The sequence below is a fragment of the Canis lupus genome, chromosome 9 (assembly GCF_003254725.2).
Source record: "Canis lupus dingo isolate Sandy chromosome 9, ASM325472v2, whole genome shotgun sequence".
NCBI lineage: Eukaryota > Metazoa > Chordata > Mammalia > Carnivora > Canidae > Canis > Canis lupus.
In genome coordinates, this window is record NC_064251.1 from 38,590,960 (window position 1) to 38,720,367 (window position 129,408).

At 45.6% G+C, this 129,408-nt stretch overlaps 1 protein-coding gene and 2 pseudogenes across 6 annotated transcripts; 1 reads left to right on the plus strand and 2 right to left on the minus strand.

Moving 5' to 3' along the window:
• The first annotated feature begins 6,923 nt into the window (after nt 1-6,923).
• Nucleotides 6,924-30,016, plus strand: LOC112654960 (protein LZIC-like; annotated as a pseudogene).
• Nucleotides 30,017-34,866: 4,850 nt separating this feature from the next.
• LOC112655467 (prefoldin subunit 1-like) lies at nt 34,867-35,495 on the minus strand (annotated as a pseudogene).
• Nucleotides 35,496-38,655: 3,160 nt separating this feature from the next.
• HNF1B (HNF1 homeobox B) lies at nt 38,656-93,817 on the minus strand. 6 transcript variants are annotated; one of them, XM_025440072.2, is made up of 9 exons: nt 93,293-93,812; nt 88,588-88,787; nt 83,614-83,800; nt 81,431-81,666; nt 61,743-61,903; nt 54,956-55,088; nt 50,923-51,117; nt 48,093-48,211; nt 38,656-39,609 (listed from the first exon to the last, which is right to left on the minus strand). In XM_025440072.2, the coding sequence occupies exons 1-9, from the start codon at nt 93,634-93,636 to the stop codon at nt 39,589-39,591; spliced, it is 1,596 nt and encodes a 531-aa protein (XP_025295857.1). In that variant the 5' UTR covers nt 93,637-93,812; the 3' UTR covers nt 38,656-39,588. The 6 variants fall into 6 exon arrangements, 5 of the variants coding, with proteins under 5 accessions (XP_025295857.1, XP_025295856.1, XP_025295855.1 ...); XM_025440071.2 differs by having other exon boundaries at nt 54,956-55,091; nt 93,293-93,811; XM_025440070.2 differs by having other exon boundaries at nt 83,614-83,878; nt 93,293-93,811.
• Between the last annotated feature and the right edge of the window lie 35,591 nt (nt 93,818-129,408).

Sequence of the window (129,408 nt, forward strand, 5' to 3'; positions counted from 1 at the left end):
ACTGACATGAGGTTATAAATTCTAATAATGAAGGAGTTAATATGAATACATTGCATGCATTTGTATGAATTTTTTTAAAAAGGTGGAAGCAGATAATGCAGCAAGAGATGGAGCTGGATGGTGGATAAGGACTAGGCTCCATACCCCTTATAGGATACCAATGAGTTTTGACTTAATCTTGTAGGCACTGCACTGGGCCATTAAAGGAAGCTAAGCAAGTGATATAAGCAGTTTTTAATTTTACAAGATCACTCTAGCAGCAACAGGAAGGGAGGCAAGTCTGAAGTCAGAGAGACCAGAGGACTATTGCAGTAGTAGTCTAGTGAGAGGATAAGGCAGTAGCAAAAGGAAGAGGTTAAAGGAGCAGAGCTAAGGGACAATGGAGTGGTAACATCGATAGGACTCCCTTGGTGATTGGATATAGGAAGACGGGGAGAGGGAGAACCTAAGATAACTCCCACATTTCAAACTTACGTGACTAGGTGAGGATGGCTCCATTTGTGGAGATGGAGGGATAGGTTTGTGTGAGGACAATATAGTCAGTTTAATTTTGAGTAGGCTGTTTGAGATTTCTGTGGGACACTTGAGTGGAGTTTCTAATGGTTATTTGGTAATAGGAATTATTTCTTTGTAAAGGGAGCTTAAAGATTCTAGATCACAGCTTCAGGGTCTTAATTAAAATATAAATTAGGGAGGGGGAGAAAAAATAATAAACTAAAATAAAAGTTGAGGAGAGCGTGATTAGCCAAAGATAACAAATCAGCAGCCATTCACACTTAGACGAAAAGCTCACTTTCCCTGGAACTAAGTTTTCAATTTCAAATTCTCAAGATTCACCAATACTATATATGTAGGTTAGAGATCCAAATCAAGGGGGCACCTGGCTGGCTCAGTCAGTAGAGCATGCACCTCTTGGTCTCAGGGTTGTGAGTTCAAGCCTCATGCTGGGCCTGAAGCCTAGTTAAAAAAGAAAGAAAGAAAAAAAGGGGCACCTGGGTGGCTCAGTGGTTGAATGTCTGCCTCCGGCCCAGGTCATGATCCCGGGGTCCTCAGATCGAGTCCCTGCATCAGGCTCCTCGCAGGGAATCTGCTTCTCCCTCTGCCTATGTCTCTGCCACTCTCTGTGTGTCTCTCATGAATCAATAAATAAAAGCTTCGGAAAAAAAAAAAGAAAGGAAGAAATTAAAATCAAGTACTATAAGAAATCCAAATTTTTATACTTTTTATGTATTTTTCCTTGCTATCAAGAGTCAACAGAGTGTACTTTTCAGGTTTTAATGTAAGTAAAATGCAATGTAAATATAACCACTCAAATATTCTTGTAATCAGGACAGAATTCAAGTAAATATCACCAGGACCAAAGCTGACCTCATGGTGGCACTCCAGTCTTGTTGGAATAAAGGGCTCTGGAATCACGTTACTAACCTCTAAGTGGATGGTTAGTAACTTCAATTCTTTACATTGAAGTAAAGAGTTGGCATAAACTCTAGGTCCATAGACCCCACAGTGAAACTTTCCAGGGAGAATTTACAGGGAGGATATGCTTTTCTGGTCGTAAGATTTTATTTATTTACTTGAGAGAGAGTGAGAGAGAGAGAGAGAGAGAGAATGAGAGGGGAGGAAGGGCAGAGGGAAAAGCAGACTCCCTACTGAGCAGGGAGCCCAACCCAGGATCCTGAGATCATGACCTGAGCCAAGGGCCAATACAACAGACTGAGCCACCCAGGCACCCCTGCTTTTCTGGGTTTAAATCAGTTCTGATCTGAGGCTGAATCAACAATATAGGAGTATAATATAGCAGAATGTCTCCACTGAAAACAGAAATTCCACCAGGGCTTAAAACTAACCAAAATAATACCCTCATTATTAGTATTTGCTTGTTTGCTGTTTGTTTGAGAGAGAGAGAGCAGAGGGAGGGAGAAGCAGACTCCCCACTGAGCAGGGAGCCCAATGCGGGGCTCGATCCCAGGACCCTGAGATCATGAACTGAGCTGGATGCAGACACTTAACTGACCGAGCCACCCAGGCACTCCCTCATTATTAGTTTTTAATAGCTACCATTTATTGGTGCCTATTGTAGGCTACACACAGTTCTGGGTACTTTTCATATTAGAAGAGCTCATTGAAGCCTCACAACAACCCAATGAGATTAATGATTACTCTTGTTTTTCTGAAAAAGAAACTGAGGCTCAAAGACATTTAGTAGCTTGCATCTGACATTACATAGGTAGTTTGTAGCCATACTGCATTTTTAAAGATTTTATTTATTTATTTTTTAATTTATTCATGATAGACACAGAGAGTGAGAGAGAGGCAGAGACACAGGCAGAGGGAGAAGCAGGCCCCATGCAGGGAGCCCGACGTGGGACTCGATCCCGGGTCCCCAGGATCACACCCTGGGATGCAGGCAGCACTAAACCACTGTGCCACCAGGGCTGCCCGCCATACTGCATTTTGAACCCAATCTGTGTAATTCCAAAATAAGGCTGCATTGCTTCATCTTACTGATGCCAAGATGAGAACAGTAATATGAAATGTGGTTTTCTTTGGGTATGGATATTTGGCATGAGGTGATTTCAATAATTCTGTACTTAAGAAGATCTAATGAGGACCCCAGTTGTGAATTTGAAGCCTCTTCATAAACTTTTCCATGCATATGAGAAGCATATGAGGATATTTAGTCATTTGTATGTCCCCAAAAGTACTTACTAATTACAAAGAGAAAGACAGTAAATTTACAGTGGAGAATCCTTGCTGACACTATGTTAACAAAATCATTAAAGTATAAATGATAAAGCAAATGTAGTAAAATACCAATATCTGTGCCATAGAGAAATTCTTTTACAGTGAAAAAAAAGGGGGTGACCAGGGAGGATTTGTTGACATCAGTCAGCAATGGAGCAGAGGAATAATTTCTATCTTTGATCTTCATCTGTGAAAGCTCAAATCCCACAAAGGCTTCCAAATGAAACATTTACCTTTCTAAGGGGATAGAGAATTATTGGGGACTCTATATATCCTAGACTCTATATAAAGGAAGACTCCCAAAAAAAGACATAAATAATAAAACTTCAGAATAATGTTATTATAGTGACCATAGACATAGAGGTGGGAGTTGGTTCTCCTTACTTCTACAATGTTTAATCAAGAGTCTCAAGCCAGGTGCCTGGGTGGCTCAATGGTTGAACATCTGCTTTTGGCTCAGGTGGTGATCCTGGGATCCTGGGATCAAGCCCCACATCAGACTCCCTCCCTGCAGGGAGGCTGCTTCTCCCTCTGCCTATGTCTCTGCCTCTCTCTCTCTCTCTCTCTCTCTCTCTCTGTGTGTGTGACTATCATAAATAAATTAAGAAATTAAAAAAAATATTGCTGTTTGCATGATTTACAGTATAATTAACCAGCCTTGTAGCAAGAGCAAACTGGCTCCCCTCACTATTCATCATGTTTCCAGTGACTTCAGATCATCAACTGTGCTGGGAGGAAATCCCTCCTCCTTAGTGATGTAAAAATATTATTTCCTTAATCATCCCCATAGACAGAGTGTGATCTATCCTTATATACCTATTATTTTTCAGATCTAAGGGATTTTTCCTTCATTATTTTTGACACTACCCTTGGTGCTAAAACCTAATTAAATACACACGTACAAAATCTAATGCTACTTAAGAAGAATTTTGTCGTTCAATTGCTTATAATCACCAAAACATGATCATGCTGCTTAAAAGACAAAGTCTATAGCCCAGAATCTAAAAGAAAAATACCTATATGGATAAATATAATGAACATTATCACAAAAATGACTTTAAATCTCTACATTGAAAACTTATTAGGTATCTAAAAACTTCGATAGTGTTTACTTTTGACTTAGTAATCCTACTCCTAAGAATTCACCCTAAATATACACTTCCAACAATATGAAAATATATGTGTACAAGATCAATTATTGCTGCATGGTTTGTATTGGAGACCGTCTAAATACCCATGCAGAAGAGAGTGGTTGAATAAACTATGGTGCAAGCCCATCATAGAGCAACTGTATCTCTGTAAGAAAGAATGAGGTAGATGTCTGCCAACTGATATGGAATGATTTCTAGGGATGTATTGCTTAATGAAAAAAGCAAAGAACAAAAGAGTACAGTATGCTATATTTTGTGTAAGAAAAAAAAAGGAAGGAAAAAAGGGGAGTGAGAAAATAGGCATGTGCCTGCTTTTTAACCAAAAAGTAAAACAGGAAAGATAAACCACAGACTAACAAGATTATTTATAGGAGGTGAGTGAGAATGTGGTTGAAAGGGTGAGGAGAGGGTAGGTGCAGAGCAGAAGATGGGAAATGAGGTTTCTCCTGAGTATTACTTTTTGTATGGTTCTATTTGTTAGAGTCCTATTAATGATTCATATATTTAAAAAAGAAACACATTACACACAGATAGAGGAAAATCCTAATAATGGAATATGAACAAATCAGCCTAGGTTTCAAATGAATAATATAATAATATAATCACACTGAAATGCAGGTGTGGTGAGAGGGAAGGGGAACTAGCTCAAGCCAAGTAAATTGAGAATATATTAAAAAAAATTATATACCATCAGACTAAAGAAAAAATGAACTATAAAACTAGCAATGGTTAGTTTTTGTGTTTATTTTGTTTTATTTTATTCTTTTAAAGATTTTATTTATTTGAGAGAGAGCGAGCACAAGCAGGGGGAATGGTGGGGGGTAGGGGGATAAGCAGGCTCCACAAGGAGCAGGGACCCTGATGTGGGGCTCAATCCCAGGAACCTGGGATCATGACCTGAGCTGAAGGCATACGCTTAACCAACTGAGCCATTCACGCACCCTTGTTTGTTTTTGGGAGTAATTCTAAAACTATTTTCTGTGTATTCTGGGATTGGGTAAATAAGTAAAAATATTATGGACAATGGGATTCAAATTTCTCGCCAAGAGAAAAGAGTTACAAATAGGGAAAGAGAGAAGAGTAAAATATATCCTATAGTACTGGATTAGAGTTGGACAAGACAGTATGATTTTTATTTTTTATTTTTATTTTTTTTTAATTTTTATTTATTTATGATAGTCACAGAGAGAGAGAGAGAGAGAGGCAGAGACCTAGGCAGAGGGAGAAGCAGGCTCCATGCAGGGAGCCTGATGTGGGACTCGATTCTGGGTCTCCAGGATCACGCCCCGGGCCAAAGGCAGGCGCCAAACCGCTGCGCCACCCAGGGATCCCGACAGTATGATTTTTAATATAGATAGATATGTATATATGTATTTAATTTTTTAGTTCTGTCCACTGAGAAAGCTCAGAAGGAATGACACTCCAGGAGCAATAAGCACATCTGCACCCAGAACATAGTTTCTAAATTCCATTTGCTACTGAAAGGAACCAGGGTTCCTTGGAGAACTGGCTGATTCCAGAATTAGAGCTGGGAAAGAATAAGGTGAACCTCATATGATGCCTCATATTAAGCTACTAAGTTAGAAAGTGCTCAAAGAATGGTAGGACATGTCCAAATGATAAAAAGTCATATTGAAAGTTCTCCTACCAGCCAAGTCTGGGACAATTAAACATAAAAATAAAAAATGATAGTAATGTATTATAACCCATGGGATAAAATAAAAATATGTAAACATATAAATAAATAAGAGAGTAAGTAAATAGATGTGGGAAAAGGGAACGTGAGTTTTTACAATAGGATGTCAGCTAATAAATGTAGAAGGAATGATGGGATTAGAAAATCACTATTTGGCAACCATCATAGTAATAATTGAATCACTAATGGACAATAAAGCTAGTGGGTGAAATTTGGATGAAAAACAGGATATTTACATAGTCACAAAGTATGTTCTTACATGATATTTGTTAATTACAAAGAGAAAAGTAATAAATTTATAGTGGTAAAGTATGAACAGGAAATCTTGGTGAGAGGTATACAGGAATTTTTGTGCTATTTTTACAACTTTTCTTTAAGTTTGAAATTATATAAAAATTACAAATTAAAAAGAAATGGTAATTAAGGTACTTCCAAGGAGTATGCTAAGTTACAGTTAGACAAAAGCTGTCATCAGTGTATATAGCAAGTTGATTCTGCCTGCCTCCTTAGCAGAGCAGCTTATGGAAAACCATCATTTGGGGAGAAGGGAGTGGTGGGAGGTCAAAATCCTTATTAGATATTTCCTTGAACAACATTTTTTAAAAATAATTTTTAAAATATTTTTTTGAAGTAGCCTCTAACCTACACACAATATAGGGCTCAAATTTACAGCACTGAGATCAAGAGTTGCATGCTCTACTGACTGAGCCAGGCAGGCGCCCCTAAAAATATTTTGTCTTTGAAAAGATGTAAATCTGTTGGAAGAGTTTTTTTTTTTAAGATTTTATTTATTTATTCATGAGAGATACAGAGAGAGGCAGAGACATAGGCAGAGGGGGAAATAGGCTCCCGCCAGAGAACTCAATCCCAGGACTCTGAGACCATGCCCTGAAACAAAAGCCAATGCTCAACCACTGAGCCACTCATGCGTTCCTATTGGAAGAGTTTTTGATAGCAATTTTTAAAACTCCCTGTTATGTACAAGGGACAAATTCTGTTTCTAATTGTTAAAAGAAGAATTGGATGAAGATTTCAACCCCAGGAGACCTAAAAATCAAAGAAATCAAACAATAAAGAAATAGAATCACTTCTGTTCTCCTCCCAGAGAGTAAATTTAAATAGAAATTAATGATTATTATGGCAGTTATAAAGTCTTAATGTGACTGGTGCATAGACATGCTCCAAAACGTTTTTTTTTCCCTATTATGTAGAAATAAGTATAAGATCGTTGAAAAGAACTGTCCTGGGGAGAGAGGACCCCAAGGGCCTGAGGAGCCAACCGCACCTCCAAGTGGTTTGAACTTTGAGCTTCTTATGGTCCTGATGAACAATTTCACTTTCCTCAGGTTTATGACACTTGGAACTTCAACAGTTGGAGGTTTATGCACTTTGGGACTAGTCAACACTGTGCAGAGTTCAAAGTACTAAGAGACATGAGATCAAAATGGCTTCCAGAAAAAAGACAGAGACAAGCAAATTAAAGCAGAATTTAGAGAAATTGTTGGATAGACTAATGTAGCAATTACAAGATTTGAGGAATGCATAAAGGACCTTGATACAGATGAAGAAACCAAAAGGAAAGCTCTGGAGCAACTAAGTGAATTTAATGATTTGCTGAAGAAAATCCTGCCTGGAAATGACTTTGGTAGATGAGTTAGGTTGAATGAAACTGGATATCCAGGCAACTATCAGCCAGGTCTTTCAAACCCCTTAGGTCATCAGATGCTTTGCAAGGAAACAACCAGGTCAGCTTCAGATAAGTTTAGCAGAGATGGACAGAGATCTCACAGTGGGAAACCTGGAAAGGCCTCTACATTCAACAGAAAAGGGAGATGCTAACAGTTCTCAGGACACTTGGAGAGAAGCTGACTGCAGATGAGGAGGGCTTCTTGTCAGCAAATGCAGGTGCTCTACTCAGCCAGTTTGAGGAAGTCTCTATAGACCTTGGCTCTGGAAACAAGGTTCTTGCATTGGTAAGCTCTGAGGCTGAAAAAAAAGTGACATGGTGTGGAAACTTGGCCTGCGGAGCATATTCTTCCTGCAAATGGCCGTTTGTCTCCTAGAGATTTTTGAATCATTGCAAAGAAATCAAGAAATTCTTGAAATGCATCGATAACCTAAGAAAACGTGAGAGCAAAATATACTTGTGGTTTCTGGTTATACCCTTCATCATTATGCTTTGTGTAGGGCTACCTGCTTGAGTGATCCTAGATTGTTGGGATGAGGGATACATTTGGACCTTATTTGTTATGTTTTGTGTGTTTCAGAGAAAACAGAAGGAGCACAATTTCTCCACCTATTTTTATTAAGCCTCCTTGTTTTTTGTTTTTTTGTTTTAAGCCTCCTTGTTTTTTTTTTTTTAATTTATTTTTTATTGGTGTTCAATTTACTAACATACAGAATAACACCCAGTGCCCGTCACCCATTCACTCCCACCCCCCGCCCTCCTCCCCTTCTACCACCCCTAGTTCGTTTCCCAGAGTTAGCAGTCTTTACGTTCTGTCTCCCTTTCTGATATTTCCCACACATTTCTTCTCCCTTCCCTTATATTCCCTTTCACTATTATTTATATTCCCCAAATGAATGAGAACATATAATGTTTGTCCTTCTCCGACTGACTTACTTCACTCAGCATAATACCCTCCAGAAGCCTCCTTGTTTTTAAGGGCTGACAGTAAATGAAAAGATGTACACTAAAACATAATAAATTAAATTAAAAAATAAAGGACCTGTCCTGGTAATGAGATGATAATACCACTTCTGTGATTATTTGCCAGGTACTATTCTTCTTTTTTAAAAATATTTTTTTAAGTAATCTTCTCACCCAAAGTGGGGTTTTGAACTCACAACCCCGAGATCAAGAGTCACATACTTTACCAACTAAGCCAGCCAGGCACCCCTGCAAGGTTCTATTCTAAATATTGTTCATATATATATATATATATATATATATATATTAGAGATTTTTATTTATTCATGAAAGACACACACACACACAGAGAGAGAGAGAGAGAGGCAGAGACATAGGCAGAGGAAGAAGCAGGCTTCATGCAGGGAGCCTGACGCAGGACTTGATCCCGAGTCTCCAGGATCAGCCCTGAGCCGAAGGCAGTGCTAAACTGCTGGGCCACCCTGGCTGCCCTTGTTCATATATTAATCCATTTAATCTCACTGCAACACTGAGTACTAAACACTATTTGACTCAGTTTACAATTGAGAAAACCAAGGTTCTCAAATTTTCTTGATTAACTATGGTCTTAGAGTCTCAGTAATTTTTTCGTGGTAACTCACACCAAAAGAAATACCTAATAAATCCATTCATTAGGTTGGTAAATCCAACTATCTTTTTGGGTGTGTGTGTGTGTGTGTGTGTGTGTTTTAGAGAGAGAGCACACATGCATGTGAGTAGGGAGAGGGGCAGAAGGCGAGAGAGAATCTTAAGAGGTTCCACGCTTGTCATGGAGACTCAGTCTCAGGACCCTGAGATCATGACCTGAGCCAAAATCAAGAGTTGGATACTCAGCCAACTGAGCCACCCAGGTGCCCTGCCCTGTTATATCCAAATAACATATATTTATGATTTCACAATTTAGTAGCCATTAAAATTACAAAGAACTAAAAGAGCAAATAGTATTCTTACTTCATTTTTAGTCAACTTACTTGCTAATGGTTTATGTGATCTTGTTGGGTGCTGTACAACTTCAGAGCTTCGATTAAACACTGACACACTCATTTATGCTCCACACTGATATTCATGCAGTACTTGCTTTTCATCAGAGCAACCACAGAAAACCCAGCTTTGCAAAGATATGACATCCTCAAAACTATGATCTGCCTCATACTGGAAGTCACATAATTTCTTTTTTTTTCTTAAAGATTTTATTTTTAAGTAATCTCTATACCCAACATGGGGCTTCAACTTACAACCCTGAGATCAACAGATGCATGTTCTACTGACTGAGCCAGCTGGGGGCTACTTTTTTTTTCTTTTTTTTAAGAAGTTCACATAATTCCTTTTTTTTTTTTTTTTGAAAAAACATTATTTATTTTAGCAAGAATGAGTGGGTGGGGGCAGGGTGGTGCAGAGGAAGAGGGATAGAGAGTATTAAGCAGACTCCGGGCTGAGCGTGGAGTCTGACATGGGGCTCAATCTCACAACCAATGGATCATGACCTGAGCTGAAACCAAGAATTGGACATCCAATCAAGTGTGCCACCCAAGTGCCCCAAAAGTTCACATAATTTCTAACAAATGTTATCACTGTATTGCCCTTAAAATTTTTAAATATTCTACATCTCTAATAAAGGCCATGTGTGAAAAACCCACAGTAAATATCACACTCAATGGGGAAAAACCGAGACCTTTCCCTCTAAGATCAGGAACAAGACAAGGATGTCCACTCTCACCACTATTATTCAACAGTGTACTAGAAGTCCTACCCACAGCAGTCACGTAATAAATATAAATAAAAGGCATTGATACTGGTAAGAAAGAAGTAAAATTTTCATTATTTGTAGATGACATGATACTATACATAGAAAACCTGAAAGACTCCACCAAAAAGATACCAGAACTAATAAATGAATTCAGTAAAGTCACAGAATATAAAGTAAATGTATAGAAATCTGTTGCATTACTATAGACTAATAATGAAGCAGCAGAAAGAGAAATTAAGAAAACAATCCTATTTACATTTGCACCCAAAATAACAAGATACCTAGGAATAAACTTTTTTTAAAATTTTTATTTATGATAGTCACACACAGAGAAAGAGAGAGAGAGGCAGAGACACAGGCAGAGGGAGAAGCAGGCTCCATGCACTGGGATCCCGACGTGGGACTCGATTCCGGGTCTCCAGGATCGGGCCCTGGGCCAAAGGCAGGCGCCAAACCGCCGCGCCACCCAGGGATCCCCCCTAGGAATAAACTTAACCAAAAGGTAAAAGACTTACACTCTGAAAACTATAAAACATTGGTGAAAAAAACTGGAGATGACACAGAGAAATGGAAAGATATTCCATGCTCACTGGATGAGCTCATTGGATTGGAATGGAAGAATAAATATTCAAATGTCTATACTACCCAAAGCAATCTATTGATTTAATATAATCCCTATCAAAATACTAACAGAATTCTTCACAGAACTAGAACAAACAATCCTAAAATTTGTATGGAACCACAAAAGACCCTAAATAAGCCAAAGCAATTTTGAAAAAGCAAAGCTAGATGTATTACAATTCCAGATCATATTACAATTATGATATGTCCAATTCAAATCATATTACAAAGCTGTAGTAATCGGGGGCAGCCTGGGTGGGACTCGATCCCGGGTCTCCAGGATCACACCCCAGGCTGCAGGCGGTGCCAAACCGCTGCACCACTGGGGGAGCCCTCTTTTAAGAAAATTTATTATTGAAAATTTGAATATTCTAAACCAGTATACAAGGGGCTTGTTTGTTTTACAAAAAATATTATTTGAGACTCCCTAGTGCATTTTTTTTTAAGGGAGGGAGAGGAAGAAGGGCAGAGAGGGAGGGAGAGAGAATCTTAAGCCAACAAGTGGCTTGATCTCAAGACCCTGAGATCATGACCTGAGCCAAAACAAAGACTCCGACACTTAACCGACTGAGCCACCCAGGAATCCTGAGATTGCCTGATGCATGTAAAGTATGATGTGGTTCCCTAAACTTAAGACTATTCCTAACTTTTGTGAACGCATTATGATAGAAAATACCTTTTTTACATCTCATTTTGCATTTTGTTTTTAGGAAGATAGGAAGCAAAACATTCATCTTCTGTGTACAAAGGGAAAGTGAGGCACAGAGTGAAGTGAGTTGAGCATCACATAGTAAGAAATTAGAAGGCATCATCTAATCACCTGGGTTATAAAAAATCATGCAAGGGATGCCTGGGTGGCTCAGGGGTTGAGCATCTGCCTTTGGCTCGGGTTGTGATCCCGGGGTCCTGGGATCATGTCCCTTGTCTTATGTCTCTGCTTCTCTTTGCTTATGTCTCTGCTTCTCCCTGTGTGTCTCTCATGAATAAATAAATAAAATCTTTTTAAAAATCATGTAAAAAAATCATACGTGGCATGTTAGGTTCTAAACATGATAGTTCTTTTCACAATAAGGCAATGATATACAACAATCAATAAAATTAAAAACGTCAATTTTCCCAATGATTTTGTATTAAACTTAATGTATATGGTTTTTGCTCAAGAATTTAGCTCTTGATTCTACTGACCGTGCTGATGTAGTCAAAATAATGCCAGAATATGGTATCCCGTGAGTGATGTGACTGACATAATCTTAATGACAGCCGGAGGAGATGCTCACTGCTAGTTTACTCCTATGACCCTGATAAAGGATTCACTTTGATTAGTGTGACGTCAGTATGTATCAATAGCATGAAGAACCGGGCAGCCCCGGTGGCCCAGCGATTTAGTACCACCTTCAGCCCAGGGTGTGATCCTGGAGACCAGGGATGGAGTCCCATATTGGGCTCCCTGCATGGAGTCTGCTTCTACCTCTGCCTCTCTCTCTCTCTCTCTCTGTCGTGAATGAATAAATAAAATCTTAAAAAAGAAAAATAGCATGAAGAACCAAGAAAGTTTCACTTCACTTTGCCATCATCATTTTGATGGCAGATTGACCCAACAAACCTGGGGTTCCCAGAGCATTGAGTAGAACAACTCCGAAGCATCTTTGCAAAGTTGTTCTGCAGTCCAGACAGAAATCTTCCTTGGGGGCCTCTGTTGTTTGAATTATGGGGAAATTACAGAGCATTGCCTTCCATAGCCAGTTAGCTGTATGTTGCCCTTTTCTTTTCACTGTTCAGGCTGAATACCTGAGATTCCTTAAGATAGAAATGAAGGCATTTCCCTGGGTCCTGGGAAAAGCAGGGAAATCTAAAATAATCCCGATGGAGAAGTGATCTTTTATAGATTCGAATGCTAGATCTATTGTTGTTTAGGTGTCCTGAACAATTGTCTTCAGGACTGTGAGCCAGAGTTCCCTATCCAAATTTTCATTTAAATGTCATGATGAATTGGTTGCAAAAAGAGGATGGGGAGGAATGTGAAAGAGTTTGTATAACAAAGAACCATAAATCATCTCTGGTGCAGTGGGCCCCCTACCATTCAGCCTGTGGGCTTCTTGTCAGAGGAGCCGCAGGGAGAAAGAGGAGAGGGTTAGGGTCTTCCAGCTGCAGGGCTGCAGCATCCCCCAAACCAGGAAAGCCACTTACCCCTGCCCAAATCCTTCTTGAGGTTATTCATTTATTCATTTAGGAACTGAATGAGAGGAACAGGGAAATCTCTATCTAGTGAGTGTGGACTATAGTGCAAGGCAGCATGCTAGATGCTACTGGGATGGGAGGTGGAAGGAAGGGGAGAAGGAGGACAGTGATGAATAAACTATGGTCCCTGCCATAGTATTTATTAGACGTGTTTATGGCAAGGACTCTATCCACCCCATCAGCATAAACATCGGTACATAATGCAAGTGTGCCTTGCATTGTGAAACAGGTGGATTTTTTTAAAGATTTTATTTATTTTTTCATGAGAGACAGAGAGAGAGAGAGAGAGAGAGAGAGAGAGATGCAGAGACACAGGCAGAGGGAGAAGCAGGCTCCACGCAGGGAGCCTGATGTGGGACTTAATCCCGAGTCTCCAGGATCACGCCCCGGCCGAAGGTGGCACTAAACCGCTAGGCCACTGGGGCTGCCCAACAGGTGGATTTCTGAGCCTTACTGGCATTAAAGTGAATTTCCATCCAGCAATTCTCCTCTATGTTCTCCATAAAGCTGTACATGTTGCTCTTGGTTGGAATTAGTTTCCTCCTTCCTTACATTCCTGTTGTCCTCTCTTTGTGTACATACCATATCTTCGTCATCAGGCCTTTTTGAGACAACCATCCTAGAGCAGAAAGTAGAAAGAGCCTGGGCCTGGAGCCAAACAGGCCCAAAATAGAATCCCAGCTTGGCTACTCATTAGCCATGTGCAATCTGGATTAGTTTCTCAATCTCTCTAAGCCTCAATTTCTTCCTCTGTAAAATGGGAATAAAAATAGTTCCTATGTTTAGATCTTTGTGATGAAATGAGATGCGGTATGTCAGTATTTTAAAAAGTGCCTAGAAAATAATAAGAAGCATTCAGCAGTCATTAGTCATTACCATTAGGTGCTTACTATTACTATTAGGTCATTATTATTTGGTGAGGAAACCAAAGCTCATAAAGCTTAAATAACTTAGGTATGTTACAACTGGGAGAAAGTATGGCACTGTATTTAAGGACTCTGGGGTCACATTCCTTCCCTGCCATTTACGATTTATACAACCTTGAACAAAAAATTTTCATTTCTCTTAGGCTTCATTTCTTTCTTCTTCTTTGTACAATGAAGATCGTGGCTTATAACACCTGCCTCACTGCTTATATTAATGAGGATTGAAGGAGATGATAGATGTGAAGTGATTGGCATACAAGGTGCACTCAGAAAATTGGAAGCCACTATTTTTACCAAAAGTCACTCAGTAGATAAATGGCAGGACCTGGATTTAAATGCAATGGGTCTGACTCCCCAAAACTTAGCCTTTTGTAATAAAGTCACTACTAGCTCCTTTGCTCTCTGAGCTAGAATTCTAAAAAATTAGCAGATGCAACTAACATTTAGAAGACTTTTCTCAAGTGCAATAAAATTCATTCATTTTCCCCTTTTGATGACTGCTTTACCTTGTTTCACAAATAGGTATTCACACACCCATAATCTTGAACTAGCCTTTCCATTCTCTCTCTCTCTCTTTTCAAAGATTATTTATTTATTTATTCATGAGACACACAGAGAGAAAGACAGGCAGAGACATAGGTAGAGGGAGAAGCAGGCTCCATGCAGGGAGCCCGACGTGGGACTCGATCCCGGGTCTCCAGGATCACGCCCTCGGTTGAAAGCAGCACTAAATTGCTGAGCCACCCTGGGCTGCCCTCTCTCTCTCTCTCTCTCTCTCTCTCTCTCTCTCTTAAATATTTTTATTTTATTTATTCATGAGAGACACGGGGAGTAAGAGTCAGAGACATAGACAAAGGGAGAAGCAGGCTCCTTGCAGGGAGCCCGATGTGGGACTCGATCCGAGGACCTGAGATCATGTCCTGAGCTGAAGGCAGATGCTCAATCACTGAGCCACCCAGGCATCCCTAGCCTTTTCTCTCTTAATCAACTATATATATGTATGTGTGTGTATATATATATACACACACACAGAAATTATATACATATAAATATATAGTTTCCCCCCCAACATCACAGAGGAATAGCCAACATCTCATAGAATAGTACTGCTGACTTCCCAACACTGAAATCTTCAAAACACTTGCCTTTTAAAGAAATCATCATCCCAGGGAAAGCATTACAGGGACTCTCTTGCAGTAAGGAATAGGATTAAAACTCGAGTTTGTGGAATGAAATCCAAGTGAAAAGGAAAAGCAAGAGCTTGCCTTCTTCTTCCCAGCAAGCTCTGCCTTGGAATACTGCCCCTCTCCACTCCCAGGAGGGGCGAGAGCCCAGCCTAGGGTCAAGGAGTGGTGACCAGGTTAGCAACAAGGGCAACAGAGGGAGGAGACAAAAGAACAGCAAGTGGAAGCGGCTGGCTGAATGCCTGAGCATGTTTCTTTGCTGAAAGAGAATGGCCTGACACTAGCTCAAACTGAGAGAGAGGAGGGTGGAGGGGAAGAGGACAGCTAATGGATGGGGTGGCCCAGCAGGGGTCAGAGGTCATGAGGGCAGTCAGTGAACTAATTGGCCACTCTGTGTGCATATTCACTTTCTGCTTCTAGCCTTACAGCTGGGCCTTGAGAGAAAGCCCTGGGGTTGATGCTGGCTTTATTTTTGCTCAAAGATTTGAAGCCAACCGGAGAAAAGCAACTAAAACTGAAAAGTGAGACCAGGACTCTATTTTCTTCAGGATCAGTTGACTAGGAATAGCCTTCTGCAAAGGAAAATGCTAGATTTCACTTTATTTGATCACTCTTCATTCATTCATGTATCCCTCTCCATATGTTAACTAGATACCCTAGGACACATTTCAGATGGGAAAGGATTATAGACACCTATAGCTTAGAACACAGATTATCAGAGGGAGGCCCAGGCTTTAGACATCATCTGATACAGCTCTCTTGCTTTACACTTAAGGAAATGGGGAGAGCAGTTTGCTCAAACTCAGAGAGGTAGCAGAAGGGGGAGCAGAGCCCCAGCCTTCTCACTCTGTTCAACGATTTTTCTATTACACTCTTCTCAGAAACACATTAATTTTGAAAACTTGTACAGACTGGTATGGCTAACAGCTCACTCAGCCTCTGGCCAGACAGCCTGGGCTGGAATGCTGGCAACCAGCTCTGGAACTTTAAGATAGTTACCTCACCTTTCAAAGCGTCAATCTGCTCATCTGTAGAAAAATAGGGTTGTTATGTGAATTAAATGAGGCAAATGCATGTAAAGTGAGCATGTGCTTCAATAAATGTTAACTATTACTTATTACTACTGCTACGACTTTGGAGCCTGGGATAGACTGGACTAGCAATGACAAGCATGTAGCACAATGCACACTAACCCTGTCTTCCCCTGTTGTCTCTGTGGGCAACCCATTTTGTCCCACGTGAAAATCCTCATTTCCCCTCCATTAAGAGACCTCAAGAGGATCAGAGGGAAAATGGGGAGTCCTGTCTGAACTTTCTGCAGACAGAGCTGTCCCAATTTAAAACAAGCTGACTTGCGGTGAGTCAATACATGCAAAGGGCTGAGAACAGTGCCAGGCACATGGATAGCACTCACTTAAGTTTGCTAGTTGTTGTCACTAGCATTGTTACCTGGGAGGAGGGAGCTCTTTGTCATCCAAGAGGTTCAAGCCTAAGACTGGCTTTACTCTGGTCAGGAACATTGTCAGGAAGGGAAAGGAGGGTTGGCCAAGATGAGGTCTGAGCTTTGTGAGGCTTTTTTTTGGTAGCTTTTTTGCCTACCTCTTCCCAGAGTTCTGAAGCAGACCATCACTCTGGCACCATTACACAGTTACAGGTGGATTCTGGAACAGGTAAAAAGATGAAAATACAGAAGAGACATAGACCATCTATAAACATGGGCTCTCCAGCCCCACCTGGGACTTTACATTAGTCATAGAGTGGAGACCATGAGCTTCAACCCAAAATATAATTTTGAAGATCCCTTTTGTCACTTGTTTCTCCCATTTCATTCATTCATTCATCATTGGAGTATAATTTACAGATAATAAAATGACAGATCTTAAGTGGTTCAGTTCAGTGAATTTTGATAATTACATACACTCATATAACTTCCACCCAAAGCAAAGTATAGAGAACAGTTCTATCTTCCTAGAAAGTTCCCTTTGTCCTTTCCGGTCTACCCTTAATCCTTCTCTCCTCTCTAGGCATTTCTGACACCCTAGATTCGTTTTGCCTATTATTGGATTCCACACATTTTTTGTATCTGGCTCCTTTTTTTTCATTCTTTTTTAATTTTTTTTTAAATTTTTTATTTATTTATGATAGTCACAGAGAGAGAGAGAGAGGCAGAGACATAGGCAGAGGGAGAAGCAGGCTCCATGCACCGGGAGCCCGATGTGGGACTCGATCCCGGGTCTCCAGGATCGCGCCCTGGGCCAAAGGCAGGCGCTAAACCCCTGCGCCACCCAGGGATCCCTCATTCTTTTTTTAAAAGATTTTATTTATTCATGAGAGACACAGAGACACACAGAGAGAGAGAGACAGAGGCAGAGACATAGGCAGAGGGAGAAGCAGGCTTCTTCTGGGGAGCCTGATGTGGGATTTAATCCCAGGACCCCCAGATCATGACCTGAGCTGAAGGCAGACGCTCAACCACTGAGCTACCTAGGTGCCCCTCGCTCCTTTTCTGAAGCCTATTTCTGATATTCATTCACATTGTTCATGTATTAGTTGTTCATTCCTTTTTATTGAATAATACTCCATTATAGGAGTATACCACAACTTATCTATTTTCCTAGGATGGACATTAATTTATTTCCAGTTTTTGGCTGCTATGATTATTCTTACATATTTTCCTGAGCCTCTTGCATTTATATTTTAATTATGAAATATATACAGAACAGTTCAGAGGATATTCTAGATACTCATGTTTACTGCTTGTATTTAATAAAAGTTAACATTTTGCCATATCAGTTCTTTTTTGAAGAAAGTTTATAGATTTAGTTGAAACTCCCTTTTGTATCCCTCTCCACTCCTATTGTCCTCTCATGCTTCAGCAGAGTCTACTTTTCTGAAGTTGGTTTGAAATTATTCTGTGGTTTTATGTATTTAAGAATATGTATGTATGGAGCAGCCCGATGGCGCAGCGGTTTAGCGCTGCCTGCAGCCCGGGGTGTGATCCTGGAGACCCGGGATCGAGTCCCATGTCGGGGGGCCTGCTTCTCCCTCTGCCTCTTGTCTCTCTGTGTCTCTATGAATAAATAAATCAATAAAAAAAAGAATATGTATGGATGGATCTGTTTTCATCTAATATGGTGGACACTTGGTGGGCCTTTTCCATCCAGAAGGCCATGTCTTCTGGGACATTTTTCTTGGATTATTTATCTGAGAATTTCTTCTCTTCTGTTTTCTCTGCTCTCTCTGGAACTCCTGTAATTCAGATGTTGGATCTCCTCCATTGGTCTTACTTTATTTTTTCTCCTATTTTTCTCCTCCTTGTCTTTTATTCAAATTTCTGGGAATTTTCTCAAATTTTTTTCCCAGTCTATTTATTAAGTTTTCCATTGATGTTATCATATATATTTTAAATTTCTTTTTAAAATTTGAATTCCTGGCGTCCTCCCTGCTGGCCCGCGCTGGGCTCTGGGCCCGTCGGACCAAAGAAGTAAAAACACTGTGTGAAGGGGGAGCACGTGTTTGGAGGGAAATGGGAACGTACACAATGGTAAAAGAGTAAGATTATACTTAACAAAAAACTTCAGCTACTCCTGTGCAGAGAAGGAGATTCTTAAGTTCAGCCATACTTGGGATTTGTCAGTTTCAGGAATAAAAAGTACAAAAGAAGACTGGTTAAGAGGTACAACTGAGGAGAAAAGGATGCCAGAAGCCAAACAGGAAATAGATAATAATGTTTTGGCTAATTCAAGACTCTCGAAGAGAAGCTTCGGTGCAGATGGATTTGAGACACTACAAAATCCAGTAAAAGATTCAAAGGCAATGTTTCAAACCTACAAAAAGATGTATATGGAAAAGAGAAGCAGAAGCCTTGACAGCAGTCCTTTAAAATAATTTTGAGGCTAATTTTTTTGATGGTTCTATAATTGACACCAGAAAATTTCTGCCGTTTCTGTTCAGAATATATTGCTGGAAATGCTTGGGATTGCCATGATAAAATCTCAAGAGAGTTTAGTTACCACTTAGTTATGTAAATCATTGAAGTTATTTAATAGGGCTTGGGTATCTTACCTGTGCATACCAGATATAAGAAATAGACGGTATTTGTCAGGGAAACCATAAGGTATTGAATTTTGACATTATTGAACAATATTTACCAGTTTATTTTGAAATGCTAACTATCCATCCTGAGGGAGGGCTGTTCTCAGTTAAGTACTTGCTTATTTTAGCAGGGACTGTAAATATGTTTATTTCTAAAGCTTATTAGCAAAACTTATTTTTTAAAAACCCTCACTGTGAATGTCAAAGTATATTCTTAAGTATACCTAATTGTATAATTGCTAGTTGTAAACTAATTGTAAACTTTGTCAGAAGTCTTGTTTTGTACTTGTTAAGCTGGACATAATTTTTGGATAATGTTTAGACATTACTTTTCATACTTGAAATAAACATTTATTTTAAGTATACCTAATTGTATAATTGCTAGTTGTAAACTAATTGTAAACTTTGTCAGAAGTCTTGTACTTGTTAAGCTGGACATAATTTTTGGATAATGTTTAGACATTACTTTTCATACTTGAAATAAACATTTATTTTAAAAATATATATAAATAAAAAAATAAAATAAAATTTGAATTCCTAACTTTTTTTATTCCTTGAATGTTCCTTTAAAATTTTTTAAAAATATATTTTATTTATTTATTTGACAGAGAGAGAGCTAGCATGAGCAGGGGGAGGGGCAGAGGGAGAGGAAGAAGCAGGCTCCCTGCTGAGCAGGAAGCCCTACTCCAGGCTCCATCTGGGGACTCCAGGCTTGATCTGGAGGATCTCGGCTCCATCCCAGGACTACTAAATCATGACTTTTGCTGAAGGCAGCTGCTTAACCGACTGAGCACCCACGCACCCCCCCATTAGCTTTCTAAATATTTCCATCCAATCTTGATTATTTTTCACTCCATCTTCATCTTCATTGCCTCAGGTATTTGGTAGACCAACTTCCCAGCTTTCTCCACTTATCTAGATTGAGATTCAGCTTTCTTCAGTTTTTTGAACCAGTTATCTCTCAATTGTTTGCTTTCTAGCTTCCAAACTTTTATTGCCATAGTCTCCTCTCCCATTCTCTTTATCCTTGTGAGTTTACGCCTTTTATAAAAAGAATCTGCTGTTATCTTAGTGAGGTTTTGGGGAAAAATGACAGTATGCTCAATCTGCCATCTTTACCTGGAAGTCACTTTTTTTTTTTTTTTTTAAGATTTTATTTATTTATTCATGAGAAACACAGAGAGAGAGAGACAGAGGCACAGGCAGAGGGAGAAGCAGGCTCCATGCAAGGAGCCCAATGTGGGACTCGATTCCGGGTCTCCAGGCTTCGCCCTGGGCTGAAGGCGGCGCTAAACCGCTGAGCCACCTGGGCTGCCCTGGAAGTCATTCTTATTGGGATTTTAAGTTGCATTTCTCAAAATACTGATGAGGTCAAGTACCTTTGCTTTTTGCAAGTACCTTTGTTTTTTTGTCCATTGTGTTTCCTTTTCTGTAACTTGCTTATTCAAATTCTTTGCATATTTTTCTCTTAGGTCCTTATTAAAAATTGTATATAATATATAGTATATAATTTATAAAAATTGTATGTATAATTTAAAAAGTATATAAAAATTAATTTGTCAGACTTTCTTATATAATCTGGAAATTTACCCTTTGTTAGTAGCATTCATTGTAAGCATTTTCTCCCCCTTTGGAGCTTGACTTTTCAATTTGTAATATTTTTTTCTATTTCAATATAATTAATATAGGGTGCCTGGGTGGCTCACTTGGTAAAGTGTCTGCCTTTGGTTCAGGCCATGATCTAAGGGCCCTGGGATCAAGCCCCAAGTCAGGCTCCCTGCTCAGTGGGGAATCTGTTTCTCTGTCTCCCTTTGCTTCTCCCCTCAGCTTGTACAGGCTCATGCTCTCTGTCTCTCTCTCTCAAATAAATAAATAAAAACTCTAAAAATATATGTATAATTAACATATTAAGCATATTTAATATATTAAATCTCCATTTAAAAAAAACTCCATTTTAACATAGTCAAATTTATTCTTTACAGTATTGTGCTGTAAAATTCTAAGAATTTAAAAATTTTGCTTTTTCACATCAAAGCCTTTAAGTTACTCTTTATACACAGTGTGAGATAGGAAGATAATTTTATTTTTATTTTTCCATATTGATAATCATTTTTTCTAGCACCATTTATTGATTGTCCATCATTTTCCCAGTGATCTGTGATGCCATTGCTGTAATATATCAAACTCTTAAAAGCCTGGGTCTATTTCTGAGCTATTTCATTTCATTGGATTTAGTTTTTTCTCTATGTGTCAGAATCACACTATTTTAATTACAATAGCCTTATTAAAATTTTTCACTTGTGGTAAAGCAAATGCCTTCTTTTCCTTCTTCCTCAAAATTGTCTTTACTATTTTTGGCTCTTTTCTATCATATTTTACGATTAGCTTGGAATTTTCCTATATACAGATATGGCCAAGTTGAGATTTTTATTTGGAACTATATTGAATTTGTGGAGTAATTTGGGATTTAAAAAATAATATATTCCATCCATGAACATGGCCTATTTATTTAGATCTTCTGTCAATAAAGTTTATAGTTTCTCCACTTGAATCAACACTTCTTTTATTAGATCCATTGCTAATACCTACATGCCTTTTAGTTTTTGTGGATATGGTGACAGAAACTCTTAAAGATTACACTTCCTACTTAGTTTTTGCAGGTATATAAGAATGCTTCTGATTTTTTGATAAGCTGCATCTGAATTCAGCAACTTTGTACAATTCTTATAATAGTTACAATAATTGGTCTCTAAATTCTCTTGGATTCTCTACAAAGACATTCACATTGTAAACAAATAGCAGTAATTTTATTTTTTCCTTTCCAATCATTGTACCTTTTATTTCTTTCCTTGCCTTTTGGCATTGCCTGGGATAGCCACTAAAATATGAGTGAAAGTGGTAAAAGTTGATAACTGTTCGTTAAAGGAGAATGTCACCTTAACTATGATACATTACCAGAACTATTGGCTCTGGAGCTATGCTGTGCCTGATAGGTCTGTACCAGCAAAATGTATATGCCTTTGGTATTTGAGAATAGACATTTTTATTCTCATTTAATAGATGAAGAAACAGAAACTCAAAAAGGTAAATAGGACCACATAGATAATAAGTGGAAGATTCAAACCAGAATCTTCTGATTCATAGTCGAAAGCTATTTCCATGATTCCAAACTTCCTCCTAGCTAGCTATCTGTGCTAATGTGTCACATTTCTCAGCTAACACATTGCATTTTAAAAGAAATAATTCAGAACAAACAATGGTTTTTGCCCAGCTAGGTGACTCTAATAGTGGGAGTGTTAGGCAGATATTGTTTTGCCTAAACAGAAGATTTGGCCCATTTATAATTTTTTTAAAATAAACTCAGACTTTCAGAGTTGAATGGTTTCTTTTCTTTTCCAACCTCCTATTTAATATAGTTATCCCTATCCTACATCTCTGAAAGATGATCCTCCAAACCTTTACCTACTGCTAGGGTGGATTCACTTCATTGGCAAACAGTTGAATAATTCTCCTGTAGTCTATGATCTGCCCTGTGGTTCAGAGAGCAATGTGTTTTCTCATCTACATCACACCTCTTCAACTATTTGTTCTCCTTAGATCTTCCCTGTGAGACTACGCATCTCCCGGATGTTTGCTATTGTCTGAATGAGATAATTTCCAGATTTTTCATTCTTCTTATTATTCTCTTCTCAGTGGTTTCCAGTTGGTCAATGTCCCTCTTGAAAAGTGATGCCCAGACTTTAAGGTGGAGTCTGATTGCAAACAAGTGGGGCTCTTATGTCACATGATCTGGACACAGTGACTTCGATTGATGCACTCTTGATTTTGTCTTCTCAGTACTATGGTACATTGCTGACTTAAGTTTAGGGTTAACTAAACCCATATATTTTTCATTTGAACTACATCACTGAAAATCTGTTATTTGTTCAAAAGAGAAGAAAAAGCTCCCAAAGCAGGAATACAGGAAAAAATATATATACATATATAATTTATATTTTAATATAAATTTACATTTATATATAATATTAAATTTATATTATATGAATCCCATTAAATTTGGTCATTTGTATTCCTACTTCATAACCAGCCATCTATAAATGTGATAAAGCATGCCTTCTGTGTATTAGTGAGATCTGGACTTGGGAATGCAAGGAGAGGTTGTTCTGCATTGCCTAATAATTCAGGCTAGGAGCTATGGTGGCTTATTTGGCTTTTCCCCCATTCTATCCCCTCTCCCCTTTCTGCAGCACTTCGGAGCTCTCTAGGTCAGGGTGAGGTCTGTGGGGAGGCAACTAGGACAGAAATCTACTCTGTTATAGGGACAAAAGGGGAAGTATCTGCAGCTTGGAGGCTGCCAACAGGTTACCAGGAAACACCTCATTAGCCAGGGAGGGGCATTTGGGGCTGCTGTCCTGAGACAGGATAAAACTCAAATTTCAGAGCTTTGAAATTTCTATAGAGTTTAAATTACTTACATGAGGGAACCTAGGTGGTTCAGGTGGTTCAGTCAGTTAAGCATCTGCCTTTGGTTCAGGTCATGATTCCAGGGTCCTGGGATGGAGTCCTGCATCAGGCTCCCTGCTCAGTGGGAAGTCTGCTTCTCCCTCTTCCTCCTCCCCGCTTATGCTCTCTCTCACTCACTTTCTCTCTCACACACACACTCTCTCAAATAAATAAAAAAAATCTTTAAGAAAAATAAATTTCTTACAGGAAACCAAAAATCTCATGATTTTTAAAACTTTTTTAAGAGATGATAGAAGAACCCCAGGAAGGGAAGGGACAGCAAGAGTCAGAGTTCTCTGCTCAGCTTTGTACCGTCTGGTTTAGTGAGGTTATCATTCTTCTAACACAAATGAATTTCAGGGTATGCCTTTGAGATCAAAATCCCAGCTGCCTTGCTCCTGTCCTGCTGGCCAATCCATACTTACAAATCAATAAACCTTCCCCTACTCCTACCCCAACACATGTTCCTCATTTCCACCAAATATTTGTAATTTTGCCTGGACAGTATTTACAAGAACAGTGTGGTGTGACTCCAGTGTTGACAATACAATAATAAAAATTGCAAGCATGATATGGCACTTACGTTGTGCCACCTCTTTATCAAGTACTTTGTATGCATTAACTCATTTTGTTTTGGAAATCATCCTTTGTGGTAGAGACTACTATTATCATTGCTTTACAGGGAAGGAAAGTGAGGCACAGAGATTAAGTGCATGCCTAAGTGGTGGCAACTGAAAGTGGTGTGTAGGATTGGACCATGGCAGCCCTGATGTGGTGTCTGGGCTCTAAACCACCATGGGCGCTGCATCTCTAAACTGTGAAGGAAGCTGCCATGGATACTTCACATGTTGAACCTGCAGCCCCAGACCTGGGTTCCTGCTGCAAAGCAGTTTTTCACCAAATAATTTCCTCTTGTTATAATCACGAGCAACATTCCTTTCTTGAGTGTAGAATCTTCCAGGAGGCTTCAGATGAAGAAATGTAAGATCAGAGTATTAAATAATGTCCTTGGGGTCATGCAGGGAATAAGTGACAGAATTAGGATGTGAACCCAGCTCTGGGTGACGTTAGGGTCCACACACCTTCCCCTACACTAGAGTGCATCTACTCTGGGGCCATCTTTTCAGAAAGAGCCTAGACGCTCTCACTATCCTCTTCTATGTGGGATGGCAAATGCGGAGGGGAGATTCTTCAGGAAAAAGTCATCATCATCATCATTATTACCAAAAAATCTTAAAGATGCTACTCTCTGGGATGCTACAATCTGGGAAGATTTTTCATGCCTTTTTGAGGATCCCTGAAAATACGAGTGTTTCATCATTGACCGGGCAGAAAAGTAAGTCGAAAGGTAGGTAAGGCCTTCAGTAAGTCCTAAGATAGGTTTCTCCATTCCTTGAACTAATTGGCTGGATTAATTTACTGCTTCTCATATACTATTCTCTGCTCTTACATTCAGATCAAGCATAAAAATTTGTTTTCAGAACGAGAGTTGTGAGCAGAGTTCTTAGAGAACCATATCCATATGCTGGTGTCTGGGATCACTGGGCTATGCCCACTCCTGTGCACACATGTGTGTATGGACACATATATACCTGGCACAGACAAGCACACGTGCTACACCACCATGTTCATGGTGAGCAGTTCCTGGAACCAAGGGTAGCCTTCAGGGGAGCAGTGCATGGGCTTGTGGTCTCCATTCCCAGTACATTGGTATGCCCAGTCACACCATCCTGTGGTGGGGTGGAGCCTGCCCTCTCTGAACTGAGTCCTGGCTGGGGCAGTCTTTCCAGAGGTGTATTCAGCAGCCTGGGGACACAGTTCCCATCGGGCCTTCTCAATGCATCCCCTGGTCTGGGACTGGCAGGGCAGGCTGGCAGGCATGCCCACTTCACAGCCCCCTACGGGTAGTGATCTGTGCTCTCAGCTGCCCCCCCTGGCCAGCAGTCCTCTTGCAATGATGGAGGGATGCTTTCTTAGGTCAAAAGGGAAAGCATTGTTGCTGCTCCGTGGCCAGACAAACAAGCAGCTGGCTTTGAAGTCCCAGGGAATTTGCTCAGGCTGGAGTGGGGAGGGTGAAGGAGAGGCCCACAAGCCTCCTCCAAGCTGTGTTTGTGAACTCCACCCTCCCAGCTAGGTCTGACGCATTTGATGTCTTGGAGGAAGCGGGAGGAGAGAGGCATGCTCTGGGGGTCCTCAGAAGGATATTTTTACATCCTTTAAGTCCTCCTGGGTCCCACCTAGGACAGAATGCAGACTGGGGCCTGAGTCCAGAGGAGGCCTGCCATGGAAGGAAACACCGAGTCTTCTCCCTCCGAGGTGCCCTACTGGAGTGTGGTTCAGGGCAAATTGCAGAGGGTGCTGCTTCCCTTGGGTGATGTTTTTATTCAGGTGGCATCAGGTGAAAGTGGATGGCAGGGGAAGATGGAAGGGAGAAAGGCATCTAAAGGCAGCACTGGTGCCTTTAGCAGCTATGGGGCCAGCCATTCATCACAGAGTCCTCTCCCCTCTATCACCAAAGCAGCACAGGTGGGCAGTTTACCTTGTCCCCAGGGACAAGCTCTGCCTCAGGAGCTATAGGTACGACCAGAGACACTGGCCACCTGCTCCCTCCCCCAAGCATAACCAGTTCAATACCCCATATAATGTCAGCCATGAACAGCTTACCCCACCCCTCACCTCTCTCCTGGCTCCTGCTCTCTGTCCCTCCTGAACTCCTCTATCTGGCACAACCAGATGCACACACTTCTAGATTCCCCCCTCCCCATGCTGCCCTGACCTGTCCCCTGTCCCTACCTACCGCCCCCTGCCCTCCCTTCAATGTCACGATTGAGAAAGAGCTTCTTTGCGATAAGACCTGGAAATCTGGAGTTGTAAATCCTTCTAGGACGGCCGCCCTATCTCCGTGCCATGCTTGTGGTGCCACAGAAAGGAGGCTCACCTGGTCGTGACCCATCCCCTTCCTTCCCGGAGTTCTCTGCTCCTCCTCTGCAAACACGGGACAATGGGCAAATGGGAGTGACCTGTCTTAACAGGTGTTAGCCCGGCCTTACTTTCCTACAGGGTGATGGGGAGGTCATCCTCCGGCCCACCCACTCTGGGCATTCCTGATTGTGGAAGGACCCTTTTGATGCCACCCTCCCTTTGATTCCCCCATGATTTCAGCTGGGGGAGGCCAAGCCCCCACTTGTGGCTTAGCAGGGAAAGTCACCACATTAGCCTCTGGGTCTGCAGGCTAGAGAGCATGCAGCACTTGTACTGTCTGGGAGGGTGACTTCCTGCTAAGCCACAAGCCCCTTGAGGGAAGAGAGGGTTTCTTATTAGTCATTTAATCCCATGCCCAGCAGACTGCACAGAATACAACTCATCGGTAAACAACTCCTATGTGGTAAATTGCTGTCATAGTCATCACCAGGAAATACTTACCGAGGTGTTTTATGTGCAAAGACCCAACTAAGCGGTAGGGGGCACGAAGATTAGTTAGACATCATTCCCAATTTCAGGGGCTTATGCTGGAGTCAGAGAGACCCAGAGGAGCTTCACTTGCCAGGCGGTCACAGGAGGGAGCTGGAGCTGGAGGCCCCAGGGAGTCTGCTTTGGCAACCAAATTTGACAGAATAAACTTACAGCAGATAACCTCGGACCCAGATCCCGTTCACTGTGGATCTCTGCATATTCAGAGTAGAGCTGTTAACTCACTGGCTATCTCCCTGTCCCGCTTTTCCCTGTGTCACCTTAAAAAATGTGAATAAAACAGCACCTGGGTGGCTCAGTGGTTGAGCGTCTCCCTTGGGCTCAAGTTATGATCCCGGAGTTCTGGGATCGAGTCCTGCCTCGGGCTCTCTGCAGGAAGCCTACTTCTCTCTCTGCCTATATCTCTGCCTATCTCTCTGTGTCTCTCATGAATAAATAAAATCTTTTTAAAGATGTGAATAGAAGTAAAAATGTTGTGTCTCTATTTGGAATGAATTTCTTAAGCCGTTAGCCTGGGAACAGAGGAAGTAAAACTTGCCTTGGCCTCATGGTGACTGGAGCTGCACTTGTCAGCCATGGCCTTGCTGTTTGGTTTGGGCGCCCAGGGGATCTGAGGCCAGAGCTGCCACCGCCCCCAGGGGGAAGGAAGGAGGAGGTGCAGGTGTCTGTCTGGAGTTCAGTTTTTAACCGAGTGGCTCATCTGTGCTGAGCGCTATGCAGGCCACCAGAAAAACAGCAAATGATAATAGGAGTGTAACACCTCTTCTCAGACAGGGGATTTATGTCTCCAGGAACCTGGGAGAAGGACAGCTGGCTGATCTCTTGAATCCGACGGTCAGCCCAGATGATGTGAGAGGCCGTTGTTGTACCAATGCCATTGTCTCATCAAGAGCACCTTCTCTGCATGGAGTGGGGGTCTGGCATCACGCACAGGTGGTAAGAGTATTGTCACGGTGGTGTTTTCTGCACGGCTCTTTCAGGCCAGTGCCTCGGAAACTAAAGTATCATTAATGGCAGAGAAGAGTGAATTCGTGCTTCTCAAGGGGCCGGGGTTTTAGGTCACTGCAAACAGGAGACTTCTTTGGGATACCCACATCAGACTCCCTGCAGGGACCCTGCTTCTCCCTCTGGCTGTGTCTCTGCCTCTCTCTGTGTGTCTCTCATGAATAAATTAAAAAAAAAAAAAAACAGGAGATTTATTTGAAGCCTCATATTTTATCTTTTTAAAAAAGATTTTATTTATTTATTCATGAGACACACAGAGAGAGAGGCAGAGACTTAGGCAGAGGGAGAAGCAGGCTCCACGCAGGGAGCCCGACGTGGGACTCGATCCCAGGACTCCAGGATCACGTCCTGGGCTGAAGGCAGGCGCTAAACTGCTGAGCCACCCAGGGATCCCCCGCCTCATATTTTATCTTAAAAATATGTGCAAATTTTGCATCATGCTCATGCATTTGCTTTTATATAAAAATGCAGTTAACATGACTTGTTTCTGAAGAAAACTGATGTTCCAGGAAGATGAGCTATTTTTCTTGTGGCCTCTTGGACCCCCTGGCTCACTGCCCTATGCCGCAGTTTGAGAAGCATGACTTTTAGAACATCAGATCCATACACTGGCACAAGAACCATCCTGAAGCAGGTCTCTAACATACTTGCATGGCCATGCCTTGATACCTAAGTGCTCCTCTAAGTCTGTCCCTTGCTGCCCTGGCCACACATTCCTCCAGGGTGACCCACAGGATCATCCCTTCCCCTCTAGGCTTATCCTAGTTCCTCTGGCAGGGTTTGGAGGTCAGGTGGTCTGTAACACTATTCCCCAAATGTCTAGGGACAGTGGCTCTAACCCTTTTTTCAGTCTCCTTCACACAGAATGGGCAGGGCAGGCCAACAGAAGCACAAGATCCTGAGGGGCTTGAAGACAACTACTAAAGTGGATACTTCAGGAACTAATCACCTAAAGGGGTAGGAGTTGTCCTTGTGGCTGCCCTAGTGGGCTTTACCACTGTACCCCACCTTTCTTTCCCTGACACAGCTGTTCCATCTGTACAAGGAAACTGGGAATCAGGGTTGCTGCTTATCTGTTGAGGTAGAAGCTGGGTAATCCACTGTGGGTTTGTTATGGTTTCAGTATATCAATGGTTTTCAGATTTTATTTTGTTTATTTTTAAAGATTTTATTTATTTATTCATGAGAGACACAGAGAGAGAGAGGCAGAGACATAGGCAGAGGGAGAAGTAGGCTCCATGCAGGGAGCCCGATGTGGGATTCAATCCCAGGACTCTGGGATCACAACCTGAACCAAAGGCAGATGCTTAACCCTGAGCCACTCAGGTGCCCCTGGTTTTCAGATTTTAGAAAATGCAACCCATTTATTTATTCATTCATGCATTCACACATGTGTTTACTCATTCATATGAGATACTGAAACTAGAATGATGACCAAGAGGGACATGGCCTGGGCCCCTTTAGAACTTGCAAATGGAAACCCCTTACGTGCCACCTTCTGTTCTCTTCCTCGGCGCTGCCTGCAGAGGTGACAGTCATCTGCTACTTGGCATCATGGCTGCCCTCAGGCCTCTGGAGAAGCCCAAGATTGTTAAAAAGAGGACCAAGAAGTTCATCTGGCACCAGTCAGACTGATAAGTTAAAAGTAAGCCCAACTGGTGGAAACCAGAGGCACTGACAGTAGGGTGCACAGAAGACTCAAGGGCCAGATCTTGATGCCCAGCAATGCTTTCAGAAGCGACAAGAAAACAAGGCACATGCTGCCCAGTGGCTTCTGAAGTTCCCAGTCCACAGTGTCAAAGAGCTTGAAGTGTTGCTGATGTACAACAAATCTTACTGTGCAGAGATTGCTTACAAAGTCTCCTCCAAGAACCGCAAGGCCACTGTGGAAAGAGCAGCCGAGCTGGCCGTCAGTCACCAATCCCAATGCCAGGCTGCACAGTGAAGAAAATGAAGAGACAGCTTATGTGCATGTCGTATTTGTGTTGGTAAAACCATGAAACTACAAAAAAAGAACTTACCAATGGCAGACAGAATTAAACAAATATTCTCCAGGGAAGTGAAAGAAACTCAGGCAGAGCAGGCCCAGGGCCTTCTGCTGCCGGCTGCTCCTGCCCTGGAATGTTCTGTCCAGAAGCGTAAATACACAAACAACAGGTTCTGTACTAACTCAGAAGTAACGGTGGATTCACCTCACCATCTGCAACTTCTCATATGAAGGTAAAAAACATAAAACAAAATTCCTCTCCAAGTTCGCCCGACTTGCCAAACTGCCCCAGGACGGTACACTAAACCCTAGGTGTGCGAACACGTTTGTGACAAAATTCAGAGTCTCACTGGATCCTCACTTTAGAGCTGTGAATCTAAGTGACATGTTAAGTTCCCCATTTCACAGAGACAGAACCTGAGGCCTCAGAGAAGCGAAGCAGCCCCTTGAAGCTCACCTGGCCAGCACGAGACCGAGATGTGGCTACCAATGGGGCAGGAAGGAGTAGGGCCAAGGGTGTGACTCTTAATTCTAATGAGCAGTGCTGGGTTGGAGGCCTCCAGGACTTGCCAGACAGACCCCCATGGTTCTGGAGACACTGGCCACTGCCCCTTATCTTTCCTCCCCATGACATGTGTGGATCTGATGTCTCTAGTGCAGAACAGCTCTGGACTCCGAGACTCAGCTCTGAGCTGGTGGGACAATGGAAACATGGGCTTTGGAATGCGTCCAAACAACACATAGTTCCATCTCCTCCTCCCCCAAAGACTGACCAATGACCCCTACACCAGCGACTGGATTGTTCCTGAGAAACCCAGAGTGGCTTTGGCAACTGCCTGACAAAAGACTGTCACATTTTTCTACCCTTCACCTTTGGAGTATCTTCATCTGAACCTGCACTGCCATTTATAGGGGAATTCAACCAAATTTGGGCTAAGTTTGTTTAGAGTCACCTTGCTATGACATTAAGGCCTCCAGGAGAGTCCCTGAAAAGTCTGTGAGGTCTGCTAATTCCATTGCGAGTGAGGAATGTGTTTATTCTTTCATGGGGCAAAGATCCCCCACTCAAAGTGACGCTGCCACATTGTGTAACCAGGAACATGGGCTGTTGCTGATGTAAACAAATGGCCATGGGCAGACCTGCCAAGAGCCTAGTCTCCTTTTCCCAGAGGTGTTTCTTATGAATGGTTGTGCCCAGTGAAGCAATTTCCTGCCTTGTAAACTTCTGCCCAGCAAACCACATCTCCTATCTATCGCTGCCTGGCTCTGGGTCATAAAGCAATTCCCCAGAGACCATTCTGAGCCCGATCAAGAGTCCTTGAGTAACAAGAAAATTACCCTCCACCTGCAGACGTAATGACACTTTGCAAGCTAGTGGCTTTGCAGTTTCTGAACGTAAACATCACATGCCTTACCCCATGTCTTCCCTCCACTCATCTGAGATGTGGGGCCCACATACTTGATTCTCAGACTCTGGTCTACTCCTTGGAGGCACCAGCTGACTAGTGACCCATTACCTTGACCCGAGGACCCTGCAGCCTGGAGAACATATTTCACTGTGTCTGATCATGATTTATAGAAGCAGGGCAAGAGAAGTTCAGGCAGGGGTCCCCGGCATGCAGAACACAGAAGAAGGTTTGGGCTGAAACAACAATGGAAGCTCATTGATTTGTACATTCATTTGGCTCGTTGTGGTCCCTCGACGTGGAAAGTCTTCCCCACTCCCCCTCTGCCTGGTGAACTGTCACTCATTCTTTATGACGTAGTTCAAGTGTCTTTCAAAGAACCTTCTTTGATTTCTATCTAAACAGAATTGCTTCCATTGTCCTACCACTCTAACACCTACACACTGCATTGCAATCACCTGCTAATTTGTCTGTCTCCCCAGCCAAGCTGGGAACTCCCTCAGGGCATCTTGGAACCCCTAGTACCCACCACACTAAACTGGCTCAAAGTCAATGTGCAAAAGAGGTTTGTTGAATGAATGAGTGAATGGGAATCTATTACATGCCTCTCTACCATACTTAGATGTTTTGCATAATGAAAACACAGAGAACACATTTAAGGGAATGAAGACCTGGGTTGGGCTGGTGAAGATAGGTATAGCCTAGGGGTTCTCTCCTTGAGAAGATTGCAATCTGGACATCTTCCTGTGGATGATAGGAATATTTGCAGATGGGGTATAGAGATTGAGTCCATGGGTAGTTAGAAGTGATCTGTTGTTGGTTTCCTTCTGCTCAGGAGGCAGAATGGGTTCCAAGATGGTCTAATTAGCCCTAGAACTATACTAGCCATAAGACATTACCTAGGACCTCCACTTTTATCTATTTCTTCTCTTCATATCCCCATTTATAAAAGTAATAACAACGAGGGGGCACCTGGGTGGCTTAGTCGGTTGGGCATCTGACTTTTGGTTTCAGCTCAGGTCATGATCTCAGGGTCATGGGATTGAGCCCCGCATCAGGCTCCACATTCAGCAGGGAGTCTGCTGGAGATTCTCTCTTTCCCTCTCCCTCTGCCCCTCCCCACCATGCATGTGCTCTCTCTTAAATAAATAAAATCTTAGAAAAAAATAGTAATAACAATGACTTGCTCCTTCCTTTGAAGTCTGAGGAGTTTGAGATAGTGGTGGTGGTAGGTATTCTGTGGGTCATTTTCCAGATATTTGACTAGTAAACTCCATGACATACGTACACACACTCATTCATTCAAAAAATATTTACTGAGTACCTCATATATGCCAGGTACCAAACGATGGGGCCCAAATAGTGAACAAAAACCAAGTCCCTGTTCTCCTAGAACAGGGGGAAGACAGTCAGTGACAGTGGAGTTGGGGCCCATCATGTTTTCTCAAGTGGTAGTCCCGGAAGGACTGGATGCCAATAATTAACAGTAATCGGGTCTTAATACACCAGGCAAAGGGCTTCATGTACCTTGCATCTTCTTTCATCATTATGACAACATTATTTTCAGATATAGAGACAGAGAGGCTAAGTAGACTTCCCAAGATCACACATCTAGTAAATGGCAAAGCCAGGATTTGAACTTAGATTTGTATTGCTCTCCAGCCTGAGCTCTTAACCACAACTTTATACAGTAGCAGCAAATATTTACTAGATGAACAAAGAAGTGGATGAATGGTTAACCCTAACTACAGTGGTAGCCTGTTGTTCTGCTTCCTTAATACAAACGTGAGCAACACGTTTAAGTTTTTCATTTACTTATTAATTCAAACTTCTCCAAAGTATGGCTCCTCTTGAAAGTAGATGTCCTAAAGATTAAGAAACTATCACCTTTCTCCTTACCATTCATGTTTCCTGGGCAAGGCAATGTGTTTTACAAATATAATGATTTTTTCCCTGCCAGTTTTGTCAATAAATAATTGGCATAAAAAAGTGTGTAAGTTTAAGGCATGCAGCATGTAATTTGATTTATATATATTGTGAAATAATCATGAATTTTAAAAAATTTTGTTTATTTGAGAGAGAGCAAGGGTAGGTAGGAGGGGCAGAGGGAGGGGAGATGCAGAACCCCCGCTGACAGGGAGCCCAATGTGGGGCTTGATCTCACAACCCTGAGATCATGACCTGAGCCAAAATTAAGAGTTGAACACCCAACCGAATGAGCCACCCAGGTGTCCCCAAAGTGGCCTTTTGAAATGGCTTTTCTCCCTATGTCTAGAAGACTATGTAGTACATAGTAATTACTCAATAAACATGCTGTTGGCTGAATGATTGGATGTCATGGTATTGTCGCCCTCCCTCAGAGAGCTCCGACATCACATCAGGGCTACGCTAATAGCAGGATGATGGCATGAGCTCCTACCAAGTTGCTTCCTAAAGTGCCACTTTAAAGAATATCTGACATAGAGTCCGTGCTCTAGCAACTCTGTTTTTCACTTTCTACAACATCAATTTCTATTTCCTACTTTGTTCAGGCCCCCAAACTTGCAACGTCTTTCTTTCTCACTCTCTGCATGAAAACCACTGGGAAATTAGGTGCCTCCAAATCCTCTCTCTTTAGAGGACACCCGCAATCAGACTGCCTCTCTTCACCTCCACCGCCGCCCGTGGTCTCAGGCCGATGACAGCCATGTCTTCTGATGGTTTTCTGCTATCACTCTTGGTCCCTCCCCACAACTCAGCTGCCAGAGGGACACCCCCCCCCCCCTGGAAAACATAAGTTAAATCTTGTCCCTGCTCTGTACATAACTCTCTGCAGGCTCCCAGCTCCCTTGGAGTAAAAACCAGGTCCTCACGGCAGCTCAGCAGTCCCTTCAGATGGTGACAAGTCCCTTGGTCCTTCTGTCATTTTCCGTCTTGTCCCACAGCCTGCTCTCCTCCTGACCCACTGTTCTCCGTGTCTCTCAGCTCCAGCAACTCTAGCCTCCCTGTTGGATTTTTCATAGATAGTTTTGTCATCACACATACATTCACAGTTAGTGCTTGTCTCCCCTGTTTGTCTTTTTTTTTGGGGGGGGGGACACATGCCTTTTATTGGTCTAAGGAGCATAACTAGTTAGGCTTGGGCAGAGCTCCCCTATCTGTATGGCTCCCATCTCCTTCTCCTGGGAGTTTGTGACTCACCCCCAGGGGAGAAGAGTGTTCTGGACAGGGGTAGCAGACAGAGCCAGGATAAAAAATACAGAACTGGGGTCTGAAAGGGTATCATGGTGAAGTAGAAAACACAGGGTTATGAGATCATCCAAATAAAAAGTCCACCAGGGCAGAAGAGAAGTTTCTCCACATGGGCCCCCCACCTGCCCTTGCCAGGAATGGGAGGGGGCTGGAAGCTTCGCTGGAGATTTCCTACTGTGCCCTTCATGCCATCAGCATCTCCCGGATGTTGTCCTCAGCTTCCTTCACACTCCGCTCCAGGTAGGATTTTTTTCTGTTCTAGTTCTTTAATTTTTTCTTCTGCTATTTTCTGTTTCTCTAACAGTTGATTGTGAATTACCTCCTTGGACTGAGAATAAACATTCTTCCTACACCTTCATACATGTTAGTCTCATCTACCAAAGTCATAATCTCTGTATCTGTAAGATGTGTGTGCTTTTTCGTTCTGTTTAGCTGTTCAATGTGTATGTCTGCAAGCTTCACCTTCTGTTGAGTGTCAGTAACTTTGGCGTGAAGTTCTGTGAAGGCCTTCTTCAACTCCAGATCCACGGGAGCTGCCATCTCGGTTCACTCGGTGCACCTGCCTCTTTTTTTTTTTTTTTTTTTTTAATTAATCTCTACACCCAAAGTGGGGCTCAAACTCACGATGCTGAGATCAAGTCACGTGCTCCACCAACTGAGCCAGCCAGATGCCCCAAGAAGGGGAAGAATTTTTATTTATTTGGTTCACTGATGTACCTTCAGCGTCTAGAGCAATGGTGCCTGGCACATTATAGGTGTCAGTAAATATTTCTTGAATAAATAAATGCGAAGCATTATTTTGGACTAGATGGTGTTTCCAAAAGCAAAGGGGATACGCAGAAGTTCTTACAATCGCTCAAGAAATCAGGCACACTTTCCTTATATGGGGATTTATTTTTTTGTCTTTAAAAAAAAAATTAGCCCTCTCTCTTTATCTCTTTCCTAATTGAGAATAATTCAATATAATTGGCTTATTAAGGTTGCCTGGACAATAGGACATAGAAAAGGAACCTGCCTTTTGGGAATGTAACAGTAGGTAAGAAAATTAAATATGTGGAGACTACAAAGAAATATCATGTGTTTGTGTCGTGTGACCTGTTGGCATAAACATACATATGAGGACTGTGTGAAACCACTTTGATGATTCCTGCTTTTGATGTTACCCCCCCGACACTTGTTTGCTTTGCTCTGCTCTCCCTCAGAACGTGTTTCCTCTCTATACATGCGCACAGCACTGTACATACATCCAGGAAAATATGGTCACTCAAGCGTGTGTGAAGTCCTGCATACCCCAAAGATTCATTTAAAAAGTAGGATCATGTTATAAATCTTGGCTGACAATCTAGTATTTGCCTAGCCAAGATGACCTCTGTACCAGAATTGGGGGCAGAGAGAGGGGGGAAGAGAGGGAGGGGAGAGGAGGGGGAGGCAATGGGGAAGGGAGGGAGGGATGGAGAGGGAGGGGTAGGCTTTATAGGCATTTGGGTTGAGCGGATTGCAGCTTCTCATGAATATTCAGCCTGTTTGTCGCTATTGGGGTGTGTCTGAAGTATTAAAATGTGGATATGTCATATGTCACCGCATTGGCAATCATAACCCGGCGCAGATTTTGATGGTGTTTGAATTAATTCCTAATTCAAAGGGGACACATCAGTCCTGATTTTCCTTGGGAAGAAGTTTGCTCTTGCTTCCTCCAGATCCACCCCATTCCTTGCTCTGGGCACTCCTCCTCCATGGCTCCCACTCGCCTGCAGGGGCACTTCCAGCTCTGGTCTGGGTCTCCTGGCTCTCACACTTTCTGCAAGGTCACTGCATTTTACCTTCTTATTTCCCCTGGGAGACAAAGACTCACCTCAGCCAAGATTCTCACCTCTCCTCAGACCTCCCTCCCTGACTCATCCTTGGTGCCCTGCTGGATTTGCCATATATCATAGATATGAACACCAGTTTACCAGTAGTTTGGCCGTTTTCTTTACCAAGCATCATATTTGTGATGAGGTTATCCAGAAATCGCAACAAAGCCCAGACGACTGCGTGAGAAGTCACTGTGGGTTGATAGAATTCTCGCAATGCAGCAGGTTCACTTCTATTAATAGGTTCACACCTATTAAATCATTTACTCCTCAAACAACCTTATACAGCAGGTACTGTTATCATCACTCAATTTTAGGTAGGAGGACAATGAAGATGGGGTTAAGTGCTGGAGTTGGAGATTCTATTCAAGGTATTGTGGCTTCAAAAGGAATATCAAAGACTTGCCACCCAGCTGTGGGCCAAGAGCTCAGATTCCCTGGGTGTCTGCATTGTGTGCTTATCCGCTGGAATCTAGCAGCTAACACTCCAGTTATCTCTGCCTCTGCTGGGGAATCTTCCACCATGTGGCATGGAAAAGGTTAATAGGCTGTAAGGCAGGTCTTCGTGATTTCATTCCTTATCCATGGGTGTTACAATGCAATCTGCTTCCTCAGAGCTTGCCCTGGAAAATGACAGCAGGTCATGGGAAAAACAGGTCCATCTGTGTGTTGTTAGTCTGGGCTCCAGGTGAAAAGAGAGACCCTGGAAATGTCAATCCATAGGGTTCTGGAGAAGAATGGGGATTTTTAGTTGCAAGTGAATCTGCAGAGTGGGTAATTCCAAATGACCCCTACATGGTGACCCCCTTCCCCTAGTAGAGCCAGTCTAGGATGTCCCTGCTTGATTCAGAGCAGAAGTGCTAACCTTGCCAGGGTTGTCTCCTAAGTGTCTTGGTTTATATAGGGTTTGGTTAGGAAAAGTCCCTGAAGACTTCCAACCCATCCATCCTTGGTCCCTTTAGCCTCCAGCTCTGCCTCTTGGATGAATAAGACCTTCTGGGTTCTCAGGGTTATTGCAACAATGCAAAACTAAAATCTATCAAAGGCAGATACTTGCTGGCCCAGCAACAGTGTGAGTCCAGATAGAGGGTTCCAGTGAAAGCTAGGGCTTGAGGCCTATATTCCCTTCTCTTCCTAGAGCTCACACAAATCAATCCAATAGGACATCTCAGCTAGAGACAGGGAAACTTGGCCTCTCCTGACATGGGGTGCTTGGTCTTGGCCTCCACTCCTCTCAACCCAATCATGAATTTTCTTTTGACCACTTCAGCTCCACTTACATTATCCAGGGGAGCCAGGAACCAAAGGAAGTCAGCATTTCCTATCTAGCCACCCCGGTCCTGGGCACATAGTAGAGTCAGTACTCCATAAGTCTGCACAGCTCATTGTGAGGTGCATCTTCTACTACATTAGGATTTTGAAAAACCTGTTTCTTGGGGTTTGCTCAGCATAATTCCCTTGCTCACACCTTGCCTGGGAAATGCTCAGACTAGAAGCAAGAAACCACATGCTGCTGATAGGTCTATGCTGTTCAAGAGGAGACGGCAAAGCTGACAGGTACATCCTCCTTCCCAAAGTCCACACTGGATTATTTGTGGTAAAGCCCCTGCTGGTGGAGAGTCCAGGCCTTTGGCCTTTCACCTTTTGGACTCTTTGTGTTCATTAGCACCCTTGCTGAGGGGGAGACCCTGGCAGGAGGCAACACTCATAGGAGCCCATTCTCCTAGTGACTAACAGCTCTGTAGAAGGAAGGAAAGGTTGAGGTTAACACTTCAAATGAGGCCAATAAAGTTACACACCCACAGGGTTTCTATTTTTCCTGCTTTTTACCTATTACCAAGAGCTGGTTTTATTCCTCCATTCCTGTGAGTGATGGGGAAGACAAAGGTGTTGCCTCCTGCTCTGGTCAGAGCTCCTCGGAGGGCCTTGTGGAGTGTGGCTGGGGGAAGCAACTCTCCTTACCTTAGCAGTACAGCCGGCACCAAGACACTGAGACAGCCACGAGCCCAGTGGAAGAAATGGAAAAGTCCACGGGGAAACAGGGCCAGGGTTTCTTGGAGGAATCGTGGAAGAGGAAACATCAGAGACAGAAATAGGAGACTCTGGGCAGTGATAAAATAAACTGTTTTAATGGAGGGCGCTCTGAAAGGGTCCTCTTTCCTTGCGCTATCCAGCAGCCGGTTTTCCTGCGTTGGGGCTGAACCCCGGGCCCCCACCGGAAGCTAGGATATTACTCTGGCCCTAGGTTCAGCCCCTCCTGGATCCAGAGATGTGTCTGAATGACAGGAGATTGGAGTGAGCTGGCAGTCAGCCCCAGACCGTCCTGTGTGTGTCCAGGCCCAAGGGAAAGGGACAGGAGGCTTCACTTCCAACCCGGGATATTTCTCCATGGGGGGAAAAGGGTGAGGGGGAATAATCACTTTGAAAATCCAACTCTGGTCTTTACAAAGAGAACTAATAGACACTTTAGTGGTATATACAGGGTAGGGGGGAAGGGGAATGGAGGGGCAATTGCACTTAATTACATACGGTAGGTTATAGTTTACACCCATTGGAGAAATTTTACTTCTTCAAAAGAAATCTCACAATCAGCTGGGGGGGGCTGGGGGGGGGGACAGGAGGCTGCTGATATTTACAGAATGTGTGGCTCAGTTCAATAGCATGTGTCCTCCTCATTTCAGTAACAGATTCAAGTTTTTCGCATCAGTTTGTTCGATGAAGGAGTACAGTGTAGACACGACAGCTTTCTCTCTTCCGCCTCCGTGGCTTCTTGTCTGCTACCCGGAGGCCGAGTGGCAGTACCTGACATCTCGGAGAGGTGTGGCGACAATACTGCATAGAAGGGAAGGGAAGCTGCCCTCTGGGCTGTGCCTCCGAGCGCATTGTCCTTGTCTGAGGCGCCAGCGGGATGTCAGGTAGGCAGGGACCTCTCAGAGGTGCCTGTCAGGCCCCAGGGCTTTTCTGTGACAGCGGCCCGGAGGGTGACGGCGCGGAAAATGGGGTCCTTGTTGCCGTGCACAAAGTGAGCAGTGAGTGGGCATCACCAGGCTTGGAGGGGGCACTGTAGAGAGAGGAGAGAGAGCTCAGCTGTGCAGAGAGCAGGGATGATGCCACTCGTTTGGCTTCTCTGGGGGAGCTGAGGCCCCACTCGGCCAGCCAAGGGCCCGCCGGTGTCCCATGGTGGTCCTGAAGCATGCTCCCCGTAGGAGAACTCACGAGCCAGGTTTCCCGGCCACTTCAGGACACAGAGGTGAACTGCTGCAGGCCCTTGAAAGAGTCACAGCTCACTGAGCTTTATCCTCAAGTCAAGCTCCTCTTTCTGCGATCGTGGGGCTTACCGTGTGCTCCATGGGGTTGCAACTTGTAAGGGAGGGAGCTCTTGCCTCTCGTGGAAGTAAGCGTCCTTTTCTTAACACATCTAAGGACAGGGGTCCCCCCGGGCCACCGATCCCCAGACTTTAATGGATCTATGGGTCCCCAACAGCCTGTGAAACATGTGGATTCCGACCAAGTGGGCTTGAGGTGGGCCTTGGCACCTGTGTTTCTAATCAGCTCCCAGATTGTACCAGTGCTACTGAACTACCTGAGCAACAGGCTATGAAGCACCTGAGAAAATCATCGCTTGCTCACACAACATATTGGGGAAGAAGTGTGGGAAATTGCAAATGTTTTCTATAGGCTTGCTCCAAGTAAGGCAAAAAATCTAGGCTGAAGGCCTCTGATGCCAGGCTTCCCCGGGGAGCTGGGGGTGGGGGTCAGGAGTCTCCAGGATGGATGGAGAAACCCTCCCAGAGGAGCCACACCCTCCGTCCTGGGGCAGCCTCTCCTGCCAGAGCCCTGGGCCTCATTCATTTCAGCTGTCATGGAACATTATTCCTAGCCTTTTCCCTCCAGAGAGGCCCTTTCTGCTTTCCTAGCTTCTTCCTTCCCTTTCACCTGTTTTGGCATTTAAGGAGAAAGTTCTGCTTTTTGGCTTTAATGGCTCTCTCTCCGAAGACTCTTCCTGAAACACTCAGAAGCCCACATGCATGGTCATGTGTGTGGTGCGCGTGCGCACATTTGCACACACACACGCCTATCATTACTACTAAAGGCCTATTATCCCATGCTTATCTCGTGAATCAGTGCTCCCACCCATAATCCTGTATGAGGCTGCCATCATGCCCATTTTACAGATTAGGAAGACCAGAGTGAATTGTCCAAGGTTTGCAGAACTCAGGCAGCATAGAGACAGATTCAAACTGGTTCTGGGTGCCCTCTGGCACGTGTTCTTTCTAACATGTTCTGAGGTGAACAGTCTTCCATTAGCTTTGTGTTCTTAGTCAAGGCACCCTCTCTGTGCCTCAGTGTTCTCACCCATAAAATGGAGGTTGTTGAGGGGTCAGGTGAGCCGACACACGAGAAGTGCTCAGAATTAGCACCGGGCTATACAGGGTCTGGTCTATGAACCCTCTTCAGAGCATGATTGAGCTGCACATTCATTAGAGGGGACAGGCTCTGACCCTTTGAAATTCTTGAGGCCCCGGTCAGGGTCCTCTGATACCCTTTGCCTCCTCTTCCTCCCGCCACCCACCCCCACTTTTGAGTCTCTTGACTTCCCACTATCAGCCTTTTTCCAATTTTCAGATTTCAGGTGAGGAGAGAGAAATGGCTTGTGACCTTGCAGGTTTCAATAGAAGCGCAAACAAGAAGGGCAGATAAGGAGACGCCAGCGAGATTCTATGACCTGTCATTAGGGATGGGCTTCCCAGCTATCAAATGTTTGCTCACATAATAAAATGGTGGCAGAGCTCTAAATGTTGTCAAAGGAACTCGAATTATTTGTCCCCTTCAGAGTCTAAACACAAACAGTTGATAAGGGGTGCGCTGTGGTCCCTCGGAACCAAGGCCCAGCATACCCAGCTCCACGGGAATCCTGCCCACCTTCCCTCTGAAAGGGGTGGTAGTAAGGACGTCCTTGGTTCAAGAGGGCTTATTATATATGTTTAGGGCCAACATTCATGGAGGTCCGACGGTGTGCCAGGCACCATGCCAAGAAAGGGCTTTACACACATCCTTGTATTGGATTCGCACACCAACCCTTTGAAGCAGGTAATGATCATTCCTTTATTGAACACATTTTTGAATGCTTTCTATACGCTTAGCACTGTTTCAGGCACTGAAGTTGCAGCCATGACTAAGATCCTGTCCCTATCCTCGCAGAGTTTTTGAATAGTATGTAAATGAATATATATGTTTGTATACACATGTGTGAGCATATATATGTATATATATGTACATATGTCTATAAAATAAAATTTCAGATGGAGATGAATGCTCTGTAGAAAAATAAGCATGATAACAGGTTAGGCTGATTTGAAGGAAAAGGGAATGATTTACAGAGGGCAATCAGGAGGGGCTTCCTTGAGGTGGTAACATTTGAGCTAAATGAGATGTGGGAGCAACCAGGCAAAGATATGCATTACGGGGTGTTCCGGGCTAAAAAAGACCACAAATGCAGTTCCACTGAAGCGGACTGGAAGACGGAGAAGAGGAGGGAGGTGAGAAGCGCAGGGTTGGCAGGAGGCTGATCACACTGGGCCTTGGAAGCTGCTGTTTTGGCTTTGTTGGAATGGTTAGCTACTGGAGAGTTTTGATGCAGGGTGTGTGTGTATTTTTGGTTTCCTCTTTTAAGAGATAATTCTGGCTACTGTGTAGCAAGCAGACCATAACTGCCATCATGGGGCCGGAGTGAGAGTGAGAGTGGGAAGTTGTGACCACTGTAGGGAGTGAGGGAAGGGGCTAGACTGATGGGGTGGTGAAAAGTGCTCAGATATGGGATGCATTTTGCAGGATCCCTAGTGGAATTTATCCGCAGACTGGTTGTAGGGGTGTGCAGAGAAGAATCAAGGAGACTCTAAGGTATCTCCTCTGAACAACTAGTATCATTTTTGGAAATAGAGAAGCAGTTTGAGTAGGGAGAAATAGGGGCAAAATGAAGAGTTCCTACTTTAGCGGAGCTTGTCGAATATATTAGGCATGTACACGTCCGTGCCAAAGATGCACTAGATTTGTGAATGGGCACTCAAGGGAGGGGTCTATACTGGAGACAGAACTACCGGATCGGGGCATCTGGGTGGCTCATTGGTTGACTATCTGCCTTTGGCTCAGGTCATGATCCTGGGGTCCTGGCATCGGACTCCCTGCAGGGAGGCTAGTTCTCCCTCTGCCTGTTTCTTTCATGAATAAATAAATAAAACCTAAAAAAAAAAAAAAAGAACTACTGGATCCATCAGTATGTACACTTGATTCAAAGCCATGGGATTGGAGGAGATCACCCAGGAGTGAACACAACAGAGAATGAGCTATAGGACCTTCCAATAACTAAACGTTGGGAAGACAAGCTGCCAGCTATGGTAATGAGGAGTGCCACAGTGGGGAGAACCAGAAAAGGGTACTGCCCCCAAATCCAAGTGCAAAAAGGAGGGAATGATTAGCTATGTCAGGGGCAGAGATCGGAAAGTACCCACTGGGTTTGGCAACATAATGGTACTAGTGAGCAGGACAGGAGAGGTTTCAATGCCATGTGAGGACAAATGCTCCTATCAGGAATAGCCTCAAGACAGAATTGGGGCTGGGGAAGTAGAGACATTACAGATAACTCACGCTATTATTATTAAGATTAATATGGCTGGGGCAGCCGGGGTGGCTCAGTGGTTTAGCGCCACCTTTGGCCCAGGGCCTGGTCCTGGAGACCAGGGATCGAGTCCCACATTGGGCTCCCTGCATGGAGCCTGCTTCTCCCTCTGCCTGTGACTCTGCCTCTCTCTTTCTCTCTGTGTCTCTCATGAATAAATAAATAAAATCTTAAAAGATTAATATGGCTCTGTTAATTAAAAATAATGATGGGGTGCCTGGGTGGCTCGTCGGTTAAGCATCCAACTCTTGATTTTGGCTCAGGTCATGATCTCAGGGTTGTGAGATCAAGCCCCATGTTGGGCTCTACACTGGGTGTGGAGCCTGCTGAAGCTTCTCCCTCTCCCTCTCCCTCTACTCTTCCCTCATCTTTCTCTTCCTCTCAAATAAAATAATAAACAAACACATAAATAAAGTGTAATAGTTATCCTTCTAGTTTTACAGATGAGGGAACTGAGGCCTAGACAGATTGTAAGCAACTTGCCCAGAGTCTCACAGGAGAAAAGTCTGTGCTCCTAAACACAAGGAAGTTTTACTTCCTTTAGTCCTTTCTACCTTCCACGTGTGACCACGGGGAAATAAATGCCCTTTCCCATTTACAATCTTCCTTCCTGAGCTTGAGACACACTCAGTGTGGCCAGCAGGGGAAGCCATGTTTGCCCCAGCTGCCATGTGGGGCTATGTGTTTCAAGCCAAGCACCAACCTGGGAACTCACAAGACTTACCGCATTTGTTCCTTTCAGTGACCTCCACAGAAGAGGAATCATTATTCTCGTATTACAAGTGAGGAACCTGAAGCTCAGAGAGGCTAGGACTTTCCCCTGAGGTCACACAGGAAAAAGTGGTAGGATAGTAGGCCTGGGTCTGCATAACTGCCCAGTTGGTGCTCTTATTAAACATCACACTGTCCTGCCTGACCAGCAGTGGAGAAGGCTGGAATAGGGGGAAGCTGCTGGGGATTTCTAAGAGGCTGTCTGCCTCCTTCTTGTCAGCACCCCTGATGAGTGACTGCTGGCTGGGGGGGGAGCCTCTCCTGACCTCTCTCTAAACTAGGAAGTGGGTGCAGAGGTTGTGGAAACAGGATTCGGCACGCAGCCTGCCCACACTTGCTCTAACCCATGTCAGTGCTTGCTGTGTTTTTTTTTTCCAGACTGGCGGGGCATTGTCTTATAGGAGCTCAGGCACAGACCCACTCAGATGGTAACTTGCCGGCACCCAAGGTTGAAGAGGAGGGGGAGGCAGCAGTTCTGGAAAGGACAGAGGCAGGAGCTGCAGGTGACAAAGTTCCAGCCTGAGGTTCCTGAAATGTGATCCACAAGGCCCTGGGTCATATGTCTGTCCTGACAATGGAAACACTGGGATCAGATACAAGTTCAAATCCTGGCTTTATTTAGCCTTATGCCTGCATTACCCTGGGTCATTTTTCTGAATGCTGAAAAATGGATATTAGAAGGTGAGCGTTGTTGACTGGATTTGGAGTGAGAAGACTAGTCTGTAAGTCCAGCTCCAGATTTATCATCTGTGTGAATTTGGCCAGATGCCTCCCCACCTCTGAACCTCAGTGTTTTGCTCAGGAAGGTCGGCATAAAAAATATCTACCTTGCAGAATGGAGAATGGGTGGGAAGGGTAGCCAGGAAAGGTAAGAATGCCGAAGCACCTGGAGTGTTGCTTTGCAAATGGGAGGCACTCAAAAAATGCTAGTTCTGAATAATTCATTCATTCATTCATTCTTCATTCATTCATTCATATTTACTGAATGTCTACTATAGCCCAGGCATTTGGCTAAGCACAGAGGTCTCTGGTGCTCTGAGAAGTCCCTGCACTATTTGCTTTTTTTCCTGGGAGTGGGTGAGAGCACATCTGTGAATCAGCATAAAAATAGGAAGCAGGCATCTGGAGCCTAGGCTGAAGAAGTGGGATGGATGTGTTTCAGAGATGGTTCTGATCTGGAGAAATTTTATTGATGGAATCCCCTCTGGCCCCATGTAGACCAAGCAAGGAGTTAAATTCTGAAGGAGTCAATAGAAGGTAACTCCTAAGGGATCACAGATGGAAAGGAGAAAGAGGGAGGGAGGCAGCACTTGACCATGTACCAGCCCCTCTCTCAGGCACTGTTAACATCCTATGAGGTGGGGGTTGGATTTTCCCCATGAGAGATGCAGAGGTGGTCTCACAGGGTGAATTAACTGCCCAAGGTCACATGAGGGTTTGGGGAAGGAACAGGGATTAATGCAAGGCCAAGGCCGCCGGCTTTTCCTAGCACTCTGTGATGCCTCTCAAGAAGCATCATCCAGGAGGATGTGTCCCTTGGCATGGAGCATCTGTGCACAGTCATGGCCCCATTTGCCGTGCACATTAGCATAGGAAAGATTCAGAGAAGCCTCGCCTTATGGTGTGTAACTGTTTAACCCAGCCATTTAACCCAGCTGTTCCTCCAACACAGATGACCAAGGAATCCTCCTCTTCTCACACCATGTGCCCCTGGATTCCCAGCAAAAGTCTTGAAACTCCTTTTGGAAGATAATACTTTAAAACAAAGAGAAAGCAGACTTGCTACCAGGTCTCTTTCAGAACTCCTTTCTGACCCTTTGCCATAGGGACAGGGTTAGCACGAATTTCTTCACCTCAGTTCTTTGGGTTGGGAGGCAGCCACTTTAATCTCACTTGACTTCATTCTGCTCTCCCATTCCTCTCCTCCTTCAGTTTGGAGGAAGAAAGTTTCCTGACTGGAACACTTCTGTAGGGCTGAATATTACTCTTGTTCCTGAGCATTAGGACCACAAGAGTGGTAAATGTGGTGGGTATGTTAGAGATGGAGGGTGGAAGGTAAGTATTGTTTAAGTGGAAGGAGCCCAGGATTTAGAGCCAAAGCCCAGGATCTGAAGGTCCAGCTCTAGAACTGACCACCTGTGAGATCTTAGGCAGGTCACTCTCCCTCTCTGAGCCTCAGTTTCTCCCTCTGTATGAAGGAAGTGGCAATAAAAAGAAAATAATTTAAACATAAAGTGTCCCGTGAATAGTTTTATCCTAAGTGTAATCACCCTTCTCTTCATCCCAGAAATGAGTCTACTGCTAGACTCCTGAACCGCCCAGGGACATAGGGACAACTTCATGGTGGTTCCGGAGGGCTGTTCATGAAGCTTCAAGGTCGGCTGGCCACTCTGTCCAGTGGAGGGGAGAAGCCATCTGGGGGCCAGGGCCGAGTCTCAGAGAGCATCTTGAAGTATTTCGATTAAGAAACCATTTCCTGAATTCAGAGGGCTTGTTTCAACAAGCAAGCATCAAAGTCAACTTGGGAAAGACAGGAATAATTAATCAGAACCCTGTCTAGGGCTGACCAAGCGGCAGATGGATTGATAAACCTTTCAAAGGGGAAGGTATTCCCAAGCAGGGCTGCTGCGCCTGAATGCCCCCCTGACTGAGATTTGTGAGCATAGATAAATGTTTTCCCTGCTCACTACAAAGAGTGGGAAATCGCACAGGAGTCGAAGGGCAGAGTCATGGGGGGAGGTGTCCTTTCATCTTCCATTGGATGAGAGAAGAGTGGCAAAGCAGGTCCCACACACCTCTCCCTCTCCCCTCTACTCCAAAGCCCAGCTGCCCAGGCCGTGTGTGTGTGTGTGTGTGTGTGTGTGTGTGTGTGTTCATGAGTGCACATGCACAAACCCAAGACATGCCAGGCACTTAATCTGCACGACCTCATCAAATCCTCAGAACAAGTAGATGTTATGACTGTCATTTTAAAAGTGAAGAAATGAGGGCTCAGAGAGATCAAGATCACCAAACAAGTGGCAAAACCAGGCACAGAACCTACCTGCTCTACAATGCTGAGAAACCAGGAGGAGATGTGGGCAAAGGGAAGAAGAGAGAACCTGAGCCCATGAAAGAACCTGCTAGCAGCACGTGGTGGTGGAGAATGTATGGTTCACAGGACTCAGATGGAAAAAAGACCATTGACAAGACCAAATCCTGTGAGAGGCTCTGATATGAAGTTCAAGGTTGTCACCTACTTATCTAGTAATCAATATAGAGGCCACATGGTTCTCACACTGCGTAGACCCCAGCTCCTAAAAGGTCCCATTGTATTATTCTGGAATCGCCAGGCGTGTTCAGATGTCTCACCCTGTTTCCTAATTCATGGTGTCCCATGACAGTCCAGCTGTCCAAGCTGCAGGGACGAGCCTTGTCTTTGACTGTCTTTACTACTCCATCAGCTCTTCATGGAGGTGGGAACTAGCCATCTGCCGGAAGGGTGACTGAGCCTCTGGATTTCCCACTTTTAGTGCACCAGGAAGTCAATTCTAAATTTTTTTAATAAAACACCAGGTCAACGCAGGCCCCTGGAAGGCCAGGCTGCCTACTGGGGAATCTCCATGGTTTGGTAGAATTGGGTCATTCTCTGGAACTTAGAGCATTCTGGGTCCAGCATGGTCCTGGAGGGGGGAGTTGTCCTCAGGACCCTGACTCCCTACTCGTCCTTTCCACTGACTAACTTGTAGAAAGCCCTCAGAGATCCCTCTTGCAAAGCATGAAACCCTACAGAGGGTGTGGCTTTCCCAAGTTGCCCTTGGAAACATCTTTTCCATGGATCACCGATCAGTCCATGGGGGACGATTCAGTCTCAATACCTCAAGGCTCTGTGTAATCCAGTCTCCAGTGATTTATTAAGCTCTGGTTATTTAGTGGTCTTGTTGGGGGAAGTTGGGGTGAGCAGTAAGTCCCTTTAGCCGGTGGCCCACCATCTTTGCCCTCTGACCCCAGGGATTCCTTTAGCAAGTAATGAGGCACCTGGGAAGGGCCAGGCTCCACACTCTCTCTGCACATCAATAGCCTCAGACATTGCCCCCTCCCCATCCCACTGGCATTACCTGTTTACTGGAAGACATGTTGGTAAGCGTACTGATGCTGCTGGTATCCGTGACCACCATCGCAGATGGAAACCGGGAGGTATGGGAATACTGGGGGGGTTCCTGCTTGTGTGTATACACTGGAGAGACAGAGTGAAGGCAAAGACAAGGTGTAGATCACACAGGTGTATACACAGCTATAGACCCCCCATCCCACACCATAGCTCCTGTGTCCCCAGGCAGGTAAAAGGGGATGTGGCGCTGGTGGTTTTGGAAGGCAGCAGGATGCGGTAAAAAGAATAGCCATGTGTTTAAATCCTGGCTCCTCAATTAAGTTGCTTAACCTCAATTTCCTTATCTGTAAATTGGGAATGATACCTATTGTAGGATTAGAAAACATCATGTGTAAAGTACTTTGTACCAAATACATAAACAGCTTTGCATAGTGTCTTGTATATAGTAGTGGATGGGGATCCCCGGGTGGCGCAGCGGTTTAGTGCCTGCCTTTGGCCCAGGGCGCGATCCTGGAGACCCGGGATCGAATCCCACGTTGGGCTCCCGGTGCATGGAGCCTGCTTCTCCCTCTGCCTGTGTCTCTGCCTCTCTCTCTCTCTCTCTGTGTGACTATCATAAATAAATAAATAAAAATTAAAAAAAAAATATAGTAGTAGATGGTGCTTCTGTTCTCCTGACTTTCAAGTCAATGTTAGATGCCTGGGCATCAACAAGTGGCCATTAGGCACAAGTGGTGCATTGGAGATTTTAAGTCAAAAAAAGTTCTAAGTATGGGATGCCTGGGTGGCTCAGCGGTTAAAGAGTCTGCCTTCGGCCCAGGGCGTGATCCTGGACTCCCGGGATCGAGTCCCACATCGGGCTCCCTGCATGGAGCCTGCTTCTCCCTCTGCCTGTGTCTCTACCTCTCTCTCTGTGTGTGTCTCATGAATAAATAAATAAATAATTAAAAAAAAAGTTCTAAGTAGCTAGCGAACATAAACGAGCTGGTCAGCATAAGCTTATCATATCTGCCGTGATTCAAGCACCAGGTCTTATGCAAGCAATTATAAATTAATCATTATAATTAGACACGGGTATAATTGAATAATTCTGGGTTGTTCCAGTTTGCACTAAAATGACATCGTATGTCATTTTATGACATCACTAGGAAGGATGGTAGATAAACGGAGACTAGATTCAAATAAAACCTCCAGGAGCATGTGATCCATTTTTTAGTTTTTCCAGTATTCTTTACCAAGTCTAGAATCTTTGGACTCATGATTTATCCATTAGATTCATATAAATTCCAAGTCACAAGACCAACTAACAGAAGCATGTGGATGCTTGGCCCTGAGGGAGAGACCAGCCTCTTCTACCATAGCATCCTCTAGTAGGGAATGGGGTAAAGGTCATGCCCTGCTACCCTATCTTGTCCTTTCTGTGGAGGGAGGCTGGTTATTGCCTGGTCCTGGGGCCCCCAGCTGGGCCTCGGTGGTCCAAAGTCCCTGGGGACCTCTCTCTGACAGTCTCACCTGGGCCTGGCCCCTGAGGAATCCTGCCCAGGTGAGGGGGCAGGAACAAGTAGGGGCCCTGAGAGAAAGGAAAGTAGGTACACGTGGTCCCAGACGCTGCTACAGGTTATGGCAGATTTTTTCAGAAGCCACAAAATATGTGATTGGAATGCGAGATGATGTTTAGAAACCAGCTCCTCAGGCCTGAGGCGGGGAGAGAGCCCTGAGGATAGAAGAAGGCTGAACTTGGCTGCTCTGCCTCAGACTCACAGCTCTAAGGCAGCCAGGGGAGAAACAAAAATCCTCTTCCCCATTCCTGCCTCGTCCTATTAAAAAGTCCCTTAATAAATCATCACTTGCATTTCTCTAACTCTTAGGTTTACCAAACACGGTTCATACCCATTCTTATTTCATCCCCATAATCACTCTATGTTATTTATTTCATCTCCATAATCACTCTACATTCCATTTTATGGATGAGGCAATTGAGTGACTAAGTAACTTTACCAATGGCTACACAGGTGGTAAGCTTCCGAGCCAGGATTTAAATCTAGGTGTGTCTGACTCCAAGATGATCGCTCTATTCCAGAGACTCCTTTGTGTTCCTGTGGGATTGTGCCTGCTGTGATTTTTCCCCAGACTTGTAGGCCAGGGGCTGGATCCTGACCTGGGGCTCAGGATGGAGGCTGGGGGTGGGTGGGAAACTGGTTGAAAGATAGGACTTGGGAGTAGTTGTAGAAATAGGATATGAGAACTAGCCTGGGGGCCAGGTGGGGTAGGGAGTGCAGAAGCACTAATATTCCTTATCCAAGATGGCGTGCACATGGTACTTTCCACCTATATCCATGTTTTTCCATTAGAGATATTTGGGGTATGTAAATTGGACAGCATGGGGAATCTAGAAGACTCTTCAATTTCAGGGAATGCAAATTGCATGCCTACTCTTGTCATTTGGTAATGGCTGCTTGGGATTTTAGATTGAAAAGGCCAAGTTAAGGCTTATGGGGAAAAGGCGCTGTGGTTGACTGGTGAGCCCATCCATGGGTGCCAGAGTGGGATGGCATGTGTTCCACACATGGGCTACCCCTGCTATCTCCAACTCCCCTTTACACATAGGCCTCAACTGTCCTCTTTCAACCTCTCCCAGGAATGTTGGAGGTAGAGGGTAGGTCTAGGAAAGGCACAGCCACACAAAGTCATGTTGAGAAACTGTGTGGGTTGATAACAAAGTGATCAAATCAGTACACTTCTGAGCAAGTACAGATCCAGAGAGGGCAGAGGTGGGCTGCTTAGGGCCCTTGGTGATGCCCACCCCCACTCTCCGTACCCCACACCCGCCTCCTTACTGTGGGAGTTCTGCAGCTGAGTCACGGCTGCCATGAAGGGCTGCTGGGTCATGTGGCTGCCGGGACTCTGCTGCATGAGGGGCTGCTGGTGAGGGCTGTGCAGCTGCTGGGAGAACTGGACAGGCTGAAGGGCTGCCAGGCTGCCGGCCACACTGTTGATGACGGGGACGCTCTGTGCTTGGGAGGTGTTGAGGCCTGTGGGAGCAAAAAGGAAAGATCAGAGGTGGCTTTGGGGATAGGGAGAAGTGAGAGGCCGGATATGGTCACTGACTGAGCCCTGCTGTGTGCCAGGCATGGCTGGGCCTCCCGTGAGAGACTGCATGGGAAATGATTTTATAGATCCATTCTACAAAGAAACAGAGGCTCGGAAAGATGGACTTGCTTATGTTCCACAGTAAGATGTGAATGGAAATGGGCTTACACAGATCTGAGTGGTTCCTCCCAAACTTGGCTCCCTTTAGGTGGCTGGGGCCCTGGGAAACCTGCCTCTAACTCATCCACTCCCTCCAGGCCTGACTGGCAGAGAGAGGCCTGCCTGGGTGCCCCAGGGGCAGTTAAAGGCAGCCCCTCTCAGGCACAGATTATTGCTCAGACCTGTCTGTCCAGCAGAGGGCAGCAGTGTTCAGGAACTCACATTGTCATTAAAAACCAAACCAAAACAAAACAAAAACCCCAAACCACCTGCACAGTCTGAGGAGTATGAAGTCAGAAGCCCCTCATTTAGTAGACTTGTGCAAAGACCTTGGCAGAGGTCAGGTGCTCATCCTCTTGACTAGAGCAGAGAGGGGGAAAAATACCAGACCTAGGCCAGTCTGTGGAGCAGACATGTCTTTTTCTGGCGGCACAGGGTTTGTGGCATTCAAAGGTCCAGGTGCTGGGAGGAGGAAGATGTAAGTTGAAGGTTGGCAGTTGACAGCAACTCTTGGCATCTTTCTATTCTGGAGATGTGAGGCCTCTGTGGTACTGTTCTGTTTCTACATCCCAAGGCCTCTTCAGAACAGGGCCTGCATTGCAGAGACTAGGTCCCTGGTCCCCCAATCCCCCACTCCATGTGCTCCCTGGGCAGGAATCTGGGGGAGACAGCCAAGCCAGGGTGGGAGTGGGGATGAGAGCATCAGGGGCAAGACACTCCAACCTTTTCCCCAGAGCTGCCAATGTTCCCTTGACCTTGCTTCTGTGAAACGGGGGGCAGGATGGAATGATGAAGAAAATCCAGAAAAAGGTCTCTTTCGGACAAGGGTGTGTGAGATACCTAGAGAGCCTTTCCTGAAATGGAGAAGGTTCCAGAAGTGGGTTTGAGGGAAGTCCTCTAGAGATAGCACAAAGACCTCAGCCATTGCTTACTCAGGGCTGTAGCTGATACTGTTATCAGAAACCTCAAAGGTGAGACCCCTGAGCAGAAGTGAAAGGAGAATAAGCCCCCTCCTGGCTTTCTTGGTGGGGTGCTGGGGCCGGGTCCTCTGATCCCCCTCAGACCAGCACTATCTCCCACTCCCCAGGGGCTCAGGTCCCCAAGCTCGAGTCTCACCTGATACCCTAATATCCTGTTTCCCTCCCCTACCTTCTGCTGTGGTCTCAGTCTCCTTGAGAGGCCCCACGGACTTGCTGCTTCCCCAGGAGCCCACTACTGCTGCTCTTTTGGGAAATCTCTGCCCAGAAAAGCAAATTACCCTGTCAAGAGTGGATGACATTTGAGGGCACAGTTCTGAAACCTGCCTGTGCTGTAGAATCATCTGGGGGAACTCTTTAAGAAATATACATTCCTCCGCCTCACCCAAGACTTAATGAGTCAGAACCTTTGGAGGTGAGGCCCAGGAATCTTATTTTCAACACAGTCTATGATGCTGCCGTGCCTCAATTCCAGGATCGAGAGCCACTGATGTCATTCTAGCTCCCACGGAGTGTGACTCTTGGCCTTTTCACCTGTTTTCTGGGCACTAGGCACAGATTCCTGCCTGAGAAGCTTATTGTCCAGTCCAGTAGGTGAATAGAGAATGAGGAGGAGTCAGCAGTGCCAAGGACTTTGTTATCATATTCTCTGTGGGCCTCCATGGGCCCGAGCAGGACCCTCAGACTCAATGAGACAAGACTGGCCATAGAGGATGCCTGCAAGCAATTCTTTAGCTTGCCACTCCACAGGGCAGGACCACATGTCTCAGCCAAGTTTTCTGATCCTCACCATTCTTCATGCTCCCCCCAACTCCAAGCACACACACATGCACACACACACACACACACACATGCATGCATCACACACACACCCTTCCAAGGGCAATGGCCACTCTGGTGCTGCCCATTTGCAATAGGAGATTAAGAATACAGCAAGAAGGTAGAGGAGTATGGGTTGGAAGAAATTACGAGGAACAACATTGAAAAATATGGAATAGCTCCTGGGAAAGCTATTTAGTTCAGCTAGTGCCTAAGAAAAAGATAAGGAGTGTGTGTGTGTGTGTGTGTGTGTGTGTGTGTGTGTATCAGCTAAAGTTTGATGTGGGAAGAAAGAAGGTAAGTGGAATGGTTTGTGTATCTTTTTGGTTGTGGAAATAAAGAGGTGCCATATCTTACCCATGTGTCTTTTAACCAAATCTTCTAGAAGGCAAGCAAGCTGGTTTTACGTATCCTATCTCATTCTCAAACCCTGGTGTTAGTATGGTTACCATATTCCTGTGAAAAGGCAGTAAGTTTAAAATAGTTTTTTATTTTGTGAGTCCTCTAAAAGCTTCTCTATTCCCATATCTCTTTGAAAAAAAAAAAAAGGTGCAGAGTGCACCTACTTCTGAGCAATTGAGAATACAGTGAGAACTACACATGCTCAGTAAAGCTGCATGCCTCCAAGGGCCTAGCCCTGTTTTGCACTCCAAGAGCACATACGCCATCCTCCTCAGAAGTGATCTGAGTTGCTACCTCAGCTAGAGCTGATTTAGGGAGAGAGAATGAAATAGGAAAATGCAGGAACAAAATAAAGAGAAGGTCAGTATACAGGCACTCGATACAGGGAGGTCCCAAGGACAAGAGGATGATATCAGATTGAAAGAAAGATGGCAACGTGCCACCCTCAGATCTCTCCTGAGACTTCTGGGGAATACTTCCCAGGGTCACGTTGATGACTTGGCCTGAGCTGTCAAGATGAAGCCGAAAACATACTGAATACTCATGGACATTAGAGTATTCTGAGAGAGGCAGGGGCACCTGGGCGGCTGATTGTTGAGCATCTGCCTCCTTCTCCCTCTGCTTGTGTCTCGACCTTTCTCTCTGTGTCTCCCATGAATAAATAAATAAAATCTTAAAAAAAAAAAAGAACTCTGAGAGAGGCACCCCCAGGCGTAGCTCCCTCCGCCTTCCTGTGCCCTGACCTGGCCCGTCTGTGAGAGCTACAGGCTTGCTGTGGAACGAGAGCCTCCTAGGGTTGGAAGGACCCGATCCATCCCTAGTCTTCAGGTGTGTTTCTCCTTAAAGACTGAGATGCTACAACAGTTTGCCTCGGAGTTCCCTCTCGCTGTACTGTCACCACTGACCAAAGAGGCATCCTGTGACCTCTTTAGAAGGAAGCCTATCATGGCTCCATCTCCAACCAATATAAACATCAGCACAACTTCCTAGAAAATCTATCACATCCTTAGAGGTAAAAATGAACACAAGACAAAGGTATAAGCTCTGATATTACACATACTCATGCTTTACATAGATTCATAAGCATGTCCTTATGCCCTGTTATTTGATCACCTCAGCAACCCATTTTACAGATGAGGAAACTGAACCCCAGTAAGCTTAATGATTTGCCCCCGAATGCCCAGCTGGTGAGCCGTGACCAAGACTCAATGTGACTCCATCATTTTCTCTTTCTTTAGGCTGAGCAGTCGAAATATTGTTGAGAAGAGAGATAAGGAACAAAAACAAGTGAAATCAAGTCTACGAGTGGCAGGTGAGTTTGAAGGGGGTCTTCTATCAACCTTTTTAAGAATAAGGCTGGCTCCCTTCCCACACTTCCCCCCCCCCCTGCCCCCCAGGTTTTCTGACCAACAATGGAGCTTACTTTGTGCAATGGCCATGACTCCAGACAGGGGGGTCATGATGAGGTTTTGAGATTGCTGAGGGTTATGATGGGACAGGCTGTGTATATTCGTCAAGGTGCTGACAGGTGGCAGACCACCTCCTGAGACGGAGATCTGCTGGAGAGAGAAAAACAAGTGGAACATGAGTGGACTCTGGACTGCAAAGAACAGCATTCAAAACGATGTGGCTCAGCAATTTCTTGGCACAGCTAATTCACCCAGCCACCCACTCATTGATTCATTAAACAATAATTCACTGAGGCTCAGGCACAGTTCTAGGCGCTGAAGACAGAGAAGTAAAATACACAATAATCCCTCCCCTTATGGTACTTCCATTTATTGACTATCTTTGAGTTATGTGCCTGCGCTTAGGACTTCTTGGGTTTCTGGGTATCATAGGACTGTCACTTGCTCAATTTGGAAGTATCCTCCATTCTGCTGTATGCCTTCTGTATTATTGGTGCTCAAGACATGTGTTTGCTCAATCCAATCATGAAATGGGCAAAAGACATGAACAGAAATCTCACAGAGGAAGACATAGACATGGCCAACACGCACATGAGAAAATGCTCCGCATCACTTGCCATCAGGGAAATACAAATCAAAACCACAATGAGATACCACCTCACACCAGTGAGAATGGGGAAAATTAACAAGGCGGGAAACCACAAATGTTGGAGAGCATGTGGAGAAAGGGGAACCCTCCTGCACTGTTGGTGGGAATGTGAACTGGTGCAGCCACTCTGGAAAACTGTGTGGAGGTTCCTCAAAGAGTTAAAAATAGAGCTGCCCTACGACCCAGCAATTGCACTGCTGGGGATTTACCCCAAAGATACAGATGCAATGAAACGCCAGGACACCTGCACCCCGATGTTTATAGCAGCAATGGCCACAATAGCCAAACTGTGGAAGGACCCTCAGTGTCCATCAAAAGATGAATGGATAAAGAAGATGTGGTCTATGTATACAATGGAATATTACTCAGCCATTAGAAACGACATATACCCACCATTTGCTTCGACGTGGATGGAACTGGAGGGTATTATGCTGAGTGAAATAAGTCAATCGGAGAAGGACAAACATTATATGGTCTCATTCATTTGGGGAATATAAAAAGTAGTGAAAGGGAATAAAGAGGAAAGGAGAAAAAATAAGTGGGAAATATCAGAAAGGGAGACAGAACATGAAAGACTCCTAACTCTGGGAAATGAACTAGGGGTGGTGGAAGGGGAGGTGGGCGGGGGGTGGGGGTGACTGAGTGACGGGCACTGAGGTGGGCACTTGACGGGATGAGCACTGGGTGTTATTCTATATGTTAGAAAATTGAACACCAATAAAAAATAAATTTATATATAAAAAAAGACATGTGTTTGCTAAAAATAATGCCTGAAGTCTGCGCTAGTGAGAGCAGATAAGGGACTAGGGAAGAAGCACAGGAAAGCTCTCTGACTACAGGCTCCATTAAGTACTTAGCCTCTCAGACATTACCTGACAAACCTCACTGTACTTCCATGAGGCAGACACTTCACAGTAGATCTGCATCAGGTAGATATGGTATCAGGTAGATATATCACCATTTCACTGATAGAAAAGCCAAGGCTCAGAGAAGATACAGATATTGCCTAAGATCCAATAACTCAGCAAGTGGTATATCTAACTGAGGTCTGACTCTAGAAGTCAAGTTCTTGGCTTTTATAGAGGGCCTTTCCATACCCAGGCAATTATTACTGTGGGTTGGGGGAGATCAGCCATCACTGGGCTTCTCTGTCTTTTCCAAATCTCCACTAACCATTAAAAAACTTTTTTCTTTTTATCAAGGTGCTGATATTGTAAAGACAAAGCTATTAAAAATAAGCCCTGGGCTCCAGGTGCCCGCATTCTGTTGCACCATTATATTTTAATGACAGATTAGTAAGAGAAAGCTACAAATTTTAATGTGTTTACATCACACATAGCCACTTTGAATCCTTTTATTTTATTTAATTAATTAACTTATTTATTTATTTATTTTTAAGATTTTATTTATTTATTCATGAAAGACACAGAGAGAGAGAGAAGCAGAGACACAGGCAGAGGGAGAAGCAGGCTCCATGCAGGGAACCTGATATGGGACTTGATCCCGGGTCTCCAGGATTACGCCCTGGGCCGAAGGCAGGCACCAAACTGCTGAGCCACCCAGGGATTCCCTGAATTCTTTTATTAGTGATCAAATCCTTTTATTTATTCCTAATAGTGTCTTTTCCTTTTTGATTTTCTCCACGTTTCCAAGTGTATAATGGCATCACAAGCACACATACTGATAAGGTCTCTTCCTTGCTAGTACTAATATATGTACAGGTCTTATTGCATTGGTCAGAACTTTGTAAATGGTATTAAACAATAACAGCTGTCATAGATGTGCTTACTTTGATTGTTGTTTTCAGAAATGCTTCCAAAGGTTCCCCATTAATTATAAGGAGCTATCAGTTTTACACACACACATATGCACACACACACACACACACACACACACACACACTCTTTTGGTGACAAAGTAGTTTACTTACTATTATAGTTTAAAAATTATTTTTAAGAAAGGATGTCTCAGGGCACCTGGGTGGCTAAGTCAGTGGAGCATGTGACTCTTGATCTTGGGGTTGTGGGTTCGAGCACCATGTTGGGTATAGAGATTACTCAAAAATATAATCTTAAAGAGAGAGACAGAGAGAAGGGAGAGGTGGGGAGGAAGGAAGAGAGATATCTCCTGTCGTTCTGAACTACTCCAGACATTCTTGATGGTATCAGGACCACTGGGAGGGACTTTAGGGTTAGGATACATACATTCATGTCTGAGTAGTCCATTTGCCCTCCTCCCAGAGCTTGTCAAATTAATAAGTCTCACACCAGCACCCAGGTAAGACATTATCTCCCACTCTGACCTTCTGGTCAACCCCACAGCTTCCAAGGTTAATTTGAAAAAGAAAGGAAGGAAAAAAAAAAAACGAAACAGGTTTGTTTGTGTTTTTAAAACGGGTATCAGAAATCTGTTGGGGGATGTGTCACATGACCAAGAAGGAATTCTGACCACATCAAACAAGAGAGAACCAGCCTGTTTGCTAGACTTGTTTTTTAAAATGTCAGAGTCATTAAAAAAAAAAAAAAATTCAGTAACCTGCCTCCAGACTTCCCTTGGGTAATGTAGTCCTTTGGAGAAAGTCAATGAAGTGACGGTAATCTCTAACGTATCAATGTTTGATTTTAATGGTGAAAGAGAAACGCAGATGCCAATTATAAAAACAACTTCAATGTGCAATGGCATTAAAGTGCTTCTACTTCTACTGATTGTCCTCACTAGATAATGACCCAAGTAGGAAGGGCATTATCACCACTGCTCCTACATTACCAACTAAGAGACTGATCCTCCAAAGAGTTGAGAGACCAGCTCTATGTCAATTGACTAGTGAGTGAGGGAGCCAGAATTCAAACCAAGTTTTGCTGGAATTCAAACCTCTTCCACTTACCATTTTTGGATAACCTTGGTCAGGTTCCTTCCCACTCTAAAACACAACCAGTATTTTCTATTTGCCTCCAGGACTGAAGGAAGCCAGGGGCTGCCAAGGACACCAGTTGTGATTCTAACATGGTAATTTGCTGAGTTTGAATTATATGAATGCTGCCATTTACGGTACTGTTGCCTATGCCCAGTGCTTTACTGCCTACAAGCTATGAGGTTGGTTTTATTATCCCTACATTGTGGACATGGAAACTGAAGTTGGGGGAAGTTAAGAAATGTGCTCAAGAAATAGTATTGGTGGGGCAGCCCGGGTGGCTCAGTGGTTAAGTGCTGCCTTCAGCCCAGGGCCTGATCCTGGAGACCCGGGATCAAGTCCCACGTCAGACTCACTGCGTGGAGCCTGCTTCTCCCTCTGCCTGTGTCTCTGCCTCTCTCTCTCTCTGTGCCTCTCATGAATAAGTAAATAAAATCTTAAAAAAAAAAAAAAAAAGTAGTATTGGTCTTAAAAGCAGGCCATCTGCCTCCAAGGCCTGAGCTCTTCACTGGTAGGCTATACTGCTTTGAAACTGTGAAAGTATCCAGTATGTGCTTTTTAATATTTATTATTATTTTTTATCAAGTAAACTCTATGCCTAATGTGGGGCTCGAACTCACTACCCTGAGACCAAGAGCCATATGCTCTACCTACTGAGCCAGCCAGGCACCTTAGTCTGTGCTTTAAGATTGTATTTATTTACTTGAGAGTGAGAGAGACAGAGTGTGTGAGCAGGGGGGAGAAGCAGAAGGAGAGGGATAAGCAAACTCTATGCGCTGAGCACAGAGCCCGATGTGGGGCTCAATCCCACAACTCCAAGATTGTGACCTGAGCTGAAACCAAGAATCTGATGTTTAACTGACTGCGCCCCTCCAGGTGCCCCCTAGTACGTGCTTTAAAAAAAACCCGCAATGTTCAACACACACAAACTGCAACCCTAAATCTATCCAGCTTTTTGTCTATGCAGTTGGGTATGGAAGAGGGAATAGACAGTGCAAAGGAAACTCAATGGATCAGCAATATTTCCAAAACTAATCCCTGGGGAAGATTTTGAATTCACATCCTACCAAAAGTCAATACACAAGAGACTGTTACTCCTTGCACTCTGTAAGGCTTACTCAAAGAACAGCAGTGCTACAAGCCATCCTCACACCAACCCCATGATGCAGGCATTATTATTCCCCATTTTATAGATGAGGAAGCTGAAGTTAAGCCACATCCATCCTATCGCTGATAAACAGCAGAGCCCAAGACGTGGACATACTGGTTCTCTTGCTTGCATTATTTTTAACCATATTCTGCTCTTGCCTTGGTGGACCGCAATCTGTGATGGGCCTGTTATATATTAACAGAGAACATATTCTTGCATTGGGGCATCCAGTAACAGTGACATCACATATGAGCCAGGGTGTTGGAGCCTAGTAAAAAGCCAGTCCCTGCAAACAAGCTCCCAGGTGTTTGCTAACGTTGAGGTGTGCTCTCTTGGTCAATCATCAATCCAATAATCTACTGCCCATTAGGGCACTGCTGAGCAGAACAGGAAGTGAAAAGCATGTCTGTGAGCTGCTTTTGGAGCAGCTCTGGCTTGGGGTGAGGCCACTCGCCTCTTAGGAGAAAGAGCAGCAGGATCCAAAGGGAAACCCGAAGGACCTTCCAGCAAGAGGAGTGGAGACTTGGCAAGACTAAGTCAAGACCTCTTCCATAAGATTCCCCTCTTATGGGGATCCCGTTGGGCAATCCTTAGCCCTAACCTGTTGGGGTCTCAAAGTGACTCATGAAGATTTGCCTGTGCCTCTTTCAAGGTAGCCACACAGACTGTTCTTCATGAAGAAGAAGCATAGGGGATGATGGGAAGGGCAAGGAGACTACAACAGGCCTCCCCAGGAGCACCTTTTCGTTTGCACACACCCCTATGAAGGGGCAAGGGGGAGAGTAGCTCATTTGCACAGACTACTACCTGGGCTAGCGCTCCCCTTGGAAACTACACTTTGTTTTCCCTCCAGGGATATGGGAACTCAATCACCTGTGACTTACCATTCCTATGTTGCCTACATAGCACACACGTCAAGAGCTGAAATGGCATCTGCTCCCTGTTCCCCTTCCCCCCCCACCCCCCTGCTCTGGCCCCCACCTGCCTCTGGGTCAGACAACTTGAGGGAATGTGTGCAGCTCCACCTTGAGTGTGAAAGCCAGGAACCTGCAGCTCCTCCCCCACTGAAACACAGAGCATGACCCAAAGAATAAAGTTTTCCATTTCCTGCCCTCCCTAGTGTCGTAATGCCTGTCTCTCTCACCCGCTGCGCTCCCCTGCACTTGTGTGCCTAGGGAATTAGAGCCTTGAATGTTCAAAGAGTCTATTCCTCATCGAGTGTGCTAAATTTACATCTGGGCGTAGGCTGTGGTGACCACAGAAAACTTCATTTAAAGAGAGTAACACTGACAGTAACATAACACCACCACCGCTATCATTTCTTGAATATTTAACACCGTGCCAAGTTTTTCCCCTCGTTAGCCCATTTGTTCCCCCAACAACTGTATTGTTACTACGCCCATTTTATAGTTGAGAAAGAGAGACCTAGAGTAGTTCCGTAACCTGCCCAAGGCTACACAGCTATTAAGTGCCTGAGCTAGGATTTGAACCCTGTTCACTGGCACTTCAAAGTCGGTGTTTCTCGCTCACCCTGCAAGCATTGCCCCACCCCACCTGCCATTCTGTGCTGTGCTCTTCACTGACTTGCCATTGGATGTCCAGTTCAAGAAGCCTCTCTCCACCTCCTGCCACCTCCTAAGTCCTGACTTGATTTCTCTCCTTGCTAGGACCAGGGGGTGGTAAAAAGAAAGAGGGGGCTTGTTTCAAAGTGAAGTGTTCTCTAAGGTGAAAAAACTGGCTTTGGAGGCCTTAGTGGTGGGGGTATGAATGAACATTTTATCAACACAAATGTCATTGGCACCCCCAAAACAAACAGTGTCCCACCCGGCTTGCTCCTTTATGAGGCATTCAATCAATAAAACGAGAGCAGAACTCTGTCAGATTTATTGGCTAGGTTCAAACTGAACACCTCTTCCACCCTCCAAAGGCTGGGTCACTGGTTCTACCTTTCCGTTCCAACTCTGGACAGCCCCCATCTTCCCCTATGGGGCTACAATGGCTCATTGTTTGAGGCAGGCCTTGTGAGAAGTTGTGTTTGTTTTGCCTCTTATCTTATCAGCTCCACAGCTACAATGGCCCAGGTGTACTCACCATTTTACCATCAGGTGAGAGGAGATTGTGGCCAGGGTCCAGACTGGCTGGGGAGACTTGCTGTAAAACAGACTGGCTGGTCACCATGGCGCTGTTGCCATGGTGGCTGATTGTTGAGGAGGAAGTGACCTCATTGCTTCCCTGCTGGCTGTAGCGCACTCCTGCAAAACAACCCAGACCCAACAGCAGACATGAGTGCCCCCGGGGACTTGGAACTCTGGCTCGCTCCCCTTGTTTGTGAGGGCGGATAATGAGAATACCAAGTTGCCTTCTTCCTCCCCTGTCTACCTACAAGAAACACTGGCCATCTTTCTCTAGGGTAAAGGTGGCCTGGCCTCCACTTTGATTCCAGAATGTAAGCTCCACGAGGGCAGGACGTTTTTATCTGTTTTGTTTTGTCTGTTACTAAAGCCCTAGTACCTTGGCACTTGGTTACTCCTCAAAATATATCTGTCAAGGGAAGGAAGGAGGGAGGGAGGGAGAGAAGGAAGGAAGGAAGGGAGGGAAGAAGGAGAACAAATGAAAGGATTCTGATTGTTGTTGCTTTAGCATGGTTCTTTCAGGTTTTAGGGGCTGAGATTGGCCCTCTCTTCCTGGCTAGAGTATTTCTTTTATTCTTTGAAATGCCTTCTAGAAATGTTTCCCTGGCATCTCTTGGCAATGTGGGGCTGCAAAGTGTGAGTAGACCCATTCTACAAAGACCCATATCTACCCTTGCCCAAGGTCCCCTGCAAGAGCGATAGCAAAAGGCATCAAGTCTCTGTGCCCCATGGTTTTGGCTGAGCCTGAGAGGCCCTGAGGGGACAAGGGCAGAGCAGGACAGGGATGGGGCTGCAGCTGGGAGTCTTTGGCTCTGCAACTCACATTCCTCTGATGGGGTCCCATTTGGCTGACTTCCAGGGCCCAGGGGAAGGCGCGTGTGCCAGGGTAGGGCAGGCAGCACATGCAGGCCGGGTGTGGATGCTTTAGTAAACCACTGCAGTTTGGTCTGCAAGGGAGGGGAGAACCACACATGTTTATGGCCTCAAGGCTCTGACCCTCCTTCTCGCTCAGGAACCAAAACAGAGGTCTGCACTCAGGAAAGGGCAAATGCTAAGCAAAAAGTAGCCTATTGAAGGAAGCCAAGGGGGGGGAGGTGCAAAGAGCCTGTCTCCTTCGCTTAGAGTCAAAGTCCCGCTGAATGTGCCCCCTGAAACAGCCAAAGACAGAGCTGGGGATCACTGGGACATCTCACCCTAAGCTCAAAGCCTGCAAAGACCATGCTCTTGCTTTTCACTTGGGATTCGATACAAGGGTTTAAGGGACCTTGTTTCTTCCTGCAAAGGGATGAGACCAAATGCTCTAGGCATGCAATTGTTTGGAGAGATGGGCCAGCTGCACTTTTCCATTTGCCAGCTTTCCTCACATTCACCCTCGTTGTATGAAGTATCCTGATTCTATTGGTCTGTTTCCTGCTGCTCTGCTTCCTGCTCCCCCTGGAGCCCTGCCCGCCAGATGAAGCTACAACACCCCCACTCCTCCCCAGGGGCCACACAAGCCACCATAACCGGCAACTTCCAAATCACTAAGATGAAGCTTGCCAAGAGCAGACCAAGCCAGTTTTCTTGGCATGGCCCAAAGGACGTCACCCAAAGCTGATAGGACCAAGAGCTTCAGAGGGCCGGGAAGGAAACAGACAAGTGCCAAGGCAAAGCTCTAACCCTTGAGAGCAATCTGCTTGACTCAGAGTGGCTTTATGCCTTCTTCTATCGGTGGTTGGCTCATCCTGAGTCTAGGGGCTGCTGGTGGGGGTGGTAGTGGCAGTGGGACAGCATTGGCATATATAGTAGCTCTTGGTCTAGGGCACTGCATTTTGGGAGGAACGGGAACTATGAAGCTAAAAGGAGGAAAGGCTTCCCTGCCTCCAAACCAACACCCCCTGAGCAGCCCTGCCCATGTTTCTCCACATGTTATCTGTGGCCCCAAGGTCTCCAATTTACCCCCTTCTACTTCATCTCGATGGATCACCTGAGATTCTTTTTTTTTTTTTTTTTTCAGTCACATTTCCCACTGAGCTCCTGGCAGGAGGTGTCCAACAGCTAGCTCACAGTGTTGTTATGGAGAAGAAGAAAGATGTGTGCCTTATGAGCTTGGGAGGCAGAACAGATCCAAAGGAAAAGAGGGAGGCAGATTTAGTCAGTAACAGGAAGGATTTTCTGACAAGGGGGCACAAAGAGGAGACTGCTCAGGAGCTGAGTTTGGCTCAGAAGCTAGCCAAACTCAGGCTCGAATCCTGACTTTGCCCTTAGGAGATGTGTGATCTTGTGCCATAGCTATATCTCATGCGATGGAGGGAATGCTTCCTTAACAGGGCTATTTTGAGGTAAGAGAAAATATCTATAAATTCCCTAGCATAATGCTAAATAAATGGTAATGCTAGGTAGAGAGGGAGTTAGTATGGAGATGGACCCCAGGGTATTTGCCCTAAGACTCTAGGATTCTAGACAACTTAGGGCAGACTCTAAGTACTGAATGGAGTGACCCGTTCGTGAAGAATAGTTCCCAAAGAATCCTACCTTGTGGAAGCACTGATGTTTTGCCTTGGAAGCAACTTGGGAGGCAGGCCTGGCCCCTGCCCCACTCATTCTTTCCTTTTGAAGGGACTGGACTTCACCCTGTTTTCTCCTGCTTTCTCTGACTCCCTGGCCAGCTATTTACCTCCCCAAGATGCTCTGCTCCTGAGAGAGCGGTGATAACGCTGGGAGTTAGGTGTGTGTTCACCTCCCAGCCTGTCTCCACCATCGATTCAGCCTCAAGTCAAACAGACTCTGGTTTTAGCCTATTTAATTTGGCCGGAGGGAGACGGCCAGTCCTCTGATGATCAAATATGGGTCACGGGAAGGCTTCTCCCCTACTGCAGGCTACATAATTATTTATTTAAAAATAATTAACCAAGGATATCCGCAGGAAACAAAAGCCTTTTTTAGGAGGGAGCCTGGCAGATGAGGGGCAGGAGCCATTTGTTAGAACCCAGGCAGTGTAGCCCATGGCTGCTGTGGTTTTCAAACCTTGTTTTCTACCCCAGCAGAACTTCATTCTACGAGAAATGTAAGGGTGGGGCTGCTCTGTTTAAGGACTGATGAGCCTAGACCTCTGGCTAAGGGAGAGCATCGGGCTGGGGGCTAGGAGATCCCTGTGTGATCTCAGCTTTGCCATCAGTGTACTGGGTGAACTCCAACTTCCTCATCACTGAGCCAGAGGACTGCCCGCTTTAGGAGGGAGCTGTTATCACTGTTGAGTGTGGTGGGAGCGAGGCAGGGGGCTGCTCACCAGCTCCAGATTCGCCTGTAACCTTGCCCACCAGTGCTCCTCTCACCAGGAGTTTGGCAATCACTCTGGACCCAGGCAGCCACCTTAAAGGGGGTGTGGAGGTGGAAGGTGTATCACAAGATATCTGCTGGCAATCCACCAAGAATAGGTGTTCTCATTAGAGGAAAGAGAGGCCAGGTCCTTGTGTATTTCACAAACTCAGAAGAGCGCTTCAGAGAAGGAAAGTGGAGGAGGCTCTGGAGTCAGGCAACCTGGGTTTAAATCCTGGCTCTACCACATATTAGTTGTGTGACCTTGGGGAAGCTACTCAACCTCCCCGAGCTTCGGTTTCTTTGCAGTTAGCAATTTCTGTCCCTCAGGTCACTGGGAAGAAGATGAATGATTTAAGGGATGTGAAAGTCCCCAGAACATGCTTGGCATAGAACAGTTGTTCAAGATACCTCACTTCCTTCTACTTTGGTATTGTCTTTGTCTTAAAGACATTTTCAGGAAGGCTGAGTTCACAAAACTTTATTGAGCATTTATTACATGCCAGGTACTGTGCTAGGAAGGTGGAATGACCTCTTCCTTTCTTCTTTCACCCCTATAAGCTTTGAACACAAATATACCACAAGGGCTCTGGTTTAATACTGACCAACCAAAGATGCCAGGTTAATAACAGCCTCAGAGGGCCCCATAGGAGATATGATAATCCAGAAGGTGACCTTGTACCTTGCACTCACTTCTTCGCTCAAGGTATTCATTGGCCATGTCCCCATCACTGGTCTCAGGAACCATAGCAAGTGTGTCCAGTAGCAAAAGTCATCCCAGTTAGAATCTAGAGACATTCCTGAGATCCTTGTGAGGCGCTGACCTATTTCACCTGTTCCTACGCCTTTGTATTTTGGGGCTCTTTCTGAATTCCTGATGGCATGTGGGACAGAGACAACTCATCCAATTTCTATCCAATATGACTGGTCAGAAGTATCAAAACATGAACAAAGCTCATGGTTCCAGAAGCCAGCATCTCCACATTCTGCTTCCTGCACCAGCATCCACCTCTCCAGGGCACTCTTCACACTGCTGCAGCTTGGGATTTCTTTCTAAAACAAACTTGCACCATGTCCCTGCCCTGTTTGGAAACCTATCATGGCCCCTCACTGCCTTCTGGAAAAGCCCCACTAGCAAAGATCAGCAGGATTAGGCTTCTGTGACTGCAGCCCCTTATTTGCATCATTTCACATGACATCCCATACAGCCGTGTCAGGGCACCTGCCATCTCCTGCCTCAGTGCCTTGGCTTCTGCTGTCCCCTCTGCCTGGAAAGCTCTTCTCTTCTTCTCCATCTTTTTAAGAGGGCTAAGTTTTACCTCTTCTGTGAAGCTCTCCTTGATTCATCCTTATAGTCATCTACTTTGCCCTTTTGTATTTTACATGCAGCTGAGACCCTTCTGCTGTTCCCTCTGCCTGGAAAGTTCTTCCCTTTACATCTTTTTAAGAGGGCTAAATGTCACCTCCTCTACGAAGCTTTCCTTGATTCATCTGGTAGTTATCTGCTTTGCCCTTTTGTATTTTACATGCAGTTGAGACCCTTACAACAGGAGTTGGTCACTCAGCCCTATAATGTTCCTATGATAGGATACTTTTCTTTCCCTCTTAAAGGAAGGGATGGCTTTTTACTCATTGTTGCATCCTCAGAGGCTAACACAGAGCCTGGGACTGTGAATATTTACTGAAAGAAGGAATGAGCCTGCAGCTGCTTTGAGCATCCAAGCTCTAGAGCAACGGATCATCCCTTCTGGAAGAAGGAGAAAATACAGCCAGCCCTGCAGCAACTGGTATTAAGTGTAGATCTGTTCTAAATCTATTGATACATTATGGAATAATCTGAGCATACCATGAACTTCACATTTGAGGAATTCATAAACTTGCACCCAGCTGAGCAGAGTCACACAGGAAAACATTAAACACACTAGTGTGCATGCACGTGTGCACACGTACACATACTCTTCAAGCATCTACCAGCTATCAGCTACCATCAGTTCCCTGCATGTGCTATATGCCATGTCCATCCACATCTGGAGTTATAGCTTTCCCTCCAATTTCCAACAGTCCTCCGCCCTACTTCATGTTAACTCACAAGCTGTAGCCCTTTGGACATCTGCTTCCGCAGGCAAACTTCAGGACTTGTTCAAGGTAAAATGCCGTATTTATTATTGTATGACATTTATGCATTTCCTAACTATTTAACAGGTATATAACTCTGCTAATGTTTTTATTAGATTCTTATCTTTTTAAAGGGTGTCACTGAAGAAGTTTTGAGTAGGGTGCCTTTAACCCCATTTTTCCCCCATAAACCCCATGGTTTTTATTGCGTGACTTTACAGAGCATGGTGGTTTTTATGATGTAAATGTCAGGTTCTATAGAACTGACTGTGCACCTGTGTTCAAAAGACAGACACAACTGCCATGCAGGAGGACCCAGGAGAGGACCTGCTAACCACAGGGATTTTTCAGAAACTTGTTCTTCTGGGGCTGAGAACTACAACTCTCTTAGCACTTCTAAAAACAGCCAGAATTCCACAATTCCAGAAGTCAATCAGCATCTGGACATTTGAAACTAATATTCTCTCTCTTTCTCTTTCTGTCTCTCTGTCTTGATGATTCTGGGCCAGTCAACTTCTGGGTCTTGTTTTTTTTTTTTTTTTTTTTTAAGATTTATTTATTTATCTATTCATGAGCAACACAGAGAGAGAGAGAGGCAGAGACACAGGCAGAGGGAGAAGCAGGCTCCATGCAGGGAGCCCGACATGGGACTCGATCCTGGGTCTCCAGGACCATGCCCTGGGCTGAAGGTGGCACTAAACTGCTGAGCCACCTGGGCTGCCCTGGGTCTTGGTATTTTTATCTACAAGATGGGCATATGGATCTTCCTTCCTTGGAAGCCAGAATGATGAACGAATAAGGTTAGAGAAGCACCGGGTTTTCCAGGAAGAGAAAAAGCTAGGCAAATAGTAGAGCAATGTCAGCCAGGAGAGCATGACCAGAGTCACTCTTTTTATATAGTAAGTGGGAAGAGGGAGGTGTTGCCTCCTCGGCAGCATGAGGCTCAGCTTGGCCCCATGTGGCCTTAGGCTCTGAAGCCAGGGGGTCCTTTTTACTGGGGTCTGTGAGTTGCACCCAGAATCTGGTGGGATGCCTTTCACCCTTGACATTTCAAAGCCAATCTCCCATCCCTGATAATGCAGGAATGTTCCTCCGGCTGATGGACCTCTGCCAGCACGAATGAGCGTCCCAGCCACCAACAGAGTAAACATTACTCAACTAGCCAGAGCTCTGGCACACACATTCTTCCCCTGTGTTTCTAACCTCATGCAGAGCACAGCCCAACCCTGTTGGGTCTAGAAACTGGGAATTTAAGCCCAGGCATGAGGGAGCGTGTGAAGGAGAAAAGGAAACAACTCTGTCCATCAATTATGGGCAGACAGACCTGTCTTTCCGACGATGCCAAAACACAGGGCCAGGGAGGGGACCAGGAGGAATTAGGTCAGTCCTGATGGACCCTATCGTAATGCATTCTCTGAAACCCACTGCCCCTTTTCCCATAGAGGAGTCACTTTCTTTCTTTTTTTTTTTTTATTTTTAAAACAGATTTTTATTTATTCATTCATGAAAGACACACACACACACACACACACACACACACACACACACAGAGGCAGAGACACAGGCAGAGGGAGAAGCAGGCTCCATGCAGGGAGCCCGACACAGGACTCGATCCCGGATCTCCAGGATCATGCCCCAGGCTGAAGGCAGGTGCTAACCCGCTGAGCCACCCAGGGATCCCCAGGAGTCGCTTTCTTGAGGAAAGAGGCAGAGATACAAATGATTCAGTCTAGGAAACTTCTAAGACACTCATCTGGGATAAAAGAATGTGTACCCTTCCCTGGCTTGCAACTGGGAACCCAGAACCAAAAGCTTTAAATGAAGGAGATGGCACTGCTACCTCAGCATCCTCATCGGTGACACGGGACCACTGCCAGGCCTTAGATTGCCTCCTCTCTGGGGATAAAGATTAATGTTTGCAAAGAGTTTAGGAGATTAAAAATCTGAAAGCCTGAGAGGAAAAAGCTGATGCAAGATGAAAGCAGTTTAAACACTGGGCCGGTTTCAATTCCACATTGCTTTCTACCTGAGGTGACTTAGTGAGAAGGCCAGTTCATAAGAGGAGAAACACAGACAGGCCTGTGGGGACGGTAAACATTCTTGAGCTCAAGGAGTAAAAGTTGAGTGATACTTAAGGGAAGCCCACAAACTGGTTTTCTTATAAAAATCAAAGCAAATGTAGCCAAGAGAAGAAGAGGGAAAAAAAAGTCATCTTCCATCAAAAGCATCTTGGCTGGGAAACAGAAGCTAACATGCACAAGGTGCCTGAGAAAATCACACATGTGTGGAGGTAGAAGGGCAAGAGAAACTCTGCCTTTCCTCCCTACAAGGTCCGCCCCAGCCACCACGCCTGGTCCTTACCCGAGAGCCAGTCTCTACAGGCAAACATCAGATGATTTGCAATGAGCACTTCAGCCAGGGAGGCCGCGGCTACATGTGAAAGAACCCAGGCTGGCACTTGAGAACTTGAGAAGTCCTCACCTCTGCGAGTGCTTTACACGATTTGCTCTCTGTGTGTCATGGAAAGCCCATTTGACAGAATGGAAAACTGAGGTTCGAAGAGGAAGAGGTTATTCTTACTACCTCTTGCTAAGGGTCTCCTACAAGCCAGTAGTATTCCAAAGCTGATCCTTCTTTCTCTTCCCCAGAAGCCCCAAACCGATTCCAGGTATGTTGAACCTCCATTGTGACCCACTGATGGTTTGAAATGATTTTACTTGTTGCTTGGCTCTGTGTCTCACTGGACTATAATCCCAATGAGGGCAGGACCTCTCCTGCCTTCTCCACTGTGTCCTCAGCGCCTCCCACAGAGCCTCACCCATTTATTTTTATTTATTTATCTATTTTATTTTTGGGATGCCTGGGTGGCTCAGCAGTGGTGCATCTGCCTTTGACTTAGGGTGTGATCCCAGGGTCCGGGATCAAGTGCCACATCAGGCTCCTGCAGAGAGCCTGCTTCTCCCTCTGCCTATGTCTCTGCCTCTTTCTCTGACTCTCATGAATAAATAAATAAAATCTTTAAAAAGAAAAACTAATTAAAAAAATAAAGATTTATTTTTATTTGAGAGAGAGAGAGAGAGAGAATGGTGGGGAGGGGCAGAGGGAGAGGGAAAAGTAGGCTCCCCACTGAGCAGGGAGCCTGACACAGGGCTCAATCCCAGGACCTTACAATCATGACCTGAGCCCAAGGCAGACGCTTAACTGACTGAGCCCCCCAGGTACCCTGAACCTAGCTCATGTAGGCACTCCGTAAATACCGATGGGATGAGCAGCTGATGAACAAATGACCTACACTTTCAACTCTGACTGGACTCCACACTATCAGTCTGTTGAGCAGAGCGGTGGAGAAGTGGCAGTGGTGTATACATGTCTCCTCTAGGTCTCCTGGCTTTGCTGAGGTTAGTGGGAGGCCAGCCTCTTAAGGAAGGGAGAAGGAGAAAGAGTAAAACGTTATCAAGGTAGAAACTAGCACTGACACTTTGGGCGACTTGGTGTTTGCAGGCCCGAGGTGGGTGCAGGGCAGGGTATTACAGATGAAGCAGCAGGGGTCTTGGGCAGCACTTTACCTGGTGTAAAATGGGTCCCTGTGGGGAGCCTATGCCTTCCTGACTTCTGAAGCCTAAGCAGAACACCCATTTCCAAAGGTGCTTTAAGGGGGATAGGAATGGGTGCTTCCACGAGCACAGGCTGACCAATTCTAAAGGTTTGGGGCTGTGGGTGGGAGCCCCAAATTTAGACTCACCCTGTTGGATCCCAGTTTGGGGCTCATCGGGTCGACTTTGGGGAAGGATTAATTAATGGGAATTTACCATGGCAACATGAGTCACTTAAATGCCTTTTTCCCTAAAGGAAGTTGAAGGAAACCCAAGAAGGGTTAATGGCGGGCATCGTTAGGCCTAAAGGCTTTAGGGACAGACGGAGCCCGGCCACGGTCTGGCTCCTGGGGTCTCTTTTCTCAGAGGCAGCCTTTGCGAGGTGGGGTAATGTGGCTGCAACAAAGGCCCCTGGGCTTGGCTGGCAAGGAGAATGATGATGCTTCTAGTGGGTCTGGGCAACGGGGGAAGGCTATAAAGCCATCAGCAGACTGAGCCACTGGGTGTCCACACAAAAGTAAGGTTCTAAACACAGACATCTGTATTGTGACTGAAGGGCTCATAAAATTGCCTTAGAAAGGAGAGGTTTTCCACTGCGACCTATTCATAAGCAGGGCCCTGCTGGGAAGTGACACCCAGGGAGAAGATCCTTTGAGGCCTGGCAAGCATCAGAGCTGCCTTGTTATGGGCGTTTGCCTGGCCAGACCCCAGCCTCTTCATCGCTGTCGCTGGGGCAGCTCTGGCAGCAGCCTCATCACTATCCCCATCATCATGACAGATAGCCATGGGTCATCAGCTCATGGATGCTGGTCCCAGGCAGCACCAGGTGCCAGGCACTGAGGCTTTGGAGGTTGGATGGTTCCTGGCTTCCACTGAACAGCTGCACTAGCAAAGTGCTCAGGGAGCACTACCAGAGGACAGTGGCTGCTTAGAGCCATCTCACCAAATGACTCCGATCTGCAAAAAGTCCTTTTCTAGACCTCAGGTGACTCAACAGAAACTCAGGAAGAGCCATTCTCACTCTTTTCTTGCCCAAGGGATGCTGGCAGGAGATTATAAGAACTAATCTTGTAGAACATTCAGCTAACTAGTAGAACTAAATTAAACCAGTAGACTAGGGGATCCCTGGGTGGCGCAGCAGTTTGGCGCCTGTCTTTGGCCTAGGGCGCGATCCTGGAGACCCGGGATCGAATCCCACATCAGGCTCCCGGTGCATGGAGCCTGCTTCTCCCTCTGCCTGTGTCTCTGCCTCTGTGTGTGTGTGTGTGTGACTATCATAAATAAATAAAAATTAAAAAAAAAAAAACCAGTAGACTAGATGAAGCTAGTAAACGAAACTACTAGAAACTAAACCAGAACATTAAGGGAGAATGGATAATATTACGCTCTTTGAAAACTTCCTGGTAGCGTTTAACATTGGAGGTTGTGTGTATGTGCACTGCCGTGTTATTTTGGTTAAGCAGCCTCAATGAAGGCAGAGCAGGATGATAGTATGTCCAGAAAAGGGAACATATGCTTTAAATAATAACATATACTATGTTATGTAAAATGAAACAAATTCCCTGCTCAGTTTAACTCTAAAACTGAATGGCAGATTATAAAACAGCAGATTTGTGCATTAAGCTTTTGGACAAGAAGCCGTCTATAATAGATCTCATCAGTGCTCAGATCCATGGGACGTCTACCATGTGCCAGGCGCCAGCTGTGCGACTGGAGACAGTGTGGTGAAGAAAGCGTTTGGGCTTAGATATTGGTACAGCCTGGAATTCCACCATTCAGAATGCATACACAGTTCTAGAGACTTGAGGAACTACTTTCCTCACAGAGAGAACCGACTTACTTGGTTTCTCTTTCTTTGCCACTTAGGGATGCAAACCCTAGACTTCACTTGGCAGTAGGATTCTCCAGAAGGGGGCGGTGGCTTGTTCTGTTTCCATTTGTAAACCATCTTGAGATAAATTAAGCAGCTATTTTGTGCCCACTGTGCAAATCGACGTTACACGAATGGGAGATGTCATTCAGAGGTTTACTGAGCAAGAACTTACTGGGCTTTATCACCAACCTGGTCCAATAGGTGCTGACCAGGAAGAGGCTCCCTGCAGTGGTCAGGGCCAGAAGGCCTGGGCATGCAAGCTGCCACTCAAAGGCCCTGAAAGTGTTAACCTCTAGCAGCGATAGGTGTCTCATTTACACCCATTATAAATCTGTTTATTGTGACTGGCCCCACCCAATCTGCTGGTGCTGTAAAGCTCTAATGGTCCCTAATAAAGGTGGAAGGATTGTAACAGCACACAGTTCCTGAAGTGGGGAAGGAGCGATGAGAGAGACAGATGATGAACTTAACAATAAGATATCACAATGGCCAACCTCCCTCTGCTACTTCAAGCAGCAGAGTCCCAGGCCCCAAGACTTGCTACTACACACAATCTCCAAATAATAACCTGGCAGAGCTGAAAGGTCCAATGCCCTCATTTGCCAGAATCCCTGAGAAGTTAAGTGATTGGCCCAAGGTCACCTCTGCTCGTTCCCGGCTCTGATTTCCTGAAGCTGAGTCCAGAGCCCTTCCCTCAGCTGCCTTACCTCTCCTGGTTCAGCAGAGGGCCATCGGGATAATCATCAACCCCTGTAGGACCCTCCTGTTCCATCTAGCCTAGTGGTAGCTAGCCCTGGCCGTACCTCCAAATCTCTTAGGGACTTGTTGTAAGTTCCTGGGCCTGACCCCACCCCCCCATGCCAGGTTTTGATTCTAAAAAAGTGTGGGTAGGGGAGACACAGGTGTTTTTAATGCGTTCCCTAGATGCCTTTTATGTGGCCTAAGAAGGAGAGGTGAGAAACACAGGTCTTGCCAATTCTTGGATTTCATGGTTTCTGATGTCTCAAATGAGAAGCAGAATTCCTATAAAGGGAAACTTCCAGGGTGAAACTGCAAGCCACACCCCCGTTAAGAACCCAGGGAAACCCAAAGCCCTTCCTCCCTCTCAAGGCTCTGAGGGCTCCTGAGCCAATGCCTCAAGACCTTCCTTGTCAGGCACTGTGCTTTGGCATTGGGCCAGTGACCATACTTCAGCCTCTTGACAGCCCTCAGGAGATAGGTATTATGATCCCTATTTCATAGATGAAGACATTGAGGTTCAAAGAGACTAACCACCGGATGGTAAAAGAACCACAGATTAAGCCCTAGCCTGTCTGGGGTGCTACCCCCCAGATACACCCTTCTGAGCATGGTCCAGGTACGGGGTTACTTATAACCAGCTTGCCTCAGGAGATGCAGACTTCCCTCTGGAGAGTCATTAAACCCTAAAAGATATCTGCATGGTGTTCCTCCAACCTGGGAAGGACACGACTATGGGTCCTAAGAAAGTTGGTTCTTGACTTCCTGAAAGCAGTAGAGATGGTTGGTTGACACCTACATGGCTAAACCCATACAGTTGTGCCTTTGTGGGGCTGCTGCAGCCAGAGCAGAGGGCAACAGGAAGAGGTGTAAGGTGGACGGAGGCTCACAGGTTGAGGGAAGTAGCTTCCAGGAAATCAGCCCTTGGAGCTTCTGAGGTTTTCCCACATTCATCGCAGGGGTTGTGCTCACCCTCCCCTTCCTACTGCTCTTTTTGCTTGAGGTTTGGGGGAGCTTCCCTCCTAAGAACAAAGGCCATTAAGCCTCTCAGATTGGGCTTACACCAAGAATGGGCCACACCCCCCTCTAATTGGCAGGTTCCCAGGGCTAATTACTAACAAGCAGGGTGCTCACGCCTCCTTAAATTAAAGGTGAAAAATGCCCTCCAGGAAATTCAGGGTCATCTTATGAACCTGACCTCCTGCTACATGGTCATGAGCCCCCGCCCCTCCCCACAATTCTTGGCACTTCCCCGCTCTCACCATTTAGTGCATTTGCACTAAATGCCTAGAGTACTGGATATGGCACTGGAAATGTGTTATGCATGTCACAGGGCAGGCCTCGCTGGAAGAATGACAAAGGGCCTTACACTCAATATGCTACCAGAAGCCAGCCTTAGTCTGCTGCAAACACCAAGATGAGTATCCATTGGAAACGCTCAAATTCTCTAAAAGTCAGCATTGAAAGAAAGCTCCAAGAGGAATGGAGGGGAAAGGGGGGGGGAAAGCCCCCCAAATAAGGCTCTGTAAGGAATGGTAATAGCTATCATCTGTGAGCACCTGCTATATCCAGGGCGCTTTACATACATTATCTCATTTAATCCTTGTAGCACCTGCATGAGTTGGTGTCCCCATTTTACAAATTGAGAAACTGGGGCTTAGTGATCCCAGAGATTTGCCCAGGGTCACACAGCTAGTGAGTGGCCAGTTGAGGCTGGAATAGTGGTCTGCCTGCACAGCTATGATTTTGTTGCTATGCCCACTGGATTCATGAAAGCATTTCCCCAGATGATCTTCAGTGTGTCTTACATGTCATGGTTATTGATGGTCAGGCGTCTATGGAACAGCCTGGGCATTGGGATTCTTAGAAGCTCCCTAGTTGATTCTAAAGTGTGCCAAGGTTTGGGAACCGTTATCTTAGAGTGAGGGGTCAGCAAACTGTGGCCCACAGGCCAAAGCAGCCTGTTTTTGTAGGACCCATTAGCTCAGCTTGGTTTTTACATTTTTTAATGCTTGGGGGAAAAAAGACTATTTTGTGATGTTTGAAAATTATTGGAAATTCAAATTTCAGTCCCATAAATAAGGTTTTACCGGAAGACAGCGACATTCACTCATTTACATATGGTCCATGGCTGCTTTTATTCTACAAAGGCAGAGTCAAGTAGGAAAAAGAAGACTCTATGGCCTAAAAAGCCTAAGATATTTACTACCTGGCTCTTTACAGAAGTTTGCTAACCCCAATAACAACAGTTTCCATGACCACTAGGATGATAACCACAACCGCAATGCTTCATTTGATGTTATTTTGGGGCTGTTTCATTCATATAGATATATCTTCCCCATTTGTGCTTGTACTTCTCCTTGAAAAGTGGGTAGAGGCAAAATGCCAGATCTTGTGCCTTCCCATCAAGAAGTTCACTTCGAAAACCCTTGCACAGATTTTGGGCGCTCTCCTCACCTTTGGTACTTAATTCCCTCCAAGTTCCTGTCAGTTCCCATCAAACCTGCAACAAACAGGGGCACCTGGGTGGCCCAGCTGGTTAAGCATCTGCCTTTGGCTCAGCTCATGATCTGAGTCTTGGGGTCAAGCCTCGAGCCTCAGCCTCACATAGGGCTCCCTGCTCAGCAGGGAGTCTGCTTCTCCCTCTCCCTCTGCCTGCTGCTCCTCCTGCTTGTGCTCTCTCTCATTCAAATAAATAAAATCTTAAAAAAAAAAAAAAAAAAAACCTTCAACAAACAGATTCCAAGGGCACTTCTTCAGGAACCTGCTGGCTGGGGCTCTGTGCTTGCAGGCAGCTTCCTTCCTCCTCAGAGCTGACTGGAGGCAACAAGGAGTCCTTGAATCATCTAAGGGTCCTTCAGGGGGATTAGGCATGGCCAACGGGGCTGCCTAGAGCGATAGCACTCCAGTATCTCCTGGCCCTTTTGTGCAGAGCCTCTGAGCCCCACCAGCCAGGTTTCTTTGTATGCAGACCAGGGTTGGTCCACTATCAGGAGGAGGTTGCCAGCAGAATCCTCTGAAGGCTGGGCCTCTTAATCTCATTAATATCCTGATTGTCTTCCTCAATCTAGTGGCAGCCGATAGGGTGGTACCATAAGATAAAATGACCTTCAAATTTAGCAGATAAAATAAATGGCTGTCAGATAAAGTCCTTAGGAAGGGGAACACTGGAGCCCGGTATAAGGCTGAACTCCAAGCCAGTACAAAAGCATTTCCGAAAATACCAGATGTTTCAAGGCAGGACTTGTTTCTTTTCTAAACTGAAATAATCTGCTACTTAGGGACAATAGGGTTTATTTACTATGGGGACCTTTGCCGTGGAGATGAATATTTTTACAGCCGCCCTCATAAACCCCCGCCCCTCGTCTGCGGCCCAGGGAGGGGGCGGAGCTCCAGAGGTGAGCTGAGGTGCCTTTGCTGTCTCTGAAGCCCCATTAAGTTGTTAAGGCATTTAGTGCCCCAGACAGTGCCGACTGCAAGGGCAGTTCAAATCCCTGCCCAGATGGGGATGGGGTCGTGAAAGAGGAGGCTTGAATTTCTCTCCTGGGCAGGGTGCAGAAGCTTCCTTGGTCAGGGGCAACAGTTGGTGGGGGGGAAGGGGGGAGGGGAAGCAGTAAACTAGCCAGACTTCGAGACCCCCATCCTTGGCCTTTTTGTCATTCAGAGGGGAGCAATAAGAATGTGGCAGAAGAAGGGATTGTGGGGGTATTGTGTGTCTGTGTTGGTTTCCATGCCTGCAATGTTCTTAGCATCTGCCTAAAGCAGAGAGATGGTCAGCATGTGACAGTTCAAAACCTGTCTCTGCCACCTACTAACTACATGAACTTGGGCAAATCATGTGCATTCTAAATCTCTCCCCTTCCTTGATCGTAGAGTGGGGGTACAGGGACACAGGTTTCTACCCTTACAAAGTTGCCATGAGGATTACATAAGATGATGTATGTGGGTTGCTCAGCCCAGGGCCTGGGACTTGGGAAATACTGAATCTACACTGGACGTTATAGTTATTCATGCGTAGCTCTGACGCTTCCATGGGGCACCTTGGAGACATCCTGGGGGTCCTCCAGATTTCAGCATCAGGGAAAACAGCAGGAACCACACAGATATCCTGGCCCAGAGTTTGGTTTGTCTATAACCCTGGCTTAGATTCTTGTGGGTGACTTGGAAGGACATGTGAAAGGGGCCAAGGGGGACATGGGCGGCAGGATTCTCTGGGTTTCAAGCTCTGGTCTGTCAGGGCAATCAAATCCACTGGGCTTGGAGAGGGGGGAATAGAGTTTGAAGAGAAGCAGAAGTAAGCAGCCATAGAAATAAATGTCCCCACTTAAGGAGGCTGTAGGTCAGGGTAGCCAAAGATTCTTCTGGAAGGGCTTCCTCTCACCTCTATGCCTCTCATTCTTTCCGGAACAATGAGCCTCAATCTCTTCCTCAAAAGATGATACGAGAGTGAGGACACTATGTGTGGGGTGGGTGAAGGCTGATGAAGACCTGCTGCCCCTCCCTGGCTGGCACAGGGTGGCTAGGTGAGTTTGCGGCAGACCGGAGTAAAGGGTAGGGTGAGCAAGGCCGCGTGGCTCACGCGGCTGGATCCCGAGGCTTGGGCCAAGGCTACCCCCACTTCCATTCCACGCCAACTTCCTTCTTCTCCTCCCTGGGCCAATCAATACAAGCACCTGTCTCCAACCAGTCTCCTTCCTCGCCATAGCCCTGCTCTCTGACCTTTTGGGGGCCTTTCTCTTGATTCCGCTCCAGAATGGAGGTAGGGGCCATCACTCCGGGTGGACTCAATGGCCTGAGAATGGGCTGTCATGGGGCCTATAACCAGGGACAGCTCCTGCTGGCCAGAGCTGGAATGGGGGGGTGGCGCAGATAAAGGCCTTCCAGGCTGAAGATAAATGGCTGCCTGCAGCCTGCTACAGTAACTTCAGGCCCCCAAGAAGAGCAAACAAAGGGTGCCCCTGTGACACTCACTGGAAAGATGAAGGCCCATCAGCGGCAGCCAGGCTGGTTCAAAGCCCCAACTTAATTGTCAATTAAGCATGCATAAGGGAGACAAAGCCATGACAACCCCGGGCTGCATGCTGGTGTGTGATTGTAAAGCCGGGAGGGGCAGCGCTGAAAACAGCTGATTCTGCTGACGGTGTGTTTGTAGGACGCCTTGTAACCAATCAGCCGCTGACAGAGGCAAAGTGTTCCTCCTGCCACTCCTATTGTGCCGGACATTCCAGCGCCAGGGTCACACTGTGGTCACTGTGGGCGAGTGGGCCACAACGCCCCGAGAGTGGCTGGGAGAGAAGGGGCTCGTTAGAGACGGGATGCTCTCCTCTCCAGGAAGAAGGTTCAAGGGAAAGATTTGTCTCTAAGGTGACTCTGGTCCTCCAGGCTCAGAGGCTGTGTGCGGAGCGGAGGGAGTGTGAGGGAACGGGCCTGGGTACTCGTTTCCCCGACTTAGCCTTAGAGGGTGCTGGTGCCAATGCTGACTCTGGGTATTGCACTCTCCTTGGCCATCACAGAGCTCTTTTTGTTTTCTGCATCCAGGTACATCTTGGGCTTGGCTAGAGACCGTATCTTGGTCGCAGGACCCATGATAGAAGTGCACCATCCCGAGTGTGGGGCTCCAGCCTGCTGTCTGCCTAGCCCTGGGTGCATTCCCTAGGAGCCCACCTGGGGGCCTGAGAGGGGACAACAGTCACTCCTCCCAGCACCCTGCACCCCAGGGCCCAGGCCAGTCCTGGGCCCGGGGAATATGTCATCACCTCTTGGGGATAATGCCCCAGGGTGTGAAAGTTAGAAGGAAATAGATTTCTGCTGCCTTTCTTTCTGCTGCTGCTCGTAATAACGAGAGCAATAATAATAGTCGTCACAGCTTATTGGGAAAGATGGTGTTTACACATTCTCTCATTTAATCCTCACGTGGGCCTGATGAGGTAGGTCCTGTTGCTTTGTTTTACAGACGGGAAAGCCAGACCGGGAGAAGCGTTGTGACTGGGTCATGCTGTAGTTACAGCGATCAACCTGGCTGGCTAGGTGCAGGATTCAAAGCCGAGTCTGGAGAATCCACTCTCCGGATGGGGACAAGGACTATCTTGATGAGCCCCGAGTAGAAATTCAGGCAGAGGGGAAGGCAGCCACTGAACATATGCAGTGTCCCATAATTATTGCTCCATAAATTCGAGTCTCTACAAAGACCCATGAAGCCCCAGAAGACAGCCTTGGGCCCTAGATGGTCCTGGGCCCTCCGTGCCAGCACGATGTCTTCCCAAGGAGACAAGAAGCTCCTGTGGGCTCGGACACAAAAGCATCCATGCTGCACTGAGCGGGGGTCAGCAGGCCTGAGTTCTAGCCACATCAGCCACCATCACTGTTACCTTTGGCAAGTCATTGCTTCTTTTGGGCCTCAGTTTCCTTCTTTGAAGCTCCTCCCAGTTCCTAGCATTCCATGAGTTTTAAAATCATGGAATGGACCCCTGAAAACTCACTTCAAGGGGGCCATGCCTTCCCAGACTCCGATCAGATGGCTCTCAAGCTGTATTTTGCACCCACTCGCTCAGTTTCCACTACCTGCCTCTGCTCCTCCAGCCCCTCTGTGGGTCTCCTGTCGGTATACAGAAGGCCTGTGCTAACGACCCCGTGGTGACCTCACCACAACCCCAGCTTGTCAGAAAGCTGCCTGGTCTTTGTTTGGCTTACAGGCTCCCTGACTTTGGTGTGGAGATCACAGGTCCCAGCACAATAGCCATTGTCTTCTCAATAATGCCCCTTGCCCCAGCCACGCCCCCCCGCAGCTCCAGATCCAGCTCCGTGGATCACCGCGGGCGGCAAGTGCCCCAGTCCTGCTCTGAACCGTTCACCACTGCCTTCAGAACCCTGTTTTGAATTTCCAAGAAGAAACGGAGTTATTCTGCCAACAGGCTAGTGATTGTTGGGGGCTTCTCTGCCTCTCAAGAATAACCTGAACTTTCTCCCCATGTGGCTGAGCCCTTCCCTTCTGTGGGAGTGGGATCCAGCCCTGACCCATGCTTCATGCTGGACAGTTTCAGACTCCCAGAGACCCTGAAAGCAGTCACGCTGTGGGAACACAGTGTGGAACAAATGCTCAGCCTGGGTCCCCCAATAATTAGGCCAGCTTCCGACCTCAGGCCTCTCCCGGCAGAAGAGCAACCAGCAGGCAAGGAGGGCAACAGGCTTCGGAACCCTGAGTTGCAAATGGGACTTGGTTCTCCTTTTGCGAGCCCTTCCCCAGAGCAGGTGGGAGACCATGCCATACTCCTACACGGGCACCAAGCCAGCCTCAACAAGCATACCCATTCTGGGAAGCCAGCTTTCCAGAAAGGGCAAAGCCCTGGGGGGAGAAGTGCTCACCCTCAGACTATGCCCGATGCACTACTCAGCATCTAGGGGTGTTTTCCCACAGTGAAGATGTAGGCTTCCATCCTGACAAGCCCACACCCCACAGCAGAGACACCTAATCCAGGCTGGGGCCCAGCACACAGTAGCACACCATAGGTACTCGATCAGTTTTGGCCAGCTCATCACCGCAAAGATTTTAAGTGACTGACTTCTAACTCTGGAAGAGCACTGAAGCCAACAAGCAAAGACTGTCAATAGAGTGGCCCTTCCCCAGAGACCTCTGGGCTCTTCCTGCTGAGGCTGGACAGAGCCGTGGGGTGGGTTGTGGGTGGGGTGGAGGTGACCCCTCTGCCTGCAGTTTGGACCTGGCATGTTAATAAGGCAACCTCTCCGTCTAAACTGACAATTGCACTGACTTGCTGAGTCAGCAGCCACACAGGGAGAAGAGAGGCAACTAGAGAAGCCTGGGGAGAGAGGCTCCCTGAAAGCTGAGCAAGGACTCAGAGGAAATGTGACCACGACCACACACTATTTTCACCAGAACATTCTGGCAATAGGAGGGGGCCATCCCTAGCACCATCCCACCATTTCCCCCTCTGAAAAATCCTGACCCAGATGAGCCCTGTGGGGAGAAACAGGATGGTCGGGTTGCCGAGGCAGTGGGGCCTGGGCCGGGCTTACCTGACAGTTTATTTGGAGGAGAGGTGCTGGGCTGGTGGTGGGGAGAGCCATGGGAGAGCAGGGGGTTCAGATTGTGCGTCTGGTTGGAGCTGTAGGCATCCATGGCCAGCTTCTGCCGGAATGCCTCCTCCTTCCTGCGGTTTGCAAACCAGTTGTAGACACGGACCTCAGTGACCAGGTTGGAGCCCAGGCCGTGGGCTTTGGAAGGGGAGACACCTCGCTGCAAACACTCTGCCCTGAGGATGGACAGGGGGGAGAGGGTGAGTGAGGGTGGCCAGGGGGAGGCTTGCTGGTGTTTGGCCCCAGACACACAATCTCAGTGGTGTTGCTCAGGAGGGCAAAGAGGCCAAGGACAGAGTTGGGGCCTGGGGAAAAGCCTGTCCTGAGAGAAGTCTCGCCTAGTAGTTCCCTGATGACATGGCTGGAGTGAGGGGCCAAACACAAGGGCCACACGGGCTCTATGGCCCCAGTAGTGAGGGGCTGAGGCCTCTGGTGTGGCTCCTGACAAGAAGAGAGCAGTCAAGAGGCAGGTAATGCAGAGAGAAGGTCCAGACTGGGCTTCTTGACACCTTATGTTGCTATTAATCTCTTCTCAACCTACAAAAGGTGAAGTTCTTCACTAGCTCTGTCTGAATCCCTTCAGAGGGACTTCTGGTTGTTTGGGGTTTGGATACCCCCCAAAAGGGTGCCAGGGAAACCACATTCCTTATCTGTGCCACAGGAATCCTCTTCAGAGGACAGGCTGGGTGAGGTGAAAGGAAGATACACAGAGGTATCTTCATTGCTGGTAAAACCCCAGTGTCAGGTGTGAGAGGGACTCAGACACCACTGGGAGCTGGGGGGCTTCTCATTAGCAATGGGACAGAGCACAGCTTGGGGACTCTGTGACATGTCCTTTCCTGGCCTCACCTCCCTAGCCAACATCTATCTATCTATCTATCTATCTATCTATCTATCTATCTATCTATCTATGTATCATCTCCAATATCCTTCTGTTGTCAGAGCCAATCTAGCCCAGAGATGGACAGATAGCCCATAGGTCTTGGCCAGAGACTTTTTATTTTTTTGTTTATTTATTTTCTGAGGGTGAGGGGCGGCACATGCATGTGTACAAGCCTTCCCACAAGCAAAGCAGGAGGGGCAGAGGAGTGGGAGAGTGAGAACCTCAAGCAGGCTCCACACCCAGCAAGGAGCCTGACATGGGTCTCGATCTCATGACCCTGAGCCAAAATTAAGAGGTGGACGCTTAACTCCCTGAGCACCCCCAGGCACCTCCTTTGCTTTATTTTTTTTTAAGATCAGGCTTTGCAACAAGTCAAAGACAATGCTGGAGCCAGGGAAGACGGCAGGAATGAAGAGGGGAAAAAAAGATATCTGAAGGATTTCTAATACTTTTCTTTAAAATTACATATAGTTGTTCAGATACTAAAAGAACAATAAGCAGTGTGAGCAGAATGGATTGGATAGATCTGACCAGTTCTTTTCTGTCAAGTTTCCTTTTGGATCAATGGTTGTACAATGATTGGTCAAAGCCAGAGCCAGTCTATGACCAAGGGACGGTTTCTTCCTGGTCTACACGGAAGTCAAACATATGATGCTATTTCCACTGGCATCATATTTTAAATCAGGCTTCTCCAAAGTATCTTGCCTTCAATAACAGTTCATAGTATAAGTATCCCCCCAGAAAAAAAGATTCCATGCCTAACAATCAATAAAGCTAAGAAAGTTTCTAGACTCTAGGTCTCCTCAGAGTCTTTAATATGCTAATATACGTCATGACTCTCCAAGAGGAAGCATGCACCTGGTATTTCTCAAACTTATTTGTTAATAATTTGAAGTCAGGGGCAGCCCAGGTGGCTCAGCGGTTTAGCGCCGCCTTCAGCCCAGGGCCTGATCCTGGACACCCGGGATCGAGTTCCGTGTCGGGCTCCCTGCATGAAGCCTGTTTCTCCCTCTGCCTGTGTCTCTGCCTCTCTCTCTGTGTATGTCTCTCATGAATAAATAAATAAAATCTTTAAAAAAAAAAAAACTTGATGTCAGGGTGCCATAGAACACACTTTGGGAAACCCTGCTGTAGCCACACTTAGCTGGATAACCAGTACGTCAGTATCCCTGGATTGAAGGGATGGATTTCAGGTCCATGTGCTTGCCCACCTGCTCAAGTGAGCTTCTGGTGGTGTTACCTGTTGCACTCCTCCACTAAGGCCTCCCTCTCTTCCTTGCTGGGGTTCTTTTGCCGGTCGTAGGCCTGGTACAAGATTTGCTGGGATGCGGGCCCCCATTTGAACCGGTTGCGACGCATCTTCTTGTTGGCGGGCTCAGAGCAGGCGTCATCGGACTGCCCAGGCCCCTGGCTCTGTTGACTGAACTCTGGAAAGAGAAACAGCAGCTGATCCTGACTGCTTTTGTCTGTCATATTTCCAGAACTCTGGACTGTCTGGTTGAATTCTGAAAAGAGAAAGGAGTAGATTTGATAGGGTCTGTAGCCTTCACTTGGCAGACAGACAGACAGACAGACAGACAAAAACACCGTTATTCCCCTCCCCTAAGTTTTGCCATCGGCAGTTGTTGTATGTGTGTGCGAGTACAGAGGGGGAAAGCCCACCACAGGTCCCCTCACTGCCCACCTCAGTTTGCTCCACCAAAGCCAACCCTTTTCTCTGTTTGAAGGAGCTCAAATGTGGCCAACCATTGTTTTAGTGGCAACGTGTTTTCGTTGGCTCACTGGCCCTCAGACATGAAGCAACCCTCTGGAATCCTGAACTCTTGCATTTTGGTGTCCAAGAGGATGAGCTCAACCATGTCTTGGGTCTAGAGGTAAAGGCTCAAAGGTAAATTTTCACTTAGACAAAATATTTAGAGACTAAAATAGGCTCTCCCCACTTCCCCTCTCTCCTCATGTATCCTAGGTATCTACATTATGATGTTATGTTCTTAGAAACACCCAAGACCCAAAACCTGTTCACTATTACTTTGAAATAAATATAAGTGAAGTTTTATAATAGAAAGAAAAGAAGCTCTCTGGTTTCAGATAACTTCAAAGGCAATGGTGTGTGTGTGTGTGTGTGTGTGTGTGTGTGTGTGTGTGTATGTGTATGTGTATCCAGGGGGTTCATTTATGAGGGGAACAGCTGGTGAGGGAAAGGTCTTACAGATTTGCCTACACTTCTGAAAGATGGCAAATGCAGAAGACTGCAAACACAGGACCTTTCTAGCAATGGCATTTCATGAGTTGGACAAAAGTAAATGTAGATGAAGTGCTGCTCCCTGTCCTTCCAATTCCCAGGATCCAGGTATATAGTGACCCTCAATATATTTTTTGTTGAACGAATGGAAGAAAGGTGGCAGTTCACCCTGTGGGGATACCCTAGCTCATATGGTTTAAATGAGATCTGATATTTACTTGTGGGATAAGAGAACTTTGTTATTGTCTTCCTTGTATCTACACAAAGCAGGGTTTAGAGTCATTAGTTCCATTTTACAGATGAATAAGCATAGAGGCCAACCACCTTGCTGAGCAAGGACACATAGCAACTTCATTTCCTAACTCCTGGTTCCTATCTTCTGGACCTTGATGTTTTTCTTTCTTGGTTCTTGGAGTTACTCCTACAGGTCTCAGAGGCAACTTGATCCAAAATTCTCCAAGGTTCATAGTTGGGCCACTATTTAATGCTGGAATCCCCTCTATGACACCCTACCACAGGGACCTCCAGTGATGGGGAACTTACTACCAATCTTAAGATCCATTTCCACTTTGGTCCATCCTCAAACAGTGGGCCTCTAACCAGCCTGGACTGAGGACTCAGTTACAGGCGGTGCTGGGCTTTGTGTGAACTGGTTGCTGATGGGCCAAATTCTAAGCAGTCTCCTTGACGGATGGACTATGTCACTGGGGCCTTCGATTTGGATGATTCTCAGGCCACTTACGGCTCTGTGTTCACTGATTCCCAACAACTCTTTTAGATATCCTGAGACAGTCTCTTCTAGATCTATTGGCAGGAAGCCACTGCTTCAGTTGACTAATGGAGGACCCCAGCCGTGTCACCTAACTGCTCCCTCTTGCAGCTTCCCTGCCTGTGGGATGGGACCGGATGAAAACCTAGTACTCATTCAGTAGTCTTTCAGAACATCTACTTTTAGTCAGGATGATGATGGGGACCCAAATTCCTAGGGAGGCCATGTTTTTCAAAGTGCTTTCACACGTCTTATGTCATTTGGTCTCCATCGCCACCAGCTCCTACAGTTATCTTAGGGACAGTAAGAGGGAGAGAAAGAAGCTCCCTGCTCAGAGGAGGTCTGTCTCAGGGTCTTCCCTCCTCCCTGTGGCATCACCCTGAGTAAGAGCCAAAGCTTTATGGATAATCCCAAGGACCCAGGACCCACATGAGGCTCTGTAATGACAATGAACCTATACCGAGGGGAGGTATCATACAAGGTCCCCTGACCATATCCTTCCATCTAATTCTCACACCCTCTCCATGCAAGAAGTATTGTCTTCTCCATCTTATAGCTGATTGAGGTTCACACTGGTTATGTGACTTGCCCAAAGTCACATGGATGTGGGGCACAGGCCAGACATGGGCCCAGCCTACAGACACTGGGGCTACTTATCAGCAGCCTATGCATCACTTCTTGCTAAAAACCAAAGCCAAACAATACATCCACAAAACCTTAAAAGTCTGACTTGGGTGAAGGTAATAAAACTGACTAAAAACAAACAAACAAACAAACAAACAAACAAAAAACTGACTCAGGTTCTGTCTGTGGTGGGTGTGAGGCTCACTCATGGCTGCCTGGAGTGTAAGGCTGCCTCTGTCTGCTGGCCGCCCTCCGACGAGGCAGCCTGCATGATGTTCAGGACCCAGCATATACCAGGATAGGCCAGGATGACTTGACTGTAGGTGCCTGGAAATATCCAGGTTCTGCCCACCTCAGGGTCCTAGCCCCTCAAGTTTTAAAGAACTAGAATTCGTCTCATCCTCCAGCCACCACCACCTCTCCTCACCTTCTAGATTAACAGAGGGAAGCAGGGAGACAGAAAACATTTGCTGCCTACAAAAATTAACTTGGAGAAGCTGGTTTCAGCAACCTCTTTATAGGCTCGGGAGCCAGCTTGGACAAGCAGATTCTCTATGTATAGATGGGCCCACAAATATTATCACTGATATTACCATTTTTAGTTTTTCGAGAAAATTTATGTCCTCTTTTAAAATTCTCCCCCCTTTCTCCTACACATTCCATCTCACTTGCTAATTTTTATCCCATGCTTGAGTGTCTTGTATTCATCCTTCAAGAATTGGTTCCAACGTTCCCTCCTCTAAGAAGCCCTCTGTGATCTCTTCAGGCCATTTAGCAATTCCTCTGCTGCCTCTTGTGTACATCTTTATAACAGCTCTTAGAAAGCAGCTGTCATTATTTACTCAAACATGTCATCTCCCCCATTAGGTGGTAAGTACTTGTAGAAAAAGCCTGTGCATCTCACAGCCCAGAATAGTGTTTGGCACCTAATAGGTGTTCAAATAATATTTACAGAATGAAGGAATATTTCTTAAGGTTTATGTCTTGTATGGCTTTAAAATGATAATAATGGTAATTTTAAAAATCTCTTGCAGGGACTGTCATATATTTTTGTAAACTATCTCTTCTCAAGCATCTTGAGAAACTTTCTGGGACGTGTATCTTTTTCTATGGCTTCTAGCTGGCCTTTCCTGTATTCCTCTCCTTTCTGAGAGAATTTCCACTGAACACAGGGAAGCAGCTCAAACTGGAGATGCCACACGAGGCTTGGATTGGAGTGAGAGCAGGCCCATGTTCTCTGGCTTTTGGAGACTGTGGCTTCTGAGAATGTTCTCAGACCTTCCAGGAATTACAGAGAGTTGCTTCATGTCAGAAACACAAATTCTTAAGAATGTGGCCACCTTGGATGGTGAATCAACCCAGAGTTTAAAGGGGGCCTCTTCTCCTATGCAGCAAAGAGCTGAGGCTTTGCTTCTAATCTGTAGATTCATTTAATGCACTAACGAACAGCCACCACATGAGAAGGATGTCCAAAAACTTTCCTTCCACTTTCCTTTCCAAGGCCTTTCTGGCCCACGGACACTGAGACAATAAATACTCAAACAATCACTTCAGAGCAGTGTATGGCAGAAAACAGGAATGATTTTTTAAAGCAGCCCTCCAGTGAGAGGGAAAAAAATCCAACCCAGAAAGTGGTGGAAATTAATATCTTGACAAAGACAAGAGGATCCCACGACCCAGGGGATAGTATATGAGATGAGTGGAAGCTCATGCAAAATTTTCCTGGGAGAAGGGTCAGATCAAAAGAATTACAGGATAATGTTGAAGTATAATTTCCTAAAATAAAACCAACACATCACTCAAATGCAGCTGAAACTTCCCTACACTTCAACACAAAAATCTCTTGCTATTACTGAGTGGAAGAAATTTTGGGACAAAATGGAAATTTGGGGATGGAAGTGGGAATGACAATTATTAATTGGTCAGAATTGCAAATGCAGACTCTTCTACTGGGTCCTGCCTTAGCCAGAGCAGCTTCATCATCAGGATCATTGGCTGAAGTCTCAAAACTACTGATTTTGATCAATGTGAGCAATCACTTTAAATTGCTTCAGGATGCAAGTACACCCTCCACCCCAGTAACAGGGTTGAGTTCTCAATATATCTCCATATACAAATATCTTCTATTTTGTACACTCTGCAGAGGGGAGGAAAAGAACAGTAAGAGTGATCAATGGGTATCGATTGCTACAAAATGTCTTCCTTGGAAACTCCGATCTGCAGTCATATCAAGGGGAGCTGCTTGGCTTACTTTGGGGACAATATTCCACTGTTCCCCACTTGGCTTCAAAGAGAAGGATATTAGAAGCAGACACCAGAAAATTCAAGATACACCGCAGACTCTAAAGGACTTGTCGAGGCAGCTGGATGGGTAGTAAGGGACCATGGGAGAAGAAAATGATAGACGTCAGCCCATTGTACAATAACTATGATAACCAAATCCACCTGCCAGCTTCCTTATATTTGCCAAGTGCTACGCAGGCCTTCTTGATGAAGAGGAAACTGAGGCGTCCCACAGGTTGCAGAGTTAGGGCAAAGGTCACTCTGGGTTGAGGTCAAAGGGGGATTAAAGCACTTACGTCGGAGAATCTCTCGTTGCTTTCGGACGTACCAGGTGTAGAGGGCTGCACGCTTCTGGGTCTTCATGGGGGTGCCCTTGTTGAGATGCTGAGAGAGGTGGGACTGGTTGAGACCTGTGACATCGACCACTTCCCTCTGGGGGATGTTGTGTTGCTGCATGTAGCCCTTGATCATTTTGGCAGCCCTCCAGGGGTCCTCACTAGACAGATAAGCAGATGGTTAGGATTCTGGCGGAAGAGGCTTGGGGAGAAATATTCTCTTTTTAGGGCTTTTACCTAAACTTTGTGCAAAACTCTGATCTTCACCTATTTCTCCAGCTGTCCAAGCTACATCCTTGGGAGAGAGGTGAGGCCAAAACAGAACCTAAATAAAAGGGAGATGAAAGCTCCTATACAGTAGGCTCTGTCCTTCTCATCTGAGATCAGGAGGGTAAAGATGATGATGACTTCCCATCTTCAGGGATGGGAAAGCACTACCAACACTCTCATTAAGAAGGAAAGCTCCTGTTTTATTTTACTTTCCTTCATTTTTCTGGAAAGTGAGGGACTTGAAGGCAAGAGGCCTTCTGGAAAGTAGAGATGCCATTAGCTTGGGGCTGGGCTAGCTGATCCTACAATGACAGAGGGCAGCATCAGTTCTGAATCCTACTCTCTTCCACATTAGTCCCCTTTTGAGTGGGTGTCTTGGTTTCTTGTCTTATAAAATTGGAGTGAAACATTTGTGTCCATCTCCTGAGAAGCAAGGAGGATTTCTCAGCCAAATGTTAAACAGTTTTTAGAGTTTCAGAAAAGTTTTAAGGAATACAATGATGTTCCTCCCGGAGTGAAGAGTTGCTCCAGTGAGGTGAGGCAAGTTAAAAAAACAAGGTAAAAAAGCCTCCACAGCCCCACCTCCCAGATAAAACATAATGGAAATGAGTAATTTCAATTTCTGAATAAGATATATTAACCATCCCAAATGCCATGGTTTCCTATATTCTGACCTTACCATACCAGGGAAGAAATGTATGTGGAAGACAATGTTTCTCATAAATTTCAAGTGTGGGGTAGGAACTTGCTTACACTTTATATTTCTCAGAAACACAGGTATGCAAAAAGCTTCTTTACAGCAATGTACTAAGGCCTTTGAATTTTATTTAAAATGTTTTCAAGTTTGCCAATATCTTTTCTTGCTTATTAAATAGGTGATTTAAAAGTGAGAGATGTAACTTAAAATGAGAAATTTTTAAAAATGAGGCATAGCATAGAACAAAAGCATTAATACAATACAACCACATATTATAATTGTTTAATACAGCTATATATTTAACTTTTAAAAAAGACCCAGCACCTCTTTACTATATGCTAATGTATATAACAGCCTGATGATAGAACATGAAAAAAAATAAAGGGAAAAATTAGTTTCATATGGAACAATAAAGAATGTGTAAAGGAAAGGACAAAACAGATATACTGTTGCAAATGAAATTGTCATTTCTAAATAGTATCTGTCATATGGCAAATAAAATTGATTTTTGTTTAATGAATTTAAAAATTCAGTAAACATTTTATAGGCATTTGAATAACTGTGGTTATTTTAACAAGCCTTTGATAATAAATTCGTGAGATCACAGGCTTTGGTAGAGATGTTTTCGGGAAAGACAAACTTTTAAGATTAATTATATATATGTGAATACATTTCTGAAATATGTATAAAGATACATCCAAGTAATGAAACATAATGAACTAACGAAGATAAAAAATGAGAAAACGCAATCCAGTTTCACACATGGAAAATATCCACGTAGTGCACACATCTGTAGGAACGTCAGCGATGGTTTTAAAGCTTACTTCTGGTGAATATTTCCATAGATATTTTTAGGGTGGAAAAATACTTTCAACGGATACAAACAATAGCTTCGAAAGTTAAAAAAAAAAAAAGTGTTTGGATTTTCAAAGTTAATACCGGTTTAACAAATTCTTTGACTTTTTCTCTTGTTTAAATTTCTTTAGTGTGTTCATTTCGTGTGTCTAAGAAACCTAACAAAATAGTATACTGTTCTAAGAGTAGATGGTTCTGTGGAAAGAATAATTAGCTTCACAACTGGGAAGGTAAAGGGGGTGGGGGAAACACCCAGGGAAACCCTACAAACTCTCGCAAGCCTTTCAGCCCGCATTTAATGACAAGAGTCGGGTAAGATGGCGTAGCTACACCTTTACGGCTCTCTGACCACAGAATTCACCTGTATGCACCCGGAAGACCCCAGAGAGCTGGTTCCGTTTGTTCATTTGAAAATACAGATTATATTGAGAGGCTGCAAACCCGGACAAATCACACGGATCCCGAGGAATGCGAGCGGCCAGCGCCCTCCGAGCGCAGGTGTCAAACGCCCGACCCCGGTGCCAGGAGTGGGCCCAGCGCGCTCCTTTTCAGGGACTTCGCCGCCCTGGAGCAGGAGAGCCCCGGACCCCCGCACAGCTGGCCCAGCCTTCCTTCCAGCACCTCAACTCGGGCTTCCTTCCTTTGCAGACGCCCGGGCGCACCCGCCTCGCAGCCCCGGGCCACCGGGCAGCTCGCAGTCCCCGACCGACCTTCCCTTCTAGGACGTAGACTAGTGTCCAGGCAGCCCGAAAAGACACTTCTGTTCTTTTCTTTCCGCTTTAGGGGAATGAGGTGGGCCAGAAAGGGGAGTGCTCAGGAGTACGCGCTCATGGGGCCGACCGTGCAGTGACCTGGGCACCGCTAGCAATTTCTTGAAAAATTACTTTTAATAAAGTCTGAGCACTCCCGAAGTGGGGAGGTGGGGGAGGGAAGGCGGCATCCGCCCGGCAAAGAGGGGGGAAAACCCTGGGTCCGGCCCGCGTCTCTACCGCTCCGCTCCACCGGGGTGAGGGGCTCGGCCCCTGGCCTCCCTCCCGGCCCCACTGGAGCCAGGTGCTGGGCGGAGGGCACGGGCCCGAGGCCCGAGGCTCAGGCGGGGCCTGCAGGTGTGCACGGCCCCGGGGCGGCCCGGGCAGCTCGGGCTAGGCGCCAGGGGGTCTGGCGGGGAGCGCCCCGGGGCCCCGCAGCACCCGGCGCGCGCGAGGGCAGCGGCGAGCAGACCCACGTCGGCTTTTGGACTTCTTCCCCCTCTAAGCTGCGTTTACAACTTCACCAATGAATAACCTGCCTCTCTTTTCAACCTAATCACGACTCTTTGTGTATCTTTCTGTTGATGATTTATAGAAATAAATTAATAACACCCTAACTCCACGTGCTGCCGTTTATGTTACATCTCTGCTGCGTCCGGCCCGGCGCGGGGCGCGCAGCGCGGAGGGGGCCCTGGGTCCTGCCTCGCGCGGCGCGGAACCTCCCAGAACCCGCGCTGGAAGGCGGGCGCCGGCGGCCAGGTGGATGGGCCTGGCCCCGCGGGCTTCCCGTGGCAGGCGGCGGGGGCTCGGTTGGACCGCCCGGCCCTGCTCAGCCTCCAGGCCGCCCTGGAGCCCCGGGCGCCCCGCGGCCGACCCCTCGCCTTCCTGCGCCCGCACCCCGGCGGGGGAGAGGCCGCCGCCGCGCGGGGAAGGCGAGAGAAGAACCTCAAAGCTACGAATAGCAAAATACTTAGGGGCGGGGGTGGGGGTGGGGGTAGGATAATCTAGAAATCCCCGATTGTCTTTGCTAGAGAGTAAGCCTCTGGGTCCCCAGATGGCAAATTCAAATGCAAGGTCACATCCCGCCCCGCACTGCTGCTGCGGCCGTACTACCGGGGCGGCCGGAGTCGGGGCGCCCCTGGAGGTTCCCAGCCCCTGCCCTGAAACCTCGGCGCTCAGGTGTCCGAGGCCTCGCGAGGGACTCGGTCCCAAAGTGACCGGGAGCGACGTGTGGTCTAAGGAAACCGCTCGGCTCCCTGGATAATCAGTAACCAGCTGTCAAAGCCCTAGGCCGGTCGGTGAGGCCCAGCAAAGGATCCCGGAGCCGCCCGCCGGCCAGCATTCCCCCGAGGACGCCGGGTCGTCGGCCGCCACATCTGGAAACGCCCTCCTTTCTCAGACCGCGACCAAATCCGCTGCGAAGGCGGTCTTAGCCGAATTTGCCCCCGGCTTGCTCGGATACGCGATCCGTTTGCCCCGTGCGGGTCCACCGCGGCCCTGCAACACTCAAACATTTTCTTTTGCAAACCTAAACCCGCTCTGGGGATTCCGGATAGTCCTGGGGCCTTGCAGGGGCGCTGCAGACCCGAGTGCCCGCCAAGAGGGCTCGCCCCCCGCCCCCGGGACCCGGGACCCGGGCCCCAGAACCCTCCAGTCGGTCCGCAGAGAACTGCAGGACGCTGCGCCCAAGGCCGGCCCGCGTTTCCCGGGACGCGAGAGGCGGCGCGCGGGAGAAGCGCTCCTCCTGGGCCGTGCACGGTCCGGGCCCCGAATCCCGGGCCGCCGCCTGGGGGTCACCGCACCCACTCCACCTTCTCGCGCGCGCACACCTTCCGCCAAGGGCTCCGCCGCTCGGGTTCTCCCAGGCCCGGAGGGCCCTTCGGGTCCCGGGCGCTGGCCTGGGCAGGGGTAGATGGAGCTTCGGGATTCAGGGCCCTCCGACTGCGATACTGGGAGGGTCCAGGTGTTGGGAGAGAAGCGGCGCGCCCGCCGGGGGACTCTCCCGGTGGGAAACAGGGCCGGCCGCCGCCGAGCTAAGGCACAGCGCCGGTTCCAGGGCCTGGGGCGCGCGCTCCCCAGCCTGGTCCGCACCTACCTGAGCATCCGGTCCACCTCCGCCCGCTGCTCCGCCGCCTCCTCGGTGTTGAGCGCCTGCAGCTCCTTGAGGATGGGAGGGGTGTCATAGTCGTCTCCGTCCTCGGAACCCTCGTCCCCAGACAAGCGGCCCTTGGCGTGGCCGTTGGTGAGAGTATGGAAGACTGGCTTGGTGTCGGGGTCGGCCCCGTTCCCGGGGGACAGGGGCAGCGTCTCCAGCTTCACCCCGAAACTCGGGGATGGCAGCAACTCCTCTAAGGCCTGGACCAACACCTCTTTGGTGACCCCGGAGCTCAGCAGGGCGCTCAGGAGTTCTTGCTGGAGCGACGTGAGCTTGGACACCATTTTCCAAGGACAGAAGAAAAAGGGGGTGAGGGGGTGGGTGAGTGCGAGAGAGGAGGGTGGAGGGGAGTTGCACGAGCGAACCCCAAGTCCAGGAACCCCTCCACCCTTCAGCCTCCAGACACCTGTTACTCCCCGGGGTCCCGGAGTCTCCTCCGAGAGGAGTCAGAAAACTTCTAACTTGCCATGATCGCCACCATTAGGCCATATAAGATATGCAAATTAGTGGGGAGGGCCCGGCTTTCGGCAAGATGCAAATGGTCGTGGGGAGGGGGGAAAAGCGAGAGAGGGAGAGCGTGAGGGGCAGACGTGGAGAGCTGGAGACCCGGGCCGGGAGCGGGGCTTGCCAGGGTCCATGGTACTCACGCTGGGGGGCTGAAGATCTTCTTGTACTGATTCTCTTTATCAGCCAAACTTTAGCTGACCTTTGGACTTGGTAAGCAAGTAGCTCGCAGCCTAGTGCGGGAGGCTCCGGGGCTTTTCCACCCGCCGCGAGTCCACTTTTAGTCTGTAGAGAAGAAACTGCACTTCGGGGGTGCAGGTGAGAGCTGGAGGACGTTGGGGTGCCCCGGGAAGAAGGAGATAGAGGAGGATAAGAAGAGTAGAGGCTTTCTGACGCATCCCAGCCGACGCAGGTGGTGGGCAGGGAGAGCCAGCCAGGCGAGGAGAAGCTGACCCCTGGGGAATGGGCGCGGAGACTCAGGGGGAGCGGGGGTGTCAGGCGGGGTGAGTGTGGATCGCTGCGACCCCATTTAGTTCGATCCGGGCTACTGTTCTGCAGACCCCAGGCCCTCACCAGACGAATCTGGAGGTTTGGATTTGCAGAACTGCTGGCCCCTAGAGCGTAGGCGAGCGAGAAAAGGCCTGGAGAACCTTTGGGAGGAGGCGTCCACTAATTTATGGTCAGGGGAGTAGCCAAAGCTGAGCTCCCCCAGCAGCCGGGGCTGCACTGGCACCTGGCCGGCCGGGCCGCGGGGGAGCTGGCCGCCTGGGCCGCGCTCTCCTGTTTAAACCCAGAATATCAAAGCGCCTCCGCTTTCCCGGCAGAACTACAATTGCCGGGCCTCCCTGCGAACAAGTGAAAGCGGAGCGCGGCCTGCAGCTGGCTGGCTGGCTGGAGCCGCGTGTCCCCGGCCCGCTGCCTTCTGGCTTATTCGCAGCTCCAGGACGCCGCGGCTCCCGGGGCCAAGGACGGCGCTCAGCGACGCGAGGTCACCGCAGCAGTGGCGGGAGGGAGCGGGCGCCCACGAAGCCGCTGAGGGAACGGAGGTGGTTGTTTTTTTGTTTTTGTTTTTGTTTTTTGTTTTTGTTTTGTTTTTTTTGCCACCTTGGCCCGAGTCAGGAAGGAAGTCAGAACCTTTCAGCTCCCTGGGAGTTTCACCTGCATCTCCTCGGGGCGCAGTGGGGGAAGAGGAGGCCTCCGGAGCCCCTGGACCTACAGGCTGGCCCTGACCCGCAGAAGAACAGGGCAAGGGACTTTTCAGTATCCACCTTTCACAGACCCATAGGTCCTGGAGCAGAGGACCCCCCGACCCTCTCTAAGCCTCAGTTTTCTCATCCGTGAAATACTGATGCCAACAGTGCAGGGGGGAGGGACGTTGTATACATCCATCGAGACCACCTGTGAAACCCTTGGTTTAATAATTGGTGTTCATGCTTTTCAGTCTAGGAAGGGGAGGAAGCCAGTTCCCAGGGGGAAAATCTACCCACCCCCACCCCCTGGGGCTCGGCTTCTCAGAATCCCGGATCCAGAGCTGGGCTTGGAGGGACTGGGAGATTAGGGACAAAAATTCAGAATCAGCAGGAATTTGCAAAGGAGCTTCTAATCAAATTCTACCATTCCCACCTTTAAAAGACAATTAGGAGGAAGTTGGGGCTAGTTCTGGGAAAAGAGGAATTTCAGCGAGAGGGAGGAAAGGTCAGCAGTTCTCATGCACTTGGTTCTGGATCAAATCTAGGTGTGTGTGAGCTGAAGCTCCAGGTGTGTCTGATCCAAGTTTGGCTGCTAAGGAGTGAGGCTGCCTCTTTTATTTCTACTTTATTTTTTGAGATTTTATTTATTCGTGAGACACACAGAGGCAGAGACATAGGCAGAGGGAGAAGCAGGCTCGCCGCGGGGATCCTGATGCAGGACTATCCCAGCACCACAGAATCTTGACCTGAGCCAAAGGCAGATGCTTAACCACTGAGCCACCCAGGCATCCTGAGGCTGCCTCTTTTAAAGGCTGGGTCTGCTGTGCTTTCCTGGGATATGTGCTGGGAGCCAGAAGGAAGGGGTTGATTGTGTGCAGGGAGCCTTGAGGGAGGTTTACGTTATCTCAGGCTCTTTCCTTGAAAAAGAGGAAATAAGTTCATGGAAATGAGGGCCCTTCGTTTCATCCTATTGTCGTTTAGTTTGTTGTGACATAAGGCAGATCCTTGTCCCTCACAATTCTGTCCAATGGGAGAACATTCTCTGCCTACCAAGCTCCCCTCAACCAGGATAATGAAGTGTTCAGAGTAAATACCCCTGGAGAACAATCTCTTTTTCTCTGTCTCTTACTTGCTCTCAAGATAGAAGCAGTCAAGTGTGATGAAGATCAGTTTCTGTGTTTAGCTGGGAAAACCCATTAAAAAACCAGCAATCACTTCCCTTGCAACAGCAAAGCTTTGATTTGTAGTTCCAGCTACTGAGTGCCAAGTCTGACTCAAGCTTCCTTATCTCTCAAAATTCAGGTGTTAGCAAGCCTATGCTTTCCCCTCTACCCCAATCCAACAATGTGAACCTATAAGAAGTTTTACTTTAATAGGGAAACCGTTCCATGAGTGTCCAGGTACATATTTCAGTTTATCTGACTATATCCAGCAACGTCCTATAATGCTCCTGCTCAGACCTACCTTGAATGTGCTGCCTGGTATAATATGGGTGCTCACTAAGTAACGGCAACTATAGGTCTGAGAGCAGATCCAATACCTACCTCCCCATATGGACGTTTAAAAAGAAAAGTATCTCAGCAGACAGTCATTCAGGATGTGGGTCATAAATGCTAATTAAATGAATTCTCTCCTCTCCTCAAACCCTTTGGTTAAATTTCTCCCAAATAGGGAAACGAGTACAGTTGAAATACTCTGGGTTTATGCTCCCCCCCCCCCCCCGGGATAAAATGGTGATGAACTGATATAGTCGCCTCCCTTTAAAGGTCGGAAAATAAAACAGAGGACACTTTGAGGGGACACCTGGGTAGCTCAGTCTTTGAGCGTCTGCCTTTGGCTCAGGCCATGATCCCGGGGTCCTGGGATCTAGTCCTACATCAGGCTCCCCACAGGGAGCCTGCTTCTCCCTCTGCCTATGTCTCTGCCTCTCTCTCTGTCTCTCATGAATAAATTAAAAAAAAAAAAAAAGGGCCCTTTGAGGCAGTGGTTCACAGCTCCTGGAATAAGTGAGGGGCTGGGGTGAGGCTCAGGACTTGTGAGCAGGGCTTTAGGATGGAAGGGAAGTCTCCAACTTTTACTGTTTGGGAGATGGGAAGCTGAAATCTGGCCTTCTAGGAGGCAGAAGCGAAGGATGCACAGAAGAGAAATAGATGGTAGATGCTGAAATCAAACAGATCTAAATGTGAGTCTCAGATCTGCTGAACCAGCACTGGGATTTGGGCACTTTACATAATCATTCTGACCCTCAGTTTTCTTATGTGAAAAATGATAACAATACACCCTGCTGGGTTTTGTGTGAGGATTAAATGAGTAAGTAACTGCAGGTTTCCGAGGATGACCAGCTCGCTCATGTTTAGAAAGAAGCAGCACACCATGAAAACAGGCAAAGAAGTCAGGCAGCTGATCTCTTTGGGATCTTTCATTCCCAGCTTTTTTTTTAAAGAGTTACTGATTTTAAAGAGGTTATATTAAGTTCTTCTACTCAAATGATGCACCTGCAGGTCAAATCCCAAGATTTGCTGGGCGAAGTGCAGGCCCTGGTGTAAGATCATTTAAAATTCAGTTGACTTATTACTCTATGAAGACCTTCTGAGCACTATCTTGGAAATTCCACAGAATGGCAAACGTGGTTCCAGTGGACTCAACTCTCCTGTAACTTCATAGCATAAGTGATATTCTTTTCCCGCTCTTGGGCACACCATCTTCCCCCCACTTCCCACATGCTGCTTTGCTTATAGCAGCGAGAGCCTGGTCCTCTCCACCCTGTGCCATTCCACTCTCTAAGGCTCACCCATTGAACTGGCAGTCTCTAGAAGGCCTTAAAATGAAATCACATCTAGAGTAAAACATAAGTACTGTTCTATCCTGGTCTTAAGGAGTGTGGGGGCCTTACTGTTAGCACTGTCACAGCCTAGAGAACATTCTAGACTGTAGGATTAGAGCCTAAGATCCTAGTTCTGGATACAATACTCCTTTCTGGAGGGCTCTTCACCTTCCTAACGGCTTTAGTGAGCACCCTTCTCTGGGCTTATGATTCTGCCTTTGAGAAATGGCCAGTTAGCACCCTCACCCCATAAAATGTGAGGGAATACATGAAACACAACTGGCTAACTGTTTATAATCTCTGACACTAAATGATGACATATATGGGGTATTGTACTCTTCTATTTGTATGTTTCAAATTTCCCATAATAATTTTTTTTCTAAGGTCTCAAAAAGTTCAATGAAAGTCTAATCTTGGAATCATGTCTAAATTCTAAGTTCTTACGATGCTCTGCGATAGTGGAATGAGAAGATTATCAGACTATTCCATGTGGGCTTCACTGCACCCAACCAGGAGGAAATAGCACATTTCCCACTGGACCCCAATAAATTTTATGCTAAAAAATGGACATTGAGATGCTACTTATTAATTCAAAGAAAATAAAATGCCTCCGCAAAATGAGAAGATTTCTCTTCAATAATCTCATGAATTCTCTTATTCATAAAAGCATTTCTTAAGAGAAAAAAAAGACCAGTTAGTACATATGACCATTTGAATTCCCTAGCTCTTTGACTTGACATTTTTAATGGTTCCATACTACCAGGGTGTCCATTTCCAGGCCTTTGGGCAGCTGGCTTAAGAGCTCGGTCTAGACCTCTGTTCAATGCTAAGCTATGGGACTTTTGAGCAGCCCTTGAAAAACTGCACCACAGACAGGAGTTTCCTTGAGGACAGGGACTATCTCATGTCTTCCTCCTCAATGCCAGGAGAAATGCCTGATACAAAGCATCTGTTCAATAAAATACCAATTGAATAAATGAACAAGTGATCATCTCTGGATGACACCAAGAAGGAAGATCTTTGTTTCCTTATGTGTACTGCTCAATTTTCCAAATTGTCAGCAATGAAGTTGTAGTTTAAATACCAGGACAGCCCGGGTGGCTCAGCTGTTTAGTGTCGCCTTCAGCTCAGGGTGTGGTCCTGGAGACCTGGGATCGAGTCCCGCTTTGGGCTCCCTGCATGGAGTCTGCTTCTCCCTCTGCCTGTGTCTCTGCCTCTCTCTCTCTGTGTGTCTCTCATGAATAAATAAATAAAATTTTGTTTTATTTTTTTTAAAGATATATTAAATCTGGGAGCCTGACGTCAGGACTCGATCCCGGGACTCCTGGGCCAAAGGCAGGCACCAAACCACTGAGCCACCCAGGGATCCCCAATAAATAAAATTTTAAATAAAAATAAATAAAACTAAATGCCATTCCCAGACACAAAAGGGTATAAGCACTGTGTGATTCCATTTACATGAAATTAAACAGAAGAAGCAATCTATGGTCATAGAGGGTAACACTGAGGTTGCTCTGGGGAATGCATTCACAGGGATAGGCAATGAGGGGGCTTTCTGGTGTGCTAGGAAAGTTCTCTATCTTGACATGGGAATGGTGGTCACAGCATCAGGCCACACATCTAGGACTTGTGCATGTTGTTGTAAGTTATAACCTAGTGAAAAGTAAAATAAATGATTGCAGAGTGTAACAAATAAACAATGGAAGTCTCACTGCTCCCCAACTCTTTACAATTCTTGTGTGGCCCTAGGGATTCTTTTCCATTCACCATGTACAGTTTCTCACTGTTAAAATCTACAGATAGGTATCTTCCAGGGGCTGGCAAACTTTTTCTATAAAGGGCCAGACAGTAAATACTTTAGGCTTTGTGGCCTTATGGTCTCTGTCACAACTACTCAGATCTGCTGTTACAGATGAGACATAAATTACTATGAGTGGCTGTGTTCTGATGAAACTATTTATAAAAACAACTGGTTGGGAGCACCTGGGTGGCTCAGTGGATGAGCATTTACCTTTGGTTCAGGGCGTGATCCCCGGGCCCTGGGATCAAGTCCTGCATTGGACTCCCCACAGGGAGCCTGCTTCTCCCTCTGCCTGTGTCTGTGCCTTTGTTCTCTCGTGTATAAATAAATAAAATACTTTTTAAAAAAACCCCACAAACTGGCTGGTTGGATTTGGCCTGCGGGCCACAGTTTGTCAACCCTTGGATAAAGCACTTCTGCAAGTAGAAATCCAAAGATCTGAAGAGATCTTGTAGTCATCCCGTGTCATATTTTCAGGTTGGGGAAGCAGATTCAGGAAGAGGAAATGACTTTCCCAAGAGATACAGCACATTGCACAGAAGAAATCATAGCATTGGAGCCAAACAGACCAGCTGCTCTCTGGGGTGGGGTGAGGGAGTAGGGGTAGGGGTATGGCTTTGGGCAAGTTACTTAATTTCTTTGAGCCTTTATATTATCACTGTATATAGATGGTGATAATAATGGAATTTATACCTTATAGGGCTAATGGAAGAATTAAATTAGATGACACAGGAGAACACCTCATATGGGAGCTGGCACAAGCAGGACTTACCAACAAGACAAGTACTTCCTCAGTCAGAGGACATGACTCATGGCCTTCCTGCCTCTCTTTCCCTGCCCCCCCCCACCCCAAATATGCGCAGCTTCTGGTTTGAGTTCCTTGACAAATCCTACCAAGTGTTTGCTACGTGTGAAGTCATCTGGGGAGAGCTGTGAGCTAATAACAAATGGATATGGGAAGATCTCATATCCTACCAGCCCTCAGCTTTCTTTCTAGAAATCCCTTTCAGCTCTGTGCTTTTATTTCCCAAACATGCTATCAGATGATCTTCGTCAGGGAAACTCCTAAGGGTAGAGGAGATTTCTCTCATTTCAATTCAACAACACACACCCTTTTACAGGGTCATTTTTAGAAATAGGGTGTTCCCAGTACCTTGTAAAAGATTAAATTAAAAACTAGCAACCTAGTACGATATTAAACTAATAAATACTACACCTAAGCATGGAGAGCCTTCACCCCAGAGTAATAATCTATTCCTCCTCCTCCCACAGCCATGAAAAGTGATTGGCAGTGAGCCCAGCACCCAGCAGGTACTCCATAAATATTTGTTGGATAAACGATGTGGGCTAGGATATGGTATTTAGAAAGGGAAAAAATAAAAAAGCGTAATAATCTTTACTAAAATTTCTTGGAATCTGTTTTCAGATTAATATTCAAGTAAGTGTTAGTGAAGTGCTTTGCTATATTGTCCTCTTCGCTTCTCACAAACCTATGAGACAGGCAGCATCATCCCCACTTTAATGATGAACAAATGGACACTCTGGGAGGGAAGGATTGGCCCAGTGACCCACAAATAGTTAAGGAACGGAACGTGGGACTTGAATGGCAGACTGCCTAATCCTATGTTAGGTGCCTCCATCCTGGCTCTTTCTGGCAGCTTCCAAGCCCCCTAGCCACCCAGACAGGGGAGGGAACACACAGAAGCACCCCGACCAGTCTCGGCACAGAGAGAGATCTTGTGATTGTGTGTGTGAGAGACACAGGTCAGTCTTTCCTGTCCAAGGAGATCTCTGCCACGTGAAGAACTTTAATATTTGAACAGGGTTTTATGGTGTGCAAAGAGCTCTCTCCTTTCATTTGATCCAAACAATAGTCCCATAAAGCAGGCAAGGCAGGCATTACTCTTTGCATTTCACAGATGAGGAAGCTGAGGCTCAGAAAGGAAAAATGAGGCCCGAAGATGCCAGAAGCACAATCTCTTGACCCAGGTCTTCTGAATCCGGATGCCAGTGTTTCCTCCACAACACCGTGTTTGTATAACGACAAGATGAGCATGGAGTGCAGCCCGGGAGCGGGTACAAAACCCAGGAGTAAGACCCGACTGGAGACTCCCATTTCCACTCCTGATGTCATGCTTGAGGGATGGAAAAGCTGAAAAGGTGCCGGGAAAGGCATCAGGCTGGTCTTGCTACCCACTTGGTCTTACCCTGTGCCTCCCTGCACCCCCACCGCCTCGTCTCCTCTGCTCCCGTGGTGGGCCCCGTGCTTGCTTTGCCTGCTGTGTTAGGGCAGGAGTGCCATCCATGCAATGCACCTTGGGCATGAGAGTGATCACTGGGGCCCCACGCTAAGGGATGGTACCCTTTAATGCTCTGGTGACTAGGACATTGTCCCTGCTCGTAGGCCTGGGGGTAAAGAGCGCTGCAGGGTTGCTGAGTCAATTTGGCAAACATTTACTGGGCACTCACTACATGCCAGGCTCTGCAGTGGGTGTCCTGCCGCTGAGAGGAGCAAGATTCAGTACCTGCTCTAAAGGAGTTGTTTATATAGTGGGAAATAGAGATGTGGAAACCCTCCCATTTCCAGTTAGTACGGAGCAGGCTTACTAATAGACACTGTGCTGACTGCTTTACAGAAAACTTCTCCTTTGCGCTTTGTAACAGCCCCGGGAGACAGTATTATCATTCCTACTTCCAGTGTTCTCAGCTGATGCTCCCAGAGGTTGAGCTGCAGAGAGCCTGTTGTTGCCCCTACCAAGCTGAAAATCAAAGCAGCACTGTCTGGCTTCCAGCACGGGTACTCGCCAAGGGGCAGGCAGACGCCGCAGGGGAATCCGCATGGGCTTACAGTCAGGCTGATCTGGGTTCGAAATCTGTCTCTGCCACTTCCTAGGTGTGACCTTGGGTAAGGTGCCACTCTGACCTCAGTTTCCTCTTCTATAAAAAAGGAAATAGGGTAGGATTTAGCAGGAAAGAGAATATATGTAAACCGTCTGGCACAATTAATTAACAGAAGCGAGGGCTGATAATTTGGGGGAATTTAGGGGAACCGACAAAGTTCTATGGGGGCTCAAAACCCTGGAAGGACAAGTAGGATTTCGACAACAAGAAGTCAGAGAACATTTCAGGCAGAAAGAAGTGCTGAGCAAAGGCTTAAAGCCCAAACCAGATTTTGCAACTTCCCTGCAAACTTGTTTTAAAATTCCTGAGCCACAGGAAGCTTTCCTGATTTGTCCTATCCCTTCCAGCGATTCCCGCTCCCCGCCCCCAACCTTCTGGGACCAGCTGAGGGCTCACTCCCTTAGGAAACCCCACTAACCTGGGAATGAATTCAGTGGTTCCCAATTGAGGCTGGTCTGGACGCCTAGGGGAGATCTGTCATTGTCTGGCAGGGCTGGCTTCGTGGATGGAATGTACTTCGGGTTTAATGCTCTCTAGTCACTGTCCTAAAATTCTTAGTAATCTTAAAAATTTCTATTTGTAAGTGAGGACTGCTGGACCTGGAGCTTGCCTGCCTCCCAGGGCTTGGAGCCTCAGCTCACCAGATCCTGTCGCCTCCCTGACTTTCTGAGATGGAATTTTCACTCTAGCTCCTGTACAACCCGATGTCCCGGCCCACCAGGCCTCTCTCCCCCAGTCCCACCAGGCAGCTGTTGCTGCCCTCTGTGCCTTTTGGGGACCTATGGGCACGAGGAGGTTGGAATAGGCTGCTGCAGCTCTATGGTGTCTGGGGGCGGGGCATGACACAGTGGCCACCCCTGACACAAGCTGGCAGTGCCATGGAGTATTAGGCAGACGCCTAGGACAGGCCTTCACCAACCCACATCGTTGTGGCACCTCTGGGAGTTGCCCATCTGCGATGACCTGGAGCAGCAGCAGGGGGAAGGGCACATGGGTGGCTTGATTTCCATGCTCTGAGCTGGGGCACAGTGCTCTGGGCCGGTGGCTGCTCAGAGGGAAACTGACAGCTGGTGGGCTGAGTACATGTGTGCACACTAAGTCACAGAGCAGTCCCTACTAGCACCTCTGTTCCCCAGGAATGTGATGTGAAGTAGCAAATAAAAATGGGGAGGGGAGGAAAGAGAATAGATCACTGAAGAATTGAAAATCTTTATATTTTAGTATTTTTATTTTTTAAAAAAAGATTTTATTTATTTATTCATGAGAGACACACAGAGAGTGGCAGAGACACAGGCCAAAGAGGGGGAAGCAGGCTCAATGGGACATTGGGGAGCCCAATGTGGGACTTGATCCCAGGACTCTAGGATCACCTGAACCAAAGGTAGATGCTCAACCACTGAGCCACCCAGGTGCCCTATTTTAGTATCTTTAATAACACTTCTTCCCCCTGCTTTTTTGAACGAAACTTCCCCCGTTTTCATTTTGCACCAAGCCCCACCATGTCAGTAGTCTAAAGAGGTTTTGTATTGTCACAGCTAGAGGCTGCTATAGCATCTGGAGGGTAGAGACCAGGATGCTGCCAAACACCCTGTAATGCACAGGACAGCCTCTTCAACAAAGAATTATCTGACCCCCAAAGTCAACAGTGCCAAGATTTGGAACCCTGGGCTATTTGTTGGTTCTTTCTGCTTCTGGTATCCTCTGTGCCTCTCAGCTCTTTGTCCATGTGGTTGAAATGACCTCAGCAGCTGTCTAGATGGGGCAGCAGGGGCTCCTCAGAGGGAGGGTTGCATTTTTATTTATCTTTGTGTTGCCAGGTCCTAAGGCCATGTCAGCACTTACTAGGTTGTCAGCACTCATGAACTGGGCTGACCATCGGAGTCTTACCTTCTCTCATTTAACCTGCCATTTATGCGTTTGTTGGAAGCATGAAGGCACTTTTAGCTCTTCAGAGGCACTAAGTGATTCTGCTTCATCTCCTCTAAGTGGATCGCAAGTATCTAAAACTACAGGACTTTCTGGGGTTAGAAAGTTTCTCTGCCTTCCCAGCAGTTTGCTGCCATGGACATAAATCCCAAAACCCTGAAATACAACCACAGAAAGCACTCAACTGGTTTGACATTGCTAAATATATCCTGTATACCTTTCCAGGCTGGACTGTATCTATTCCCCCCTCTTTTCTTTTTTCTGTTGCAAAAAGTAAGCTGATTAATAATTGAAGGTTAGGCAGCCTGCCATGTTTGTCATAATTTTTCCTCTTAAATATTTTTTCATTTTTTTGTGAAGATAGAAAAAGGGCACTTAGCAAATCTGAATTTGTATAATAAAGCTTTCAACTGTTATAGAAATCATAGATAAGCAAGTGTACATGAAAAACATCAAAATACTATCCAGCTGAATAGTGTCTGCTGCACTTTCACTAAGATGTAATTGAACACTTGGTGTGTAGGGGGTTTATGTTGTGTTTTTTTTTTATTGTTGTTTTTTAATTTTGTGGAAGCACTTGCTATTTAGAACTGCCAAAGTGTATGTTCAGCAGTGTGCCCAGGCTTAAAGGTGTAAATGGGACAAAATAAATTGTGAAAGGAAGTGTAGTTGACTGAAAACTACAGTTGTAATAAGTCTTCCACTTTTTATAGGATTTTTGAGCACACAACTATGCAAATATTTTAATGTTTATTAATGTAACAGTGGAATTGTGAATAAGTTTTCAGTGGACTATCTTATCCCTTGACAAAAATATTTTGTCTTTTTTCTTTTTTTTTTTTTTATTTTTTTTTTCTTTTTTTTTTATTTTGTCTTTTTTCTATGTAATTTCAGAGTTTTTATTTTGTTACAAAAAGACAAAAATGAAATATATAACAACAATGAAGTTATTTAACAAGATTTCTAAAGCTGAAAATTTTGTGTAAAATAAGGTATTATCTTGCAACTTGTTAAATATATTTATTCAGACATTGGATGTTGTATTTTTATGTATTTTTAAAAATATTTATAAAATTGAAAAAAAGAAAAAAACAAAAACAAGAACTTTCTAACCCTTGCGGGCTGCTCAGTGGCGTTGAGAATGAGCCCAGTATGCGACTGGCCCTCCGGAAAGCGCTTGCTTACTAACCGATTCCACCTCTCTGCCTGTCCAAGGCCCGGACCACATTCACTTATTCATTCAGCAAGCGTCTATCAAGAGCTTACTCTACGTGAACTGCTGGGAGTTAAAAGATGTCAAAGGCATAGCTCCTACCCTTAAGGCGTTCAGACCGGCCAGGGAGTCAGAGAATCTTCTAACTCAGTGTCATTACACAGCACAGTTTCTGTGAAATTAGCCTTCAGAAGACTGATAATGATACAACAGAAAAGAGAGCCGATCCATGACCCTGTTTCTCAGGGAATGCCCTCAAGCTGTGTTGGGTCTCACCGGCATTGGTGGCACTTTGTTTGCCTGCTGGTACCTGTCTGTGTGGGGGCACATTTCTCCTGCGGGGGCGGGAGACTGACAGCACAACCAACAATGAGCAGGTGCAACACAGGTCTCGGGAGGGCCCCAATGGAGAAAGATCAAAGGGCAGCAAAGTGAAAGGGTATGCGGGAGACACTTGGTAATGAGAGGTCTTCCCAGGGAAGACTTTTCAAGTAAGTGGCATAGAGCTAAAAATCGGGCTCCGTGTAGTTTCTCAGCTTTGGCAGCACCCTCTCAGCTCAGGCCCTGGCTGCCCAGAAATGCCCTCTGAGTGCAGTCAGAGGCAGTGACTGTTAATAGGAATGAGTTGAATAAAGTGTTAGTTGTTAAGATGTTTTTTTTTTTAAGATTTTATTTAATTATTCATCAGAGACACACAGAGAGAGGCAGAGACATAGGCAGAGGCAGAAGCAGGATCCCTGCAGGGAGCCTGATGAGGGACTCCTCCCAGGACCCCGGGACCATGACCTGATCCAAAGGCAGATGCTCAACCACTGAGCCCCCCAGGTACCTCAAGAGGAATTTCTTTAAAGCAGTCATCTGTACATGGTTCTCCCGATTATTCCTCTCAATTAAACTAAAAAAATTCAAGCACCTCAATCCTATTATTGGTATTAAGCAATTCATATGCTCACTACATGCACTACTCTACTAATACTTCATGCTCATTACAAAGCAAATAGGAACATTAAAAAGACCGCAGGAGTTAACACAAACATGAAAGCAAGACTTCATGTTTTCATCCCATCCCTGCAATGTACTACCCTGCATGCTCTGCTCTGGGACCCCTGTTCCAATGCATTAGAGTGCTACATTCTATTCTATTCTATTCTATTCTATTCTATTCTATTCTATTCTATTCTATTAATTTTATTTTATTTTTTTAATTTTATTTTTAAATTTTATTTTAAAATAGGGAAAGCCTGGCTAGAGATCACCAGATGTCTGCCTCTCAGGAATTTTTTAAGATTTGGAAAAAAAAGGGGAAATTGATTGGAGGCATAGGATGAGAGAAAGATTCAAAGGAAGAAGAGGAGGATAGTGAGAAAAAGAGAGAAGACTGATACAATTTTAAAGGGAAAGGAGGAAAGATAAAAGGGAGGGAAAGAAGGAAAGAGGAAGGAAGGAAAGAAGGAAAAGAGAAAGGAAGGAAGGTAGGTGTGGGGGAGGCGGACAGGTAAAGGGTAAAGGCAAAATGTCCCCAAGATGCCACTGGATAGAGACGGCATGGATGTTCTCAGGCCGGCCTTTGCCCAGACCTCATAGCGTTGTAAGAACATCCTGTCACAGTTCATAGGCTGGACCTTGGCCCTTTTGCCCACATTCAGAATCACCAGCTAATGAAGTGGGTGTTATTTTCTGGTCCTTCTCGCTTACCCTATGGTCAGTTCCCTTCTGTGGCCTTCACTTAGCAGTGGTGTCAGGAGTGATGGAGAGGTTGACTTTTCCCATCACTGTCCCGCACACCTCCTTAACTTCTCCTTGTAGCTGGAGGTGCTTGTTATGCATTGGGCAAGCTGATGGGTTCTTCAGAGAGCAGAAGAATGCACAGTTTCCCAGAAGCTCCTGATCTAGGGTTGGCTCCTGCAGGACAGGGTGGACAATCTTCTGGTTTATAGAGCTAATGGAAGAAAGTCATGTTGGAAGCTCCCAGAGAGCTCTGAGCACTTTCTTTTTAGAGTCTTGCTTTGAAGACAATGGAACTAGACAAGGTACTTGAGTGTAGAACTAATCAAAGAATACAAAACCACCATACAAACTTACACAAAATGAAAACTCAAGCAATGCTCATCAAAAGCTTATTTCAAATTTGATCTAGCCCTGGGCCAGGAGGCATGCAATATTTGTTGAATAAATGAATGGCAAATTTTCACAATAATCCTGTGATGATACAAGGTAACGAAGGCCCAAGGAGTTGAGTGCCCAAGGTCCATGCACAGAGTAAGCAGGTGACAGAGTCCTGTCCTCCATTGTCACAAGGTCACTGCTTCCAGGCAGTCCTTTTTTTTTAAAGATTTTATTTATTCATGAGAGACACAGAGAGAGAGAGGCAGAGACACAGGCAGAGGAGAAGCATGCTCCCTACAGGGAGCCTGATGTGGAACTCAAACCCAGGACCTAGGGATCACACCCTGAGCCAAAGGCAGACACTCAACCACTGAACCACCTAGGTGCCCCCATGCAGTCTTTTTGTTACATTTGGGAAAATCTGCCACTTGCCTAGATGCTCTGGGCAAGTCATTCCTTTAGTCCATTTATATTATGCATCCATGAGAAGACAGGCATGGTGCTGGGCATGAGGTGGGGTGAAGCATGAAGCTGCAAAGCTGGCCTCTGCCCTCAGGAATCATACAACCCAAAAGGTCTCCTAGAGTCCGTGATGACCTCAGGGACCCCTAAGCCCATCATCTTTATTCACTATTGTCATTCATGCCTCATTATTAAACATTTTTTAATCTATGTGAGTGTTCACTTAAAAAAAGACACTTATTTTTTAAATTATAAAACTTACAAACATAACCGTATGATCCAACAATTCCACTTCTAGATTTATACCCCAAAGAATCAAAATCAGGGTCTCAACGAGACATTTGTACATCCATCTTCACAGCAGCATTATCCCCAACAGCCAAAAGGGGGAAGCAACCCAAGTGTCCATCAATGGATAGATGGATAGGCAAAATGTGCTATGTACATACCATGGAATATTATTCAGCCTTACAAAGGAAGGAAATACGGACACATGCTATAACATAGATGAACCTTGAGGACATTATGCTGAGTGACATAAGTGAGTCACAGAAGACAAATGCTGTATTACTCCACTTGTATGAGATACTGACTATAGTCAAATTCATAGAGACAAAGTAGAATGATGTTTGCAGGGGTGGGAGGGATGGGGAGTTAGTGTTTAATGGGTGTAGCGTTTCAGTTTTGCAAGGTGAAAAAAATTCTAGAGATGGACAGTGGTGATGGTTGCACAAGAGTGTGAATATAGTTAATACTGCTGAACTGTACATTTACAAATGATCAAGTTGTATACTTTTAAAAACCAAAATAGGATTTCTGATTCCTTCTTTTCCACTGTGTACTCACTCCTCCACCAAGAGGAAGCACATGGGCAGTGGGGAACACATGGCTGGGTATGAATTTCCATTCCACCCTTTACTGTCTATGACCATGGGCTAGTGACTTTACCTTCCCGAATCTTGGTTTCTTGGCATGAAAATGGGTATGCTATTATTGTCAGGACTTAAGAAGAAGTGTGGCAGATGCTTAGCACATGGAAAACATACAATAAAGGCTGACTGTGGTTGTTCTCTGGTAGCTTCCTCTATGACCTGGGCTCTGCGAACAGTCAGGGCTCAAGGAAGTCCACAGCAAGGGAGGGAGGTAGCACCCCCTGGGAGGTGATATGGTTGTACTTGCAATGTGAGTACATCTTTCCACAGAGGGGCTGGCTAAGAACAAGTGATTAAGAAGGCACTACCTTTATCTTTTCAGCAGTCAAGAGAAGCTTTAATATATAGATGTCCTTTTCAAAACAATAGATCCTCAGAGTGAAAACTCATAATGTGAACTTTTAAGAACAGGTGACAGAGCAGAATCCAGAAAATACTTAGGACCCAGGTTACATGGATAGGTAACCATAGGGGGTGCTCGGGTCGCTCAGTGGGTTAAGTGTCTGTTTTCAGCTCAGGTCATAATCCCAGGGTCCTGGAACTGAGCCCTGTGTTGGGCTCCCTGCTCAGCAGGGAGACTGCTTCTCCCTCTTCCCCTCCCCCTGCTCATTGCCTCTCTCTCTCTCTCTGTCTCTCTCTCCTCCCTCAAGTAAATAAATAAAGTCTTTAGGGAAAAAAAATAAAAAAGAAAGATACTGGGGGAGTGGAATATGTGCTCCACTTGGCATCAAGAGACCTGAGTCCAACGTCTACCTTATGGTTTTGTGTAACCTTGAGTCATGCATATTATAAACTCTTTGAGCCTCAGTTTCCTTGTCCAGAAAGTTGGCATTATATTGCATATCATGTGAGATTAGTATGAGGATTAAGGTAAATCTTACAAGATTAGCATGAGGATTTAAGGTTTGTAAACGTGCTTTGCAAACCGTAAAGCTCTAAACAGGTGCAAATGATTGTTACTGATTTTTTTGTATCAACGGATTTGTGCCAATGTCCTGCCACACAGGCTGATACAGTACTGGAATCTTATTTTGTTTTTTTGGGAATGGAAATAACTTGCTTTTTTTGTTCCTCATAATATATAATTATTACAGAATTTTTTTTTTTAAGATTTTATTTATTTATTCATGATAGTCACAGAGAGAGAGAGAGGCAGAGACACAGGCAGAGGGAGAAGCAGGCTCCATGCACCGGGAGCCCGATGTGGGATTCGATCCCGGGTCTCCAGGATCGCGCCCTGGGCCAAAGGCAGGCGCCAAACCGCTGCGCCACCCAGGGATCCCTAATTATTACAGAAATTAAAGCAAAATGAGAAAACATCAGTTTCGTTAAACTCAGTGCTGTTGATACTTCTTCATCCTTATTTATTGATTTAAAGATATCTCAATACATGAAGTGAAAAAAAGGTTTCAAACATTTTTATAGTGTGATCCTATTTATAGCTTATAAAGTTCTATTAGTCAAGTATCAGTGATGATAATAAACATACAAGACACTACATTAAGATCATATGATCTTTTAGGGCTTTTATAATTCTGAAATTCTATCCATTATTTCTAAAGAGGCTTTCGTATTTAAACTAGAATAGGGTTCTAGTTAGGACCTAGGTTCTACATGGGTAAAATGAGGTTAATATAGTGTAAATTCATGGTTTTAGTGAAGATTAAATTAGATAATGCACAGCAATGTCACATTAGTTGCTATTATCGTAAGAATACATTAAATAAGTAATTTCATTCCTTGCATCTGCAAAGAACTTGCTTACTGATTACCAATGGGTAGTTGATCTGATTAACCCATGATGAGCTGAGATAAATAACGTAGATGGTTTTAGATACTAGGAGTCTCAATTTACCAGGTGTGAATGTAGAGCAGAAGAAAGGATGATTGTATGAAGACACTTCGAAGGTCGGGGGTAGTGGACCCACTGTGGCTTCTCTGGTCTAAACTTTAACCATGATTCCTGAGATTTCACGTGACTTTCTCCGCATCTCCCTGTCCAAAGATGCTTGAGGGTTACTGCTAGATTGGCTAATGTGTGAGGAATAGTACCTTTTTCTCCCCCCTCTGCCAATGACAGGAAACTTATTATGGGATCCATCTCATCATTCCAGAGCAAAGAAGTTTGTCCATTTACTCTGATTCTAAAGCCTTTTCCTACCATTGTCAGATAAAGAGATTATTAAATGTTCTACACTTGATACTTGGGACCAAACAAGAGGCATATACACTGGTTTTTGAAGGTCAGAAGTTATTTTTTAAAACAGCATTTGCTACCACAGGGAATTTTTTCTGTATCAAGGAAAAGCTGTTTAAACACACACACACACACACACACACACACACACACACAGTGTTTTCAATGAATGGTATACAAAACAATTGGGACTTTAGCCACAACAAAAATGTGTCACCTTTTAGGTGGTCTCTGAGGTTTACTTTCTAAAAACTGTTTTGAGGAGCTGCCAAGTTTTGGTTTTGTTTTTTTTCCTCTGATCACTGCTGGCTGAGTAAGGACTTCAGGCTGTTTACCTGAGGGAGAGCTTTAGATATGGTTATTTGTGTGGCATTGTATCGAGGCCCTCAAATATTTGCCGGGAGGTTTGGTGGAAAATGTCTAGACCAGTGCAAACACTGTGGGCCCCAGAGAAATCCAAGAGGCTCAAAAGGACCATTCAAGAACCCCTGCTCTGTCCTGTTGTCACTCCCAGGAAGCCCTCGGAAACTTTGTCAGGCTGGATGAGCCAGCCCACTGAGGAGACCAGAAAGGGTCCAAGCCGAGAAAAAGATTCTGATTTCACCACTGCTTTCATTCATCCAGGAGAGGTACCCTGGAAAACCAACCTACCAGTTGGGAACACTGGCTACCAGCCCTAGCTCTGCTACTCTCTTGCTGGATCACTTCGGGAGATCACTAGCCCTCTCTGAGCTCTGGTATTAGTTTTGAGATGAGGAGATTGAGCAAAATGATCTCGAAGGTCCTTGTCTTCAGTCCTGTCTGTTGAGAGAACGTCTTAGTTGCAGTCACTGGGCCAGGCTGGCAGAGGGCCAGGCTCTCTGTGAGATGTTTTAAAAACTTTGACTTAGGAATCCTCATTGCAATCTTGTAAGGTGGGCAGTGTTATCCCCCTTTTACACACATCATATTTATAGCAAGAGGCTCCAAATCCAGCTCCCCTCAGTTTCAGAGCCCATTGTCCCGGAACTGTACCTCCACCTCTGGGGGTGATGTTTTGCATTTTATAAAGCACATCTCTACAGCCAGATTATGAAGATGAGTAGGTCGGAGCACAGAGTGCTTAAGTGATGAGCCCCGAATCCCTTGGCTAGAGGGTGGCAAATGTGGGGCTGGAAACCAGGTGCGCTGACTCAAAAAAACCAGGGCTTTCCCCACTGCACAATATCGCTTGTGCGGCACTCTGTGGTGGACTTGTTTTGTAAAATTTTTGGATACCAACTTCCCCAAGATGGGGCAAGGGAGGGGCAAGCCACAGGTCGCTCCCTTTATTGTTTATACACAGCTTCCTACTTCCTTCCCCAACCTTGCCTTTTCTGCAATCTCTCCCAATTCCATGAATGGCGACTCCATCTTTCCACAAGCTCGTGCCCCAAACAAGAACTCAATGGCATCCTTTCTCATTCAGAGCAAAAGCCCTGCACGAGGTACTTGAGCCTCCTCACCGTTCATGGAACACACCTTGCACATTCCTGCCTAAGGACCTTTGCACTTGTTGTTTCCCTGCCCTGGGACACTCTTTCCCCAGATACCTTTACAGCTTACCCTTCATCTCCTTCAAGTCTCTACTGACTTCTCATCTTCTCCAGCATCTAGAGCAATGCTTAGCACTTAGTAGGTCTCAATGATGTTTTTTTTTTTTTTTTTTTTTTTTAATGAATGAATGAATGAAACTTCTCTGGTCCCTGACAGTATTTGAATTTCAGCCCTGCTGGGCCTCATCTTTTTGTGATCTGCGGAACACAGCATTTTTACCACAATCTCCTGGCCATTCTTCTGAGGTATGGTTCATTTATCTCAGCCTCTTCACCTGAACCCAGCTTCTACCTAAGAAGTTCTCCAAAGAGGCTTGTTTGGGAGATGTGCTGCAGTCATGGTGGCTTCTGACCTAACCCCACATTCTGTGAATTTAACGAGAGACACTTACTCCAGTGCCATCCTGAACTCCTCCAGAAGATAGTGCGTTCATGTACAACATTCTCATTTTTAGGAGTCACCCAGCTGGTGAAAGTCAAATCATTCAGCTTATTGAATATTAATTATTGTGAGGTGCCTGGTCATATGGGAAAATGTGCAGCCAGTAACAAGATGAGGATGAATCAGGGCAAGGGAGAAAGCCCATAATGATGCCTGGCTTTCCCCCCTCTCTACAGGGGCAAGTGAACACCCTCAAAATAGCCTCTGGATTTCTGGATTGAAGAGAGGACAGGAGCAAAGGAGGAGAGGCAAGACTGTTCATTTTATAACTTGCAAAGAAAGAAGTCACTTATCAAGGTTTGAGATATTTAATGATAGAATTGCCATTCAAAATTTCTTTAGGGATAATGTTGCTGATTAAAAACAAAGCATATGCTCCCATTTTAAGAATGAGGAAACAGCCACACAAGGAGGGTCATGGTTCTCCAAGAACAACAGCAACCCAATCAACCCTACCCCTCATGTCAAGGGACAGTCATGTTTGCCTCCACCTACCTGAAGAGTCCCGAGACTGTCTCTGGAGACATATGTCATCATGAAAGTTACTCGCCATTGAGAGGAAGAAGTGAAACTCACCTACTACTCAAGCCCCCAACACTGTTGAATCAGGGGTGAGAACAGAGCAGGCAAATCTGGGAATAACCTTAGAAGTAGCATCAGACGCCCAGCTAGAGTGGTCCCCAGAGGTCATCTAGAGAGACTTCAGAGGTCATTTGCACACTGAGAAGCTGAGGTGCAAAGCAGAGAATGACCCCTGGTCACATGGAGAGTTGGTGACTGGAAAGGGGCTAGAGCTCTCCCACCTTGAGCTTCTACCCGGGGCTACGTCCAGGGTCCTCAAATGACCTTGTGACCTGCTGGTCACATACTCTCATTTTCCAGTTGAGGAAACAGAGACCAGTAAGGCAGAAAGAGCAATGAGGCCGAGGAGAACTTAGGAGGCCAGAGAAGATATTTAGAATGAACCTTTGCCCCTTCAGATTCTCTTGAGTTTATGTAAGTAGGACTTTCAGCTCTGCCTTCCTTTCCTTCAATGTCACAGTAACTTACACATCAGCTTCATCTAGTCCCTGAGGAAGTGGCCTTATGACCTTGAAAAACAAAGGCCTAAATGCACTGAACTAAGTTAGTTTTTTGTACTGTTCCTTCTGTTCCATGCCAGTGTTTCTGTCCAGGGGGAAGAGGTACATGGACTCCCCCAGAGCCACAGTTTGGCAATGAGAGAAAAGGAATGCTCAGGACATTCTCCTCAAAGCAGACAATCCTAGTGTTCTTGGCATACAGCAGGTGCTTAGCAAACGGTTGTCGGATTGCCTCCTTAGGTGCCATGCTGGAAAACCTGTAGGTTATCAGTTTCACAACTGACCAATGGACAAGATTCTTGATCACTCAACTACCCTGTGGAATGGTCAAGAGACATCGGTGTTTTTGAGTCCTACCCTCAGGGGCCTTGGGCTCTCATTGGGAAGTCAGTTCTATCACATGCGATACAAACTGAGTAAAATACGATGCCATTGGCATGTGAGACTGTATGACCTCGATAGGATTGTGGGAGTGGACGTCATAGCAATCTTTTCCATCATCATACCAACATAATAGTAATAGTAAAATAATAGCTGCCCTTCTTTGGGCAGTTACTGTGCTTACTACCGGGCACATGCCAAGCACTTGACAGGTATTGTCTCATTTAATCTGCACAACGACTCCACCAGGTTGGTACTAATATTCCCTTGCCCAAGGTCACATAGCTATAGTGTAGAGGCAGAATTTGAACCCTGGCCCATCTTGCCCACACTTAGCCTTCTGCCCCACTCTAGGCCTCCAGGTGTAAGGAGTTTCCTTAATTATGCCTTCAAGACCTTTTAAACTCCCCTCATCCTCCTGCCACCAAGGATGGCCCAGACCAGCAGTTCTCCAACTCACCTAATAGAGTCTAGATGAGTGAGAAAGAAAGGGGAACTGCTTGTAACCTGTGGCCTGTATGCTTCCACCCCAGCTGGGAGGGAGAGGCACAAGCAAACCTTGTCACAACATTATCAGTCAGGTGGATAGAGAACCACTGTTCATGGTCAGCCCTTTTGCTCTGTTCCCACTTTGTCCCTGCCCTTCCTGCTTTCCTGTGTTTAACTGTGCCTTCCTGAGGTCTGTCTTAAATGACAGGGACAAAAATCACCTCTAAAGCTTGGGGAGCCAACTCATACTCCCAGGTCCTCACCCAGTTATTTTGTCCTAAGTGGGGTTCAGACATTGGGCGCAAATCGCTGCTCCACCTTGTGGTTATTCCTGGGAACTGCAGCTCCCCTGTTCTGCTATCTAGGGCATGAGGACAACTAGCCCTGAGCATATAGGTGCTGGATTTCAAATCGATTCTTCTACTTCTGCACTTGACTTAGTCTTCTAGTTTTGTGTGGAGGCACATCAGGTTGACAAGCCCTTTTGACCTCCTTAAATTACGACCTTGACTTCTGGGTACATTAAAATTAAGATTACCCTGATACTACTACCACCACCAACACTGCAGCTACAACCTCTATTAACACCACTACCACTACCATTGCTACTGCTCTCACCACTACTACCACTGTTCATACCACCGCTGTCACCACCCGCACCACTACCAATATCGCTGTTGCTGCTACTGCTGCTGTCAAAGATTTGCTGTGTGCTTTGCTCATGGGAAATCACTTAAATTGTCTCATTTAATTCTCACAACAACCCTTGAAGTAGAAACTATTGTTATCCCTACTTGACAGACTAAGCCTTGGCGGGGTCCATGATTTGTCAGAATTCCCACTGCTAGTAAGAGGCAAGTCAGGAAATGAGTCCAGATTGCCTGACGCCAGAGCCCATGCACTTGACCACTATGCTAAATGGTCTTCCAGCATCAGGAGGTGATATTGGCTTTGGAGTCAGGGAGAGCCGGGTAGCCAGGTGAGTTAGTCTTATCTATAAAATGGAGTGTCAGGCAGCCCGGGTGGCTCAGCAGTTTAGTCCACCTTCAGTCCAGGGCATGATCCCGGAGTCCCAGGATCGAGTCCCATGTCGGGACTCCCTGCATGGGGCCTGCTTCTCCCTCTGCCTGTGTCTCTGCCTCTGTCTCTCTCTGTGTCTCTCATCAATAAATAAATAAAATCTTTAAAAAAAAATAAAATAAAGTGGAGTGTCCACTCACATGTGTAGGATTTCTTTAGGATTAAATGAATATATAAAATACGTAACAGAGAAGCTGTCATAGTTCACCTGACTCCCAGGGAGCCTAGCAGATCTTCCGTCTTGTGACTCTCCTCCTATAGCCAACAGCAGGTGTTCTGTATACATTTGTAGGATGACCCATTCTCAGGCCACGTTAAGTCCCTGCTAATCATTTGTTTGTTCATTCATTTATCACACAATCATTGAGCACCAGCTATATGCCAGGTATAGTGCTTGGACCCCGGGGGATAAAAGGGCGAGAGAGCCCTTGCAAAGTGTGCAGACTATTGGGTGTGCCAAACACAGTGTGGACAAGAAAGACATGTAGCATCTAGTGAACTTGGAAAGAAAAGCAAAACAAGGACACCAACAACTAGGTACAACAAAGATTAATGTCTTAGAGATCAGAGAATGGAGAGTCGGAAAGGAGAGGACTCCTATCAGAGAAAGAGAAATCCCATCAGTGGGCCAATAAGACAGAGCTCGGTAGCATCAGTACAAAGGGAAACACAATGGCCACAGGTAGCAGCCGAGGGGCATTGCAGGTCATTGGTGCCTTGTCATCGAGGGCACTGACCAATTCTTTCACAGCAGTTTCACTGAAGAAGGGGACATTCAAAGTTCCTCTAGGATCATTAAGGGACAGATTATGAACCAGGGGGAAAATCCTTCCACCACATGCCCAGCACTGTGCTGGACCACACTCTTTGTTATCTGCAAATGGGCCCCTATTCACAGGTGAGAGAATTGAGGCTCGCTGGCACTCCGTGACTCATTCGAGTTACTAAATGTGGAAGCCAGGATACAAACCTGGATCCATTTTGTTCCAAAGGGCACACTCTTGATCACAGGACACGTTGTTTCTTTCTCTTCCTGAAAAGGCAGGAAGCCCAGTGAACTTTCAGATCATTCGAATCTGAACTTTCACCCAGGGGAGGGGGCCTCTGTCTGGTGCAGTGCTTCCTGTGCCCCAAAGGAAAGGCAGTGTCCTCCACATAAAGGATGCAGTAGTCGGTGCCATACAGGGCCATTGATAAGAATGGATCAAGAGCCTTTGGACAGGGTGGCAAACTGAGAGGCCGCACAGGCCAGGGCTAGGTGTCCAGTGGCATTGGCCTTGAATCTCAGCTGGGCAAGTTTTTCTAAGTTCTTAAAAATCTCAGTTTCCTCCTCTGCAAAGATAAACCAGTAGTATCTACTGTAGGATTCAATCAGTTAAAACAAGAGGTGTTCCACCCAATGCATATATTTGGGAAGCCCTCATGCATATTAGGTTTTTTTTTTTTTTTAAGATTTTATTTGAGAGAGAGACAGACAGACAGAAACAGCGACAGAGAACACCAATGGGGAGGAGAGGGAGAAGCTCCCGTTGAACAGGGAGCCCCACACAAGATTCAACCCCAGGAGACCGAGATTATGACCCGAGCTGAAGACAGAGGCTTTAACGGGTTGAGCCACCCTGGTGCCCCCCTGCATATTAGTTATTAAGAAGGGCCTAGGGCAGCGACGTGCAGGGACGTGCTGGTGCTTCAGATGCAGCTATCATGCTTCCTTTTTCCCCAAGACCTGCCGAAATCCTGGCCACTATACCCCTAACCTGTAAGTCAAGTGGGTGTTTCATGAGCTTATGAATTTTTATAGGATTCTATTTTTGCAATTTCATGCAATGCTCCAGTGCCACCAGACACGTCAGCTCCTGATCTTTCAGTAGGCAAGGCACTTCCCATAAACAGAGCCATAAAAGCCCACTGGTTTTCTCCTTGGCATGTGAATTTGTTTGGTGCTCTCCCTCTCTTCTTTACCATTTGAATAATGATGTCATATTCCAATACTCTCTCACCTCTGCTGAAAAAAGACCTACTTGTGATTCCCTGCTGGGTGCTCAGCAATCCCCAGGGGGGAAGTTGTGGTTTCAGCATGGAGCAGGCATCATGAAACCGAGAGAGAGAGCTGGCAGGGTGGAGGAGTTACTCAAAGGTAGGGGACAGAGAAAAACATCCCTGTGCACTCGTTTAACCCCAAATCAGTGGTCGAGGCAGGTCTTGTGTTTTGTGTTTTAAAAAAAATTTTTTTTTTTAAATTTCTGAGGCCTGCTGCTTAGACATTGCTGTAACATTCAAGGAACTATAAATAGAATAAAGCACCCAGCCATGTTTCCCCCTGAATGCTAGCTCAACTATTTTTCTATGTGACTGCTTTCCGTTTTTACCCACATTTTTAATGAAAATTATAATCACACCGCAGGGGTTAATTTGGAGTGCTCCTCTTTTCCCCTTACTGTTATTTCAGGAAGGCCTTTTCTACCCTGCTGCAGTGTCTTCATGCTTATCATGGGGGCTGCTGCATCGTGGCTCCTTCCTGAGACTGGCTGCTCCAGGGTCTTGGTCCTAAGCAATCCTAGGGATGAGTGGAACAGTCCCAGAGTCTTTGGTTCAAGCTTTGGTTCTGCCATTTGCCAGCCATGTGACCTGGATTCAGTGACCACCTTGTGCTCTGTGCCTCGGTCACCACATCCTTGGTACAGCTGCTGTGAGGTTTTAGAAACATGTCGAGACCTGTCAGAGAATTTCTTCAGTAAAAGGCAGCTGTCAACAGAGATGTGCTGTTGTTTACCTTATTGTTGGATAGTTCTAACACTACGAGGGACATTTGTGACAAATGTCCTTCTCCTTTTTAACTTCTCTTTTGGGGAAGAGTCCCAGGAGTGGGATTAGTTTGCCCAAGAGTTTTTGTGGCTTTTGATATGTGATGCCAATTTGCCTTCTAAGAAAGCTGACACCAATTCACATGGTTGTTGGCAACGTAACCTGTATTTGTCTTAAAGCAGCAGCCAAAGGAGGTGTGGGGATGAATAATGTTAGTCATGCAGCTCAGCAATAGGCAGGTTCTCTAAGCAACCAAGATGCTGCAGTAAGTGGATGATGGAAGTCAGGACTTTGCAAGATGGGATGGAGGTGATGGGAATCAGGCTGGGCATAGTTACAGACTAATCAAAGGCAGAGAGTTGCCATCTGGGTGTTCCTTAAAGCTTGTGCTTTGGGAAAGCTCAAAGTATTTGATATTAAAATGTGACTCTTCCCAAATTTATTTCTAGTTTAAAGCCTAAAACAAAACTTCTGCCTAAGTCTTGCATTTATGGTTAACACCGAGAGTTCTTATCTTAGAGAGTTTATTAAACTGTTAAAAACAAATTGCTCCACTCATGTCTTCTTGATTTGTATGATATGTCGAAGCTGTTGCTTTGCTGGTTTTTATATCCCACTTAGCCAAACAGTAAACTGGAGTGCTCGAGTACTATTTTCCCATTTGGAGGGCGTGACATTCAGTGCTGTGATATTCTCATTTATACTTTATGATTCGTACCACACCTCTCCTGGGGGGTGAGGAGCACACAAAGTGGAGAATTGCTTGATCCAGGGCTTGGTTCTCTCATCATCTCACTGTGTCATTTGAGGCAAATCACTTTCCCTTCTCCAAACCCTGAGGCCTTCGTCCTTGGAGACTCCTTGATGATGAGAATATAGCCCTTGGCCCAGGGTCTTCTTATTTTTCATTTTGAAGTGTTAAGATTTTCTGGTTTCCCAGTTGGAGGGCATGACTCTGCTCTGTCCATCATCTAGCTGTACGGTCATGTAACCCCTGCAGAAATCCACATCTACCTCTTATTTCCAGAAAAGATTTAGTGAATGTTGGAATTGATCCAGGAGAAACACTTGGGCACTGAAAAGTACTTAGGTGAATATTTCTTGACTTTGATTTACAAAGATGATAACTGGAAACAAACCGATTGTCCAACAGTTGTCAGACAGGAAGGGGATGGTGAAGTAAATCGTGGCACATTCACATCACAAAGTGTTTTTGTGGCCATTAAAAATATGAGAATTTGAAATAATGTGGAAAAGACTTCTGGGATAATGTTCAGTGATAAAATCAAGCACGATATCAATTAAGTAATGAAAATATAGCTGTGTATAGAGAAAAAAAAACTAGAAGGAAATACTGAAATGACATGCTTTTCTCTAGGTATTCAGATTTTGGGTGATTTTCTTTTTTTCAACTTCTCTGTATTTTTTCAAATTTTATGTAATTTATTTCTTTTTTTTTATAATCTGAAAAAATATTTTTACTCAGGTTTTATAAAAATGTTGCAACTTTATAAAAAAAATTGAAAACCGCTCTAATCTAACTAGGAATCAAATGACCCCCACATTTAAAACTTTCTTATAGCGGTTTGGCGCTTCCTTCAGCCCAGGGCGTGATGCTGGAGCCCCAGGATCGAGTCCCATGTCAAGTTCCCTGCATGGAGCCTGCTTCTCCCTCTCCCTGTGTCTCTGCCTCTCTCTGTGTGTCTATGAATAAATAAAATCTTTAAAAAAATAAATAAAACTTTCTTATATTAGAAAGTAATGTAAGAAAGTAATGTAAGAATAGTCAATAGTCAAATCAGTATATAGAAAAAATGGGCAAATATTTCCCTTTTTGACAAAATGGAACAGGATGATACGTGAGTTTTGAACAGGAGTCAGAGAACATGGGTTCAAATCCCATTAGAATTTCTAACATTCAGGGCAGCCCGGGTGGCCCAGCGGTTTAGCACTGCCTGCAGCCCGGGGTGTGATCCTGGAGACCCAGGATCGAGTCCCATGTCGGGCTCCCTGCATGGAGCCTGCTTCTCCCTCTGTGTCTCTGTCTCTCTCTCTCTCTAAATAAATAGACCTTAAAAAAAAAAAGACTTTCTAACCTTCATTTTTTTCATGTTATAAAATGTACCTCTCAGGATTGTTGTAAGGTCTAATGAGAAGACGTCTGTAGAACTCTTCTGTAAAATGTTAAGTGTTCCATGGAAGGTGGATAACTGAGGGGAAAAAGGAGCCCTTCTCTGCTTTCTTTTATAAGGAAAATAGCATATGTTTCAAACTGGCTCCTGAGCCCTTAGTGGGTCATAAAATCAATTTATTGGCTCATGAAGAGAAATTTTTTAAAAGAATATAATTAAAAATGCCAGATTGTAATGCAAAGTAATGTCATTGTTTTGTGAAACATACATAACAGGTTATGATGTAAAACATATTTCTTAGTGGCCTAAGAACCTGAGATGACTGTAGAGTCTATAGAGTCTGTCTGTTGCTTCAAGGTCAAGAGTCATGGGGAGACCAGAATAGCAAAGGGTCTTCTCTCTTGTTCAGCACATGAAACTCAACAAAATTGGTGTCTGGTGGCTTGTGAGTCAGTTTCAGGAGGAGAGAGGAAGTTAAAGAGAGGATGTTTTTTTCTCCTGCATGACATTCTAATTACGTTTGTATCATGCCCTACCGTTTGTCAATGTTTTGGTGCTCAGGATCCATCCTTCCTTCCTTCTTTCCAAAAAATTATTTATTAGGCACCCAATGTTATGGATTAAATCATGCTCCCTCCCAATTCACATATTGAGGCTCTAACTCCCAAGATGACTATATTTGGAGTTAGGGCTTTTAAAGAGGTAATTACGGTTAAATGAGGTCCTAAGAATGGGATCTTAATCCAATAGGGAAGGTTCCCTTAAAAGAAGAGGAAGTGTCACCTGGAACATGGAACATGTGCACACAGAGAATGGGCCACGTGAAGACACAGGCAGGAGGCAGCTGTCTAAAGCCAAGAAGAGGCCTCGGGAGAAACCAAACCTGCTGACACACTGATATCCAGCTTCTAGTCTCCAGAACTGTGAGAAAATTAACTTCTGTCCCTTAAGCTACTCAGTCTGTGATATTTCATTATAGAAGAAGCCCTAGCACACTAATATATCTACGATATGGTCCAGGTATGGTCCCAGGTCCAAGGGGATCCAGAGATGAAAAGATCAGGTCCCTGTCTCCCTGGAGACAGATAATCCAAATAACCACTTACAATGCAATATGGTACCTGCAATGCAAGCTAAGCGTAGCTCAAGGTCCAAAGGCACTCAGAGGTAGCTGTCGTTAAGTCTTCCCAAGGGAGTCAGGGGCAGCACCCCAGAGGACATTCTAAAGGCTTTAAGGATAACTTTCATTTCTCTTCTATTACCATTAATAACAGATCAAAACACAAATCCCTGATCTGGACATCTTCGTTTCTGATTGTCGATTCTTAACACCCTACTGCAAAGGGTCTCAGGTTGGAGGAATATCTGTGACACCTACACAGGAAGTGCAATGGTCTTAAAGGGACATGTCAGGGGAACCAGCAGAAGGCTCTAATGGGGACCTTTGGGGCTAATACAGCTTGTTGATCGTGGGGAAGGTGCAGAAGAGAGAACTCACAGAGACATGACCCCAATTTTCTATACACAGGGGGATATTTTTTGCCCTCTCAACACATAGTCCTCTGAGTTGCCAGGGAGTTTTCTTCATGAGTAATATATTCCCCCTTGCAAGTTTTCAGCTTTACATGGCACAACCTGGGATCACTTCCAAAATCCTGCTCCAAATCTTTCTTCTCTACTTAAAGGGCCTGCAAGCTCTCTCTGTAAAAAGCAAGATGGTAAATATTTTTGGCTTTGAGCGCTCTATTGTCTGTCTGACTACTGGACCCTGCCGGTGTAGTGCAAAAGCAGCCATGGTTAATATGTAAACGAATGAATGTGGCTATATACCAATAACATTTTACTTATGGACACTGAAATTTGAATTTCATGTGATTTTTCACATGTCATGAAATGTTATTTTTCCTTCCTTTTTTTTTCAGGCATTCAAAAAAATGTACAGACCACTCTCAACTTACAGGATATATGAAAGACCAGGCTGTAGTTTGCCTATCCCTGACTTACATGGTTTTATGCATTTTTCATGAATTTGGTACTTTTTTCCCTCAGACGAATTCAGGGTGTCCTAATAGTATCAGAGAAAGTTAAAGTTGACTTTCCTTTATACAGCTTTTGAGCTTTCATAAACTGCTCTGAAGTTCTGGATGACAATGTGCCGAGAGATTTTTTTTTTTTCTTTAAAGATTCTATTTTTTCATGAGGGAACACAGAGAGAGGCAGAGACAGACAGAGGGAGAAGCAGGCTCCATGCAGGGAGCCTAATGCGGGACTTGGTCTCCGGGCCTGGGATCACACCCTGAGCTGAAGGCAGAAGCCCAACCACTGTGCCACCCAGGAGTCCCAGGATTACTATTTTTTTAAAGATATATTTATTTAGGGCACCTGGATTGTTCAGTCAGTTAAGTGGGTGGAGTCTTGATTTCAGTTCAGATCATAATCTCAGGGTCATGAGATTATAAACCCACATGGGGCTCTGGGCTCCGCTCTCAGCGGGGAGTCTGCTTGAGATTCTCTCTCTCCTTCTGCGCCTCTTTCCACATGCTCCCTCCCACTCAAATAAATATTTTTTAATAAATAAAATTTATTTATTTGAGGGGCACCTCAATATTATCTTTCAGTGAGGAGGAGCATCTGCCTTTGGCTCAGGTGGTGATCCTGGGTTCCTGAGATCTAGTTCCCCATCAGGCTCCCCTGCAGGGAGCCTGCTTCTTCCTCTAAGTCTCTGTCTCTCATGAATAAATAAATAAAATCTTAAATTCATTTGAGAGAGTGAGAGAACAAGTGGGGAGGGAGGAGCAGAGGGAGAGAGAAGCAGACTACCACTGAGCGGTGAGACCAAGGTGGGATTCGATCCCATGATCCTGAAATCATGACCTGAGCTGAAATCAAGAGTTGGAGGCTCAACCAACTGAGCCATGCAGGAGCCACAACAAAGTGCCAAGGGATTTTAATAAAAGAATGTATCTGTATATTTTATTTTATTTATTTTTTATTTTTTATTTTTTTGTATCTGTATATTTTAATAAGTGCATTTAAAATACCCTAGGAGAGCAGCCCCGGTGGCGCAGCGGTTTAGCGCCGCCTGCAGCCCAGGGTGAGATCCTGGAGACCTGGGATCGAGTCCCACGTCGGGCTCCTTGCATGGAGCCTGCTTCTCCCTCTGCCTGTGTCTCTGCCTCTCTCTCTCTCTCTCTCTGTTTCTCATGAATAAATAAATAAATAAATCTTAAAAAAAAATTAAAAAAATACCCTAGGGGTATTTGGACAGTGACTTTGGGGCATCCTTTCCTTTAGCTGGGCCTTAGTCTCACCATTTGTAAATGAGGGGGTTGATTTTGGCAACTGCTCAGGTCCTTGTCTCTGGAAGTGGGCCCCGACCCCCCACATGCATGGTGAAGGTTGACGCAGCACCTTTGTGCTCTGCCTCTGACCATGCACTCAAGGCCTGTGGACTTTGTGGCACTCCGCTCAGTTTAGCTGCTTTTCCCCTGTTAATCTTTAAGAAAGAAAGCATTCAATATACAGGGCTGGAGAGCTGGGCCCTTTGCATCTTTCTTGGCAACAAAATGGAGGGGCCCCTTCAAGGAATTTCCTTCCTCCCTCATGTTTGTATCTTTCCTGGCCCTCCTTGAAGAGCCACTTGGGGAACTCACTGCCAGAGGTGGCGTGCCCATCGCAGTGGGGAACAGTGCAGACTCTGAGTCCCCAGGCAGTCATGGGCTGGCTCAGGGGAGCCCCTCTGAGTTTCTCTTGTAGGAAGTGACTATGGCCTGGGGGCCCTAGACATTGTTTATGGGCCACTTTCATTGCCAGTGAGAGAAAAATGCCCAGGGCCATGTAATTAAATATAGATGAGATGATTACTGGAACAAGTTTTTTTCTCCCCATTCCCCTCCCCCCTTAAGAAAAAAGTCCCAATAGTTTTGTGGAGTCAGAGTAGCAGAGTGGAGAGGCTCTTGCTCTAGAATGCCACCAGCTAAAGGTGTAAATACAAACAACCAAATAGATGGTCAGCCCTTAGCACATTTCCTCCCTCTTCCAAACACCATCCGAAGAATTCAGCCATCCACAGCCTGTCTAGGACAGTTTCTATAAAGTAGGTGGGCTCAGAGGAGCCAGAGGGGCTGACATCTGCACCAATGACATTGGACTGAATGATCTGTTCTGGTTATGGCACAAAAGCTGCAGTGGCATCTGGGGTATGAGAGAGGAGGGGGTCCCTGGGCTCCTGAGTGAGCATGGCTGAGGGAGGCTGCCTTGAGAGTGTTGCTTGAAGACTTTGGGAAAAAAATATCCTTGGCATTAGTCACCAGAGATGGAAGTGACTGCCCTGCAAGTAAATATATTAGAGTTCTTTCTCTGTGGTTAACCCAGGGAAATTATTGGCTCCTCCTTTTCCCTATACATCTAAGGTGCTGTGTGCACAGACAGATCCTCACAACCACCCGGTATTTCTTGTCTGTAGTTCCCAATAGCTTCTGAGCTCTGAGCTTTGAGAAGCTAGGTCTTTCTTTCTTAAACTTTTTGGTCTTTTCCAACCCCTCACCTCCCATGGCCTGTGTACATCAGCACAGTATTTGGCTTGTATTAGACCCTCGCTGGTCAGAGTGTGGTCTATGTCAGCTCTCCTGGCATCACCACCAGGGACCCTGTTAGAAAGGCAGAACCTCAGGCCCCAGCCCATGTCTCCCCAGGCAAGATCTGCATTTTAAAAAGCTGCCTGGTGGATCATGGCACATTAAAGTCAGCAAAGCCCTGAATAGGAGAAGAGATATTTGCCGAGTGGATGGCAGGGAGAATCAAGAGACATGGGTCCTACCAGTGCTACTATCATTTCTTTTGCCATTATTTCAGTGAGCAATTGTTAGCAAGCAGTTTAAGAGCCTTGGGCCTCAACTGCCTGTAGACTGGATCCAGGTCAAAGATTCTAGGTAGGTGAATAAATGAAATTAAAATAAAATAAAGGAAAATGAATTTTAAAAATCACGGAAAAACTCTTATTTCCCATCCATGCTCAGTATTATCCAGACTGTTAGGATTAGAAGGGCAGGGGACTCATCCTGTTCATCTCTGTGCTCTCATGATGTGGCCTGCTGTGGGGTCCAGACCAAGAGCTCAATAAACGTTTGTAGCATTGAACCAAACAGTGATGATTTTCATGGGCAAGACAAGCATACCCTGGGGAGGAGAAACATAGCCTTCTCTTGGCAGTTTCAAGGCAGAATACACAAAATCCTATGATGTAGCAAATTATTATCTTGTCTTCATCCTAGATAGGCAGATACTAGAAAGTATTTCCTTCAGTTGCTCAGGCATGAGTGGGAATTTCCTGAGGACCATGTCTTAGTCTCCCTCCAGTAAGACCTGGGCATTTCTGTATTTTTTTTAAAAGTAAGCTCTACACCCAACATGGGGCTCAAACTCATGACTCTGAGATCAAGAGTCAGCTGCTCCACTGAAGGGGTTCACCAGGTGCCCCAAGACTTGAGTATTTCCAATCCCATGAGGAAGAACTTTTCAGGGAAGTTCCTAGACACATGACTGTTAGCCTTGTTGGGAATAAATTAGAATACATAGAATTTTATTTGTAAAGCTCTTTAAGATGGTCTTTTAATACTCCACAAATTGGGTGAATAGAATCACTTCCATTTTAAAGAACAAAAAAGCTAGGCAAATTTTCTGTCTGTTATCACCAAAGGTAACTGGGAGCAAATCTTAGTTTATGTGCTAAAACATGCATCAACTGGAGTCAGACTCTTTGTCCATTTCCACAGAGAGATATGGAAAGATGCACAGGGTACTTGGGTTTCTATTTCTGATGTTAAGCTTCTCCTCTGAGTACACTTCAAATGACAAACTTTTGACATGAAGAAACTTTGGATATTATTCATTCATTCATTCATTCATCATAAAGAAGTTTCTGGAGACTTCTGGTTAATGAGACAGGCTGGCATGGATTTGTTTCTCTAAAAATTCATAGACAATCTGGATTAAGTAGAACAAAAAATTATTTTTCCAAATACATTGTTGAGTTTGTAAGAAAGAAGAGGATTCAAAGCTGGAGTGCTCAGTAAGCGCTCAGACCCTGATGACTGTTAGGGGTCTCAGATTCAGAGACAGGTGCTAAGTGCCCAAGGTTACATTTCAATACTAAATGGGCACGGAACAGAAACTCTGAAGACAGGGAGACATGAGCAAGTGGGGTGGATTCTAAGGGTTCCCCTGTTCATGAATGGGATGAGAAAGCTGCTCCCCACCCAGGGAATTTACAAGGAGCCTTAATACCCTCCTGGGACTGTAGGTGGGAAAAGAGGCACCTGTGAAAAATTGTAAGCCAAAGCTTGTGTCATAGGTCATTATGGAGTCTGGATTTACAATATCCAGGTGAGAAAGTGTAAGAACCAGTTTAAACCAGTCAAATCACCAGAACCCTAGGAGAGGCATGTATAAAACTGCACAAAACATAATCCTTTCTGAAGATGAGCCCATGATGAAAGTTACAAACTATGCTAGGAAGTGCCATGAAGGAAAGTTACAAACTATGCTAGGAAGTGCCATGAAGGAGAGTTAACAGAAACAAGAAGGAACCTTAGTACCCACAAAAGTGTAGATAATAGGACATTCTGAAAGAGATCATAAAATATGTGTTTAAAATACTTATAGAGGTAAAAGGTCAAGAATGGCATACTAAAAATGAATAATCTGAAAAAGTGGAATTTTGAAAAATGAAAAATACAATAATTGAAACCTAAAACTTAATGGGTCAGCTGGATGATAAGATAGCTACAAATAGAGAATTGGGGATACAAAATACAGATCTAAGGAAGTCATCTGAAATGAAACCTGGATAAATAGACACATCATGGAAGGAGACTAGGAGATATAAAATATAGAATGGAAAGTTCCGGCATACTTTTAGTAGAGATTTTAAAGAGTGTCTGGAGCAAATGTAAAAATGGCAGTATTTAAGGAGATCCCAGCTTCCAAATTTGAAAAGAGATATGAGTCCTTAGGAGTCCCATGCAAGATAAACCAAATTACTATATACTCAGATACATCAGCATAATAAAGCTGCAGAAATAATACAGAACAAAACACAAAAAACCCCACAAAAACATTAGAAGCTACCAGAGATAAATACAAACACTTCCTAATCAAGAATGGCAGACTGAACAAGATCTTTCATCAGCAACCAAAGACACCAGAACACAGTGGAAATAGTCTTCAAAATGCACAGGAAGATTAAGCATTGATGGAAATTTCTATTTGACCCAGCTAAAATACTAGTTAGTATTTAGCATTCAAAATAGTATTTAATAGTATTTTCAGGCAAAGACAGACTGACACAAACCCTTTGTAAGAGGGTTACTAAAGGATGTGCTTCAAGAAGAGAACCGAGCCCAGGTGGAAGGAGTAATGTTGCAAGAAGCAAGACAAGATAAATTAAATATTTCAATTGTTATATATACTGTTATATCTCAATAACCACTGGCTATAAACTTTTTTAAAGTAATTTTGAGGGCATCTTGGTGGGCTCAGTGGTTGAGCATCTGCCTTTGGCTCAGGTCATGATCCTGGGGTCTGGGGATCGGGTCCTGCATCAGGCTTCCCTTAAGGAGCCTGCTTCTCCCTCTGTCTGTGTCTCTGCCTCTCTCTGTGTGTCTCTCATGAATAAATAAAATCTTTTTTAAAAAGTAATTTTGATGGGTCTAAAAATAAAATAAAATTAAAGTACTAAGACACAATAGGGATGGGGAACGACAAGTTAAAGTGTTATAAAGTTTTTGTATTTAGGGAAAAGAGATCAGAGGTATTATTAACTTTATAGTTATTAATACAGGACTTTATGTTAAAATTTAAAGTTTCCCACTAAAATAAGGAAAACAATGTGAAGCCTCCAAACAAATAAGGAAAATACAGTCAATTTCATAGAACCAAAAAAAAAAAAAAGAGAGAGAGAGAGAGAAAATAAAAAGTAAAGATAAAAAAAGGAAAACACGAAGCAAAATGGCAGA

What these genes read in the sequence shown, in the direction of transcription:
- HNF1B (XM_025440069.3), bottom strand. Translation starts at nt 93,636, where the DNA reads ATGGTGTCCAAGCTCACGTCGCTCCAGCAAGAACTCCTGAGCGCCCTG. An exon ending in GCAACGAGAGATTCTCCGAC is followed by an intron (nt 83,879 to 88,587) that starts GTAAGTGCTTTA and finishes TTCTCTTTTCAG; the next exon opens with AATTCAACCAGACAGTCCAG. An exon ending in TTAGTGGAGGAGTGCAACAG is followed by an intron (nt 81,667 to 83,613) that starts GTAACACCACCA and finishes GTCCATCCTCAG; the next exon opens with GGCAGAGTGTTTGCAGCGAG.